Source organism: Felis catus, chromosome D3, assembly GCF_018350175.1.
Source record: "Felis catus isolate Fca126 chromosome D3, F.catus_Fca126_mat1.0, whole genome shotgun sequence".
NCBI classification, from domain to species: domain Eukaryota; kingdom Metazoa; phylum Chordata; class Mammalia; order Carnivora; family Felidae; genus Felis; species Felis catus.
The window spans coordinates 51,019,709-51,163,887 of NC_058379.1; the positions used below are offsets into that span (position 1 = coordinate 51,019,709).

The window sequence follows — 144,179 nt, forward strand, 5'->3', positions numbered from 1 at the left end:
GGTTCTGTCACTTTCTTTTTGGTAACTCTGAAAGTTCAGAGAGATATAAAGCTAGGAGGGATATTTAAAAATACGAGACAGTGATTCTCTTCTCTCTCATTAAGTATAAATAATACATAATCAGTTACACATTTGCATGGATGGGGATAATTGAAAATATGTGTAGTAAAGAATTTCTGACTGTAACCAACTTAACAAAATCTATTAGTAGACCCTATGATATGAATTTAGCTTATTACAGAGTAAACTCTTTCTTTCTTTCTTTCTTTCTTTCTTTCTTTCTTTCTTTCTTTCTTTCTTTCTTGTTTATTTTTGAGAGAGAGAGACAGAGAGATAATGAGCAGGGGAGGGGGGAAGAAAGAGGAAGACACAGAATCTGAAGCAGGCTCCAGGCTCTGAGCTGTCAGCACAGAGCCTGACGTGGGGCTCGAACTCACCAACTGTGAGATCGTGACCTGAGCCGAAGTGGGATGCTTAACCAACTGAGCCACCCAGGTGCCCCCAGAGTTAACTGTTTCTGATAACACTCATTAGGTTGAGAGTTTTTAGACAATATATGAAACTATGTTTTCATTAATCCTGACTTAATAAATACATTTTACCTAACGTTCAGTCTTCATTTTGGAAAAATTACCATGTTAATTATCATTTATAATTCAGATTCTTTGTTAAACTTTTTATTTTGAGGTAACTGTAGATTTACATCCACTTTCAGGAAATAAGACAGAGAGATTTCACATATCCTTTACCCAGTTTCCCTGGATGGTAATATCTTGCAAAACTTTAGCATAATATTACAACCAATTCTGACATTGATACAGTCAGGATACACATGCCCATCAGTATGGTGATCCTTGTTGTTGCCCTTTTTATAGCCACAACTACCTCTTAGACTCAACTCCTGGCAATTACTAATCTGTTCTCTACTTCTATTAATGTGTTATATCCAAAATGCTAAATAAATGGAATTTTACAAGGTGACATACATTCTGGCTTTTTTTTTCACTCAGCATAATTTTTTGGAGATGTATCTAGGTTGTTGCATTAACATAAGTTTTCATTTTTCTGGGATAAATGCCCAGGAGTGTAATCCCTGGCTCATATGATAGCTGCATGTTTAATTTTTAAGCAAACTGCCAAACTGGTTTTTAGAGTGACTGTACCATTTTTCATCACCGCAAGTAATGTATGAGTGATACACATCTCTGCACTCTCAACAGCATTTGGTATTGTCACTGGTGTTTATTTTAACCATTCTGATAGGTGTGCGGTCATAGCTCAGTGTGATTCAATTTGCATTTCTCTAATGGCTAACGATGTCAAACATCTTTTCGTGTATTTCTTTGCCATCTGCATACCTTCTTCAGTGAAACATCTCTTTTCATGTCCTTTGTCCTTTATCTACCTGGATTATTATTATTTTTTTAATGTGGTGTTTTGAAAATACTTTGTCTATTCTAGATTCTAGTCCTATGTTGGATATGTGGTTTGCAGATATTTTCTCCGGCTCTGTAGCTTGTCTTCTTATCCTCTTGAGAGCGTCTTTTGTGGAACAAAAGGTTTTAGTTTTGATGAAGTGCAATTTATCAAATTTTCCTTTAAAGGATCATACTTTGAGGGTCAAATCTGAGAATTCTTTGCCTTCACCTAGATCTCAGTGGTTTTCCCCTACAACACCTCGAAAAGTTTTATAGCTTTATGAGTTAAATTTTGAATTAGTTTTGTAAGAGGTAAAGTTTTTTGTGTGTGATTTATTTATTTATTTATTTATTTATTTATTTATTTATTTATATTTGTCTACAGAAGCCCAAATGTCTCAATACCATTTGTTGAAAAGGCTTTCCTTCCTCCATTGAATTAATTTTGTACTTTTATTAAAAATAAATTGGGCATATTTTTGTATCTTAATTCTGAGTTGTCTATTCTGTTCTACTGATGTGTGTCTATTTCTCACCAATACTACACAGTTTTGAATACTGTAGCTATATGATAAGTTTTGAAATTAGGTATATTTCTCCCTTTATTATTCTCTTTCAAAATTGTTCTAGCCATCCTAGTTCATTTATCTTTCCACATATATTTTCGAATAATCTTATTTATATCTTACAAAAAGATTGCTTGGATTTTGGTAAGAATTTTGTGAAATGTATATAGCAATTCATAGAGAATTGGCATCTTTACTGTGTTAAGCTTCTGACTCTTGACTTGGGCTCAGGTCATGATCTCAGAATTTGTGGGTTTGAGCCCCACATCTGGCTCTGTGCTGGCAGTTCAAAGACTGGTTGGGGGCGCCTGGGTGGCGCAGTCGGTTAAGCGTCCGACTTCAGCCAGGTCACGATCTCGCGGTCTGTGAGTTCGAGCCCCGCATCAGGCTCTGGGCTGATGGCTCGGAGCCTGGAGCCTGCTTCCGATTCTGTGTCTCCTTCTCTCTGCCTCTCCCCCATTCATGCTCTGTCTCTCTCTGTCCCAAAAATAAATAAAAAACGTTGAAAAAAAAATTTAAAGGAAAGCTTTAAAAAAAAAAAAAGACTGGTTGGGGTTCTCCCTCTCTGCTGGTCTCTGACTTATGCTCTGTCTCTCTCTCAAAATAAATAAATAAACTTCAAAACAAAACAAAACATAGTGTATCTTTCCATTTACTTAGGCCACCTTTCATTTACTTCATCAACATTTTATAGTTTTTTTAAAATTTTTTAAATGTTTATTTATTTTTGAGAGAGAGACAGAGAGAGAGAGCACCAGTGGGGAGGGGCAGAGAGAGAGGGAGACAGAATCTGAAGCAACTTCCAGGCTCTGAGCTGTCAGCACAGAGCCCAACGCTGGCTCAAACTCACGAGCTGTGAGATCATGATGGAGCCAAAGTCGGATGTTTAACTGAATGAGCCACCCAGGAGCCCCTATAGTTTTTAGCATAAAATTCCTGTATGTGTTTTGTTAGATTTACATTTATTTCTGTTTTTTTTTTTTGGAGATTATAAATGGCATTGTATTTTAATTTTGGTGTTCTTATATTCATTGCTAACATATCGATAATATAGTTGATTTCTATATTGATTATGTATCCTGTGACATTGCTGAATACGATTCCTAGGGATATTAGCTCTAGGGATATGTTTCATTAGATTTCTTCAAAATTCCTGCACACACAATCATGTCATATGCAAATACGAATAATTTTTAAAATTCATATGTCTTTTGTTTAGTTTTATTGCATTTGCAAAATCTTCCATTACTATGTTGCATAAGATTAGTGAAAGTAGACATTTCATTAGTGAAAGTAGTATTCCTGTGCTTAGGGGGAAAGCATTCAGTGTTGCTTCTTTAAACATTTGGTAGCATTCTCCGATGAAACCATCCAGAGAAAAGTCTGGAGACTTTTTTTTCTGGAGTTTTTAATTTATGAATTCGATTTCTCAATTAAAACAAATTAACATTTATTTATTATTGAGAGACAGAGACAGACAGAGTATGAGCATGGGATGGGCAGAGAGAGGGGGAGACACAGAATCCGAAGTGGCTCCAGGCTCCGAGCTCTCAACACAGAGCCCAATGCGGGGCCTGAACTCAAACCGCGAGATCATGACCTGAGCCGAAGCCGGATGCTTCACTGACTGGGCCACTCAGGCGCCCCAATTTCTCAATTTTTAAAATGTCTTTATTTTTATTTTTGAGAGAGAGAGAGAGAGAGAGAGTGCAAATGGGGAGGGGGGGAGGCGGGGAGCCGAGAGGGAGACACAGATCCAAAGGAGTCTCCAGGCTCTGAGCTGTTGGCATAGACACTGATGCAGGGCTGAATGCCCGGACCATGAGATCATGACCTGAGCTGAAGTCAGACGCTCAACCGACTGAGCCACCCAGGCGCCCCTATGAATTCAATTTCTATACTAGCTGTGGATCTATTCAAATCATCTATTTTCTGTAGGGTGAGTTTTGGTTGTGCTTTCAAGAAATGACCTGTTTCATCCACGTTGTCCAATTTATACATGTAGAATTGTTCACAGTATTGCCTCATTTCCCTTTTGAGGTCTGCAGAGACTATTGTGATATGTCTTGTTTCCTGATGTTAGTAGTTGTTTATTATCTTCCTCTGAGATCTTTTTGATTTTTGGTATGACAAGTGATTTTTTTATTAAAACCTAGATATTTTTGGTAATGTATAATTAGCCTCTTCATTTTATTTAAACATTTTATTTGGTATTCTCTGTATTCTTGAAGAGAAGGCCAGGAAGAGAGTGCCACCTTATTACATCCAGGTTGGGTACAATGCAAGTTCCCCATTGATAATTGTTGACACTAGGGATGGGAAGGTTCTCCCTCCTGGTACTAGAGGGAGGCAAGAGTTCTGGCTTCCCACAGGGCTACTACTGCATTATCCAGGTTGACAGGTATGGAGTCCCCTATTACTGCTCCCCACATGGCCTCCATTGACACCATTAGGGGTGCAGCCTCATTACCACTGACCAGTGGTGAATGTTCTGACTCTCCACTGACTCTTAGAAAACATCACATACACGGAAATGAAACAATCATGGGATACAAACCACCTATCAAAAAGAATCATGGAATTCAATGACCTATCAAAAAGAAAGCAGTAAGATAACAATACTGTTTTCAAAATAAAATCGTAATGGAGGATTCAAGTGCACACTACACAAAGCTCATCAGATCTGAAGATAAATTAAGGAAATTTAGAGCAGAGACGAAATGGATATAAATTAAACAAAGAAACAAACAAATAAAAACAGATCCGAGGGGCACAGTGAGAGATGGCTATGCATTAAATATGATTTCCAGGGAGAGCTGGAGGGCTGAAGGGGTAGTCGGAGTATATGGGAAAGAAGCAATAATCAATAAAGAATGGTAATCAAAATTTTAAAGTTTAAAGAGTTTAACGAAAACTTGAAATTTTGGACTTTAAAATTCTATTTCACAAAGAACAAAAGGAAAGTAATTTTAAGAATCCATAAAAGTTATGAATTTTAAAATTCACAAAGTATACATTAAGAGAAATAAAATGTAAGAACATGTAAAAAAAAAAGAAGGGAATTATAATCTACTACTTATAGACAATATACTTTTCTACTTAGAAACTCAAAGAGAATTAGTCCCAAAAATACTTCAATTGGTAAGCAAGCTAAAAGGCCAATCTCAAAATCCATAGAACATTATGTATTATTCATATAATAATGATAACAAAGATAAAAATCATGTGGTTCTTACTGAGTCCAGAATTTTTGAAGTACTTTATAAGGACTGTCATACTGCAACATTATGAGTCAGTTATTATTATTATTATTATTATTCTCACTTTATAGCTGAAAAATTGAGGCATAGAGAAAGAAAATAACTTCTTCATGGTCACACAGCTGGTAAATGGTACATAAATAGTACATAAAATTTCTTTCCCTATAAACAAGATTAAAATCCACTAGGATTTTGACTCATATTAACATGAAAATATATTTTATTGGGAAGATGGTATTAATCACAGAAACTGAGAATAGAGAAGAGGAATAGGAACTTGCCGGGACATGTGGGTCTTGGCCCCAAGAGACGCTCTTCAGATGCCTCCAGTTTTGCCCCATGAGTCTTTCTTCACAGCATCTGTGAGGAAGGGTCGATTGGTCCAGCTTGGCCCTGTGCCTGCTGCTGGGCTGGTGGTTGGGAGAGGAAGTAGGGTAGAAGTCAGTTGATTAAAAGCTATGCTACAAACATGCAGAGTTAGCTGAGCAGAGTTCTGCAAGGAGAAAGGGTGTAAGAAGACAAAAAGTATGTATACATTTGAGACCTGGTCTTTTGGGGGAGATGGCTAGTTGGGTTAGGCACCAGCAGGAGTGTATATCCGTTACGACAATAATGAAGGGATTGATTTCCTGCTGAAACCTGAACATATCTGCTTTAAAGATTACATGAGGCACATTGAAGAGTCTTATGTTTGTAACTTTCTATCTAGGATTCATTTTAAGTGGCTTTTACTCTTTCTATCTTGAATCAAATCAAACAGATGACCCGGAATAGAAGTATACTCCAGAGAATTTGAGGGATCCAAATATTGTTTTTCACTCAGTCAAACAAGGGAATTTTGAAAGTACACTTCTTATAGTACCATCAGTCATGGCGCAGAAGTTTAAAAATCATGGAAAGAACTGAATGCATAGTTAAATTATTGTCAGATTACTGTCATCTGTTTTAATAGTGTTGGGATGCCTTTTATTGGAGCTACTTTGATATTTATAGTGCCTTTAAAAAAGACCTTGAATTTAAAGATAAACTTCTGAAATAAATGGTTTTTTGTGTAAACTAGGATTTCTCGATCTTGGCACTATTGATATTTTGCAATAGATAATGCTTTGCTATGTCTGTGGAGTCTGTCTTGTGCATTATAAGAATATACCAGAATTTCTAGCCTCTACTCATTAAATGCCAGGAGTACTGTTCCAGCTGAGATAATCACAGATGCTTCCAGACATTGTCAAATGTGTCCTTGGGAGCAAATAGTCCCTGGTTGAGAACTACTATTATAGGCAAAAAGAGAGAGAGAGAGAGAGAGAGAGAGAGAGAGAGAGAGAGAATTCTGGGAACACCTGTTTGGCTCAGTTGGTAGAGCACAGCACTCTTCATCTTTGGGTTATAGGTTCAAGCCCCATGCTGGGGGTAGAGATTACATAAAAATAAATCTTAAAATAAAAAAGAAAGGGAGGCACCTGGGTGGCTCAGTCGGTTAAGTGTCTGACTTTGGCTCAGGTCACGATGTCTCAGTTCATGGGTTTGAGCCCCACATCGGGCTCTGTGCTGACAGCTCAGAGCCTGGAGCTTGCGTCAGATTCTGTGTCTCCTTCTCTCTCTCTCTCTCTCCCTCCCTGGATCACTGTCTGTCTGTCTGTCTGTCTCTCTCTCAAAAATAAATAAATGTTAAAAGAAATTATAAAAAAAAAAGGAAAGGAAGAAATTCTGGACAATGCAATTAACAGAAGACCTTAACTATATATGGTAGAATATTGCCAGAGAAGGCTGAAAGGACAAAGTCCTACTGTTCTCAAAAGTGCTAACCTTAATGTTTTGTAGGAACTTGGCATCACACTTTTTGATTTGAAAATCATCCCAGGAAGTGGCTCTCAATGTGGATGCACAGTTAGAATAATCTGAGGGACTTAAAAAAAAATATACTGACACTTAGGCCACAATCTAGAAAAATTATATTTGAAATTCTGGTGGCGGAACCAGAGATTTTTATTTCGGAGAAGGTCCCTCAAGAAATTTTAATATACAGCAATATAATATGCACTAATCTAAAGCAACTGTCCTTTAAAGTCCACCAGGACCAAGCCCAGGAATTTAGCACACTTGGATTTTTGCCCGATTATTCACAAGGGTCAAGGAATTGTAGCACATACAGAAGGTGCAAGGACAGAGTGTCTCAGGACACTGCTCCAGTGATTTGAAGTAAGAATCTGGTTGATCATTAAACTGCATAAAGGCAAGATACAATTAGCTAAGGTATTCTCTGATAAACTGGTCATCAAAATGCCAATATAATTTTATATGGGTCCAGGCATTGAACCGGTTTACTAGAAAGCTAGATATTACAATTTTACCATCATATAAGACATCCTTGGGAAAGTTTCAATTCTGTTGGTATACAGTTCTACATGAAGGACAGTATAAGTTCTACCAGGACAGTATACTTTTCTGGATTTAACAGCAGGCCTGATTCTATGTCCATCTATATTTAGCCTATGGATCTAACACCACCATATGTTTGGAATCACTTCTGATCATAGGAGAATTTAAAATAAACAATCAGGAGAACATATGAACTTTTGGCCAAAGGGACTTAAAATTTTTCAAAAATACTGCAACTGGATATTCTGGGTCAAGTTCCCCAGAAGTAGAGTTTTCCGCGTGATTCTTGTTCCAGTGACCTTTTAGGGGCTACTTTCAGAAGACAAGGAGTGAGGAAAACAGGGCATTGCAGAGAAAAAAGACAACAAGCAAGACTGTGGTCTTAGGTGGAGACTTGCTTTAGCTTTATCCTAGAAGGGAAACTCTGGGGACCAAATTACAGGGCAGATAAAGGCTCACCTTGAGGCAAGGGGAATCAATTTGTTGATTCCCTTTCAGTCAATCAATGGCTCATTGGTGGGGGGAGAAAAGTCTCCTGAGATTGTGTTTGGCTGAGTGCAATTCTCTGGAGAGGCATCTGGTTTGTTGTCAGCCACATGCACAGTAGCTAGGGGACCAGTGAACCCACTTACCAAGGGGATCTGGGCAGAGTACCAGCAGCATTCACTGGTGTGTGCACCGTAATTACTTCTTTTGATGTTTTCTGATGCAGTATCCTATTTTAAACATAATTGAATCAGGGATTTAAGACTGGCAATATAACATTAGGTTGTCTGTATTTTTTCATTACCTGAGCTATTTATAATCGAAGCTTCCCTATCATTTTCGGGGAGAATTTTTAGATATAGCCAATGAATGCTGGTGGTAATCAGCTCACTAAAATAAGACCTCCCGGTTCCAAAATAAGAGGTAAATTTTATATGGCTGATTCCTCCTCTTTTTACTGAGAAACAAAAATCCAAAAATGAATATTTCATAGAGCTTGTGTATTCATTTATTCAACAAATATTTATAGAGTACCCTGTATATACTTTACAATGTGATATAATTTGGGGGTATAGAAGTATGGAAAATAGATACTTTCTGGAGACAGTTCTCTTGGAGCTTTCATTATAATTAAGAGAAAAAGGCAATAAACAAATCAAAAGACAATACTTTATATACCCAAAGACATAAAAACATTAATTCAAAAAAATATATACACCCTAGTTTATTGAAACATTGTTTATAAAATCCAAGATATAAAAACAATATAAGTGTCCAGCAATAGACCAAAGGATACAAAAGATGTGGTGTGGAATATTATGTAGTCATAAAAAAGGATGAGACGGTACCATTTGTGATAATATGAATCGACCTAGAAAGTATTACGCTGAGATAAATCAGACTGAGAAAGACAAATAACACATGATTTCACTCATGTGTGGAATCTAAAAAAAGCCAAGTGAATAAACAAAGAAATAAAAAAAGCATAATCAGACCTATAAATACAGAGAACAGACTGATGGTTGCCAGAGGAGAGAGAGGTGGAAGGATAGGCAAAATGGGTGCAGGGGAGTTAGAGACACAGGCTTCTAGTTATGGAATGAATAAGTCACGGGAATAAAAGGCATAGCATTGGCAATATAGTCGATAATAGTCTAACAGTGTTGTATGGTGACAGATGGTAGCTACACTTTTAATGAGCATACCATAATGTATGGAGAAGTCAAATCACCATGTTTTACACCTGAAATTAATGTAATATTGTATATCAACTATATTCAAATAAGAAATTTTTTTTAAAAAGATAATACTTTTTAGGTGGCAATAAGTGCTATAGGGAAAAATAAAATAGGTAAAAAAGGATGGATACTGGTGGAGATGGGACTGAATTAATGCTATTTTAGATGCTAAGGAAGGCTTTCTGTTAAGTTAACAACTACAGAGAGCTGAATGGAGTAAGCTCTGCAGATACAACATTGCCTGGCCTAGAAGTGTCCTGTTAAAAATACCTAACACAAGGGGCACCTGGGTGGCTCAGTTGGTTAATCATCTGATCTCAGCTCAGGTCATCATCTCACAGCTCTTGAGTTCGAGCCCCGCGTCGGGCTCTGTGCTGACAGCTCAGATCCTGGAGCCTGCTTTGAATTCTGTGTCTCCCTCTCTCTCTGCCCCTCCCCCACTGGTGCTCTGTCTGTCTCTCTTTCTCTCTCTCAAAAATAAGTAAACATTAAAAAAATTAAAAAAAATACATAGCACAAAATGCCTCAATAAATTCAATGGTGGTTTTCCATCAACAAAAGTTAAGGCATGGACAACCATTTTAGTAAACATGGTAAAACAGCAGTAGTTGTCTATCACATCTGGTCACTAATAAGATGTGTCTGAGCTGTACCAAAGGCGTGGGGACATCAACATAGATATGGTGGTTATTTGAAAAACAAATATATTCACAATCTTTTGTAAGAAACCACCAACAGTATGCAGTAAAGTCTAGTGCATGCTTAATAAAATAACCCCCCTTTATTTAATTATAAATTTACAGGTTGAGTTTGATTAGAATTTAGTGTTTATAAAACAATTTTTTTTGTTAAAGGTTTGGGAGCATAAAAGAGGCTGTTGATTCTAAAAAGCCTCACTTAGAAGGACATTACAGGTTTGACCTTAGGAAAACAGAAAACAACATGACTACATTTTATGATTATCAAAGGGATGAAGGAGGAAGTCAAATGAAACTGTTCATAGTATCTCATAAAATGAATAACGCTTTGAATTAAACTGTGGGCAGTGAACTGAATATCAATTTAATTCATTAGTTGTGTAGGAACTAAAATTTTAATGATTTATAGCACTTTTCCACTTACTGCCTTATAGACTCTTAAAGCTCCTAGAGCATCCTGATGGGGAAAAAAAGATTTTGGAACTACTTAAACAAATTTTCAATATGGACAGCCTCAACTACTTAGTGAAGCTTTAAGAAACTCAGTCGCCTCAAGAGAAGCTAGTTTTGATGCAGAAATCTTAGTGCTATTTCTTTCCTTAATCATATCTGCTAATGTCTAAAAATGTGTCACAAGCAATAGTATAAGTTGCATACGGCAGTGCTGAAGGGTTGTTGGAAACCTTGACTGTTTACCAAAGAGCATACTTTTGTCTTATTTCGAGAATAATAGTAGACTAGCCTAATCATTAATGGAAAGCCAAGCCAAGTTCCTACTGCACTTTCCTTTGTCAAAATTTGAGATCCTTTTATTCCTCACCACCAGATTTCTGAGTGAAATAATGTCCTTGGGAATAAATGGACATATTTAGTTTCTAATAATATCATTTTGTGAGTCAATTATTTTGAGTGTTATGAACAGATGGTTTAATCAGAGAATTGAAGCAAGTAGACCTGCCCTAGTCCTGTATCATTGACAATACGTGGCTTCACAGATCTAATGAGACTCCTTGAATTTTGACTTCTGAACCAGAAATTGTATGCTGCTGAAATGGTTACATTTGAAAAAGCTCAGATTGTGTGTGCTGCTGATAGTATATGGGCCTCTCCTCAGGGTTTACTTCAGTAATATCTGTGTTAAAATAGGTTAAAGAGAAATTGTGACATCTGAATTATTTCCAGAATCTAAAATATTCCCGTAGGCTTGAAGAAACCTCAAAAAGTACTCTTAAACCAGTGGTTCCAGAATAAATATGTTCACATGCAATGTTAAGCATGCCTGTTATACATAAACATTTTTTAATTATTGCAAAAAGAACTTTAGGACCTTAGTAGGGAACTCCACTTCACGTTCACATCCTCAAGTCAAATACGTGTGTCTTGAAATGAAATTCTTCTCTAAGTCAGACATTACCGATGGGGATTCTATTCTACTTTATATTAAAAGTGTGAGTCTGCCCAACAGGATTTTTTTTTGACAATTCTAGTGTGACTTTTTTGATATTAGAAATAAGTAGCTAAAAGGTCTTCTTGAAAACAATAACAATTGACTCCTGTGTTACTAAGTAAGGTGTTCACAATCCTTAAATGAAAGTGTTGGTTAGAGAACATGAATTAGAATCCATGATACCTTTTTGATTGGTAAGTATGCTACTTTTTGTATATTTTTATACCAATTAATGAGATTCCTAAAAACAGATTAAAAGATAAAATAGAATTTGCAGACACCGTAAGCACATTTTTTTGAGTCACTAAGACATGGTGAGTTTTCATTTTTCTTTCAAATGCTGAAAATCAGAAGGACTGTGACTCACCTTTAAAGGATAGATGAGTTTTAAAAATTTGTGAGCAGTTTATGGGGTGCCGGCGTGGCTCAGTCAGTTAAGCATCTGACTTCGGCTCAGGTCATGATGTCACAGTCCGTGAGTTTGAGCCCGGTGACGGGTTCTGTGTTGACAGCTCAGAGCCTGGAGACTGCTTCAGATTCTGTGTCTCTCTCCCCTGCCCCTGCTTGTGCTCAGTCTCTCTTTCTTTCTCAAAAATAAAAAAAACATTAAGCAAAATTAAATATTTATGAGGAGCTTATATAGAATGAAGGATATGACTCTATAGGCTTTTTCAAATTACACCAATTCAGTCTGAATGTATTCAGGCTTGAACATCTAACTACACAACCCTTTGTCAGGTGATACTACTTTTTTATGGGAAGAGAAATCCAAGTTCACTTAACCAGATATTCTGTAAGATATATTTATTAACACTGGGAATAGGGCCTCAGGGAAGTTAAGTTTCGCATCTATATTGAAAGTCAGACGTGTGTGACTAAGATGAGACCAGGAAGCAGGAGGAGGAAGATAAGTGTTTTTGGAGAATAAAGACTCATGTGTCTAATATTCTGAGAGTGTTGCATTTCCAAGTATTTCTAAAAAAAAGGTTAATTTTCAGAAACTTTAAGTGAACACATTAAGCCCTTGGCTAATAAACTCTCAGATAGGAAAAGTGTAAAGGAAAGAAATCAGAAACGTGACCAGGAAACATGGCAGGTGCAAGCTGATCGCTTTGACTACATTTTCAAATAATATTCCTTTGTAAAACTTTACATGCTAGCATAAAGTTGGAGAAAGGAGTATGTGTAAAACAGGAGAGGAAAAGGTTAAAGGTTAAATTATATATAATTTTCCCTAACTAACGACTTGGATTCCCCTCCCTAGGCTCTCTTGCCCTGGTTTTTAAAACCTCACTATGCCCCTGATTGAAATGATTTGGTTTGAAAAACAGGGTTGAAGACTAAAAACAGCAAGCTTTAAGTGCAAGCAGATCCTATAGTTTTAAACACACTTGCTCATTGTTGTTACTATTGTTTTAACTAAAGACTAACTAAAAACAACAACAACAAAACTAAAGATACAGGGGACAATCCAGGAAAATGTCAGTTGCTCAATATTAGCTCAAAGTTTGGCATTTCCTCCTTCATACTCAGAGTTATGGCTCTTTTCTCCTTCCCCAAATCCTACACTCTGATATTGACCTTCTAGCTCTTCATACTCTACAGTCAGTGAGTAAAGGGGAAAGGGAAGGTCCTGTGGGTTACCTTCCCCCCACCCCCACCCCAAAGACCAAAGATGACCTTCCAGACAAGTGCATACTTTATTTTGGCTAAAGATTTGGCTTCCAATTCTCAGGCGGTATGTCACAGTGGTGAGCTGAATGGGGCCATATATTATTCCCCAAGGACATTTGCGATCGATCCTCTTGCCTAAGGCCCAAAGTAAAAACAAGCAAAGTGTCGCCATTTATTACTTTCGCTAGCATGGTTGGTGTTTTTCAATATGTGATACACGGATCAAAGTTATCTGAATCCCCTAGGATGCAGGCTAAAAGCGCACACACTCACTCTGTATCCTTCACTTCCACCCCATACACATATAATGAGTCAGAGTCTGTGGAGGTGGTTTCTGAAAGTCTGCAGATTCAACAGTCCATCGAGGTGATTCAGCACCCTGAAGGCTAGTGGTAGCTCTGCTCCAAGAGCCCCTCGTTGTGGTGTTTAAGGTCTTGCCCTCAGGCATGAAGTGACCCAAAGACTTATCAAAGGAAAATGGGAGTATTTGTCTAAATCCACCAGCAGTTAAACTCACCTTACTGAATTGTCACCTAGTGTTTCTTTGTTGTCTGCATCCTCAGGGAGGAATGGAGAAAATGAGTATCAGGCACCGACCTACTCTAAAATTCAAGGGGATACACATGCCCTGTGTCTAGATACTTAAAGATGATAAATGAAGCCAATAAGCTGTTAAATAAAATGTTTCACCTCCTTCTTTGGTAAACATTCCTTCAGAATGTCCTGAAAGGTCAGGTCTAGTTCAGAATTTTCAGATTCCTTGAAGTTGTACGTGGGGTACTTTGTGGCACAGGCAGAGCTGACGGCAGACACATAACCTCCAGCCCGTAGCCCACCCTTTCCATCTCAGTCTGCCCAAAACTATACTTCGAGGGGTCTCGCACATATACCAGTGGATACCACATCCTGAAAATATAAGTGCCATTGTCTCTAACCACACGAAGAGCTACTCCATGGCCACGGCCAGTCTTCGGGCCTCACATTTGTCCTTGGAGGAAAAGGCCCTTGCGGCTTGTGGAAGTGAAATATGGGCTACTTTCCATGGGCTTTCAGAGGTAGTGCAATGGGCTCTTGTAAGCATGTCCCCTTGGCCTCACACCTTCTCATCCTATGAGAAAGGGGGTGGCTAGAGGAAGGCCAGTAGAGGACTTGATAAAGCACAAGCTGCAAGGCAGGGACTCGGGGCTATCTTCTGTGCATGGTTGTTAAAATTTAAATAGTATCTGGTCTAAGTTTCTGACTGATTTATTCATTTATTCAAGTAATTTTTGAGCTGTATAAGTATTAGCTTAAACATTGGGATACATTAGTGAGTAAAACAGACTAAGCCTTTGCTCTTATGGAGCTTCTTTTCTAATGGATTCTTGAGTCCCATGTACAAGATACCTAACATCTGCTGTCTGAAGACAGTCTGAACATATCCACTGATAGGCAGTTCAATTTCTTAAATTGTTGGCTACAGTTTTCACCTGACTTTTTTTTTCAATTGGATATGTGGACACCTTCCCAAGATAGTAAAAATTCCAGCTGGGAAACCCTTTGTTGTATATGGAAGAAAACACAATTTCAAGGAGATAATACTTTTTCTAAAGCTGGGAAAAAAATAAAGAAAATGATACTATATTTTGAACTGCTTCTTGATTATGATTCTGCTGTCCCAATTAATGTGATATGCTAAATTTGTTTTTAATAAAAGGACAAACCAGGAGTTTTTTAAGAATTTTTAAACTCATGTAATATTTTAAAAGTTTGTAAACAAGTTGGTGGACTCCAGTGATTTGTGAATTGAAAATACTTTAATCGTTGTTTAAAATATACCAAGATATAAGTTATCTATGCAAACAGCAATCACAGTATCCAATTTCATATGAGAAACTGAAGTTAAGATATCTTAAATATGGTAAATAAATCTGAATTGATTACTCTCAAAAAATATCACCAGGCAAACCTGTTGATCCAAAGAAAGCTAAGTTAGTGAGACTTAGTGCAGTAAAGGTAAATAGTCCCCCGGGGGTGTCTTTGCAGTGTTTCAGAAATGAGAACTCTGGGGAGGATATGTATCATGGTTAAGGCCTTGGGTTATTTTAGTAATTTTAAGAAGTATAGGACCTGGGTTGGGTGAGTTTCAGGTGAGTCTTGCAAGATGGAATACTGGTTGGGATTAATAGAGTTTGTGACATAGTAGTTTTGATTGGCAGGCATACAACAAAAGGGTTTTTAAGTGCATACTGATGAGTAAGTTCATTATCATATTGTCCAGGAACAAGTACTTTTCCAGAAGGTGGCTAGGCTATTTTTACCAAATCCCTGAGTTGTTTAGATTGTTTAACACAAAACCAAGAATGTGTGCTTTGTACCAAAACAAATTAGCATGAAAACAGAAAAGTGTGGTGAACTTTTCTGTTTAGTTAGAAAGTTAGTTGAACCTTGATTTTTTTCTTCTAATAAATCACTGTTGTAGAGAAGTTGAAAGTGATTTAGGTATATTTCATTTAGTAAGAAAGGAAACAACAGCCTAATCCTCTTCTCATTTATATGCAAACATATGCCTACACAGTCAAATAACCCAATTAATCTTCCATTTCTACCAGCCATACTAATATTTCATATTTCTATACACTGTTTTTTTAACCAATATTTCTTTTTTTTTTCTTGAATGTCTTGACCTCTAGATAAACCTATGAGTGAAGGAATAGCAAATTCAATAATAAAGAGCACAATCTTGAGAACTCTGGGATTTATGATTGATTTTGATTTTCTGCTTTTGACCAGGTCTAATCCTGCCATAAGAATGACTTCCTGTAAGGAAAGAATTCCTTTCCTCAAGTTTCTTTGCCTCAGACTCTCAGCTTTAGGAAACGACCCAGCAGCTGCCCTTGAGCTAAAATTGATGTGCCAAGAACACCCTTGCACTTCCTTTATTTGACGCTAAAATAAATCTGCATTAGGTACACAAGAGCAGTTAGGAGAACTGGCTCAGCTCTAGCTGCTTTCGAATTCATGTGGACGCAACTTCCTCTGAGATTCATATCCTTCTGTTACTCTTGGTGAGCAATTATCAGTGTTAGGCTGGCTTGTAACAACTTTAAAAACAAGCATTTAGGAAATTGAATCTGGTATTAATCTATTAAGAATGATAAAACTTTCTGTGTTGCCTGGGTGGCTCAGTCAGTTAAACATGATTTTAACTCTGGTCATGATCTCACAGTTCATGAGTTCAAGTCCCACACCAGCTCCATGCTGTCAGCGTGGGATTCTGGCTCTCCCTCTCTCTCTCTCTCTGCCCCTCCCCTGCTTGTGCTCCCTCTCTCTCTCAAAATAAATGAATAAGCTTTAAAAAAAGAAAAGAATGATAAAACTTTCAGCTTGATCTTATTTTGTCACTTTATTTTTATAAACTGCCAACTTTAGTTGTATTTTTTTTTCTTTTTGCATGTTTTCAGTAGTGTTGCTTGTTTGGTTTTCCTTTTAAGTCCTTTAACCATAAATAGCTTTTTTAAAATTTTTTATTTTTTTTAGTGTTTACACTTGCCTGTTCTAATTTTAATCTGTTCTAATGGTCATGTTAAGAGAATATTGGCATTCATTTCTAAAATGGGACTATGCGTGTGTTGCAATGCAGTGAGAATTACAGTAGGAGTCAGGCAACCTGAGTTCTAGTCCTGGCAGTCAAAACAGCTAATTGTATAAGTTTGGGAAAACTCTATGGGACTAAAGTTGTTTATTTGAACAAATGAAGGTGTTGGGCTATATGATTGATAAAATTTTCCATGTCTAAAAGGTTTAATTTAGCTTAATTAAAAAATATACATAGTAAATTAAATTGCATGTGGAAAAGAATGTTAAGAAACTAAACAGGTGAAATCATGATGCTTTTAGTTTATTATTGATTCTAGGATAATGTAATGGATTTATATACAAAATATGAATGAGAAACCAAACATCAAATTAAAATTTTTAAGTTAAATTGAAGACATTAATAGAGATGTGCATATTTGAGAAAACACTTGAAGAAAAAGCTTTAGTTTGTAAAAAATGAATTTAACTCAGCAAATTTAATATACAGAAAAAAAAATGTAATGTTCCTAAATAAAACTCTGGCTTTTTTCTTGCCCTTCTGCTACTGGTGAACTGTACCTGAGCTCTGGAAAACAATGATGGTTAAGAGATCTCCCCAAGGTTTTGTTATCCAGAATCGCCCTTTTCGTGTTATTGGAAAAAGTTTACCTTAACTACTCATGTGAGTTAGATAAGACCTTCCGTCTATCCTTTCTCATGACCCCTCTAAGATTTGCAGATGACTCCCTTGTGTGCCTGTGACAGGTCCCAAACAGACTTTATCCCCTTTTGCCTGAACCTGCTGACTAAACCAGACATAGACCCTCCTCCTTCCCATTCCTTGTCTCATGAATGATTAGCTGAAATTAGAACTGTTTGTCCCCTGCGAAACTAGCTAGACACAAGGATAAACATTTCCATTTTAGCTAACTGACTGAGACTTCCTTGATTGAAAAGAAAACAAAGCAAAAAACCAAGTGTAGTTGATTTGTCTACCTTGAACTTTACTCTACCTTGAACTTTACTCCTCCCTTTAAAAGTCTAGGGTAAAACTCCACAGTTTAGACACTGGTGTTTGGTTGTCTCTATTTCAATAGCCTGAATAAAAATCAATCTCCTTACTGATTGTCTTTGACATTGCCTTCTACTTTCTTCCTTTTCCTCATCTCTTTCTCTTTCTCTTGTCGTTATTGGATATCCATAGATTTTCTCAGGTTTTATTAAAGGTGAGGTTTGAAACGCAAAGAAGACACTTCTCTTGCCTTCCTGAACAGTTAAGAATCATGAGTAGCAGATGTGCATGTGTCTTCTAAAATGAGAAAAGAAAAGATTAATTATATACTGAGAAGATAATGCTTCTGAACTGAATAGCATTTTAAGGATCACATAGTACTCAGTTATGATCGAATAATTTAGTTTGGATCCATCATTACAAAAGTTTGGATTTAAGATTCCCGATTATAGGTCCTTTAGAATAGCTGATGTTCAAAATTGTCAACTTAAATAAAAGTATTTATATGGGTTTGTGTGTGTGTTTAAAACATATTTATTTCTGACTGTAATGTCCTGCAGATTAAAAAGACCCCAAATAGTGCAAAGTCAAATAAAAGGAAACACATGTGTGTGTATGTGTGTGTGTGTGTGCCTGTAATGTATACAATCATATGTATTCTAACCATTTTATCAAATTGAGGAAAAAATCCCATATATTTAAATTATTAATAGGTTTACAGTTTTTAAAAAAATTTTTTTTTCAATGTTTATTTATTTTTGGGACAGAGAGAGACAAAGCATGAACCGGGGAGGGTCAGAGAGAGAGGGAGACACAGAATCGGAAACAGGCTCCAGGATCTGAGCCATCAGCCCAGAGCCCGATGCGGGGCTCGAACTCACGGACCGTGAGATCGTGACCTGGACCGCGAGATCGTGACCTGGACCGCGAGATCGTGACCTGGCTGAAGTCGGACGCTTAACCGACTGCGCCACCCAGGCGCCCCAATAGGTTTACAGTTTTAATGAAGTTCTTCTAGCTTAAGAATTATTCTCTTTTATATTCTTTAATCTATAAAAGTAACCCAGTAATAAAGAAATGCTTATTCAGTTCCTAGAATTCTTGATTTCCATAAATTTAACTCTCCACATGCTATAACTCTATAGCATCTTTACTTCTACAAGATTTATGGATTAGCAGATCTCAAAAGATTTCATTTGAATTGGTAGCAGAAAGATATAACCATTTCTATACTCTTATTATAAAGACAGCCTGCTCTTTCTCCTTGTGAAGGCACATTACTCTAAGTGATGAGTTTCATGGCACTACACAGCATGCTTTCTTGGATCAACACCAGCTCTTCAATCCCAATGCATCTCAGAGTGTATTTTTGATGAATAAATTACCAAACTAATGAGACACACTAAGAGGTTAAGGATTGATCAAGTACTTAATCTTTTTAATGAAGGGCACAGCATGAAACACATTCCTCCAAATAGATACAATAAACAATCTTCTAAAACCTAATTAGAATAAAAATACAAAGAAAGGTGCAAAGTCTTAGGATTTGTCTACCAGATAATAACTTAGCATTTTCTGCAATAATGGAAAAGCTTTAAGTCATCAACCTTATTAATATTTGAATCAGGTGAGTGCCAGAAATGCACTGGGATACAATAACGTTTTGTTTTGTTTTGTTTTGTTTTGTTTTGTTTTGTTTTGTTTTCTGGGTCAGTCTGGAGATAGAAGTTGTGCTTGGTGAAATTAGTAATGATTTATTAGTAAAATAATAACAATAGAGGTGTACATATACTGAATACTTACAATTCTCCCAGCACTGTCATGTCTTACTTCAGTGAATTCTCCTAAAAATCATGAGATTACAGATGAGAAAACTGAACTCTAGGTAACGTAAGTAACTTGCCCAAGATCAATACATGGTAGGTGAGAGAAGCTAATTCCAACCCCACACGGTCCAGAGTCATAAACCATTAAAAACAAGAAAACCATTAAACTATGTAAAAAAATTTTTTTTGTCCTGGGTGTTTTTCCTGCAGAAATAAGTAAAATCACTTTAAGAATATTCCTTTCCTTAGTAATAAACAATTTGGAATGACAGTGATTACAGTTTAACCCATATGACATTGTCAATGAAACTTCAAAAACATGGGTCAGCTATACCAATTCTATTTACTCTGGATGTTTGTCATTCTTCAAAGACAGAGATTGTTCCTTATTTGGTTTTGTTTTTTTTTAATTTTTTAAAATTTATTTGTTTTTATTACATTCATTTTTTAAAATGTTTACTTATTTTTGGGAGAAAGAGAGACAGAGTATGAACAGGGGAGGGGTGGAGACAGGGAGACACAGAATCTGAGGCAGGCTCCAGGCTCTGAGCTGTCAGCACAGAGCCTGATGAGGGCCTCAGACTCACGAACCATGAGATCATGGCCTGAGCCTAAATTGAACACTTAACTGACTGAACCACCCAGGTGCCCCAAATTTATTTTTTATTAAAGTATAATGAACATACATTATATTAGTTTCAGATGTAAAATATAATGATGTGCTATTTGTATATATTGCAAAATGATCACCATAGTAAGTTTAGTTACCATCTGTCAAACATACATAGTTACAGAATTTTTTTCCTTGTGATGAGAACAATTTTACTCTCTTAGCAACTTTCAAATATGCAATACAGTGCTATTAACTATAGTCACCATGCTGTATATTACATCCCATTGACTTATTTTAAAACTGAAAGTTTGTATCTTTTGACTTCCTTCATCCATTTCAACTACTCTCTACCTCCAGCCTCTGGCAACCATCAATCTATTCTCTGTATCTATGAACGTGGTTAGATTCCAGATAAAAGTGAGATCATATAACATTTATCTTTTTTTTTTTTTGTCTGACTTATTTCACTTAGCATTATGCCTTCAAGGTCCATCCATGTTATGGCAAATGGCAAAATTTCCTTCATTTTTATGGCTGAATAATACTCTATTATACACACACATATCATGTTTTCTTCATCCATTCATTTGTCAAAAAAAAAACAACACACGTTATTTCTATGTCTTGGCTATTGTAAATAATGCTGCAATGAGCATTAAGGTGCATATACGTTTTCAAGTTAGTGTTTTTTGTTTTCTTTTTTATTGTTTTTTTTTCTTAAAAATATTTTTTTGTTGTTAATTTTGAGAAGGAGAGAGACTGAGTGCAAGCGGGGGAGGGGTAGAGAAAGAGGGAGATCCAGAATCCGAAGCAGGCTCCAGGCGCTGAGCTGTCATCACATAGCCAGACGCAGGGCTCAAATTCGGGAACCGTGAGACCATGACCTGGGCCAAAGTCTCATGCTTAACCAACTGAGCCACCCAGGTGCCCCAAGTATTTTTGTTTTCTTGAGATAAATACTCAGAAGTGGAATGGCTGGATCATATGGTATTTCTATTTTTACTTCCTTGAGGAACCTCCATACTGTTTTCCAAAGTGGTTACACCAATTTATATTCCCATCAAGGGTTTTCTTTTTTCCATATCCTCACCATTATTTGTTATCTCTTGTCTCTTTGATAGTGTCCATTCTGACTGATGTGAGGTGTTAGCTCCTTAGGAGTTTGATTTGCATTTCGTTGATGACTAATAATATTGAATATCTTTTTTAAAAGTTTTTATTTATTTATTCACTTAAATAATCTCTACACACAACATGGGGCTTGAACACAAGACTCTGAGATCAAAAGTCACATGCTCCTCTGTGCCAACCAGACACACCAATGATGTTTTAGGTCTCACATTGAAGTTTTTAATCCATTTTGAATTAATTTTTGTGCATGGTGTAAGACAGTCCATTTATATTCTTTTGAATATGGTTGTCATATTTTCCCTGCACCATTTATTGAAAAGACTATTCTCTCCCCACTGTATATTTTTGGCTTCTTTGTTGTAAATTAATTGGCCATGTATAGTTTATTTTGGGTTCTCTATTCTGTTCCATCAATCTCTGTGTCTGTTTAAAGGACAATGCCATATTGTTTTGATTACTATAGCTTTGCAATATAGTTTGAAATTAAGGAGCATGATGCCTCTAGCTTTGTTCTTCTTTCTCAAGATTGCTTTGGCTATTTGGGGTCATTTGTAGAATAATAGCTTTTTAATATATTTTAGTATGTCTTTATATCTTTTGAGTCCATGAAAATTCCTTCAAAATATGGCTTTGGAGCTGCTACAGAACTTGCTGGACTTTGAGAAGATTTAGCAAATATTTTGGAAATCTTCTAAGTATATACTTACAGTGTGAATCAGTGAGGCATCTGTGACCTTGTGACCTGGATTTAGCCTTTTGGGTATCAGTTATTTTCGACATAATTTGGAATTTAATCAAATATTTGAGTTCATAGTTACTTTCGTTTGAATTTAAAATTATGCTGTATAACTTTATTGAGAGGCTTAGGGAAATATAAGGAATACATCATTTTTTTTTCACAATACATCTTTAAACAATGGCAATAACTCAAGGGATCAAGTGACACATTCAATCAAGAAACCCATCTGGATTAAAAATATATATATACAGCAAAAGAGGTGGGACTTGAGAAGACTAAATCTAAATAAGAGCCTAACATTTGGGTTGGTGATGTACGAACTTACATAATGCTTTGTTTTTCAAGTACAGAGTAATAGATTATTACTTATTATTGTTAATTGTGCCATAACATTGTTACATAATATACACCGAAGTCATATACTCTTATGCTTTAAATTTCACACCATCTGCTTGAGTTGAAAACTTAGAGTATATTGCTAACCGGATCTGCTCCAGATATCACTATGGTATTTAACAAGTCACGATTGTGTAATTCAGTTTTCATTCCATAGACTGTGGAATATTTTGTAAATCAATTTAACAAAGGGCTGTGGCCTAATGGTGGGGGGCATCAGGGGTTTTGCTCACTACTGATAAAAATTACGTGAGATAGGCCATCCAACAGGTAACAGGCAGAGAAATTAAACTAAACTGGATTTATCCAAAGTTGTACTGATCTCAAATTCAAATTTTAAATGTGCCTTTTTAGGGGCACCTGGGTGGCTCAGCTGGTTAAATGTCCCACATGGGCTCAGGTCACGATTTCACGATTTGTGGGTTCGAGCCCCCATCAGGCTCTGTGCTGACAGCTCAGAGCCTGGAGCCTGTTTCAGATTCTGTGTCTCTTTCACTCTCTGCCCTTCCCCCCCTCATGCTCTGTCTCTCTCTCACTCAAAAATAAATAAACATTACCCCCAAAAAAATTGATTAATTAAAATAAATAGATAAACAAATGTATTTTTTTATAAAAAAATCAGATCTCTATCCAGCAGACTGGTATCTTCCCAATACACCTTAAATCACTGACTAATGTTGAATTTCAATGGTGTGGTTCAAGGAATAAGGGCTGCAGTTTCAAATAGAAGTAACTGTGGTATGCCCTTGCTGTATTTGTTCTAGCAAGAGGCCACCAGGTGCTTAGAAAGAAATCTACTTTTAGGAGAAAGATGGGCCTAATTTATTATAATTAAAAATACAATTAAATACATATTTCCAATAGTCTCGAAACAACCATCGCATTGCCTCAGAGACAAGCATTTGGTTTTCATGGAAAATAATTTGTTTCCATGGAGAATAATAATTCATACTCTTGGATACAAAATCTTATTTAGTGAGTCATTTTCTCTTGTTTGTGACTCTGTGCTTTGGAAGAGTTACATTAGAACTGCTAATCAGTTTATCGCTGTAGAATACTAGAATTCCAGCAATGACTTCTAGTATAAACTTATTTTCAAACTGTGCTCTAAGAAGTACTAGCGATTCAGTGAGGACCATGCCGAGACGGATGGACAAATAGCTGACCTGCCCCCGTCCATACTGGGAGGCCAAAGCAGACGCTCCTTGAACAGAAAGCTAAAATGCCAAACCTGAACTCCAAGAAACTTTAAGCCCTCTGAGTTAGAATAGTAAGTAGAGGAACAGTCATGATATAACCTATATTCATTTCATTATCTTAAAACATTTCTTTCTGGAAGCATATGAGTGGGTTAGACAAGTTGTTAGAAGATTTGAATTAAACATCTGGTTTTGTATTTATCTCGATGTATGAACGTTGAGGGCTAAGCCTCCATATCTGTGAAAAAAGAATGTTGGATCATTCAAATCACCTCTAGCTTTAATATGAAAAATTTTAATAAAGTTAACACCAATGATTACAGACAAGTTGCATTTGTCCTTTGGAGATTAGATTATAGCTCAGTTTCCTTTATTACTAATAAATAATTACCTCACATGACACTGTTAGTCAACATGACATCTAATATCTGTATGTGAAATTAAAGCTTTCAATTATTCAGATATTTATAAATACCCTCATGTTTGTTTCCAGTGAATGGTATTTGTGACTAGGATTATTTCATTCTAAACTAAGAAGTTCTCGGGCCCACTGAACTATCAGTAGTGTCTGAAGCAGTTACTAGCTTCTGTAGAAGCCTGAAAGAACTTAAGGAATTCATAAACTTTTCAAAGGTGTCCAATTATCTTTGTAGAGCACTCCGCAATTAAAAACCAAATTTGATTATATATAATTTACAGTTTCATTAATTAACAAATTTATAATTGTTTTTGAAAAACTTCATTGCACACAGTTATGGAAAACATAGATAATGTTTTCTTTTCTCAAAACATGTGACTCTCTATACTTATTAATTTGTAGATTTTTATGACTATAAAACTTAGCATTTTTTCTTTCCCATTTTGCCTTTTAGGACTCTAAGTAATGAGAGGTAATGAGACTTGGCCATAAGTATGTTAAATCATTAAAACTTTAAATTTAGTATGTTTTCCTTTTAAAGGTCTACAATACTATTTTACAAAAAAAAATTAACATTTGGTGTTAAATTTTCCCTTTTCCCTTTATCTGAAAATAGCACAAACCATAAGTGTATACAGTTCAGTGAATCTTTACCAAGTGAAGGCACCCCTATAAACATATCAGAAAATAGAATATTTCCAGGAGCATGGAAAACCTTGTCAGTGTTCCCACCAGTCACTGCCCATCTCCACGGGTGATCTCCATCAAAAATTTAATATCATAGAAGACTACCTTATTTTAAACTTTATAAAAACAGACTGTGCAGCAACCCTCTGTCATGTGTGACCTCCCTGGCTCCACAGTTTGTTTTTTAATTTGTCCATGAATTTGTCAATAAGTGTGAATGTTGGTGTGTATCTTTTGATAGTCAATAATTGGAAAATAGTAGTTAAACTGTTTGGGGAAAAAATGTTCTTACAAGTGATACACAAATGTCTGTTCCTCATTGTTATATATTATCTCCATCTTAAACAGGATTTTCCATACTAATATAATAAAGCTTCACTGAAAATAAATGATGTATAATCTGAGAATAATCTATCCATAACTATATGTAACAGGGTTTCTCTTCCCACATCTTTCAATTTCAATCTTTATCTTAAAGATTTCACAAAATATAGTCTCTTTCCTCACATAAATAATAAGACGTGCTGAATATTTGGGACCAAAAAGAATTTCATAGATGTGGCTTTTGAATTATAGAAGAAAGCTAATCAAATAGATGATATGTTATGCTAATTCCAGATTGGTATTTATACATGTTGTCTTTTTCACCTTGTATTTTGAATGTATGCCAATTTCATTTCCACTGCTTGACTCTGTCTAGGTTCTTTGGGTGGGGAGGCATCTATTTTTGTATCTCTCAATATTAGAATAACTGTAAAACAAAGTACACTCTTACTGTTTCTGTTTGAAATGTATAAAATGCTGACGTCTCCATTTTTCCAAATCATGCAATAATAAGTAGTCAAAATCTCTATTTTTGCATTTAATCTATAAAAAGATACCTTTAATATTGATTTTTGCCCTTGATTTTAAATTCTATTATTTCTGAGGCATAGGAGTATTTTTTGTTCTGTGTAATATAATTACCTGTGTTATTCCCTTTAGAGTAAATGAACATTTTTGAAATATTCTTGAATTTTCAAACCAATAACCAAAGCTAAAGTATGAGATTTTCTTTTGCCAATAGGAAAAAATCTAAGAGAAACTGGTAACTTTACCTAATCTTTAAATCAATACAGAACCATTGCCTAAGATTACTGAATTCTGTTGGATTGATAGGTAATACTCCAGGATGCATCATGGCTGACAACTTTTGCCTTGGAAACAGAAAAAAGGCCAATGGGCCAGAAAAAAGAAAAAAAAAAAAAGGATAATCAACTAAGTAATTCCACCTCATGAGAGAAAATGATGAGATATATTAAATTCAATCTTTAGGCATTTTATTGTTAACTCTCAGAAAGTCAATATAACAAAGTAAATATAGTTTCTAGTTCTTTTTTTTTTTTAATTTGGTGTAGTTCAGTCTACAGAATAAATTGGAGGAGAAAATAAAAGGAACTATCTCTCATTTCTTTTAGTCATAGTTGGTTTGAAATTGTTCCACGAGGCAGACAGACATTTTGTCGGTAGAATTGGATCTAAGTGACTCAATAGTTTTTGTTCTACAAGGAGAATCCTTATTCGAATTCCCAGCCCTGTGTTTGTCTTTGTATATCACTTGGCTTAAAGGTATTTAACATCCTCCAAGCATCAGTGACCAGCATGTGTAAATTTCCCTTTCGGTCTGGGAAGTTATTGGTTAAAATCATCCAGGAAGTATGGTAGAGATTAGTTTCCTTGTCCAGTCTTTCTTCTAAATGGCAGCCATGCTTGAGCTGTGCGGCAGAGGAAAAAGCAGAAAAATCAGAGAAGCCAGCAAGCAGATGGCTTAATTGTCAAGTCCATCCTATCCATCACTGGACCATGTGCTATTTTGGCAGTCCAGGAAATGTTATTTCTAGGAACAGCGGGAGCTGCTGCTAAAGCCAGCAAATACATTTTTGTGGTAATGCCATTGGCCAGTAACATTTAATGTCACAGCTAGAGATAACAAAATTTTATAGCACAGGTAGTAGTATTAAGTATTTAACATCACAGGTAATGGTATTAAATATCTGCTATCACATGTAATGATACAGATACCTTTGCTTCTTACTCCATCCTTAAGAAACGGTGGAACACCCACACATCCTTATGTGCCTTTAAAACCATTTTCAAAATGTAAGATATACTTATGGGTTTGATAAACATCGTTATAACAATTATAGACACACTAAATTTCACTGGTAATTTCTATTTTTAACTTGAAAGCTATTAGTAATGTCTATTTTTTCCAGGATGATGGAAACTTACAATAGAGAACTATATTTGATCATAATCTGATAACATTCAAATATTCATGGTACATACCGGTTCACACAAAATGACTGATGGTAATCAGGTTGAAATGAAAGCTTCATTTTTGTCAATAATTGGATTTATATTGAGTAATAGGAAACCAAAGTGTTGAAGAGAGTAATATTATATCACTAAAAGAATCTATGTTTCATATATTTTTGCTGTTGTGCTTGAAGAAAGAGAGAGAATATATTAAGGATACTACTTTTAAAGTTCAGTTTGGCAAAGTAGTTACTATAAACACATTTGTTTTTTAAAAAGTAAGATTTAGGGGCGCCTGAGTGGCTCTGTAAGTTGGGTGCCTGACTTCAGCTTAGGTCATGATCTCACAGCCCGTGAGTTCGAACCCCATGTCAGGCTCTGTGCTGACCACCCAGAGCCTGGAGCCTGCTTCAGATTCTGTGTCTCCCTCTCTCTCTGCCCTTCCCCTGCTCATGCTCTGTCTCTCACTTCTCTCAAAAATAAAACATTAAAAAAATGTTTTTAAATATGGTTTACATATATAATTACTGCCTACAGATCTTCAAGAGCTTTATAGAAGAGCTAGCCAACTTTTGAAAGGAGGGAAGAAAATATCTATATATATGAATGGTATAGGGGCACCTCGGTGGCTCAGTCAGTTATCATCAGACTCTTGATTTTGGTTTAGGTCATGACCTCAACATTCATGAGATCAAGCTCCTCATTGGGCTTTGCGCTGATAGTGTGAAGTCTGCTTGGGATTCTCTCTCTCCTTCTCCTTCTGTTCCTTCTCCGCTCATGTGCTCTCTCTCGAAATAAATTAATAAATGAAATAAATTTTAGTATAGAATGGTGTATAAACTGTTGTGTCTATTTTACTTGGCAAACATCACTTGCTTTCCTCTAACAAGAATTTCATGTTTATATGGTTCCATAATCACCACACAGAGGAGGGCCATTATAATAAAAAATACGACTAGTATACAAAAATACCATTAAAAGGAGGTTTTAAAGTTTTTTACATTTTTAAAATTTATTTACTCATTTTGAGACAGAGAAAAAGAGAGAGCAGAAGAGGGGCAGAGAGAGAAGGAGAGAGAGAATTCCAAGCAGGCCCTGTGGTGTCAGCACAGAGCCTGACTTGGGGCTCAATTTCATGAACGATGAGAACCAAATCAAAAGTCGGAAACTTAACGGATTGAGCCACCTAGGCACCCCAAGTTTTTACATTTTGAAAAACATTCTACCAATTCCTATTTCTGAAATATGAAGTCATATCTGCTAATTTAAATATAATTTAGATATTTCAATTTGTAAGTTTCCTTATTTTTTTTTAATTTTTTTTTCAACGTTTATTTATTTTTGGGACAGAGAGAGACAGAGCATGAACGGGGGAGGGGCAGAGAGAGAGGGAGACACAGAATCGGAAACAGGCTCCAGGCTCTGAGCCATCAGCCCAGAGCCTGACGCGGGCCTCGAACTCCCGGACCGCGAGATGGTGACCTGGCTGAAGTCGGACGCTTAACCGACTGTGCCACCCAGGTGCCCCTCCTTATTTTTAAAAAGGTATCAGTTAAAAAAAAAAAAAAGTTTTTGCGGATAGAGTCTCCTTTGTTCCCTTAAAATAGTTAAGTTAGTCCAAAAGCTATGATGATTTTAGTGAGGAAGAACAGGGAATTGATTACTTTAAGATTCCACACCTGAACTTGGAGGTCAAGGACAGTTGTGAAACAGAGGAGCAAGTGTTAGCTGTGTGTTAGGCATCTTTACCTAACTAAATCCAAGGTGCCTCATTCTCCAGGTAATGGGGTCTAACTTCTCTTCTCTTACCCAATCACGCTGAGCAGAGCCCTGTCTTCTATTAATCCTCCCAGAAGCAGTCCCTGAGGCAAGAATTCAGGTGCAAGTGATTTGTTAAGGAAATTCCCCTGGGAGGAAGCAGGAGAGGCATTCACCTAAGCCTGTGGCATCAGTTGAATCCCAGATTCCGCCCCAGCCCTCAGGGAGCTCTGTAACGGTAATAACAACCCAGGGACTGTCCAGGCTTGAGGCAAAGGAGCGGAGCCTCTGTGCTCTCATACTTAGTCAGCCATACTGTTAGGGATGGTGGCTGGGGGGTGGGGGAATAATTTCCCCTGTACTTCTGGCTCCCCATAAGGGTAAGAGCTCCTCAGCAAGTAGCAAATACAGTCAGCTGCAAAGTGCACTGAAGCTGGGACAAGGTTACAGAGATCGTCCACCAGTCCGATTAGGAGGGCGCCATCAGTGTCTGCTACAGCTCCATCTTGCAGGAGTATGTAGGTCCAGCTCTCCCTCAATTATTTCTGAGGAATCCCAGTAAGAGCCTATCGCTTCCTGGCTGTCGCTTGTTTCCTGTCCCTTCACTGTACCTCCTCTGGTTATGCCAGTGTGCTCTCCTGACCATCTGGTGACTGCTGCTGCAAGCTGTAGCCCTTCTTCCCTAGTTAGCTATGACCTGAGGGTGGACACAATCCCTTCTCTTTAATCACAACAACGGGGACTACAAGGCTGTGTGGTGAATAGACTTAAGTAAATATTTAAGATAAAGTAACAGAATTACAAAGTAGAAAAGGAAAACCTAACTGGTTCCTGTGTGCTATGGTTCTGCTATTCCTTAGAGTGACCAGCCCTGGGCTTTCTCCCTGTTCTGCCTCTGTGTTCTTGAGATCTAACTTGCCCTCTATCCCCAAATAAGATAACGATACCCCTCTGACTTGTCACATTTAACAAACCATATTTAAGGCACTATAAGAAGTTTTTTTTTTAAGTTATAAATATTTTTTCATAGAAAAAAAAAGATCATTATAACATCATTTATTAAACAGAAATCTGAGAGTCCAGTCTCAAGTATGTTTGTGTAGAATAATCACTATATTCTTACTCTTTAAAGGAATAGTGGCTATAGCCTTGCCTTACCTCTGCACCACTAAATATTTGTGTGAAAGGCTTGCCTAAGACATTTTAGCTTAGACCCTAGAATGCAAAAACTGTTGCTTTTTAAATATTAGCTCTGGGGGCACCTACCTGGTTCAGTCGCTAGAGCATGCAACTAACTCTTGATCTCAGCTGCTTTCTCCCTGCCCTAGTATACATTACATTTAGTTTACATGTCATTGTAAATTATTTTATAGAAGAGGAAGGTAAGCCTGAAGACTTTAAGGAATTTTTAGAAGTCACATGATTATTGCATGGCAGAACTAGTCTCCCATCATGCATCACTCATCTTGAAATACATCTTTTACACTATTCCACTCTTTTATTTAAGAAAAGGTTTTATAGTGACAAATGTTGTCTTATGTTTGTATACCATCTTGTGGGGGCTGTAGAGATCATTTGACACATAGTGTGGCCTCTTAGGATGTTTTGAAGCACCATTCTCTGGTAGAAGAATGTCCTTGTTTATGAATCCTGCCTTACTGAGAGACAGGAACTAGACCTGTCCTTTCCAGGCTTCCTAATAGCTCGGGCACAAGAATACAATCCAGGAAGTCAAATTTGAGGCTTTGCTACAGAAGAACAATGTAAAGAAGCAAACAGGCCCCACAGAACCCACCTTTGATAGAGGGTGGTGGTAAAAGTGGCTGGCTTTTATGGGTATCATGGGTGAAGATTCTGGCATTCAGTTCCAAGGGTCAATTCTGTAAGCAATACATTCATTTCCAAATTATTAATTTGGGGATAAAATTCATGCTTACTTCTGTGGGTGTTTAAGAGAATTAAATGATAATGCATGGACAGTGCTTAAACTTATGCATAGCACAGAATATGCACTCAATATGTTAGCTTTTATGGAGATGATGATGATGATGATGGTCTCATTCTTCTTAAATCCTTCAATGGTTCCCCAGATTTTCCAGATAGACATCCAACTCCATAGCTTATGCCACAAAGTCCTTCAGGAGCAGAGCTTTGCCTCCTTTCTTTGCAAACCATTCCTTCCTCCACACAAGATACAGAGATTTTCATGAGTTACATCTACCTACTTCCAGTTTCTGAATATACAATATTTTTAAAAGTCTCAGTGCCTTCATGTATCTATCCTTTCCCAGAATTGCCCTATTGTGGCTATGAAATTGTTTTTCAAACAAAAACATTTCCAGGAAGATTTTGCTTACCAAATTTGAATTAATGCTCCTTCCACTCTCATAGTGTGGTATCTATTTCTCCATCTCAGCATTTAATACAGTATAAAGCCCTTTGGACTTAAAGATTTGTCACACTCCTACTGTCAAGGAGAGTACAGAATATGTCTTACTTGAATGGTTCTCCATACCATTTAATCTTAGAGAACATTATTGGATCAAAACAGTTTAATTGGAGCCTTTTGGTAGAACAAGTAGGGAGACCCTGAATCAAAACAGTTAAATTGATGAAGGCAACATCCACTCCCTTCTGAAATTATTGAATAACCTATTATTTACTGTTAAACATGTGCAGATCTTCCCTTGTTAAACATAATAGTTGAATTCATCAACCTATCTCCACATAGCCACTGCTCTCTCCCTCCCTTTTCCATGAGTTTTCTATACTCACTGTGTCTACTTACTTCTTCATCTCCAATTATCCTTCCACCCATTCCAATCTGGATTCACCATCATCTCCACCACAACACCAGGCAGTTGTCACCAAGGTCACCAATAATCTCCAGATGAGTAAATCTAATGAACTTTATCCATAACTTTACTTGCTAGACTTTTTACCTACATTGAATAATGTTGAAGCATTCCCTTCCCTTTGTAACTATGTTCCAACACTCTCCTGGTATTTCCCCTCGCCTATTTGTACCCTACTTCCCAAGCTCAGCCTCTTCTATTGTCTTTAAAACTCAGAATTCTTTATGATATGATCTGAGGCCTGTATCTCTTTTTGTTTGTTATCCAAAGAAACCTCTTCTAAGACTGTGCCTTTAATATGCTCCAGATACTGTTGATACCCGGAACCTAGACCAGTGACACACTGTCAATTTTTACTTGCTCAGTGTATGATTGAGTAAATAAGCAAACACCAGAAAGCTAGATCGAGTGACTTTTTGTGGTGTACTGGGCCTTAGGATGAGCACAAAAGAGTCCAATAATGCTTTGGAAATAATGGAGAACCACTGTAACTATATGACTAGAATCTCTCATGAGTTTAGAGCTTGTGGTCTCTGAAAAATATTTATCTATGACAGGTATATTATTTAATAGCTCATTCCATCAGGAAGCTCTGTTCATAGTTTAAAGCTCATGCTCTGTTTATGACCTCTTAGGCTGAGCTGAATTGGCCATGCATACTTATACAACAGAAATCCTGAGTTTAATTTCAGGCCTACGGTGCAGAAAAGAAACAATAGGAAAAGCTTCCTATTGTTAGCAGAAGGTGGAATTTTCCCCACGGAAGCAGTAGGTTTTGTGGTAAATGGGGACTCGTGGAAGAGTGTGGCATTTTGTGTAGGCTGGGCAATGTGCAAATCGGAGAAGGAAGGATCAAGAGCAAAAAGAATAAAGACACTTCTTTATAATGTCTGTTATGTAACACATAGACATTATGCTATCTTTTGTGCTAGAGAGCTCACACTTCAACTTTAAGGGCAGTGAATTGTCCTAAATGAGAATGTACACTTTAGGGGATCTCACTAGCAAAATATCAAAAAGTCCATACTCCAAAACTATATATATACTATATGTAGGTGCTATATAAATATTGTATATATTTATACCTATACATATATGTTTATATATACATATAATATATAATATATACATATATATGTACATGTATAATACTTCAATATTATATAATGTAAGAGAACAGACACACATAAGAAACCAAATCTTCTGATTTCCCCAGAAATAACCAGAATCTCCTGTTTGTTGAGGACACAGTAGAATATAGAAATACCGAGGTTACATTACCCTAACATTTAGAACATGTCTAAGACCTAGAGGATGCCGTAAGCCTGGTATGTATTTGACAAATGCCTTTGGGTGAACAGATGATACATTTAGCTTTTAGTTTTTAAGATCAGTATTATTCCTTTTGTGAATTCTAACACAGAAGGGAGTCCTCACTAGTATTTCACCTGAGTTCTCAGGGCTGGCAATCGGGTGAGTGCTTAAATATGTTTACTGGGTATATGAATGTTTACTGGGAGGAAAAAAAAATCGATGAATGAATAAATTAAAAAATAGCCACTAGTTTCTAAATACTAAAGTGCAGGGGCGCCTGGGTGGCGCAGTCGGTTAAGCGTCCGACTTCAGCCAGGTCACGATCTCACGGTCCGTGAGTTCGAGCCCTGCGTCAGGCTCTGGGCTGATGGGTCAGAGCCTGGAGCCTGTTTCTGATTCTGTGTCTCCCTCTCTCTCTGCCCCTCCCCCGTTCATGCTCTGTCTCTTTCTGTCCCAAAAATAAATAAATGTTGAAAAAAAAATTTAAATACTAAAGTGCATAATGATGGGACAAAAAAAAATATACCATGCTGAACTGATGAAACATATATTCTTTAAGAAGCACACTTACGGTTTTTTGTATTGCTAAACAAGTTGGATTATAATAAAATAATGCATCTCAAAATTTCATATATTATGCTTACACAATTAAGGTTGGGATAAATTTTAAAATATTGAAAACAGTTAAGATCGAATTGCTAATGTGAAGCTAAGAGAGAAAAGGAAAGGTTCCTCCTTGGAAAGATTCATTTTATTATAGGTAGTGCCTTAGCCCAGGGATCCATGTAACAGTAATTTTAAAGCTGTTGTTTTGATTGTGTACTGTTAAAGTCATTTACAAATAAAGTCGTTACCAGTCTCTTGAACAATGGAAGAGATAATACATTTAGAAAGTAAAGAGTTAGTTAGTGATGTCATCTATGGATACTAAGTGAACAGTGTAGATCATTCTTGAGCACTGCCTTCTTTGGATCATCAATTAGACTTAATATTCTAGACTAAGAGTCTAGAAAAATAATTATTGCCCAGAGGTTGAAAGTTGCTTAATATAATGGAATTAACACAAACTAATCTCACAGGGGACTCACATATAAAAAACAATCCAATGAGTAGTTTCACATTACATAACTACACAGACTTGCCCAGTATTAGAAATTTTAGAAAACTTGAATTTGTTATAAAGGAGTTACTTGGTATATGTGAAAACACAACCGAGAAAGTAGAACTTACAAGGATGTCCTTTTTCTATCTAGGATGAATTATCCCCTGTTATAACAGAGCATATACCTGCAGTGATTAGAAAGTTCTTGTCCACCAGGTAAGGCAGGAAGGGGTAGAAAGATTATGATACTAAGTATATATTTCAGTTTATATAGAGGATTGAAAAGGGAATGAGCTTAAATGGCATGCATTGTCTATATCCCTGTAATTGATGAAGTAGTCCATACTTTGATTGGCTTAAGTTCCAATTCTAAATTTAGGAAACATATCACACTAATCAGAGAATTCATAGAGGTATATTTTATCTACCAAAAGACTCAGGGAGCACAATAGAATTTCACTGTCATTGCTCTAGTGTGAAGACTCATTCTTAGACTTATGACCCTTTTGGCTCTGTCATGGTTATATATTGTTCTCCCTAACAAATGCCAATGACTCTTCCCTACAGAGATAACTTACCTGGAAATGTTTCTGAATGCTTCCGTTAAGTCTATCCATACATATAGTACATTGATTCTCTAACTTTGGTGAATATAAATATCATCCAGAATATGTAGTAGAATCTCATAGTTCCTGAAGAAACTCCATAGTTTCTCATTCTAAAGTTCAGGAACCTGAACTTTTAACAAGCACCTCAAACAGTATTAGGTAAGTAGTCCAAGAAACAGGATTTGTGAAAATTCTCACATAATGATGTCACTGTATCCCGGAGTGTGTATCAATACCACTGCCCTTTGATGTTGGCTGTGCTGGTGTCAATTCCCATGAGATGCCTAACTGGGTTATGCTGGAGCTAATGATCTGGCCAGAAGGGTCAACTGGTGCCCACTGGTACAGTCACTGGTGTGTCAGACCAGCACATGTTCTGACGGGGAAGGCAACTATACTCATCAAGGCTGCCATGATGTACTGAGTGATTAGTATTTCAATATTTACCCCTGCTAATAGCAGTTCTTGGTCTATTTCCTGAAGGAGAACGCTTTCTGACTTGCCTCTGAAGCAAACTTACTTTTTTCTCTCTCTGGGGAAATATTGCTACTCAGATATCCCAAGAAGCAAGGCAAATCTTTTTCCAAGTCAGTAATAGAGTCTTATGATTTCTTTATAGGTAGGGTTCACATATGTGGGGCTAAAGTTTGACGATCAAATAACTCAGTTTCTTCCAGAGGCCAAATGGCCAAAAAATATCATATATATATGATATATATATATATATATATATATATATATATCATATAAAAATATATCATATATATATGATTTAGAATTTAAGAATTTTCCTAAATATGAGTTGTCATAAAACAAGAAAACAAGAAATAGTATTAGGAGAGGCAGCAGATTGCTTTGTTCTTTTCTGTTGTGTATCACAGAAAGAAAAAAGTTAAGCATTTACCTCTCTGAGATAATAGCTTATTGAGGGTGAAGCATGGTGGGAGTACATGGGTATCAAAAGCCCATCCAGCCTAGTGAACCTATTTATTTGTTCTTTTCCTGTGTTTAGATGTGGCAGTGATGAATGCTATTTTCACACAATACAATGCCTGTAGCTGGCACTGGGACCACATTTTTTAATGAGCTGGGAGCAGCCATCTACTTTCATATCTTGGCTACTGTTCTACTTAACACAGACCTTGAAAAAAGCACATTTAGTTAATAAGTGTTTAATCACATTTCATAAATGTGGTTTGCGGAAAGCTGTGCTCAAAAAAGTCTAATTTAGGCTATAAATTGTGTGTATTTAACTTGATTTCAACAATCTATACTGTTTTACTTTGTAATATCTGCTTCTGAACATATAAAGCTCCCCTCTTGTTTTCTTGCTTTTTAGATTTCAGCCTTTGATTTAGATTGTTACTTTAACCTGCTCCAACTACTTACCTAAAGTGATTATTTTTATGATACACTTGGAAGCACTTGTATATCCAAATGCTAATTAGGCATACCTATATATTTACATATATATTTATAAATATGTGTAGATATTTTAAATTGAGGTAAGATTGCTATATAACATTATACTGGTTTCAAGTGTATCACATAAAATTTGATTTTTGTATACACTACAAAGAGATCACCACAATAAGTCTAGTTAACATTTGTCACCATACAATTGACCCCTTTCTCCCATGTTGCTCAACCCCAACTCCCTTCCCTTCGGGTGACTACCAATCTTCTCTGTATCTATGAGTTCTATTTGGATTGTTTTGTTTTTTATACTCTACATAATTGAAATTATATAGTATTTCTTCTTCTGTATCACTTATTTCACTTAAAATAATGCCCTCAAGTTCTATTCATATTGTCACAAATGGCAAGACTTCATTCATTTTTATGGCTGAGTAGTATTCTGGTGTGTGTGTGTGTGTGTGTGTGTGTGTGTGTGTGTGTGTGTGAGTGTGTGAGTATAATCACATAGCCTTTATTCATTCATCTATTGATCAACATTTATGTTGTTTCCATATCTTGGTTATTGTATATAATGCTACAGTAAACATAGGAGTGCATGTATCTTTTTAATTTCATGTTTTCATTTTGTTTGGACAAATATTCAGAAGTGTAATAAATGGATCATATGCTAATTCCACTTCTAATTTTTTGAGGAATGACCATACTGTTTTCCATAGTGGCTGCACCAGTTTACATTCCCACCAGCAATATACAAGGGATTCTTTTCTACAAATCCTCATCAACACTTGTTATTTCTTATCTTTTTGATAATAGCTATTCTAATAGCTGTATGGTGATATCTCGTTGTGGCTATATGTGGTTTGCATATCTGTGATGATTAGAGATGTTGAACATCTTTTGTGTGCCTGTGACCACCTATATATTTTCTATAGAAAAATGTCTATTTAGATCCTCTGCCCATTTTTAAGTTGGACTGTTTGCTTTTTCACTATTGTCTGCATTATTTATATATTTTGGATATTCACCTTTTATCAGATACATAGTTTGAAATTTTTTCTCCCATTCAGTAGGTTGCCTTTCCATTTTGATGATTATTTTCTTTGGTATGCAAAAACTTTTTAGTTGGATATAGTCTTATTTGTTTATGTTGTTGTTGTTGTTGCCATTGTTTTTGTGTCAAATCAAAAAAAACTCTCATGAAGACAGATGTTAAGTAGTTTACTGCCTATATTTTCTCCAAACAGTTTTATGGTTTCAGGTCTTACATTCAAGTGTAATCAATTATGAGTCAATTTTTATGCATGGTGTAAGACAGTAATCAAATTTCATTCTTTTGTATGTATCTTTCCAGTTATCCCAACATTATTTATTGAAAATGCCATCCTTTCTTCATTATGTATTCTTGGCTCTAGGTAAGCATGGATTTATTTCTGGGCTCTCTTTTCTGTTCTATTGATCTATGTGTTTTTATCTCAATACCATATTATTTTGATCACTATAGCTTTGTAGTAAAGTTTGAAGTTAGGGAGCATAATGCCTCCACCTTTGTTCTTTCTCAAGACTTCTTTGGCTCTTTGTTGTATTTTGTGGTTCTATACAAATTTGAGAATTATTTGTTCTAGTTCTGTGAAAAATAGCATTGGAATTTTGATAGGGATTTCATTGAATCTGTAGATTGCTTGAGTAGTATGGACATTTTAACAATATTAATTCATTTAATCCATGAACATGGAATATATTTTCATTTATTTATCTTTTCTTCAATTTCTTTCATCATTAGGATCTGTCCTGGAGAATGTTCCATGTGCACTTGAGAAGACTGTGTATTCTGTTGCTTTCAGATATAATGTTCTGTATATATCTATTAAGTGTATATGATTTAATGTTTCAGTTAAAGCTGATATTTCTTTGTCAATTTTCTGTCTGATGACCTATGCATTGATGTAAGTGGGGTATTAAAGTTCCCTATTATTATTTTACTGTTGTCAATTTCCCCCTTTAGGTCTATTAATATTTGTTTTATATATTTAGGTGCTTCTATCTTGGGTGTATAAAAATTTAAAGATGTTATTTATTCTTGTTGGATGGATCCCTTTATCATTATGCAATGCCCTTTTATTAAATTTTTTTAAATGTTTATTTATTATTGAAGGAGAGACAGGGTGTGAGTGGGGGAGGGGCAGAGAGAGAAGGAGACACAGAATCTGAAGCAGGCTCCAGACTCTGAGCTGTCAGCACAGAGCTCAACGTGGGTCTCAAACTCATAAGCCATGAGATCATGACCTGAGTAAAGGTAGGGCACTTAGCTGACTGAGACACCCAGGTGCCCCCACAATCTTTTCTTTTTTAAAGTTTATTTTGTGTGATATAAGTATAGATATGTCTGCTTTCTTTTTGTAAAGAAAATGTGTCCATTTGCATGGAATACCTTTTCCATCCCTACTTTTGTCTTTTAACCTTCATAGTAGTTTTATAAGTGGTAAATCTATTACCTTTACTAGATTTGCCTTTACCAGTGGCATTTTTATTTTCATATTTTTTGTATGTTACTTGTTAGAGCTACTTTTTCAGCTTAAAGAATTCCCTTTAATATCTCTTGCTAGACTGGTTTAGTGGTGATGAACTCCTTTAGCTTTTGCTTGTCTGGAAAACTCTTTATCTTTCTTTCAATTTTGAATGATAAACTTGCTGGGTAGAATATTTTTGGTTGGAAGTTTTTGCTCTCAGCACTTTGAATATCTTATGCCACTCTTTTCTGGCCTGCAATATCTGCTGAAAAACCAGCTGACAAACTTATTGGAGTTCCCTTGTATATAACAAGTTGTTTATCTCTTGCTGCTTTTAAGTGTCTCTCTTTTTCTTTAGACTTTGACATTTTAACTATAATGTGCCTTGGTGTGGATCTCTTTGGCTTTATCTAAGTAGGAACTTTTTGCACTCCTTGAAAATGAATGTCAGTCTTCTTCTCTAGGTTAGGGAAGTTTTCAGCGTTATTTCTTCAAATAAGTTCTCTACCACTTCTCTCTCTTCCTTGTGGTATCCCAATAATAATAATGTTATTTCATTTGATGTTGTCTTAAATGTTTCTTAAGCTACCTTCACTTTTTTTTTTAATGAGAGAGAGAGAGAGAGAGAGAGAGAGAGAGAGAGAGAGAGAGAGAGAATGGGGAAGAGAACAGGGAGAGAGCATGGAGCCCAATGTGGGGCTCAGTCCCACAACTCTGGGATCATGACCTGAGCCAAAATCAGGAGTCGGATACTCAACTGACTGAGCCACCCAAGTGCCCCAAACTACCTTCATTTTTTAAAATTCTTTTTTGTTTTCTGCTCTGTTTGGGTGAGCCCTATTGTTCTATCTTCCAGGCCACTGATGTATTCTTCTGCTTTATTTAGTCTGCTGTTGAAGCCCTCTACTGTATTTTGCAGTTCAGTTATTATATTCTTCAGCTCTGTGACTTCTGTATGATACTTTCTTGGTGTTTTGTTTTGTTTTGTTTTTGTCTTTTTCTTGAAGTTCTCACCATGTTCATCCATTCTCCTGAGATTGGTGAACCTCTTTATGACCATTGTTTTGAACTCTATTAGATAAATTACTCCATTTCACTGAGGGTTTTTCTTGGGGTTTCATCTTGTTTTTTTCACTTGGAACATATTCCTCTGTTACCTTATTTTGCTTGACTCTTTCTCTCTGTTTCTATGTATTGGACAAAACAGCTACCTCTCCTCCATCTTGAAGAGTGGCCTTGTGTAGGCAATGAACTTTATCATTCAACCTTGCTGCAGCTCTTGGTTATCTTTCAAATCTTTGTAATTGTCTAAGCTGCCCGACTTATTCTTAATAGTTCCCAGTTGTTATAGGTGTGCCAAGCCTTGTCAGTGTTCCAAAGGGAGAGATCTCAGTCAGCATCTAGTTTCAAGCTTATTGGAAGCCAGACTCTCAAGCAGCAGCTTTTAAAGTATGCACACAGGAGCACTTGGGTGGATCAGTTGGTTAAGCATCTGACTTCAGCTCAGGTCAAGATCTCAGGGTTCATGGGTTCAGGCCCTGCATCAGGCATTGTGTTGACAGCTCAGAGCCTGGAGCCAACTTTGAATTCTGTATCTCCCTCTCTCTCTACCCCTCCTCCACTCATGCTATGTCTCTCTCAAAAATAAAATAAACATTAAAAAAATAAAATATGCAAACATATATAGTCCTGTGAAACTACCATCATAACCTCTACTGGCCTTCAGACCAGGTGATTTGAATATATCTTCTTGGTGACAGTGCAAAATCTAGAGCTCCCGACAACTGGATAAGCTCTTTTCTGAGAGGTACCAGTGAGATCCACAGAGGCCCAGGGAGAGTGTGACAATGGTATCCCCTGGCCTATGTTCCCTGAGATCACCTCTGTTAGCCCCTAGATGTGTGGTAAATCTGTATTTGCCCTTCAGCCTGAAGCTCCAGGACAAATAGGCCTTTTTCACTGGAAGACTGGGAGTTCAGTCTGCTGTCTGTGTTGTGCCCTGGGGATGGTAGCTTGCCAAGAACTGTCTTTCTGATTGTTTTAGTCTAGACACATAACCCCTTCCCCTCCCCTAATCACTAGAGTCAGGTGACCAAGGGGTGTCCCCTGTGTGGACTACATAAATCTTCTGGCTTTAGCAAGCCCACTGGTGCTAGCAAGGGGTAATGAAGAGGCAAAATTGGTGTCAACCAATGCCTTTGCATCCAGAGAAAGTCCCAACTGATCCCTGCACCTCTGGCAGATGCTTTGGGATTAGCTAAGAAATCTCCTTCTTGTTTGGTCCAGGTGTTTTTCAAACTGTTGCTTTTGTACTGGTTCTCAGGGTGAGTGAATCTGTGCATAAGCCCTTTGAGAATGGACTTTCCATTCCCCACAGACTTTTGTGTCTTCTGGCCCCATTGGTTTTCTAAGCTGGATGTTTTAAGGGATAACCCCTCCAGTGTGGACCTCAAGGTTGAGCTGCCTGATGTAGGAAAAAAAACTCCTTGGTCCTCAAGGATAAACTCCATAACTGTGATATCCTTCCTGGTTGTGGGTCACTACACCAGGGATGGAGTAAGACTGTGTCTCTGGTTGTCCAACCCCTTTCAGTGTGGTCTTGTTAATCTTTGTTGTGCATGAGCTGTTCTAGTTTTCAGGTCTTTCTCAGAGGGAATTCATCCATATGAAGCTGTAGATTTGGTGTGTTTGTGGGAGGCAGTAAGTTCAGGATCTTTTTATTCTGCCATCTTGAGCCTCCCCTCTCCTTTCCATTTAATGAGACTTATATTTATCTCTGTATTTTGTGGTTTAAAATTCTATCTGATAACAAAGAGGCACAGTGTAGGAATGCATGCTGAACATTCATATAGGGTGTATTGTTTTTCCTGGTGGCACATAACGTTTTAAAGAGAGAGATAACTGTTAAAAAGGGTAAAAAAAAAACCAAAATAAAAAAGAAATCTACAACTTTTTTGTGCATTTTGAAAATCAAACAATAGTGCAAAATAAACATAAGAATAAAACTAATTTTTTTTCTAGAAAAGTTTTTTTCCAGAAACTTCTTCCTCCTTTTATCTTCTATTCTAACAGTTCCTTAGAGCATTGCAGTTTGTTTCTGCTCATTGGTTTGAAGCTGACAGAAATATTTTGAACTCTTCCATTAGTGGACTATACACTTTTTCCTTTTTCACATATTCATCATCACAATTTTGAAGTCTGGGTATTGGAAGAGTTTTAGGACATAACTGAATGGGTCTCTTAAAATTTCCCTGAAGGCAATGTTGTTCCGATGTGGCTGATGGTAAACCTGGACTCATTGATATAATGGTATCTGTGCTGGGCAGTAAACAATGACTTTAATCAAGATTCTAAATGTTCTTCAGATTAAATTGCTTTCCAGGGTTCTCTGATTTTATAGAGTGAGAGTGGGTGTATCTGTTTCTATTTTGTAGTTCCATTCCCCTAGATAGCATTTCTTTTAATTCTCAAAGCTGTAAAAGAAACTAAGACAAAAACCTTGCTATTTACCTAGTGATCGCTTTTTGTTTCTCAACCCGAAGTACATCAATGTTAGTAATAGTAGAAAGGAAACAAATGTGCTCTAGTTTTTCTTTTCATTATCATTTCTTTTGAACAGATAGAAGGAATATTACACAAAGGCAAATTTGGTTACTAGTCATGTGATAACTTATCTGAACAAATACATGTTGGTTGGTTGAATGGTGTCACCTTAAAAGGCAAGGCTGTGATTTCACTCAGGCTGCAGTTGTCCTGTGTAGCTTTGATCCAAAATTTTAGAATTGTTTTCAGAACCAGAGGTAGATTTTTATGCTTTCTTTTTATTTTTTTTCCATTATTTCCTTCCTCCTCCCCACCATCCTTTCTTCCCCTTCTTTCACTTTCTACAATCTCTTTTTCCTTCTTTCCTTCTGTTTTCCTCCTGGTTGGGCACCTGGAGGTACAACTCACAAAAGTGTAGGAGCTTCCCTAAGACTGAGGCTCTCTTGAGTTTTTTTTTTTTTTTAATGTTTATTTATCTTTGAGGGGGGGAAGGGGCAGAGAGAGAGGGAGACACAGAATCCAAAGCAGGCTCCAGGCTCTGAGCTGTCAGCACAGAACCTGACGTGGGGCCTGTGAGATCATGACCTGAGCTGAAGTCGAATGCTTAACTGACTGAGCCACCCAGGCACCCCATCCCTTGAGTTTTTAACTCAGTCTTGTTCACACTGAGCCTCCAGCAATTCACCAATTATAGTTTAAGTGTTCCTTCCCCAGTATTGGTTCTGATGGAAGCTTTTGCTTATTGTAAGCTTTGCTTATTGTATCAATAAGATACACCATATCTTATTAACTTTATGACTGTGATTTTTCAGACTTCTATAGTCTTAAAATGATGTAGTGTCTTACAGTTGGTTTGCAGTGATTGATGCTGCTTCTGACTTTGACTCAACTAAGGGAGAAGTCCAGCTGCTGTTAGAGTAAGACTCTCCACCACAAACCTCTCAGGTCCTATCTATACAATTATTTTGCAACAACTCCTCTCTGTCAAGCATGAGCCTTAACATCCCTGGATTGGCTTTTCCATAAGGCAAGAACGCTGCAAGGCAATTTAGGTTTCTTTGAGCTACGACCCAGTTCTAGTGATAGCACATCTATCCAGAACTCCCTTTATCTGCATATCTTTCCATCTCTTTCAGTTTATCAAGTTGAATAGAGGATGGGAAACCCTCTGGAGCCAGAGAATCTTTGAAATAACTTGTCTAGTAAGTGGGGGGCGGCGGGGAAGACTAATAAGAAAGCATTTTGTAATAATTGAATTGACAGCATTTACTTCTTCCTGGTAGCTAAAATGGTGTTGTACAATCGATAGCAACTTCTATCTGATCAAATAATCCAGTGCTTTGCTGCAGCCAGCTCCTCCCCTTGGCTCATGAAGTAGAGTGTGTCCATCTTTTCCCAACTCCATTCCCAGTGACGCCAAGTTGGTGGCTTGAAGACAGTTATGATAGAAGAAATTTTAACACTATGCAAATCAGTAAAAATTAAAAATCGACATCTCCTCACCAAGAGCAAGTTGTTAGATATTTTCCAGATGACCACTGATTTTATTTCTGAGTTAAAATTTTCACTCTGGAAAAGCATTGTCTGTATGTGATTGATTCCATACAATACAAATGTGCAAAATATAAACATATTTTAGAAGTTTGCAAACCTCAACACATATTGGCATGAACCAGCCACTGGTGAAGTTAAATGAGATTACCACAGATTTTTCTTTTTTAATCTTATTTAGGTTGATGACAACATCAGTAAAACTCTAATTACTTAGTTTATTTATTTCTTTGTTGAATATTAAGTTTAAATGTTTTTGAAGAATTTTTTTCAATAACAAAATACAGTTGAGTGTTAAAAAAGGACCTTAATGACTTCTTTGGACCTTTCAAATTTATAGCAACTGGACATTCTTAGACTTTTAAAAAACTGTGTTTCAGATTTAGCTAGTAGTTAAAAGGTTTTTATTTAAGGAACTTTATAAAGTGGAGAAACTTTTTTCAAAGAGCAGCAATTTTTTTAGCTAATATTTTTCTCTTTGACTATTATTAAACCATGACCTTAGAAAGACCAGTTTCTTTTTCTTTTGAGATCTACCAATGAAGAGGCAATCCTCTGTTTATGGTACAAAAGAAACAATGTCCTCTGGAGAACAGCAGGTGAGAGACTGTCATTTTCTGAGAGTCCAGTACAAATGAGTCATTAAGATGGAAGTCCTTATTATGGTATTTATACCTTCAATGAAAATAGCAAGTAGAAATTTTTTCATAAAAAAAAAAATTACACCTAAGTCACTCCTTGTCTACACATTGCTTTAAAATTTTTGTCTAGGTCAAGTGGATATCCTTAGAAAAGTTATCATTCATTTCCTTTTCACATCTTCAAGGTTTTTATTGTTCATCTATTTAATACCTCTTTGATTTTATCTAATATATCTCCAGGGCTTAGGACAATGTCTTATACATAGTAGAAGTTTAAAAAAATATTTTAATGCATGAATATATGTGTGTATCTATTTATAGATCTGTCTTAATAAATTTATGACAGCATTCAGATATAGTATATGACAAAAAGAGAGTATCTAGAAATTAGGGACATTTAATCAGGACTAAACAAATCTCTTTTCCTACACACATTCAACTTTAACTTTCCTTTCTTTCACTGAAGTTCTTTTCCAACCCCATTTCTTGCATCCTTTCCTTTTGCCTGTTGCTGTTTTACTCACTAGCTTCTTATATTACTTCTTTATTCATACCACTTCTTTTCATAGGAATTGCTGAATAATACAGGCACGTGAAATACTGACCCAGTTCATTACCTTCATTCATATTGAAATGTATTACTGAGTTACAGGTCACAGAAATGATTGGTGAATAGAAGCTGTTGTATGGTTACATTTCTATGCATCAAAAGATAAATATAGCACATAGTACCAGAAAGCAGGGAAATATAATCAAGGATTTCATACATGGCCATTACTATTCAAGTGGAAAACCATTTCTGAAATGTAAAATGTTAGTCTGACTCTATCACTGATAAATAAATAATAAATGAATACTTCCTTCCTCAAAATGGTTTATAAATCAATATTTTGAGTATCAAATATCAATATAAAGTATTCCATAATTTACACATGGGTATTTATTGAAATAATTAATAAATATTAACCTTGTTTTTTTAAGGGTGTATATATTTTAACCTATTTAACTAAATGATACTTGCAGAAAGACTTCATTCTCTTTTAGTTAACGTAAGTTTATTCATTTTTTATATTTTAAACAAAGATTAATTATTATTCATGTGATATAAGGAAAATTTTCTTCAAATGAGTAAGAAAAAACACTTAACTATGTTTGATGTACAATATAATTAAGAATATCAACACAAATAAATTCAAATAATTTGTTTAGAAAGAAAAATATTGAATGTTTTAAAAAAACAGATGTGTTTACATATATAACATATACCACTTGACAATATATTTGGTTTGTAAGTATTCTGATCTCTGCAGAAGGTAGTTACTATATAAAGAGTTGTATTCATTTGAAAGGCAAGTAGAGCTGGTATTTAAATGCAATTAATCATATGTTGGCGAATGTATTAAATTCAAACCTCAAAGTCCATACAGCTTTCCACTGTAGGATTATGGAAAGAATGGGCATAGTGAACAGGGGGGAAATATCCCCTGTCTTGCTCTTTTGTCTAGAGACTCTGAACTCAAAGTTCCTTGCGTAATCAGGAAATTCCACACCTGAGCAGGTACCATAAGATGGTTTTTAATGCAAGAATTGAACCCATTTACTTCCTTCCTTGATTCTATTTAAATTAGATTGACCCAAGAGAGAAAGATGTAATTTGGTTAGGTTGTAATTATTTTTTTTTAATATTAATTCGAAAATTATGTGGCAATTACCTGTGGAAAATATGAAGTGTTTACATCTGTTAGTACTTTGGAGATTAAGCCTGAAGTTATTCTCCAGGGAAGAGTCGCCAAGAAGCTTTGGAGGATTTTTTTTTCCCTTTAAATTTCTAACCCTTCACAGTCTTGCAAGACAGATTTCTGAAATAAATTTTAAGGCTCTGAAATGATTAGCAGAAATGCAAAGAAATGATCATAATTCAGCAGTTGATCTGCTATGATCAAGGACATGGTGTCCATTTTGAACATTTCTTTTAGGGGGTGGGGTGTGGTAGTGCTGTTACTCATTCTTGATTAAAAAATACAAGAAAAAATAGAAAAGTTAGCATAACTCAGTGAGGTTTGTTTACTCAAAAGTGCAATACAACACACCGGTTTATTTGCCAAGTCATTCTCACATAATTAGATGATATTGCTTATATTCAAAATTCATAAACTCCTAGGGAGCTTTACAATTTTTAAAACGTTGCTAACCTGAATATAAATTTTTCCCCCTTCACAGTCAGTTCTTCCCAAGGAATTTGAGGGAGAAGGTCACATTTGCCCAAAAAGGCTGATTTTACTTTAGTGGATGTAAAAACCTATCTCAAAAAGCTCTTGAGATGTAATTTAGAAGTTTTTAAGAAGTAGCAGAAAACACTTACCAATAATGTTGAAGGACCCATCTTTTCTTTTAACCACCTGAAATCAGAAGTCCTATTATAAAAAGGAATAGACACTAGGGTGATCATGTTCAGGGCGTGGTCAAAAACAAAATAATTTTTTTAATCTGTCCCAAAATATAAATTCTAAAGATAAAAGTAATCAGAGAGGGGTAACTGTTTCCAATATTCTGAACTGACTATAAAATTAGTACAAAGAAATCTTTCTTAAGATTTATGTGTTGTTTACAGACAAAAGAGGGAGGTAAGGAGTTTTGCATTGAATGTGACCTAGAGAAAGCAATCTTTCCTTTCCTCAGTAGCCTCCATGTGATCCTGTCACTAAACACTGGTTTCAGGTTTCTGAAGTTAATTGCTTCCATTTATTTATTTCAGAAATACCTAGATTCTATAAAGCTTAAATAGTTATCAAATATGAAGATACTGAGTCAAATCAAGTCCAATTAATAGTTTTAGAATACAATGCATATAACAACCAAAAAGATTCCTATTTTCTGAGCTAATGATTACTAATCTAGGTCAACCTGGGATAGAGAAAAAAATAAATACACCACCAAAGATCAGTTAATGTAATGAACATCAAACAAAATATTATAAGATAAGCAAAAGAAATAAAGAGCATGCACTTGAGATCGGGAAAATCATATTTCAAATTCCAACCATTTCCCCCACTCACCATGTAGATTTTGAAATGCTTCGTGTTCTTTCAAATGCTCATTTTCTTCATCTATAAAATAAGATAATAAAATAATGACAAACATTCAGTATGTTGAACCTTATAGCAATGGCTTTGCTTATAATTTCTTCATTTCAAAAGGATTAAAGAACCATAGTTATAACCTTAGAAAGATTTTATCATCTATTTAATTCTATAAGCTAGCAAATAACTCACATTCTTATTTGAGGGGTACAGATAACAGTATTTTTATACATTTTGGATAAATCTTCCCTTAGAATTGCAGAATATATCCATATATATAGGTATGCACAGAAACATGCACACATACACATATGCATGCTTGTATTATAAATATAATTGTTCTTACAGGAGTTCAGGAAGTGACATCACAGCTGTATAATTTTATAATGTTTGATACATTCAGAAATTATTCCTCATGAGAAGAAGAGGTATTTAGACTCAAGTCCATAACATATTTGCTTCTGGATCATATCTCAAAATGACTCCTATAAACATACTCACTTTTTGGTTTTGGAGTTTTGGTTTTGGGGTTTTTTGTTTGGGTGGTTGGTTGTTTTTTGCCATATTTTCTTTGACTCTTTTGTTGTTTTTGTGGGGAAATGACAGCATTTTTCATCATTACGTTCATATCACAGTCTGACAGATCTCATTTCTACATCTACATTTTAATACACTGATTTTTAAAATGGACCTATACCTTTCCAATAGACACTACTTTTTTTCTGTTTGGTTTTTCTAGTTTTGCGGCTTACTTTTGCTACAAATTTATTGAGTCTGGCTCACAGATGTATTTTACCTGGTAAGGAGATTGGCACGTGTCTCTGTGTTCCTGTTTGCAAATATAAAGGTACAAATAAACGCATATATGTGTAAGCCATGGTTAGTTGGGGCATGCATTGTCCAGGTCAACACGGGCCCTGCCTCTCTCTGTTACCTTATTGTGACATGCTTCACACTCTGTCTTCCAGAAGATAAGTTTCAGCTGCGTCTTTAGAGGCCTCCAGATTAACAGAACCATTTCTTAAATCACTGCTGTTGCCACATTGGGACACAGTGGTTTTTGTGTTCTCCAACAATTTTTCTGCTTGCTTTTGCTGCTGAACTTATTGCTTAAATATGTGGCAGTTTTTATTTATGTATGTATTTATTTATTTAGTGTGTGTGTTTTCTTATTAATTTTTTTTCTATATGCTAGTGATATGCATTTTTACTTCTCCTCTTCTTGGGGGTTCACAATCCTATTGTTCACACTTTTTTTTTTTAAATATAATTTATTGTCAAGTTAGCTAACATACAGCATATACAGTGTGCTCTTGGTTTCAGGGGTAGATTCTGTGATTCATCACTTACATAAAACATCCAGTGCTCATCCCAACAAGAGCCCTCCTCAATGCCCACCACCTATTTTCTTTTCTCCCCCACCCTCCCCATCAACCCTCAGTTTGTTCTCTGTATTTGAGTCTCTTATGGTTTGCCTCTCTCTATGTTTGAAACTATTTTTTCCCCTTCCATTCCCCCATGGTCTTCTGTTAAGTTTCTCAAGTTCCACATATGAGTGAAAACATATATCTGTCTTTCTCTGACTAACTTATTTCACTTAGCATAATGCCCTCCATTTCCATCCACATTGTTGCAAATGGCAGAATTTCATTCTTTCTCATCGCCAAGTAGTAGTCCATTGTATATATAAACCAAATCTTCTTTATCCATTCATCAGTTGATGGACATTTGAGCTCTTTTCATAACTTGGCTATTGTTGAAGTCGCTGCTGTAAACATTGGCAGTTATTTATTTTTAAAACAATGCAGATTAACTTCATGGACTATTAGAGATCTTGGGCTATGCAACATATAACTAAGTCTACGTAAAATAGTCAAGAGGCTTTTATTCTTATGACGTTGCATTTACGAACAAAATAGTTAACCTTTGCCTTTAAAGTACTTTTAAAGGAGAAGTTACGGCATTTTGAAATTTTTACGTGTATCTAACATAAAAATGAAGAACTAAACTTCACAAATTTTGGACTAACCATTTTACATGTGTTTGCCCTTTGTGAAAATGTGCCATTATTGTCGCCTTGCAAGAGCACATTCAATCAACTCTAGTTATTATAAAAATGACAAGCAGATAGCATTGGTTATTTCTATGCTTTGTGTGGACTTGTGCTTGGTCTCTTTCCAAGAACTCTTCTAAGGGTCAGTAGATTTTTTAAAATTGTTATTTATAAATCTTGGCTTTTTCTTAAATAGTAGTTATAGCACAATATATATCCTTTGAGTTTTAATGTGTAAGGAAAGAAAAGACTATATGCAAATATAAAAATATATGCATATGTGTATATATACAATATATGTATTTATATGTACATATGTGTATGAATATGTATATAGACATATACATGTATATATATATGTATCTTTTGCATTGGATTGGAATTAAGTATTGTTTCTAATGACTTGTTATAGAAGCATGGCAATTTGAAAAATCTAGGAGGGTGGGTTGGAGGGGTTGGTGTTAGATCTGTCAAGAGATTGAGGGAATTGAAACTGATGCTGACAGTGGAATTTCAAACAAGTGAACACATGAATGGACTCTAATTTTTATAAAGTTTGGTCAATATAGAAGAAAATATTAGCTATGTCAGCCTGATGGAAAAGCAGGGATTTCACACAGCATCAGAAATCTAGGTCATGCTATCATTTACTGCCTTCCAAGTAAACAGATCCAACAAATGCGTGCAAGGAAAAAAAGACTAAAGCTTAGGTTTCAAGGTAAAATATGAGTCTCTAGAGAAGGTGTTTGGCTACCAGGTAGGGTTTTAGTCCTCGTCAGAGGGTGGGATGGAAAATGGTAAGCACGTTGGCAGTTACTGAGGGCTCTATACTACATACTGTGCTCGAAGCAGGTGATTGAGATTGAATTTGCAACAGGGGTTGAGAGAAAGTCTCAGCAAATGGGAGCCATGAGCTCCTCGGAAATGGAGAGCTGAGAGCCAGGGAGCCTTGTGCCCGAAAAACCGCACACAGGATGGAGATGGAGGGGGCAGAATGCCAAGCCCTCTAAGTGAGATACTCATGTCCTGGGGCTGCTTCCTGCTTTAGTCAGTAAGAGTTCAGAAACTGAGTCCAAACTGGCCTACAAGTAGGGATTTTTTTAATGGTTATTTGTTCATTTTTGAGAGAGAGCGCGCGCATTCATGCGCACACATGCAAGCAGGGGAGGGGCAGAGAGAGAAAGAGAGAATCCCAAGTAGGCTCTGCACTGTCAACACAGAGCCTGACTGGGGGCTTGAGCCCACAAACCAGGAGATCATGACCTGAGCCGAAACCAAAAGTTGGAAGCTTAACTGACTGAGCCATCCAGGTGCCCTGACAAGTAGGATATTAAGTGGAGCCTAATCACTGAGGAGCTGGAAAAAGCAACCTAATAAATATGTTTGATATTTAGTATCTAAAACAATGAGGTTTAAATTAGGAATGCTTTAGATTAATAAGTGCACGTTAAAAAAAATCATGAGTATCAGTCTTTTATGTAATTTCAGTCATAACTCCTACCCTATGGAATAGATGTATGCCTAAAGTATATATGTAAATAATTAATGTTTTAATACATTGATTTGTATTTTAAGTGAGCAAAGAAACTCACTGTTTAAAAAATATCAAGTGAAGTATGGCTCAGTTGGTTAAGCAACCAACTCTTAATTTTGGCTCAGGTCACAATATCAGGGTTCATGAGTTTGAGGCCCACCCTGTCAGCACATAGTCTGGGATTCTCTGCCTCTTTGACCCTTCCCTGCCTATACATGTGCACATGCATGCTTGCGCATGTTCTCTCTCAAAAATAAATAAACATAAAAAAAAATAAAATATATCAAATGAGGTCATTAGAAATTTGAACTTTGTTCTTCAATGTATGACTTTATCTTTTTATAGCGGTTTGCAATTTACAATAAACATTTTCACTTCTGTTGTCAGCCTTGAATCCCATAGCTCCATAGGTTACACAAGTGAGTGAATTAGGTGCAATTTTGGAAGGATCAGGGAGTGGGAAATATGCCCATTGTCACAAGCTTCTAAAAGCTAGCTCTGGACCTTGGGCTATCATCCTCCCCTCCGCTCCCCTTTCATAAATAACACACTACCTCTATGCTTTGTAAAACTGTGTTTTTACTTCCCATGTTACAGTCAGTGGTTGGGATCTTATTAGTGAGAGAGGCCACCTCATTTGGTAACAGCAATGGTTTTGTCCACCCTCTGGTAGGTGGCACAACTGCTTGGAGTTTGAGGTTTGACTCTTCCGTCTGTAACCTTTGTTACTCATGTTCTCACTCAATACTCTGACACTGATTCTGGGCTCTGGAGAACCCTCCCTTAAACTGTGTGTCAATTTTCCATGGAGCTTTAATTGTACATACTAGGACACCCTGTAAAATTGCGCATGAATGGGTAGGGTTGGTGGACTTTTCCTCTCTTCCCATTCTAATTCTCTTGCTACCACATAGGTTCCTTACATGCCATTATTTCTATCTCCCTACCATTCTGAAATAATACACTTCCAAGCCTCAGTTCTTACACTGTCTCAACAGTTGAGAATGGACTGTGCTACATCTGGTTTTAGATGGGCCCATAATCCTCCTTTTGCTAAACTGCCTTGCTTGACTCAATGATTTCCACATTCAATAAGCATGCCTCAAGGATAGGCTCTATGGCTTAAGGTTTTTTTTTTTTTTATATATATACTATACAAAGTCACCAGCAAAATGGACCACCCTTAATCTTTTCCTTCAATATTAACCTTTAAGGTAAATAAGACAATTATTATTTTCTTGCTTTAATTTATTCACTAAATTTGTCACTGGACAACTTAAAAAAGTTTTATTATTGCTCTTTGAAATGTTACAGGGCTACTTTACAAAATAGGTTAAATGCAAACTGTGAGCTGATTTGCAGAAACAAGCTGCCACATACAAGAATGATTCCTTTGGGGAAATTCCTAACAGATTCCAAATAATTCAGTTCTAAATTCAAAAAGAAAATCAACCTATTTGCAGCTTCAAGATTCCTTGTATTTGGTTGTTTTGAAATGAAGCACGCCTGCTTGACTCAAATTACTAGAACCATACTTATCATTTCTTTGGACTCTTGCAGCTGAGTTTACAAATACTACCTGTTCAGTGGAAGTCACTTATAACACTGAGGTGGGTAAAGTGAAATACTGTCACCTTAGAAGGTTTTGTTGCTCCATTATGCTTTAGTTGAATTCACGTATTGTGTTTCAGAAAACGAGGCCTGACCTATGGAATCCCAGAATTCCCATAATAACCAAGAATCATAGTCTATCTTGAAGTAGAATGTATTTGAAAAGAAAATATGCCATTCAATTGAAATATTTTTACATTGAAATGGGGAAAAGATAGAGGAAAGAAATTAATGGGATTAAATTCAAACTATAGGCTATTTGAGAAAGCTATGTATATGACCAGCAATTTTAGAGAAAGGCTATTATGGAAAAGGAGACTAGTAGTTTTGGAGAAAATAATAGAAGAACATTAACAAGTCTGAATATTTGTTTAATAATCCAGATGATAGAAGCAAATGGAGAAATTTGGGTGACAATGAAAGCGACATAAGTGTAGGAATAAGGTACAAAGTAGTAGACTAACAGAAAAGAACATGCACGATACTTCCTTAAGAGACAAGGTTTGACAGCGATTGAGGAAATCCATGCAGGAGCTTCATTTTTTTCTTTTTTGAAAGCAGACAATCTGACAAATTTTTGTCTTGTCAATTTTATCTCTTACAAGCAATGAGAAAATATATATGGACTGTCAGTGTTTAGATTGGAGAAGATTCAGAGGTATCATGATGCCTGTCTTTAAATAGAGGAAGATGTATTATGTGAAAAAAGGAGTACTTAGCCTAACACACACAAGTCCAGAGGCTATAAATAGAACCAATGTACAGAAATTCACAGGGAGTTAAATTTAACTTAATAAATGCATTTGCTGTTCTTTTTCTTTTTAATTTTTTTTAATGTTTATTTATTTTTGACAGAGAGAGAGACAGAGCATGAACAGGGGAGGGGAAGAGAGAGAGGGAGACACAGAATCCGGAGCAGACTCCAGGCTCTGAGCTGTCAGCACAGAGCCCCACGCAGGGCTTGAATTCACAGACTGCAAGATCATGACCTGAGCTGAAGTGGGACGCCCAACCGACTGAGCCACCCAGGCGCCCCGCAATTGCTGTTCTTGATTTATTTATTATTAATGAGTGGGAATATGTAACAATGGAATAGGCATTCCAGTGAGGAAGCAGGATGGTAGTCTTGGATTTATTTGTGACTTGAAAGTCTAAATAGGTGAAGTCTCTGCGACTAAAGGACACTAATCTTTATTAAAAGGGAAGAAATTTCTGCTACTACTAATAATTATAACTAAAATTGGTTGAATGCTCACTATAAATCACGCACTATTTTAAACTATTATTAACTTATTAGAGAAGAGCAATGGTCACCAAATATGTTGACAATAATCAAGAGAAAACTGGTACAGGATGCTACTTGAGAATGTCATGTTGAGAACTCTTGATGAGGAAAAAAAAGATAGCTGTCAATATTGGCTGCTTGAGCTACAAAAAGGGATGTGGAGTGGATACCTGTAATTTTAAGAAGATATTAGTAACTTCAAGAAGGCACTTTTGATATTAATATTGAAAAGAGTCTAAACAAACCTAAAAGTCGGTAAGGACTCTGGATATAGTAATTATAATTCAGGATTTCAGATCAACAGTCAAAGATAGTAGAGAGTTGCAGGAAGATAATTAGGACATTGGAATTTTAAAAAAGCTTTTGGGGTTTAATAAACCCAGATAGAATAAATGAACTCAACTGGCTTCTATCACACTCTATATGTGTTTCCTTCTAACAAATACTACTATTTACATGTCTAAAATTAAAGTATGAGATATGACTATCTTAAGATCATGTTTGACTAGATACTATGCCATTATTTACTTGCATGATCATTGAAAATGCATCTTCCATATATTTTTAATCTAAATAAGCATTCTGTTTCCATGGCACCATTAAAATCATTTTTATATGGCAGATGATTTAGGTATTGTAAATGATGTTCTGCCTACAGCACTTTGTGTTACTTATAAGAAATAGAAACTTATTCTGTCTCAAATTGAAAACCGAGATGGGAATGTTGTAAACAATCAATGGGCATTATCAATGATATTCATGGGAAAGTAATCCAGTACAAGGGAATATCATAGGAGCTGAATTAAGAAATCAAGTAGGTGGAAGCAAATTCTTTTTCTTTACCAAAAAAGCTAATTTTTATTTGCTTTCATATAATTAACTAATTTGATTCTGCTTTATGAACATTTCAAACATAGAAATAACAACGGGAAATAACAGAAGTGCTTCTTGCTGTTATCTAAAGAATCATCTTAATGGAAGTAGCTTGCTTATACATTTTTAAAGATATAAATTATAACATAATCACCACTTACATGATTAGTAGTTGCACATTCAAATATGCATTTTTTAACCAGGTAAATAGAATCTCTACTTCTCATAATCTGTACTTCTCATAATGTCTTTTCTTTAGAGATCACATATACTTAAATTCTTCTTGAGGATCAAAAATTTTAATTTGAAATACTTTTTTTTTTCTTTCATTCGAATAGGTTGCACACAGTCTTTGCATAATCTTAGGCTCTAAACTGCACCCAATATCTTGTAAATATTTAAACATAAAATTATGCCTTAACAGTATTTGTAATTAGTAGGTATATGAAATGTTAATTTCCAAAGGAGGATGTCAAAATTTGTGAGTAGCATACATTGCTGTTTTTCTGCATATTCTCAACTCTTATTATAGTGGTAGGACCCACCTACATAGAGGTAAGAATTAGAAATGCAAGAGATTAAATGATCTAACTTTGAACAAAAATAAATCATTATGAGGCTTTGACAAATGTTTTTTGGAAAATGTATTCAAGCCACTGTAACTTATACTGAGCAGTTATGCTCATTAGAGGTATGTCACCCCATTTAAGAAAAGAAATAATTAGAAGCTATAAGTAAAAGAATAGTTTTCAATAATCTATTGTTTAAAGTTGTAACTAGAGCAATTAAAAAGGTTTTCTATTGTTTAAAGTTGTAACTAGAGCAATTATATAAGTTTTATATACCTTTTCTCCTCTGGCAGAAATATGATTGTTCATAAGTCATTGTTTTTTTGGCTTCTGTGTTACTTTGAAGAAATGTTTTAATACTTTATCCTTTAATCTTATAAAGCTATCTACATAAAACACAGTAAACAAAATATTTCATGGTGAAATGTTGAAAGTATTTCCTTTAAAATTAGAAACAAGAAATAGGTTACCGTTATCACAACATTTTCAATTTTTGGTGTTCAGTGCAGAGAGGCGAAGAAAAAAAACTGTATGTGGACTGGGAAAAACAAACAAACAAACAGCACACAACCAAAAACCTGTCTATGTTGGCAGATCATGTCAATGTGAATTAAAAACAATGTCATATAATACACAGATAAATTATCAGAATCAGAGTGTTGAATACAGATTTAATAACTAGAAATCGAAATCATTACATACAAATTTACCTAAGTTAAAAAATAGTAAGAAAATTTAAATCCCATTTCAAATGAAAAAAAAATACAAGCTATCTAGGAATTTATTGTACAAAAGCCAGACAAAAATTTATTGTATAAAAGTTGTATAATTCTTTTGAAAATAAAAAAACAATCTAATTGAGAAAAAATTTAAATGTAATAAATGAGGAATATACCAGATTCATAGCTTAAAATACTCAATAATCCAAAAATATAAATTCTCTCAAAATTGATCTATAGATGCAATGCAGTTCTAATCAAAATCCAATGTGTGTGCATTTAACTTGATAATTTTATTTATTTTTTAATTTCTAAATGTTTATTTAGAACATTTAGAGAGAGAGAGACAGAGAGAGACAGAGAGAGAGAGAGACAAAGCATGTGTACAAGCAGGGGAGGAGCTGAGAGACAGAGAATTCAAACAGGCTCCACGCTGTCAGTGCAGAACCTGATGCAGGGCTCAATTTCACAAACTATGTGATCATGACTTGAGCCAAAGTCAAGAGTTGGACATTTAACCAACTGAGTTACCCAGGCACTCCTAAATTGATAATTTTAATGAAAAGTTTACATGAAATGGAAAGAAAGTAGAGTATACGGGATGATTTTAAAGAACATAATGGTGAGACTTGTCTTTCAAAGGTATCATGACTTATGATAAAATCATCATGATCAAAAGAGTGTGGTATTTATGTAAAGATAGACAAAGCAGAAAACAGACATCAAAGATAATTGTGTGTGCATGCACGCACACACACACAACTTTATGTAAGTGGATCAAATGGGAAGAGTTACTTTTGCCATGTTCTGGAATGAGTGACTACATCAATGTAAGGGGAGGATTTAATTTCTTTTTACCATGACAAATATAAGTTCCAGGTAGACTGAAAACCTAAATATGAAAGAACAACCTATATACAACCTATAGGAGAATATTTTCACTCACAACCTTCATAAAGAAATGGATGTATTAACTGGGCAACAAAACAAAACAAAAATTCATGAGGAAAAGAATTACTGAAATCAACTTAAAACAATTCCCCCCCAAAATAATTTCTATATATCAAAGCATACAACAAAAACAGTGTAAAGTCATACCATATTTGCGACACATACAAAACATTTTCAGAATATATGAACTTCAGTGAATCTGTATAAGAAAAAGGCAAAAATTGGGGCGCCTGGGTGGCGCAGTCGGTTAAGCGTCCGACTTCAGCCAGGTCACGATCTCGCGGTCTGTGAGTTCGAGCCCCGCGTCGGGCTCTGGGCTGATGGCTCAGAGCCTGGAGCCTGTTTCTGATGCTGTGTCTCCCTCTCTCTCTGCCCCTCGCCCGTTCATGCTCTGTCTCTGTCCCAAAAATAAATAAACGTTGAAAAAAAAAAAATTAAAAAAAAAAAAAAAAAAAAAAAAAAAAAAGAAAAAGGCAAAAATCTAATAGTATTGGGAAGAGTTTTGTCCAGACACTTCACAGAAGGGAAGGTCCAGTTGGGCCACAAGCAGATGAAGTATTAATCAAAGACATGAAAATATAATTATTTTCTTACACATATTTGCTTCATTAGAAAGACTGTGAATGACACACTTTCTAAGTCTGTAGAAACTTGAAATTGTCCCATGTCTTCTAGCATTTACTTTTGTAGATAATTAGTCTTGAAGTATTTTCTCTTCATAAACAACCTAATTTTTTTGTCTGGAAGATTGTGCACTAATTTTTCTCACCCTTTAATTTGAAATGTTACAAGGCTATGACTTATTTTCCAGGTACTTAGTGAGGTGTTTCTACATATAAATTTGAGTCTCTTATACTGGGAATTTTTTAAAACATATTTTTCTTTATTTCTTCTGTTTTTTTCGTATTTACCCCATATGGACTCTTATATATAAGATTTCCCAAATTAGCTCTCCCCATCTCTTTTATTTAATTCCTAACTTCCATCTGTTCGCCTTTAATTATTCTTCTAAGTTCAGAGAATTTCCTGGGATTCTCTTTTGATGTAATAATTTTCTATTCTGGCTAATTCAATCTATTATTCACTTCTTTAAAAACAAAATAACAGCCTTGCAATTATGATTTGCATCTCCAAGAACTCCCTCGTTTTGTTATTGCTCCATTTTTATAAGAGCCAGTTCTGGATTTACAGATGCAACATGCTTTCTAATTTTTCCCAAAAGAATTCTTTTCTTTTTCTTATAATGACTGTTTTTATAAAGCATTATTTGCTCTCAATTCTCATTTTATCCTATTCTTTCCCATGCTGAGTGTTTTCATATTACTGATTTTTTCCCCTTTTCTTCCTCTTATATGGAAAGGTCTGCATATGTTGGCACTGTGAGAGAGTTGAGTCCTTATCCAACATTGTTATTACTGAACAATTCCTTAGTTTTGGATATAAATCTAATTATTTGGATACATTGTAAAATTTCTTTTTTATGTTAAGTATTAAATTTTCTGGAGAGTGTTTGGCTTTGGGCAGAGAGAGACAGTTTTGGAACAGAGAGTTTATTCCTGTTTTAGAAACTGTCTTCTTACATATGCGTTGGCAGTCCAAAGACAGATAAAGCGCAGAGTCCCCCTCTCTACCTGGCCACCTGGCTTATGTGAGTTTTCTCGTTTTCCCCATTCCACCCAACAAACCGCTTCCATAAATTCATTCCCTGATCCATGCAGATTAAGGATGACTTGTGGGCTCAAGCAGGGTCACAATGTATCCTTATGCCTTGATATCCTGTTTTTATCTCCTTCAGATATATACCCAAAAGTGGGATTGCTGAATCAATCATATGGTGGTTTTATTTTTGATTTTTTGATGAACCTCCGTACTATTTTCCATAGGGTAGTCTAAGTTACATTCACAACAACACTGCACAATGGTTCCCTTTTCTCCGTATCCTCTCCTATACTTGTTATCCTTTGTCTTCTTAAATATGGGCATTCTAGCAGGTATGAGGTGATATCTCATTGTGGCTTTGATTTGCATTGCCCTGATGATTAGTGATTTTGAGCACCTTTTAACGTACATGTCACCATTTGGAAGTATTCTTTTGGAAAAATTTGTATTCAGGTTCTCTGCCCATTTTTTTTTAAATCAAATTATTTGTAGTTTTGCTATTGAGTTGTATGAGGTTTTTTTTTTTTAATATATATTTTGGATATTAAAACCCCTTATCAGATATGTGATTTGTAAATATTTTTTTCCCATTCTATACACTGACTCTTCTTTTTGTTGATTGTGACTTTTACTATGTAGAAGCTTTTTTGTATGATGTAGTGCCATTTACTAATTTTTGCTTTTGCTGCTTGTGCTTTTAGTGTCATATCCAAAAGGTTGTTGCCAAGATCAATGTCAAGGAACTTATTTCCTATGTTTTCTTCTAGAATTTCACAGTTTCAGATCTTATGTTTAAGTCTTTAATCCACTTCAAGTTAATTTTTTTTTATTTATTTAAAAAAATTTTTTTAACGTTTATTTTTTTTTTAATTTTTTTTTTCAACGTTTATTTATTTTTGGGACAGAGAGAGACAGAGCATGAACGAGGGAGGGGCAGAGAGAGAGGGAGACACAGAATCGGAAACAGGCTCCAGGCTCTGAGCCATCAGCCCAGAGCCCGACGCGGGGCTCGAACTCACGGACCGCGAGATCGTGACCTGGCTGCAGTCGGACGCTTAACCGACTGCGCCACCCAGGTGCCCCAAACATTTATTTATTTTTGAGACAGAGAGAGACAGAGCATGAACGGGGGAGGGTCAGAGAGAGGAAGACACATAATCTGAAACAGGCTCCAGGCTCTGAGCTGTCAGCACAGAGCCCGACGTGGGGCTCGAACTCACGGACCGTGAGATCATGACCTGAGCCGAAGTCGGCCGCTTAACCGACTGAGCCACCCAGGTGCCCCAAGTTAATTTTTGTAAGTGGGGTAAGGTATGGGCCCAACTTCATTCCTCTGCCTGTGATTGTCTAGTTTTCCCAACACAATTTATTGGAGAGAACTATCCTTTCCCCACTGAGGATTTTTGGTCCCTTTGTCAAATTTTAATTGACCGTATATGCAAGCGTTTGTTTCTGAGCTATTGGTTCTGTTTCATTGGTCTGTGCGTCTATTTTAATGTAAATATTATACTCTTTTCATTACTATAGCTAGCGTGATGCCTCCAGTTTTCTTATTTTTTTCAGAATTGCTTTGGGTATTATGGGTCTTTGTGATTCCACACAAATTTTAAGATTCCATTTTCTATTACAGTGAAAAAAATGTCATTATTTTCTCAGCTTTTGTTTAGGAAATTATTTATCTCTTTTTCATTTCTGAAGGACAACTTTGTTGGATAAAGTATTCTTGGTCAGCTATTTCTTTTCTCTTTAATCACTGAATGTATTGCCCTACCCTCCCGACTTATAAGATTTCTGCTGAGAAATCTTCTGATGGCCTTATGGGTGGTCTTTTGTAAGTTACAAGCTTTTCTTCTCTTGATGCTCTTAAGATTCTTTCTTTGTCTTTAACTTTTGACAGTTGCATTATAACATGTCTTGGAGAGAATCTTTTTAATTAATTTTACTTGATTACCTGTGAGTTTCATGAATTTGGATATCCAAACATTTCCTTATATTTGAGCATTTTCAGCCATTTTATTCTTAAAAAAAGGAGATAGGAACAGAAAAAAAAAATTAAGACACAATGGCTGAAAACTACTCAAATATAGGGAAAGATTTATTTATTTATTTATTTATTTGGTAAATACCTCACAAATAATTCAAAAATCACTGTTTTAAGGAAATCAGTGAGCTACAAGAAAATACAGAAAGGCAATTCAATAAAATCAGGAAAATGATGTATGAACAAAATGAGAAATTTAACAGATAAAAATCATGAAAAAGAATCAAAGAGAAACTGTAGAGCCAAAGAAGATAATGAATTACATTGAAAAAACAAAAAACAAAAAACAGAGCATCAATAAATCAAAAAGAATAAAGAATCTGTGAGATAGAAGACAGGAACTTTGAAATTATTCAGTCAGAGGAAAACAAAGAAAAAAGAATGAAGAGAATGAATAACACTAGCATAATCTATGGAATACCATGAAGAGACCACTTTGTGGATTATTGGAGTTCCAGAAGGACTCCTATAATATCTATATGAATTATTTGTGTTAAGATAATTCTTTTTATTTAAAAAAAAATTTTTTTTTAACATTTATTTATTTTTGAGACAGAAAGAGACAGAGCATGAACGGGGGAGGGGCAGAGAGAGAGGGAGACAAAGAATCTGAAACAGGCTCCAGGCTCTGAGCAGTCAGCACAGAGCCCAATGCGGGGCTCGAACTCACATACCGCGAGATTGTGACCTGAGCCGAAGTTGGACACTTAACTGACTGAGCCACCCAGGCGCCCCTGTGTTAAGATAATTCTAAACTTCTTTTGATGTTTGCCTTATGAATTTTCTTTTTTTTCTTTTTTTTTTTTTTTACATTTTTTTTTTCAACGTTTATTTATTTTGGGGACAGAGAGAGACAGAGCATGAACAGGGGAGGGGCAGAGAGAGAGGGAGACACAGAATTGGAAACAGACTCCAGGCCCTGAGCCATCAGCCCAGAGCCCGACGCGGGGCTCGAACTCACGGACCGCGAGATCGTGACCTGGCTGAAGTCGGACGCTTAACCGACTGCGCCACCCAGGCGCCCCAATGAATTTTCTTTTTTTAACTCTTAATTGCATTATATTTTTTCAAGTCAGGAAGTATTTTTTATTTTCCCTAAAGATATATGTGTAAATATTTTTATTTACTTCATATATGAAGGATTATTCAAATCGCTATAGAATTCTGTTGCAGAAGATAAGGTTTACTTACTTTTATTTATTTTTTATTTTATTTTGTTTTCTAAGTTTTCAAAATCTATTTCCTGCTTGGGGTTTGGTAGGGTTTATACTTTATTATGTAATTCAAAACCCGTGTTAGTTATTTCTCGGTGGGAAATTTTTGTATAACTGGTGTTCAATAAATGTATTTAATAGTTACTCGCAAGATCCACTTTTAAGTCAGAAAATATTTTTCTGTTGCAATTTTATAATTTTTTACATTCTGCTACCTTTGCATATTTTATCTGAATTTTTAATTATTTGTACACGTAATGTTTTTTCTTTGTGTTCTATGTAAAACATCATCTTTCCTATTTTTTTTTTTTTTGTATTTCTAGATACGTTTTACATTCTGAAAGAGTTCCTCAACCTCCTCCAAGAGCTTAAAAGGGAAATGTATTTTCCATTTCTTATTCACTCTTTCCTTTAGGATGCCACATAAAACATACCAGAAACATTGGTGGTTGCCTGGAGACATGGCAGCTACAGAGATGGGAGGAATGGATTATAACAAATACAAAGAACTTTGGGGGATAATGGATAGTTTCATTAAATTGATTATGTCAATCATTTTATGGGTCTATACATATGTACATTTTATTGGGTCAACTATACCTCAATAAAGATGTCAAGGATAAGGAAAGGGCTTGATTATTGAATAGAATATATAAGTAAGGCTTATGCTATCTCTTTATTGAAGATTTGCAATGAACATTACTATAGTCAGTGTTTGAAATACTCTGCCTCAAAAAGTCTGTTTTGCTTTGTTTGAACTAACATTTTTCAAATGCATTTTGTTTTGTTTTATTTTATTTTATTTTATTTTATTTTATTTTATTTTATTATTTTATTTATTTATTTGGAGAGGGAGAGAAAGAGTACACACGAGCCAGGGAAGGGCAGAGAGGGAGAGAGATAAACCCAAGCAGGGTCCCCACTGTGCAGAGCCCCACACAGGGCTTGAACTCACAAACTGAGAGATTATGACCTGAGCCAAAACCAAGAGTCAGACTCTTAACCACCTGAGCCACCAGGCAGCCCTCAAATTAATTTTATATTGGGATCAATTTTCCTTTTCACACATTGCCTCTAACTATGCTCAAGTACTACTAGAATTCCACGGATCTCAGTTTGAAATCTGGTTTGAGCTGTAAGCGATGGAACTAAGTCTGATTGTGAATTTGTTATGGAAAATATTGCCAGGATTATCAAATATAGCACTAGAGAGAATAAAGCTCTAATCTTATACTAGGGGTGGCTTCTGGAGTCCTTAATTGGATGTATACTCGGGTAATGTTACCAAATTATCCAAGTAGGTATTAACAACAAAGTTACATCACAGGATGACAATTAAGGTCTGGAAGGTAAGCATCCAAGAAACATCCATAGGAAGTAGAAAGAAATGGTAAAGTGTAAAGAAAAAAAAAAAAAGAAAACATAGGCAGGTCAATAGGTCTAAGGCTCTGAGATATTTTTGTAAGGGATTAATTCCGGGCTTAACCAGAATAAGACCAATGGGTAGAGTTAGGAAAGTGATTGTATTTGAGAGAAGACTTAAGTGAAAATTTGAGCATATTCTGAAAGACTGCATATTTTCAAAAAGATCTGCATAGGTATTTCTAGAATTTACAATTGTGTGATGACACAATTTTCCTGATAAATGCTATTTATACTGTGGACAAGTCTTTATTTGTGTATATTGATTTCTAAAATTACTAAAAATGGTACCATCAAGAGTTAGAACCAACAGTCTTCTATCAAGCTTTGATTAGACATCTCTGAAGACTTTAAGGTCATTCAGTGTTAAATAAAAAGACAGGTTGCAGACAAAATTGCAAACATTATCTGACTCTTCTGGCTACCTCCCTTTGGAAATGTGTTCCTGTACTCAACTGTGATTACTCCAGGATAGATAAATGATGAGCCTGACAAACAATAAAATATTAAGGCATTTTTGGTTTTACTTGGCAAAATGTGATTTTACTAAATCTGTCTTTAATATATTTTTTTAAAATTTATTTATAGATTTTTAGAGAGAGAAAGACAGCACGAGTGGGGGAGGGGCAGAGAGAGATGGAGACAGAGAATCCCAAGCAGGTTCTGCACTGTCAGCACAGAGCCTGATGTTGGGCTGGAACTCACAATACCATGAGATTATGACCTGAGCTGAAACTGAGAGTAGAATGTTTACCCGATTGAGCCACCCAGACACCCCTAAATCTGTCTTTACCATTAAACTGCAGAAGCAAATAAGGGAAGATTGGTATCTGGTAAAACAACTCTGGAGTTGGGTAGGTTGGGTATAATAACATATCTTCCTATTTTAACTTCACTGATAAATCTTTGCTCTTCAATATAGGATCAGAGACACTTTCTGACTAAGACTCCTTGTTTACAGCAAAACACCAAAATGTTGATACACTTGTCTTTTTATTTATTGTTTTTCTACTAGAGGGATCATAAACATCGTGTCTTAGCCTGGGTTTCCTAGACTCACAGGCCTAGATAAGGAATCAGTTACAAGCTATTATTATTTTTTTTAATGTTCATTTATTTTTGAGAGACAGAGAGACAGAGTGTAAGCCAGGGACGGGCAGAGAGAGAAAGGGAGACACAGAATCTGAAGCAGGCTCCAGGCTCTGGGCTATCAGCACAGAGCCTGATGTGGGACTCGAACACACAAACTGTGAAATCATGACCTGAGCTGAAGTCAGACGCTTAACTAACTAAGCCACCCAGTCTCCTGAACAAGCTATTTGTTAAGGCAGTACTCCCAGGAGAAACCCACATGGGATTGGGGAAAGCAAGATGCAAGATAGGAAGAAGCCAAAAGTGAGGTTGCAGGCAAAGTACTAGTCTCAGCCTGATTTTTCAGGGAAGCTCTGGAATGTAGATTAGACCTCAGAATTTGTCCCAAGTTCATTAGAGGGAGCTGGGCTTTGTAACTGCATACCAGCTATCTTTGGTTAAGAGCTATCCTGGATGCACTTAAATTCCCAGGTACCTGTGTCTCCCCTCACTTGTGAGCAAAGCAGCTTTAATAGCTCAAGGACATTCCTCCAAACAAAAATTGAGGATGTAGGATGAAGGAAGCAAAGCACACAGAAGCTGAGAGAATGGGGGATCCTGCCCGAGTAGATGGTGTCTACTACATGTTTTTGGCGAACTATGTGAGGTCGGTCATGATGCAGTGAAGTACCAGGGGCATTTCCTGCTAGTACTGTTTTAAAATGAAGTTTAAAATGCATTCATTAGTTTTGGTGACAAGTATACACTATCCATTTATAAGTCGTACATCTTTACATTTTTCTGTGTGTTCCTGAGAAGAAAGAGAAAGAGAAAAATGACAGAAAAATTGGTTTTTCCACTGCGAACAAGGAGATTCTTTCTTAAGAGCAGTGTGCTTTATAAAATGCCAAAACTTTGCAATTTATGAATATTTTCTTACTGGCTTATTGTAAGCAATGGTTGGGCTGATAACTTGTTACTATTATAATTAACTTCCACTTTCTTTATAAATAGAGTAGATCAGAGGTTCCATAACTGAGAACTTTTTGCAATTGGTTGTCAGGCTTCCTATTGGGAGGATGCAATAGAAGAATTTTTTTTTTTAATCCTGTACTCTTTAAAGCAGCATTTTTTAGATTCCAACCCCACTGCCTCCTACATCAAAATTGTTTGGGGAGTTTTTGAAACCCTCATGAGTCTTATCCTAGAATATTAATTCAAATTTCTGATGGTCTGATCCTCAATATGCCTTGTTCAAAAGATCCCCCAGTGATCCCTATATACACTTACAGGTGAAAACCTGTGTGGTAAATGGTAGCTATGCTATATCCAGATGTTACTTTTTTTTTTTTTAGAAATAAGAGCTACTAGCAAGAGATTTGCTGAAGGTGCAGGAGTTCAGAAGTAAAGCTCTGGTCTATTGCTTGTTATCTTCTGTTTTGTAATGGCTGCCTAGATATTTTCCCTACTTTTAGCACTGCTTCTGTTCCAATATAATTTCCATTTCTGCTGACAAACCAGTCTTAAACTCTAACTATAATCATGCTTTCCTTTCCCCCCCAAATCCCGATCCCCATGCTTACTAAATCCAGGACAAATGCCTTAATGTGGTCCTCAAGGACCTTCAAATATAGCTCCCACAATGTATTTTCAGCTTTATATTTCAGTGCATTCTTAGGAATCCAACCAAGTTCATCTGTTCACACCCACTTATATAGTTTACACATTTTAAAATCCACTCTTTGCCTTTTATCTTACATATCAGTGTCTTATCATCCCATAGCTACCTCAAGGCCCAGAACCAATGTCATCTTTTGTAGCTAAAAGGGGCTGCTCTAGCCTGTGCTCTCTCCTAATAACCATTAAAAGAATTTCAGATTTTGTCAGTCATGTGTACTTTAATGGTCCTATCTTATGGCTATTTGGGCTTACCTTTATTTCCCCTGTTTATTATTGTAAGGTCCTCCTCATTGAATTGTCAACCCAATTAATCTGTCAATACAAATTTGTATCTATCAGTTTCTTGCATTTGTCTTTTTATGTAGTCATGCTCAGCAGATAGTTATATGAATAAAATAGTTGTTGGGTTATAGAGCCTACAAAGGGTATCTAGGATTAGCTTACACAGCTGACAATTCATTTCAGTTTTATAAATAAGTAAGTCCACTAATCGTATGGCCATCTATGCCCCTCCATACATAATCCAAATAAGCCATCCCTCAAACTCTTCCATATAAACATACATTCTAAGTAAATACATCCTACTTACCAGGCACAGATTATTCAGAAGAAAAATCCACTGGCCTTATTCCTATTTCTTTTCCTTTAACCTTATTGCTACTCTGAATATTAACCATATTAAAATTACATTGATTACAGTTTTGTGATAAATGCTCTATTTCTACTTCTGTAAGAATCCTGAAGACTTTAACTGTTCAACATTATTATCTTGAACAGGTTCTGTTAGCTCTTCTATTGTCCAGCCTACTTCTATAGCCTGAACCTTATCCCGTGGGTCATACTATACCTACAGACCCTTAGAATAAATGGGTGACCAGAAAGGAACTCAGCTGGAAGAGGCTTGAGCTTGCTGAATAGTGAGAACAACTGTGTATTTGCATTAGGTGAAGCTTATTGATCTTTTTTCAAAAGCAATATGGAATTTTGGAAAGTATTTTAGTGTAAGGTTTGTAACAGGAGAGCAAGGATCTCAGAAGTTGACATTATATGCAATTAAAGACATCGTTTCTGTATCAGCTCAATGATTTATTAGCTTTGTGAACTTGCAGGAGTCAATGAACTTTCTGAATCTTAGTTTTCTCATCCAGTATTTGGGACAATGATACCTGGACTTCATGTTGTCAACACTGAACGTTTACTTAAGTGCATAGAGATTCAGGATTTAATTCTAGAATGATTCACAAATGGAAGAACACACTAAAGTGTTTTTAAAGTGACATTTTTCTCATGTAGCATATAAACAAGTTTTTTTTTTATCAGAACCATTTTGGGGACTCCGTTAAGAAGTTTTTTTGGACTAAACCATAAACTTCATGTTTGTCAAGAAAGTTGCAACACATATTAAAAATTATTTAATCCCAATTTTAGAAGTGTGCATGCATTCTACTGCTCTGATTTTGGAAGGCAATTAGGTGGGGTGTCTATGTGGCTCAGTTGGTTGAGTGTCAGCTTGAGTCAGTTCAGGTTACTAGCTCTTGAGTCGGCTCAGGTTACTATCTCACAAATCATAATCTCATGGATCATCTCAAGGGTCGTGTGTTCAAGCCCTGCCTAGAGGTCTGTGCTGACAGTGTGGAGAACTGCTTGGGATTTCTCTCTCTCCTCTCTCTCTCTGGCCCTCCCATGCTTGCACTCTTTGTCTCTCAAAAACAAAAAATAAATAAAACATAAAAAAATTAATAGTAAATAAAAAAGGCAGATAAAGGATAAAATTTGGTACATTAATGTACATTAGTCTTATATTGGCTATGTCAATTTTTATTTATTTTTGTGACAGACAGAGAGAGAAAGCATGAACAGGGGAGGGTCAGAGAAAGAGGAAGACACAGAATCTGAAACAGGCTCCAGGCTCTGAGCTGTCAGCACAGAGCCTGACGCGGGGCTTGAACCCACAGACCGCGAGATCATGACCTGAGCCGAAGTCAGACGCTTAACCGACTGAACCACCCAGGTGCTCCGGCTATGTCAATTTTTAGTTGCCCTTGTGTGAGTAGTTTTAACAGAAATATAACTCAAGTGTTCTTAGCATTTTCTTTACTTTAGAAATAGCTACTGTGAGGAGTAAAAATGTGTTTTAAAAAGTTGCCAACATTAATGAAAGCTAACAGAAAGACTTCCTGTTAGTTTAAAGAAAAAAATAGTGAGATTCTTCTAAGGAAGTAAACATATAAAGTTAATATTATCAGTTTAGTTGAGTTAAATTATTAGAAATATAATAAATGAGCAAACGGTATACTTTCCACTGTGTATATGAATTCTGCTACCAAGTCTGAGTGTATGCTATGCTTTCCATGCCTCAGCTTCTTTTGGAAGGCCACCTACAATCTTTTAAAAAAGATTTAATGTTTATTTATTTTTGAGAGTGAGACAGAGAGACAGAGCACAAGCGGGGAAGAGACAGAGAGGGAGACACAGAATCCGAAGCAGACTCCAGGCTCTGAGCTGTCAGCACAGAGCCTGACACGAGGCTCGAACTCACAGACTGTGAGATCATAACCTGAGCTAAAGTTAGATGCTTAACCAACTGAGCCACCCAGGCACCCCAGAAAGTCACTTATATTCTCAGTGTGATTTATATGCATACCCCTTCTGGAAAGACCCAGAACTCTGAAAGCACTCCATCACAATCCACTTCATATTGCCTCCTTCAACTTTATATCTCCAACACAAGACATTATTGGCTAGAAGTAGATGCTGAATACATAATAAATACATTTACTGATGATTCATCAATAAAATAAATGTATTTTGAAGAAAAAGTACTATGACCTTTTGACCTGTTAATTTTTCCATGTTTAGAAATATGATTTAGAGGTGCCTGGTTGGCTCAGTTAGTTAAGAAATCAACTTTGGCTCAGGTCATGCTCTCACAGTCTGTGAATTCGAACCCCACGTTGGGCTCTGTACTGTCAACTCAGAGCCTGGAGCCTGTTTCAGATTCTCTGTCTCCCTCTCTCTCTGCCCCTCCCCAATCTGTCTCCCTGTCTCTCTCTCAAAAATAAATACACACTTAAAAAATAGAAATCCGATTTAAAAAGCTACTGGAAAGCATCTAGTATGGTAAATCACAGAGCTGTGTCCTCTTGGGGTACAGAGGTGCAAAAGAAATGGTCTCTGCTTTCCAGTTTTTAATCTAATAGGACAACAGAGACATTTGTGGACACATAGCTATGGTGTAAGACATTACATACTGTGTGGTGTGTGTGTCCCTCCTTCTCTCTTTCCTTCTTTCTTTCCTTCCTTCCTTCCTTCCTTCCTTCCTTCCTTCCTTCCTTCCCTCCCTCCCTCCCTCTTTCCTTCCTTCCTTCCTTCCTTCCTTCCTTCCTTCCTTCCCTCCCTCCCTCTTTCCTTCCTTCCTTCCTTCCTTCCTTCCTTCCTTCCTTCCTTGCTTATGGAGAGCATCACAATCAATGAGAGAAAATTTGAAGAAAGAAAAATCACTCTACTTATTGAGATAAACAAAGGGTGTCATTTAAGCATAAAGATTGCTCCAATAGAGGTAGGAGTGGAAAGAAGTAAGGGTTGGCATGAACAAAGCATTGTAGACAAAATAGGGGACACATGCTTCTGAAACAGTGAACAGCACAGTTTGGCTGGAACTGATGTGTCAGAAAGATAACTGCTGTTAGGAGAACTGAGGGAAGAGCAACCCCATTTTTGAGAGCCTTAAGATTATAAGGTTAAATCTCCCTTCTGAATGCCTTACCCATGGATCCAACTAACTTCTAGAAATCTTTATGGGATGTTTCACTTCAAATTCATCATGCTCAAAAGACAAAGGAAGCTGATGACAATTTTTGAGGAGGTGATTACCTGGTGACTGATTCAATATCAGAGAAAGGAAGAATGTGGTAACTTTATTGTTAGAAAGTAATATTTGAAATTGAGAAGTCCCATGTGGGGTCTAAAATAAGGAAATATGAGGATAGCATGAGAAAGATTAGTATCCTCAGGAGACATCCAAGCACAGCAACAGAGAATGATGGATGAACTCAGAAAGAGTTTGAAAAAGGTTTAATTGAAGGCAGTAGGGATGAGAGGTTTGTGGCCAGAGATCCAACTGGTTAATAGAGATATAAAGAAGGGTGTTTTTCAGATGGGAGAGAAAGGTGCCTGGATGACTTAGTGAAGTGTTGTGTGGTGGGGGTGAGAAGATGAAAGCACAGGTTCAGTGAGGGGATGCAAAATGTAAACATCCAAGTATAGTGAAGCACAGCATAGATCATTACTTAGTGTGTCATTTTGATTAGGAAAAATATAATAATTGCTTTAATTATTAGTGACAGAAAGGGAAAACAGAGTATAATCACTATGTTGCATTATTTAAAACTTTTTTGTAGCACAAAAGTGACTTTAAAATTATACTTATGGAGAACTAAATAAACATTCCTCCAAAAGGATATCAAAATGTCCAATAGGCACATTAAAAGATACTTGACATTACAAATCATCAAGGAAATGCAAATCAAAACCACAATGAGATATCATGTCACACCTGTTAGAATGGTTATCATCAAGAAGACAAGAGACCTGTTGGTGTCGGTGAGGATGTTGTGAAAAGGAACAGTTACACATTGTTGGTGGGAATGTAAATTGGTCCAACCACTATTGAAAACAATAGGGAGTTTCCTCAAAAAATTAAAAATAGATTTAGAATACAATCCAGCAATTCCACTTCTGGGTGTACCCAAAGAAAATGAATATGGGATTTTATGAGATATATGCACTCTCGTGTTTATTGCAGCGTTATTCACAAGTGAAAATGTGGAAACAACCCAAATGCCCATCAACGGATGAATGGATAAAAAATATGTGGTACATTTACACAATGTATTCCATTCCATTCAGCCGTAAGAAGGAAAGATAACCTTCCATTTGTGACAACATGGATGGACCTTAATTAAGCACATTGTGCTAAGCAAGGTAAGCAGAGAAAGGTAAGTACTGTGTAATCATCACTTATATGTGGAATCTTAACAGTTAAACCTTTATAAACGATAGTAAAATGGTTGTTACCAGGGGCTGGGAGGGGAGGAAAAGAGTGATGGTTTTAAGGGTACAAATCTGTAATGAGTAGTAAATAAGCCACAGACATCTAATGCATAATATAATGAATATAAGTAATAATATTGTACTATAATTATGCAATATGATAAATATCTCTACATGAGCTATCATTACAATATATAAATATATTGAAGGAATGGCATGCTGCACACTCTAAACTTATACAATGTTCCATGTCAAAGTTATTCAATTAAAAATGGTCCTATGCAAAAATGTATAGAAAAATAAGGAAAGGAATATGAATGAGGTAAACTACACACCAACAAAGGTTGGGTTCCTTCTAGTAATTGTAATTGTTTAAATTCAGTATTTGCTTCAACAAGGTGAAGCTTATAGTAGTTTTTAACTTATTTTCTTGAAAATGAGGACACATCTTGAAAAGAACTGCAATCCTTCAAATCATACTTGCTATTTAAATTTTACATGACCTCTCCACAGAGCAGTAGTGAGAAATTAAATATACATTTTTCTCACAACTGCACATGTAAATACATTTAATACATTAAATAGAAGTAGAAGCATAGTCTTACGAATAATCTGAAACAAACCAATATTGATAACATTTTCATAAATCATTCTTTTGTTCATTAATTAATTATCTGTGAGTTATCATTAGTCACATAAAATTTCTTTTGCCCTTCAGCATAAGATAGAAATATTACTATTGTGCCAAAATGCCTGTTACATACAGTGAAACTTCCAAAAAGTCGAGAAGCTCATAATTTATAGAACGAACTTTATGATGTGCCTGAATTACTGTGCCTGAAAGACCTCCACATTCCTCTCATACTGCCTTATGCCTACAACATTTTGTGGGACTCCACTCTTAGACTCTTTCTTAAGGCATCCTTAATTCCCTTTTAGATTCATATTTTCAATTTATTTACCATTACCACCATCATCCATATTTTCCTGCCCTGGGTCCAATAACTTAGAGTAGCCTGCAAGATGACAATTATACAACATTCTTTCTCCCATGTCTTCCATGGAACAATTATTTATTAGTTTTCTCCTACATTCCTTATATTCTCCTTGTCCTATAAATATCTATTAAACAGTGATATTTGCTAGACTTTGTATTTGTGGCTTCTCATGCCATAGTTTTCTTGGCTGACCATTTCATTTCTATGCTTCCGCTCCCACCTCTGTTCTTATGGCCCTCAATTTTATAGAGCTCTCTCCTGAGCTCTAACATATGTTGCAAACCACTTACTAATCATCTTTCTTAGATATCTATAAGGCCCTTCTAATTTAACATGCCCATCACTGAACCAAGTGTGTTTCTTCACAACACCTTTCCTCTTCCTCTCCTTTACTGACTGATCCTTCCCTTTTTTCTCCGTTTACTTCCACAGATATGGAATGCCAAGGGATATGATAAGAAATAAGTTAAACGTAGTTCATGCCTCATCGGGGTAACAGTCAAACGGGATAAAATGATTCTCTGATAAATATGGTGGTCAGATGATAAAGAAAATTGACATAATGTGAACGTGAAAAGATAAGCTGTTGTAATAACAGTGTTGATGATATTCTCTATCAATTTGAGAGTAGCTTGTGGTTACTGACATTTTGAATGTTAAAATGCCTTCATAACCAAATCTCTTTCCCAGTAGAATACTGATAGAGCCTCCCTTCACCCCACCCCTACCTTCTTACCTCTAAGTATTGGACAGAGATGTCAACAGAAAATTATATTAGATGTCCTCCTTCCGCGTTCTACAAAATTATGAAGGACATGCAGTTGGTCCAAAAGGTCTCTAAAGTAAAAAACAAAACAAAACAAAACAAAACAAAACAAAACAAAACAAAACCGATTAAAAGTACAAAGTTAGAATGAGCAGGAAAATCCACCTCTTGCGAAAATTTTCTACTAAAGCTCTACATTAGTATTGGTTAAATGAGAATTACTGGTTGTTTATGTACCTGATTGAAATGTTTGCCAGTTGATGCTTTTGTAGAGCAAACGTAGGCAGCCACTGTACTGCCACATTTAATTAATTTTTTTAATTGGGACAAATTTTTGAAACACTAAACTTTGAAAGTATCCCGTTTGTTTTCTACCACACCATTAGCCCTTAGGCTTTATTCAAAGATGAGGAAATAGCTTTAAACCTTTAAGGGTAGGTCAGTCCTCATTCCTCCTCATTTGTCAAGGGATTTGTGTTGATTAGAATATGTGGACTGTGATAAACTGAGACTAGCTTAAGGGCAAAAACCTTCTGGAACATGCTGGTTGCCTAAGAACTAGAGATTACATCATTTTTATTCTGCTCTCTCTCTCTCTCTCTCTTTTTGCCAGGATGCTGAAGCCAAGCACTAAATGAAAGCACATTCACTATCCTTTAAATGTGCTTTAAATTAACTATGTTAGATTAGGTTTGTAATCAATTCACTTCTAAGGATTTCAATGTTAATGTGCTTTCAAACCAAGTGGGATTGTCCCTGATAGGGTAAATTTGCTATCAGTTTGATACCCCAGGCAAGTTGATGTAATAATGTATGTATCTTGAGGCATTTCACTCACTACTGCTAGAGTCCCCATCATTGGCTTAATTGGATTAATCTCAGGAAAAGCAGAGATTAAAGAAATTTGGTTTTTGTTTTAACTTTAGTTCTCTGATTAGGTAAGATTTTTCTGAGTCTGCAGGCCCATAAAAGAGCTTCATGCTTTCTGTCCAGATGTGAGATGCAATGAAAAGTTTCAGTGAGGATTTGATGGTTTGTCCCTCTTCCCCAATACAATTCATTCTTTCTTCATATGTAACAACCATTCTGAAGCTACTGGTCTTTTCTTGTCTATGTATGTATCCATGAACAATACACAGTATGTGTTTCAAAGTTAAACAGATATCATAATGAACATAATTTTGTACAACATTGTTATTGAGATTTACATGTACTGATATAGAGATCTAGTGTGTTACTTACATTTTTACCAACATTTAGTTTTCCACTTTACAAATATACCATTATTCCATTATTCATTTCCCTATTTGTGAACAGTTAGGTTGTCTCCAATTCTGTGCAAAGACTGTTAACATGAACAACCTTCTACATGTCTCCTTGTACACATATGCAATACTTTTTGGAAAGTGTATACAGTTCTCAGAAATGAAGTTGCCATGTACATTTGTATCTTTACCTTTTTTGCTCTTTGTTTTCATGGGCTATGTTTTTTAGGCCTCCATTTTCAGAAATATCCTCCTAGTGTTTGGTTTCTTTGGCCAGATTACATAAATTCTTGTTATTCCTTGTTTGTTTTTAATAAAGGTCTGTTTTGTTTTCATTACTCTTCCTGTTCAGGTTTTTTGTTGTTGTTTGTTTTGTTTTGTTTTGACTGATATTTGACACATTTTTGCCACCATTTGCTTTCAACATATCTGCCTCATTATGTTTGAGTGTGACATTTATAAACAGCATAATGATGGATTTTTAAAAATCTTACTTGGGAATTCTTGTCTTTTAAGGGACCAATCATTTTTTTTTGTTTGTTTGTTTATTTATTTTTGAGACAGAGAGAGACAGAGCATACGGGGGAGAGTCAGAGAGAGGGAGACACAGAATCTGAAACAGGCTCCAGGCTCTGAGCTGTCAGCACAGAGCCCGACGCGAGGCTTGAATTCACTGACTACGAGATCATGACCTGAGCCGAAGTTGGCCACTTAACCGACTGAGCCACCCAGGTGCCCCAGGACCAATCATTTTTATTTAATTCACTTACATTTATCATTTTTACTGATATACTTCATATTAATTCTACTATTTTATTTTCTATCTTTTACTTATTGAGAGTTTTCTTTGCTACGTTTTAGTCTTTCTATTTTTCTATGAAATTTAACAACTTTTATTTATTTCATTTTTCCTTTTGTACTAATTATGAGGCTATACAATCCATTTCTACTTGATAGTGAGTCTATTTTCCAATCCATATAATTGAATTAAATCTAAAATTTACCAATATTTCTACCCTTCTTATGGAGAACACATGGACCTTAGAACATGTTACCTCTGACTACACCCCTCTCATTTTAGAAAGTATTTTTTCTCTTGTGATATTTTAGATCCATGTTTTTAATGATCCTCAATTACTTGTAAATTTCATTCACCTGTAATTTTCGTAACTGACTTATCATTGTTTATGTGTAACACTGTCATTTGGGGTTCGCTTTCTTTTTTGCAGAAATATGTTTAGTTGTTATGAAACTGAATTTTGTATGAGTGGAAAATACCTGGCCTGTTATTATTTTTTGGGCCTGAGATTACACCTTGTCCTCGGTTTTTATGACAATATCTGGGTTATTGATTCTACACCGACAGCTGAATCACATTGGAGATAATACTACATTGGCCCTTATTGTTATTTTCTGGAAGAATCCTCTCAATACAATGGCGGCTTCTTTGAAGGTAATCTGTGCTTTTGTTATTGTTGCTGTTCTTTAGATATTCTTCTTTCCTACACTGTTTTTCAGTTTCACTACAATGCATTTAGTTCTTAGTTTCTTTATTTTATTGAAACTTATGGTTTTCTGGTATTTATGACTTTCAACATTTCTGGTGAATTCTCAGTAATTTTCTCATTAAATAATTCTTCTTCCTATTTCTTTTCTTTCTCCTTGGATCACATATTTAATCTATGTAGCAATTTCTCATTCTCATTTCCACATTTTAATTAATCTTTCATATTTTTCATCTATGTTTCTTTGTGCTGATTTATGGATGATTTTCTCAGCTCCAACTTTTGCCCACTGAGTGTTTAATTGCAATGGTATTTTTCATTTCTACAAGTTCATTTTGATTCTTTTCTATACTTGGTTTTTCCTTTAAAAAATTCTTTATCATTTTTAATCCTTCTTTCATGTCTTCAGTTTCTTTAAATATACACGTTTTGTAATCTTTTTCAGAATTACTCTTATATGAAATTGTTGAGAATGAACCTATACCTTATTATGCATGCTCCCTCTCACTCCTTTGGATGTTTTTGCTTGTGTGATTCTAGCTGTTTTCTTTTGAGCTAATTTTAGTTGTCTTTTTTTTTTTTTAAGTTATAGAGTGAATTTGCATTTTTAAAAATTCTAATGAATAATCTAAGGTTTTCACTGACCTGGGACTTGTCTGAAAGATAAATTATCATTTTATGAATTTGGTTTCCATGCCCTTGTATAAATTTGGAAACTACTCTTGTGTCTGGGATAATCTTAGTTTTATGAAATTTCTTTTCCCCACATGGAGTCTGGGGCAGAGACAAGTCCCCAGAGATAATAAAAGGATTTTTTTTTTTAAATTTTAAGGATAAGATGTTTTTCTTAACTTTAAGTTTCTCTAGCATGCTCAGATCAAAGTTTACATATCCCCTTCCCAAGTGGGATTCCCAGGTTCATAAAGCCTATATCCAGATCTAAAATAATCTTTATAAAACATGATGATCATCTTACCACAAAGTTTCAACCTATGTTTAAACATTTCAGCAAGCTTCCTGTTATTTTTCTGAAAGCTAAATATGTTCAACTTTGCGTATGAATTTTTTCTAGGTCTTACTTCTACTTATTCCTTCTTCCTGGTATCTTTTTATTTCCACCTTCACACTCTATTTTCCAGTTACACTTGACTTCTTTTAGTTTCTTGAATATGCCATGCTCTTTCTTGCTTGTGGGTCTTAATCAGTTCTTTCTACTTCATAGGCTATACCTTTCCCCTTCCCTTCCTAAGATAACTCTTTTTTCTTTCTTTTAGATTCTCCCTAACTATGCCATAACTATGTGCCTAACTATAGCATGGAGTTTTCATAACCCATGTGCTTCTTTATCTTAAAATTTACCATCTACTATTGAAATATCCTATTTAATTGTCTTCTTTTCTAGACTATACACTCAATGAGGGCAGGAAAAATAGCTACCATATTTACTACTGTATATCTAATGCCAATAAACTTTCTATACATAATAAATATTCAATTCTTATATGTTTTATAAAACAAAAAATGTATACATTGAATAAATGAATAAGTAATGGCTTTAATTTTTTTGTTTTTGTTTTGGTTTTCGTTGTCCCATTATAATACTGTTGAATCTGGTTAACTTGCAATTAACTAAACTTCAATCTAATTTTATATACAAAGTTGCTTGCTTTATCCTATATATGAAATATGTTATAGAAATATACATGGATTTGCATGTAGAAATATATTGTCTAGGGGTGCCTGGGTAGCTTAGTTGGTTAAGCATCTGACTTTAGCTCAGGTCATGTACTCACGGTTCGTGGGCTCAAATCCCGCTTCGGAGCCTGCTTCGGATTCTGTGTCTCCCTCCTCTGCCCCTCTCATGCTCATCTCTCTCTCACAAAAACAAATAAACATTAGAAAAATTAAGAAAAAAAGAAACATATTATCTATAGCTACCTGAAGTTAATTCAGTTCTCACTAATTCCACTAAAGTGATTTGTTCTGGTGGTTATAATTTAATTTCATATACATTCTTTTCTTTTTAATGTTTATTTATATTTGAGAGAAAAAGAGACAAAGTGCCAGCAGGGAAAGGGCAGAAAGAGAGGGAGACACAGAATCCAAAGCAGGCTCCAGAGCCTCGAACTCATGAACTGCAAGATCATGACCTGAGCTAAAGTCAGAGGCTTAACCAACTGAGCCACTCAGGCATTCTTCATATAAATTCTCAAGGATCCTTAAACTATACAATCTGCCTGGTTCATTGGCCAAACTTTGGGCTAATCCTATGCTCTTATCTTACCAGTCCACTCTGTTTTGATCATAGCAGTGGAGAAGCTGAAACCATGTTAATATTTTATTGTACCAATTAAACTGCTAACAATATTCTGTGAATATGGGTAAGAGAAGTGGGTTTTCTTACTGGGAAAAGAGAAATAATTTTTCTCTGAGGAGAGTTAAAGCCATCCTCAGTGGAAGATGCAAGGAGGCAGATACTGCATATATGATCCCCTGCTGGTACAAGCCTATCACTGCAGGAAGAAATTCTGAAATGAAATAACAGAGGCAGTCTTCATGCTGCCTTACCAGGGGGGGACCTGGATTACCTGTCAAGAACACTTGACCTGAAGTTCTAAGTGGAAAAAAAAAAAAAAGCAAGTAAACATCAGTGTACATCTGCTTACATTTATTAAAGGGGGAGATAATGGTACTCTTTTAATCAATTATTCTGCAATGCATTTTAAAATACAAAAAATATATACTGTAAGTGGAAAATGCAGAAATACGTGTTTGTTATCTAGGCTCTCAATAACAGGTTGGGATTCTTTCATGTGGAGAGAAGAGATATTTTTCTTCATAGTTTTCAGAACTTTGTTGTTAATGTCCACACTGAAAGAAGGCACACCCCAGTGCATTCATTCTCTGTATATACTGCACATGTACTTTTGAAATTTACTGAAAAAGCAAAAATGGAAATGAAAAGAAACCCCAAACCTGTGGCTGAATTTCATCCTAAAAGAACTGGGAACTGAAAGAGCAGCAAGTCTGCAAATTTTCTGTTCCTCAGACCTGTTCAGAGTATATATACTCTTGACTTTAGGATTTTAAATTCCATTCTGCTCTAACCTTGTGTTATAAAACAAAAGATAGCAAGTTGATTGCAGTTTAGCAGTGTTCTTTTGTTTCCATATGTTACCAGCAAGCTGTATTTAAAACATCATTTTTTTTTTTTTATGGAACAACACCCAGTGCTTGAATTCCTACACAATTTTGAGTAGTATTAAGCAGAAAGCCAGACCTTTAAATATCTCTGAATATAGTAATATGTCCTGTTAGAAAACTGATATAGTATTCTTCTAACATCCCTAAAACACTTGTCAGGGTGGCAAAAGTGATTTGCTCTATGGAAATTCTCTGACCACAAAATCCAGGCTGATGTCTTACGGGAAACGTGTTGAGTTATTTTTACATAGAATTCTATGCATTTTATGTTGTGTTCTTCTTTCATTCTGTAGAGAGTGCCAGAATAAATTTGAAGTGCTTTTTGTATGAGATGAATCCATCTGTTTTCTAAACACTGCCTCTGTGAAAACTGTTTTTAATTTAGTAAACAAGTACAATTACATTGTAAGCTTCAAAATGAAAGGGGCAGCAATATAATAGTAAATCAATATTAGATTAATTTGAGGAATGGAAGTTATGTAGCATTGCCAGATGAACTCTAGACTTTAGACTTGATGTGCATGTGTGTGTGTGGAAGGGGATTGCCAAGCCTGTTAAAATGAAAGCAAATTGGTATTTTCTTTCATTTTTTGAGCTTATATATCCACTGTAATTAATTATGGAAAGTATTACAAGACCCAAAGGCTTGGATAAGAATGGTTTGGAATATTTCTAGAATTAGCTAAGTTGATAATACTGAGTATCCTAGATACAAATGATTTTTGTTTCTTTAAAGAATCCTCTCATTCGGGGCGCCTGGGTGGCGCAGTCGGTTGAGCGTCCGACTTCAGCCAGGTCATGATCTCGCGGTCCGTGAGTTCGAGCCCCGCGTCGGGCTCTGGGCTGATGGCTCAGAGCCTGGAGCCTGGAGCCTGTTTCCGATTCTGTGTCTCCCTCTCTCTCTGCCCCTCCCCCGTTCATGCTCTGTCTCTCTCTGTCCCAAAAATAAATAAACATTGAAAAAAAAATAAAAAAAATAAAAAAAAATAAAGAATCCTCTCATTAATTTAATTAACACTTGAGCAATTTAAGGAGCTCACAAAGCTAACACATAATATGATTATGGATATACCAGTGTTTGTTTGTTTGTTTTTTAAGTGTATTCATTTATTTTGAGAAAGGTGGGGAGGGACAGAGAGAGGGAGAGAAAGAATCCAAGCAGGCTCTATGCTCTCAGTGCAGAGCCCGAGGTGGGGCTGGATCCCAAGAACCCAAGAACCGCGAGATCATGACCTGAGTCAAAATAAGAGTCGGATGTTCAACTGACTGAGCCACCCATGTGCCTCTATACCAGTAATTTGAATAGGGATATCAAGTGCCATTAGATAATGATCTGTCCATTTTATAGCTAATTTCCCCCAAATTACTGAGTTTAGACATAAAAGCCTTACAGTATCTTGGAGAAGAAAGGCTTTCCATCCGCATTTCATGAGTATTCCATAGTGTTTAATAGCATCTGCCTTGGAGTGACTTTTCCTGGGTTCCCACTTTAGCTCAACCACTTAATAACTTTATAACTTTAAATCCTATGTGTTCATATAAAAAAAAAAAAGAAAGAAAAAAAATAAATCTGCCTCTGTAATCCCCACAAAAATAAATAAATAAATAAATCCTATGTGTTACTTAGTTTTGTTATCCTTCAATTACTTTTTCTTTCTTTTCTTTCTTTCTTTTTCTTTTCTTTTCTTTTCTTTTCTTTTGTTTTTTTTTTTTTTTTTTTTTTTTTTGAAAATGAAGATATTGAGAGTGTCTACTTCACTGGTCACTATAAAGATTAATTTATAAATCCACATACAGCTCTTAGCACAGTGCCTGGAAAAGTAAATGCTGACTAAAGCATATAGTGTTAATTTGTGTTATTATTTAACCAAACAATTATAATGACAGGCTTCTCTCAGAAATCAGAACTCCCCACACTATGTTTTCCTTGGACTTTATATAATAACTCTTTTTCAGTGGTTACAAACTTGAAATTCATGAGTGTGAAATAACACACACAAAAATATTTTCATTTTTATATAAATGTTACTTTTCAGAACTTTTCCATTTTGGTACAATTTTTAACCCATCAGGATTGCTTTATATATCATTGTAAACCTATCTTTATTTCTCTGTCAAAACATCAGACTGAAATGGGGAATTTCCAGGCCCTGAAAGCATCCTCGATTACTTCCTTGATAGAATTTGGACACTATTTTTATTGTTGTTTAACTTTATAGGAAAGTCCAACATATAGTTTTCCTCTTTGGATTTAAAGGTAGCATTTGCAAAGTAAAAGAGTAAATAAAATTCTCTCTGATTCTTTATCAGGGAGCCTGAAAGTCGGTATTGATTTTGCCACAAGTGCATTTCATGGCCTGTGATGATAAATTGATTTGGGGACTGTCCACGTTGCAACATCTTTGCACACAGCCAGTTTTACTGACAACAACGCTGCTCTGGAGACCCCAAGAACTATGATCTCTGACTTGGGGACTTTCATCCCTTGTCATCTAAAATGTCATTTCAGAAACATTCATCATAAGTCTGTCACTGGACAAAAAAATGGGCCACTGTGATACTCACTCAAATAGACACAGTTTCGCAGCTTGTGTGACAGGTCCTGCGGTTGGCTACTTGAGATTATGGAGAGGTTCAGACATGTCAGATGCAGAATGGGGCAGACATGAGATTGCAGCTGAAATGGCACTGTGCCTGCCCACTGAGGCTGCTGGTAACGCAAAGGGATGATAGAAGAGTAAGAGGGCTCCTCGCTGCTTGTGTTGCAAATATTAAGTGACTTACATTACTTGAGGCATATAGCTTGAGCCATTACTATTAGGACAGTTTTGATTTGGGAGCGGAACCCACCCTGTGTTCAAGGATTCAAGGATTCAAGGATATGCTGTAAGGCATATCGCACAAGCATATTTGCCGCATCTGTAAGTGTGCATGGTGGTTCAGTGCAGTAGAGGCTCACCCAAATCATCAGATGCCTTTCAGGGCCACATAGACCTATTACGTCCATTCTCTCATGATGAAACAGCACTTTCTGTACCATTACTATCACCAGCAATCCTGGTCTGTCCGTTTTATCAAACGTACACTATGTGAATTCCTCATTAATATTTGAGACAGATGTATTTCCCAGGGGAATAAGTTTATGAGGATAGAAATTAATGCAGCCTTGATAACTTCATAGAATATTTTGTGTCATCCTTCTCTATCTGAGCCTTTAATGTTAATGTAGGGACAGTTTTCAGTTGCTGCTACATTGGGCTCCTCCCACTTGCCTACCTTCTCTTCAGGTGAGATGACTTTCACGTTGGAACTAGAATCTGTTCCATCAGTGTTAATCATTCTCCAATCTTTCTTTTTTTATCTTACAAATTATTTATTTCTGAATGTAATCTCAACATACCTAACCAGGGACTTAAAGAACTGACAGTCAGACTCTTCATATAAGCTAGGCTTATTTTGTTGTTTGTTTTTATCTAACACATTTTCCTTCAACTAAAAGACATCTAAGTACATTTTGGTAAGTCATGAGTTAATTCTAAATTCAAGTTCCAAAAAAATACATCTCTCTACCTCCAAAATTTAAGCAAACCTTGAATGTTGCTAGTGACTGAAAACATTACTGAAGTTAGGGCTTTCTCTCAGTAAATTCTCTAAAAACTAAGCTGCCTTCTTCCTTCAGTGATCCTACTAATGCCTATTGATTTGTTGATAAAGAAGGAAATATTTGGCCTCTATCATTTTGTAATAAGGAAGGAAAGACAGACATCTTGGTGGGAAATTAATAAATGATGTGCTTCAAGAAAGAACTTAGGCTTCCCAGTGACAACCTCATAGATTGTCTGCCACTTAACTTATAAAGCACATTCAACGTTTATGGAGAAAGCTTTCTCTATTCACGTTAGATGAAGAGTTTGGGGCCTGAGAAAAATAGAGCCTACCTAGATCCTACATTCCTCAGCGTTCCTTTGAGAATTCAGGAGGTTAGCCAAGGCATGATGTTTAAATCCACTGATGCTTGCAGACAGTTCATTTAATAGTCCTTGTCTTTAAATTTTACTGCTTTTAAACTGTTTTCAATCTCCCATTATACCATGGCATACGATTATTTGTGCATTACTATACTGGAAGCTCCTCAAGGGCAGGTTTTAAAAAAGAAGTAGTAGTGTTATTCATACTTGTCTTGTAGCACACTGTATCTTTCAATTTACACTTCTGAGTTAAAATCGATTGAAGCTAGAAACTATGTTAAAAGAATAAAAGTTCATAATGAATTGCTCAGGGAGGAAATATAGGACCTACCTTGCTTAAATGTTTTCTGTTTCTCTTATTCGCCTTAAATAAAGGTATATCTGACTAATTTGGGTTATTTTCCTCTCTTTATTGCCAATATATATCAGCAAAGGAAATCACCCAACAGCTAAGGTAGAGACTATCAGCAGCACACTCAAAACTCTGGGGAAGCTCAGGCTTATTCTATCCCCAGGGAAAAGGAAACCTGGTTATATTCAAGTGTGTGATTTCTATTCTAGGCATGAGCATTTATACCACTCTACTAGGGTAAGCTGTTAGAGCCAGAAGTAGGAGCATAAATGGAACAGGTCTGGATGGATGTCTGTTGGATCACATCCACACGACCCATCTCTTTGTAGCCTGTGTCATAGCCAGGCTTGAGGATCCCTTCTGTTGGTGACGGATGACCACTGCCCACAGAAGGCCAAAAATGAACCAAGATGAGGTCAGGATAGGTGAACTGGGGAAAGCCACTTAACCATGAGTCTAGACTAGACAGGAAGAACTCTCAGGAACCATCTGAGATTTAAATGTTCATGACGACAAAAAATACACTAGCCTCCAATATCCTGCTTTCTTATACTCTAGTCCTAACAGCAACTCGTAAGGCTAAAAACAAGGGATTTCTTGTCTTAGACTTGTCACTGAATCAAAGTTCTAGTAACTATTTCCTACTCCTACTCCTTATTTGACCCATTTCTGAAAATGAACAGAAAATGAGCAATAATGGTGATCTCAGGACAGAGGTAATATGATAAAATATGTAAGGAAGCAGGTATGTGGTTTTATATTGGTTTTATTCTAACATATTCCAAATTCCTCTCTTCCTTTGCTCTCTCTTAGTGTTCTCCTCTCAAACTTTAGGCCCTTTCTTAAAAAGAAAGATTGTTCTAGGGTGCCTGGGTGGTTCAGTCACTTAAGCATCCAACTTCGGCTCAGGTCATGATCTCATGGTTTGAGAGTTTAAGCCCTGTAATGGGCTCGCTGCTGTCAGCACAGAGCTTGCTTCAAATCCTCTGCCCCGTCTCTCTCTGCCCCACTCCCCACTTACACACTCTCTCCGTCTCTCAAAATAAATAAATAAACTTAAAAAAATTGTTCTAAATTGAGTTAATCTAAAGGTAAGAGGTTATGTTTCAGGGATTATTCCTAGCTACAAAAAAGTGCTCAAAGGTGGTTTTTTTGACTTTCTAGAAGCTTGAAATTATGCACTTAAAAATATACTTACTGACTTGTATATAAAATTCATGTTAAAAATATATAACATATATATGCATGGTTACACACATTTCCACATTGCACAGCTCTATTACAAAAGAAGTACTTAGAATCAATCTGAAATTTCTCATGAAGCTATGTTTGATACTTACAAAATGCTAAAAAAAAAAAAAAAAATCCAGTGTATCTAGAATCCTAATTTGAGCAGCTAAACCAGTCACTTCAGCAAACATCTTACTTTTCCAAGTACTAACACCTCTACTACCTGCCAGGGGGCTCATTGCTTATTTGCTTCTTTTGTCTGAAGACAAGAACCTGAAAGTAATTGCCTAATTAAGACAGTACTGGGGAGACGTAGTGAGCAAAACTAAGTGAAATTAGATAATTGCTCTCAATCTTGACTGCACACTGGGAATCAACCTGGGAAGGTTTAAAAAATATATGCTTATGAGAATGCAAGTTGGTGCAGCCACTCTGGAAAACAGTATGGAGGTTCCTCAAAAAACTGAAAATAGAACTACCGTAGGACCCAGCAATTGCACTACTAGGCATTTATCTACGAGATACAGGTGTGCTGTTTTAAAGGGACACATGCACCCCCATGTTTATAGCAGCACTATCAACAATAGCCAAAGTCTGGAAAGAACCCAAATGTCCATCGATGGATGAATAGATAAAGAAGATGTGGTATATATATACAATGGAGTATTACTTGGCAATCAAAAAGAATGAAATCTTGCCATTTGCAACTACGTGGATGGAACTGGAAGCTATTATGCTAAGTGAAACTAGTCAGTCAGAGAAAGACAAAAATCATATGACTTCACTGATATGAGGACCTTAAGAGACAAAACAGATGAACATAAGGGAAGGGAAGCAAAAATAACATAAAAACAGGGAGGGGGACAAAACAGAAGGGACTCATAAATATGGAGAAGAAACTGAGGGTTACTGGAGGGGTTGTGGAGGGGGGATGGGCTAAATGGGTAAGGGGCACTAAGAAATCTACTCTGGAAATCATTGTTGCGCTATATGCTAACTAATTTGTATGTAAATTTTTTAAAAATAAAAAATAAAATTAAAAAAATAGAAGGTTCTAATCCAAGTTAAAAACAATATGCTCCATCCCCAAAGATTCCTTTATAATTGAAATGGGGGTGTGGCCCAAGTCTTGGGATTCTAAAAGCTCCCTAGGTCATGTTAATGCACCCAAGGCTACAGACCACTGAATTCGAACTTGAGAGATATCATACTTCATCAGTTAATCTTTACTTAGCAACACCAGATCCTCTGTGGGACTTGGAAATAATATAGACTATATATATATATATTCTTTAAAATATGACACATAACTCCTATAGAGGTTGGAGAATAAAGGAATTCTACAGAAAGGAAGAAATACTAGAGTTCCTTGTATTTCTGAATGTGCCCATTATTTATGTTATTTTCTAATGAGTTATAATTGCAGTGATGTTATTTGGAACAAGGAGTGCTCCTCATTTGCTACACAACGTTACCATTATAAATGGTTTAAAGATGAAGATTGGAGATTAGGGTGCTATTGTATTTATAGCTGTTAATTTGATCTTTTCTTCTTTACTCTTCTAGTAATAACCAGGGAGAAGGAGTTCATGGGAAAGTGTACAGCAGGCATTCAATTATATATATTTTATATAGGCAGGAGGTAGCTGGGATAGAGAACATGTGTGTCAGGGGCAAACTATCTGACTTGAATCCCTGTTTCTGCTTATTCTATAAGTATCCTAGGAGACTTGCTTAGCTTACACACTTACTATTTTCAATTTCATAGGATCGAGAGGGAAGTTAACTTGGTCAGTTTTAAGCATTTAGAATATCGCAAGTCCTTAATAAGAACCAGATATCATTAAATGGTTTGTAAACTTTAAAGAATTATAAAACAACAACATGCTTTTAACATTGGAGCCCCAAGGTAAAGTACCGACTCTATATCTAGATCTAATATAGTATGTCATATATTATAGTATCTCTGCCTTTTTTGTAGTGAATCAAAGGAAAATTGATAGTTTTGTTGCTTTTAACAGTGTAAACAATAGTTATCCATGAAAATGATTTTGCAAAATCCAGGAAATAAGCAAATTTGGATGACATTAATTAGGCGATGAAAACATTACAGTACTTTGTAGAACTTTTAATCTGATTGTCAAATAGGGTTTTTTGTTTGTTTGTTTGTTTAAGCAAATAGTAGGTAAGTTTCATATTTTAAACATAAGCAAACTGCTATTTCAAAAAGATTTTTTTAAAGGAATATTTAAATGTTATGTTTTTAACTTTGAGGAAACAGTTCATTAAAAAATAAAACTTGGAGCGCCTGGGTGGCTCAGTCGGTTGAACATCTGACTTCAGCTCAGGTCATGATTTCATGGTTCATGGGTTTGAACCCCACATTGGGCTCTGTGCTGACAGCTTAGAGCCTGGAGCCTGTTTCAGATTCTGTGTCTCCCTCTCTCTCTCTGGCCCTCCCCTGTTCGTGCTGTCTCTCTCTCAAAAATAAATAACATTGCAAAATTAAAAAAAAAAAAAAGTAAAACTTGTTTGGAAGTATAAAAGATAAAAAAAAAACCGTATAAAGTTGATCAATCAATGAATCCAAATTTAAGTGCTTATCTTTTGCCTTTTTACGGTAAAAATGAACTGTCCTGTAACTACACTGTCAGCTCTGATTAGTCCTCATTAATAAGCTATTCTGTTCCTCTAAGCAAGTTAATGAAAAGTAAATAGTTTCACTCTTGAATTCTAAAGTGTCTTATTGTTTTATTTTATTTTATTTGTTTGAGAAAAGATGTTAAACAGAACTCTTTTGAAAGGCCAATTGTCCTGGTTTTTGTTTTTGGTTTTGTTTTCCCCTGCCACTTTAAAAGCAGACGGGCTGTGCCATTTTATTTGTGTCAAGTAGTCTTTGCTTCCCATTTCCATTTTCTTCAGCTACTAATGCTATCTTGCGGCAATGCTGTTCAGTGGGCCCAGGGGAGCCAAGTGTCAGTTTTTCCAGATGGCAAGCTGCCAGTCGACAGTAGACTGTTGAAAGTCACCGAGGGAATTCATTTCATTGCAAAACCAAAGAACATCATTTCATGCACACCTTGTACATGATCAGCTCCCAACAGCTGATGAGTGGCCATTAAAAAGGGACAGATGGAGAAAGACAGAGAGGAGAGAGACAGAGAGGAGAGAGACACACACAGAGGAGAGAGAAGGAGGGAGGGAGAGACACATGCCATTTTAGTGAGTTTAGCCCATGTTCTAGACTATTATACAGTGACATATTGTGTTTTGCAAACAAAGTTTTTAAACATTACTGCCAATTTAGAGGAACTTCTCTCCTAATAGCTAGAACAAAATTCTCAATTTGCCCTAATTAAAATACTAGTTTTGGGGAATGAGTTTTTCTCCTTCATCTTTAAACTGAACATTAAAAATAGTTAAATCACTTTAAATGGTCTTTAAATTGCATTCTCTCTTTCAGAATTCTTAACTCTTTTTGCCTGAAGAGAAAAAACGTCAATGTATAAATATAATATCAGAGTGGAATAGAAAGTGGTTTTTCTATAATAAATATGTTGGCTATTACAAGGTTTGTATTTAAATGGAAAGTATTATGAGTTCTACCAATGGGGAATGCTAACAGAGAAATATGTTACTTTTTAACAGTTATGTTAGTGGAAACTCAGAGCATGGGGAACTGATCTAAAATATTATTTTACGAATCGAACAGTTATATCTACAGGTAGAAAGTTTGGATTGCAAAGCACTGTAAATAATAGGATGCAGGAAAATATAGTATATAAATTAGGAAGCTAAGAGACAGATTCCCGCTTCAAATTCACTGGTTACCAGGGATCTTGGGCAGCCTCTCTGGGTTTAATCTGTAGAAGAATCAGTTTGGTTTGCTTCTCTGAATATCTCCCTTCTCTTAGGGGATAGAGTTATTTGGTTAAACTCCAAGTTAAACACTTGTCTGAGTAGGGGTTACATTGTGATACTTTTGTTACTATAACACATCTTCATTTTATGATAACACAACAATTTCTTTATGGAGGAGAAATTCAGAAAGGTAATTAATGTTGTTCTGAATGTTACTATAAACATCAACAACTTGTAGCATGTGTATATACTGACTAAACACACTGCTAACACCGGCATCCAAGTGCTTCTGCTGTGATTATTGTTATCCTTACATTTTTTTAGCACCTTCAAATGTCTTTAATCAAGTATTCCCTGAATTTTATCCATCTAAGAATTAAAGAAGTAATTATTTTACTGAAAAGGAATTATTTTAATTCACAATTAGAAGTGAAATTGTATTTGTCATAATGGGCGGTGACAGAGACAAGATTATTTTTCAGGTAGCCTGAAGCTAGACTATATTTCAAAACATATTTTAAATGTATTCTAAAATATATTCTAAAAGTAATAATATATAGATTATCTGTTGTATTTAGTACCTTTTACCATGGGAAATTTTGAATTACAATTTTGAATCTTCTTTTTTTTTAATGTTTATTTATTTTTGACAGAGAGAGAGAGAGAGAGAGAGAGAGAGAGAGAGAGAGAGAGAATGAGCTGGGGAGGGGCAGAGAGAGGCAGACACAGAATCCAAAGCAGGCTCCAGGCTCCAAGCTCCAGGCTGTCAGCACAGAGCCCGACGCAGGGCTTGAACTCACAGAAGCCAGATGATGACCTGAGCTGAAGTCCCACGCTCAACCGACTGAGCCACCCAGGCACCCCTACAATTTTGAATCTTCTTTAAGAGCTTTAAGAGCTTTATGGCAAGATTAAAAAAAAAAAAGTAGCCAAAAATGTTTTGAATTTTAAAAACTCTACTTGATAGTCACTATTTTGCTAATTTTCCCATTCCTTTATCTAGACTCCCCAAAATGTAGAACGCTTGTTCAGGTCCTATGAGATTTAAAGAAAAGCAATCATTCACCCTGCTTTTCATAAGCTTAAGGTCTCAAAAAGGACAAGGTAGTCCTTGGTGTCCACAAATACATACCATAATCATATAAACCAGCTGTATACATTTTTTAAAATTATGATTAAAAGATAATTAATTCTATATTCTAAATATAGAGTTTTTCGACGTGGAATCTTTGACGAGTAACTGGAGAACAAGATTCTTTCTAAGTTTATTTCTTGAGAGAGAGAGAGAGAGAGAGAGAGCCCATGAGCAGGGGAGGGGCAGAGAGAGAGCCAGATCGAAAATCCCAAGTCAAGAAGTCAAGAGTTGGATGCTCAAACAGGTGCCCCCGGGGCACAAGGTTTTACGGAAAATCAGCTATTTTCCTAATAAGAGAAGCAGAGGGGAGTTTGTTATGAATTTGAAAGCTGAACATACATAGGCCTGTATTACAGGGGAGAAATCTACAGCTCACGTACACTAACTAGCTTTCCCAAGATTCAAGAGCGACAGCACAAGGGCTGCGTGGATGCCGGAGGGTCCTGGGTCTAGTGTGGGACTCTCTGCACTATTCCCCAGAGAGGACAGACCTTGTGTGATTGGGAGTATTTAAAGTAAAATAGTTCAGTCCTTCATTGCTTTTGCCTTCAGTATTGCGAAAACAGCGGCTCCTGCGTAGTAGAAACGTGAGCAGAAGTGCAGAGCTGAGGCCAGGGGTCAGTGTAGATCCCCTGGAGGAGCTCAGGGAGCCCAGGAGGAAATGTGAAAATCTGAGGGTGGGAGTACTGGGAGTTCTAGGAGACAGACTAGAGCAGCCAAGCGCCTATTTCTCAATGTCTTGGGCAGACTGTCTAGATTTCCTCATCACTGCTCCATGCAGGTGTACAAGTAGGGTGATCTCCAGGGAGCCACGCTTCTCCAAGACTTTTATACACTTTTTAATTAACATAATATTAAGTGCTTCATGTGTTATTAATATAATAATCAGTTTTCACTGTAACAGGAACTGAGCGCAGCACCCCTTCTCAACCCAAATGGATGCTACTATTACCCTTTGAAAGGAAAGGAACAAAGGTGTGAGTCTTTGAAACTTTCTCAGGTCAAACTGCTAATAAGCAGCAGGTCTGGGAATTCAACCCTGTGCTGACTGACAGGAAACCTTTGCTCTTAACAACTACAGGAATATCGTACATAAAACGTATGCTGTGCATAAATTAATTTCATTGGTTATAAATAGAAAAAAAGAAAAATGATTCTGCTCTGTTTGAAAAGTATGTTGGATCCAAAAAGCGTATTTGGCTTTTCAAACTAAGATTTCGTGAGATTTTAATTTGCTATGTGAATTATATTACCAAAAGAATGGAGGAATAATGTATGTTGCATTGTGGAAACTTGCTTGACCATGTGGCACTTTGGCTGAAGTTAATTCTTTTTTCTAATTCATTCATTTGTTTCTAAGTTACTATCTATTTACTTTCTTGTCTCTTCCACACATCTAAGTCTTAAATCAGAGCCAGGTCAGACTGTTCCGGGTCATGGTAAACATATACAAGGTGACTGAGAGATATTTCTTCAAAAATAGATCCACATAGCACTCGGATAGTTTGGTTGCTATTGTCTTATTTTAAAAGCACCTTGTCCTTTGGTAACTGAAGAAGTCAAAATCTACTTTCCAGATTTTTCCTGGTAAAATTATCATTATCTATTAGCTGAAATAATGTGCTACACTTAATATTTAAAAATTTTTTTTCAACTAAAGTGAATACTTCTTGATGGCAGGAATATTTCATATTGATGTTTCTCTATGCAAATGGTAGAACCTCAACATTTTCTGAATATTACTTCTTTCTATTCCCCTCCTAAATTGAGTGTCTATTTGAACACTTCTATATAAACTATATGTATTTTCTTCTTTCCATCATTAAGATTATTTGCCAGGTATTCCTACATGAGGTTTTAGATTATCAGAGATCTTCTCAAGGAGGATTTGCTAATGGACCCAGCTTTCATAGGGCTCTTCAGTTGGTAAAGAAAAGGACTTGGAATTTATTTTCCCTTAGCAAAGGGTATTTTCTAAACTATATTTTTTTCTTATTGTAACAGATAACAATTTGAGGTATCACAGCATCTGCTCACACTAGGAAGTCGAGGGGAAAGGAGATTACAGTTATCCAGCTTGGATGTGACGGGCCATGATGCTGGGAACGGAAAGGAAATACCAGCTTCAAGCAGTGGTGTAAATAGGGGGTGTGGTCACACCGGTTACAGACACAGAAGGAGAGAACAGGGCCAAAAGTATTTGTTCTGGGTGCCTTCCTACAATTCATCCCATCTGTTCTGCGATGACACTTGTTAGTCACCATTGCAGAGTGGCCCTGCTTCACTTTGACCTTAATCTGCTCATCAGTGGTCCCACGTTTCTCCCCATAGCCTTGTACACATCTAATGAATCACCTGTGCAGGGTCATCTTTTCTTGAATCCCTGAGAAGTTATCTCTGTTTCTGCCCTGCTCCAACCCCAGTGCAGAATGAATGTTTTCTTAAGATCCTGAACCAGTCAAGGATTTAATAGATATAATCATATTGATCCTAAGAATCATCAGTTTACAGGAGTGCCTGGTGACTCAGTCAGTTAATCATCCAACTCTTGATTTCAGCTCAGGTCATGATCTCACGGCTCATGCTGAGCCTGCTTGGGATTCTGTCTCTCCCTCTCTCTCTGTCCTTCTGATGGATAATCACAATCTGTCTCTCTCTCTCAAAAATAAATATTTAAAAACAAAGAATCATTAATTTATAGCTTTTTGTATTTACTGGCGTGTACTAAACTGACTAAATTTTCATTTTCTCTAGTTTTTCTCTCAATTCTATGCTTTAAAAAAAAATCTATATAGTGCCTAAATAAATTCTGACCACTTCTGTCTCCCGTGGTGGCACCAGCTATATTTATGAGGGTCAAGTAGTTAATAGATGTCCGTTCTCTAAAGCCACTCAATGACATGTCCCAAATCTACATCTTTTGAAAAAACAGTTTTGCTGTTGTTATTGTTTTTTTTTTTTTAATTTCCAAATTTCCTTTATTAGCTGCGGAGGTTGAGTAAGATTTTGAGAATCATGCATGGCAATATTCATTATGCAAAATGAAGTTAACTGTGATACTTGAGCAAGGAAAAGGATGTGCTTGGTGTACTTTCTTTCTTTGGGGTTCTTCAACTGGTTCTGAAAGTAATTTCAGAAGAAGAATTTTCAAAAGGTAGCATCATCTGAATAACCAGTGGTTAGACTTTCAGAATCATTATTTCTGGTTATCAATGTATTTATTTGTGTACATAAGTCCAGTCCCAGAGTACAAATCACTAAAGACAAACCTAGTAAAAATAGTAAATTATCAGAGATCTCCCCAGGTAAGCGGTATCCACTTACGTACAGTGGTGACATTTTACCAGACTCCCACCAGAAGCTGCAGTTTTAGCCAATCTAATGCCTTGGCTTACTTGTGTCTGCCTGGACAAGTAGTGAGGTGACAGAATGCCAGAGGTGGAAACCTCAGCTCAGATAAAGCAGTGTTTTCTTCCCTGTCAGGGCTGCTGTCATTGTTGATGCTAATTCTAACTTGGCTCCTGCTGATCACTGGCAAAGGGATCTGATACTGTTTGACTTTCAATTTGGGGAAATATTTTAGAATTTGCCTGGGGGCAGAAAGCACACATTATAACTGGTTTCGTGTCAGCAGAATGAGGAGTTGTCGATACATGTTTGTTGAATCAAATTGATTTGAATTGAACACCCACTGGATGCAATTAGTGTTATGACAGGGAAGAGAAGCTTTGCGGCAATTACTCAATATTTGTGGATCACCTACTATACACACTAGTCTGCTATGAAAGAGAGAGCAAAGTTGACGTTTCTGACCTCCAAAAGCTTCCCATCATGCGTGGGATGAGAGTGAGATAGAAATCCTGACTTCCTTCTAAGCATACAACTATACCGAGTGACAGCAGAGTCAAGGATCACCATGTTCTAGATGACATTATAGAGACATTTCAAACAATGTTTCAGGCCAAGGCTGTAAATACATGCCCATGGTATAAAATACATTATACCAGTTATATATACTTCCTTAGTAGTGTTGTCATGCATGTGAATATTTACCTATCATTTAACATAAAGCTTGTCATCTAGTAACTTTTCAACAGTAGACAATCTTGCAGAATCAGACTAGAGGCTTCTCTGCCATTTGCTAGCTGCAGTGCTTTCTTATGAACATGCATTTGGAAAACAACCAAGGAAACCATGGCAGAGCAAGGCTATTACCCCACAGAACTCATCTAAGTCATGACTTATGAAACAGTGGAATTAAGCATTGGGTATTTTCTATGTCTTTATGAGCTACATTTTCCTTATCTGGTTATTGCGTAGTCGCTCTGTAAGAGAATTTAGAAAGTACCTCTTCAAAGTCCCAAATGAGAATGGAAAACGTAATTGGAAGGCATCTCTGGTATAAAAGAGAGAGGCAGGGAATTTCAGGAAAGGAAGTGAGAGTCAAATATTGCCCAGCATTCTCTGTCAAAGTAAAAGACATCTTTAGACCTCCTCTCCAAGCACAAAGAACAATATCAAATGTCTGTTCAGACCATTGTAAGAGTCCAGGAATTAGATAAGATACTTCTTCATCCAAGAGTTGGGTAACTAGTTTGGGTAAATATGGTGATTATATGGTATTTTTTTAAATAAAAGTAGATGTGCTTGACTAAAAGTCTTTTATCACTGATTTCAGTCACTTAGAATTTTAATGCATTTACTCACTGACTTAAAAAACAACCTCTGTTTTTTATGAGTTTTTTTTTTTTTAAATTGGGCTTGGTAAAGTCAAGTGATTCTCCATGAATCAGATTTTCCCTAAGTCAAGTACCAATGTTATCTGTTTTTCTTCACTCTTTCTGTCTTCCTCCCATTTCAACCTCCACTTATATGCAATTAATTTCCTCAGGCTCAACAGGTCACTGACTGAAAAATTTGTCAACAGAGGTCCTCTTCTGCCCTATTTCTACGCTGTGTGTCTGATGTTACCCTCTCCTCTTTATTTGTTACTACATTTTTCCACTGGTAGTTTCCCTCTCCTCCTTCAGATTTAGATCTGATCTTAGTGAAACTTTCACTTACTGCATTGTAGTAGCCAGCCTCAAAGATATTACCCATTCATCCCCACTCCTGGTATCCTTACCATTGTGTAATTTTCTCCCAGATTGTACCAGAGTTTGTGTGATCAACAGAATGTAGCAGAAGTGAAGGGTATATCATTGCCAAGTTTGGCTTCTAAAGACTACTGATTCTATCTTGGTTTTGTGTATGTGCATGTGCGTGCATGTGTGTGTTTGAGTGTAGTCACTTGCTCTCAGGGAGGTGAGCTGCCATGTTATAAGAACACTCAGACACCCTGTGTAAAGGACTATGTGATGAAGGATGGTGCCTTTGGGCCAATAACCAGAAGAGAATGGAAGCTTACCAATAAGAACTTGAGTGAACTTAGATGCTGATTCTTCAGCCTTGGTTGAGTCTTGAGATGACTGAAGTCTTGGTCTACATAACGTTATGAGAGGACCTGAGCCAGAACCATCCACTCAGTCTGTTCCAGAATTCCAGACTCAGAAACTGTATGAGATAACAAGTATTTGTTAAAAGTTGCTATATTGGGGGGTGGGGGTGATTTGTTACATAACAATAGAACCAATACAAGCATAATGTGTACTTATAGCAGGACCTCATCACTTTGTCATCTCTTCTTTTGAGAAATGGAAGTTAAGACATACTTCCTACATTTTGGATTCAACACACTAGAGTTGACTCTTAGGTTTTGCTAAAACTACTGCATGGTGGGATTCTCTACCTTTCATGTTAGTCCAGAATTTAGGGCTGACCTTTGGCTTTCATCTTCATCTCAGAGGAAGAAAAGCTGAATTTCTGGTACTAGACTATCCTCAAAAACTGGGTCATACACTTAACTACTCTGCTTAATAGAGGGTTGGGTATATGTGTAGAGGAGAATACAGTTGTACAACCAAGTTTTAGCATGCTTTATTTAGGCCAGAATCTATTTTTCTTGTCCTTTCTTATCATTGCAAAGAATAATACTCCACAGATAGAGCTGATTCTCATTTTTGTTCTATAAAGTCATGGCAAACCCTGGATTAGCAAATACTGCACCATTGCTCCTAAGGGAAACAGAAGGTTAGATTCCTGCAAGATTCCTGGTCATATTTTCTTAATTGATCAACATATAACCTTGTTTTATGTGTATTTCTGCCTGTAGGAACTTTATTCGACATACACAGGCATATCTCATTTTATTGTGCTCCCCTTTATTGCACTTCACAGAATTACGTTTTCCATCAGTTGAAGGTTTATGGCAACCCCAGGTCAAAGAAGTCTATTGCCACCATAGTTCCAATAGCAATTTGCTTACTTCAAGTTCCTGTGTCACATTTTGGTAACATTTGTCATATTTCAAACTTTTTTGTTTTTTTAATATTTGTTATGGTGATCTGTAACCAGTGATTATGATTCACTAAATGCTCAGGTGATAGTTAACATATTTTAGCTATGAAATATTTTTTAATTAAAGTTTGCACATTGTTTTTTAAGGCATAAAGCTACTATAAACTAGACTATGGTTTAGTGTACTTTTATATGCATGGGGAAAGCAAAAAAAAAATATTTTGCTTGGCTTTATAATGATATTTGCTTTATTGCAGTTGTCTGGAACTGAAACTGCAATATCTCCAAGGCATGCCTGTACTGTTGACCCATTAACATTGAACTCACAAGTGACATCGCTGTAACTCATGGCTGAACAAAACATATTTAACATATATTTTCTTTGTAAGGCATATCACAGCTTTCTTGCACTAATCAACATTACATAGCATTTCAGTACTATACTTGAGGGCTATTATAAACAATGTAATGACCAATCAAAAAAACACAAATATGCAAACATTTGGCACTAAATAGATTGTGAAAAGGGCACTTTTTGTAGTATGAGAGCTGAAACAAGAAGGCAGAGTACTGTCTCATTCAACCTCAGCTAGGAATAGGCACGTTGGGCAACTCAGTCTTTCACCACCTTGCAAATGTCTGCAATGTGCCTTGGGAATGACTTGCAAAAGTGCCTTGAGTACTGGTTTTGAGGTTGCAAATGAATGTTACCAAGTAGGCAAATTTGCAAATACGGAATCCACAAATAATGAGGCTCGACTGTTATTTATTTTGTTCCTCATATATCCCTAGTGGTAAATGTGACAGAGTCTTTGTCATAAATTTACCTGCTCTCTAGTGCATATGAAAAATTATAAAAGGCAATATCTGCTTTGCTGCACTGGCTCCCGAACACTTTAGTTAACCTGAATACCTACTGTCATCCAGTATCACACTGATTTGGAGGGGTGGAGATCAACCATTCTGAAGCTGGAACAGATGGGACCCTTTATCCAGTGAGGCTAGACAGCGTGCTGCTCTGTACCATCAGACTCTGTACCTGGATAGAATCACTGATAACCACCTCTACCTGCCCAGCAGTTTCTGTTTTCACACACTCCCAACACTCAATATCCAATATCAGTAGATACAACAATATAGATCTTTACCAAACAAACAGATTTCTTCTTTCTTACCCCTTCAAAACCTTCTCTGCCACCTATCTCCACATCAACTAGGAAACTTATACACAAATCTAATCAGAGTTGCCTAATTATAAAATTACCTACAGAGCATACTGAAAAAAAAATCAACTTCTCCCAAAATATGTAACAGAATTTCCAGGGAAAGGCCTTAAAATTCTATATTCTTATCAAATATTCTATAATGATTTTTATGATTAGGCAAGTTCTCAGCCTTAACATTTCTCTAAACACTTGAAAACTTGAAAAAGGATAAATAAAAGAAAATAAGTTACCTGACTGAAGACTTCTTTTAGGTCCACTTGAACCCAGGTTTTTAATTGAAATGAGCTATCAGAAAGGCTCAGCTTTAAACAATTTTCACATAAGTAATAGTTAAAAACATCCTAATAGAATTAAATAAGTTAGTCAGAAGTATGTCCTATGGTCCTGAGGTGGCAATAGTTGTTGTAAAATAGTTAATATATTCGATTTGAGACTCTAGACTCACTGTTTCTAGTGCTTTCTTGATCTTACCCAAAGGCATCAATGGAAAATTTTTAGCAATTACAACAAAACTACTACTTGCCTGATAACAATGATAAGACAGAAGGGCACAATTAATATTAGATGAATTTCCATTGTAGATATACTAATATGTAAAACAAACAAAATAACAGAGGCATCAAAAAAGTGATGAACTGATGAATGAAACAATTGATGAATTTAGATTATATTATTAGATTATTAGATTACACTTATTTATTTCATGTAAATTATAATTGCCCAGTCATGTTAAAGACTATTTTCCCAACTAGAAAAAAAGTAAACTGAGATAGTCTTGAATAATGTATCCCATATCTGCAGGCTTCTATGATTTTTTTAAGCTTACTAAGAAAACAAAACAAAACAAACCATCCTCTTTTTTTTTTCTAATTTGTATTATTTACTTCTTAACAGTATCTATTTTGCTTTATATCCATTACCTGCCCCCCCCCCCCGGTTGTATGTTGATTATTAATTTAAGACCTTATTTACATCCTTGAGCTGTGGTGTCAATTTTTACTGCTCTAGTTACTCCTTTGAAACACATCATGGAAAGGTGCTGTGTTAATAAAGAGCTCTATTTTTACTGAATCTCAGAGTCCGGCCTCTCATGGATCACTTTCTTCTAGGGATAATTATTGGAAATTAGTGATCCTCAAACTCTGGTGCAAATCTGAATCTTCTCTAGCACTTCTTAAAAACAGCTGCTACAGCTGTATCTTAGCTTCTGAGTAAGATCCTGAGTGTGGGATCTAAGCACGGGAAGCAGAGGATGCATCGTAAGGAGAATCAAGAGTGAACTTTGCCACTCTTAGACTTACCCACATTCATAAGAAAGGCATGTGCACACACATTTTACTGTCCCTGGATGCACTGACTTTAATTTTGGCTTCTTAATATACCTAACCCTGCCAGCCCAAATTTCTACTCCTAATAGCTGAAGGTATACATTGCCATTAATTCATAGAGTTTATTTGCTCCATTTTGATAACCATTAAATCATGCAGGGCTTTCAGCTTAGAAATTTAATTTAATTTATGCATGCTATTAAAAGAATAGGTGTGAATTAGTTAATATGATATCATTTACAGGATGGGAAGGTGCATTTTAATTTGTCTGAGAAAATGCCTTAAACAAAAGGTTACATTAATAAAGAGAATTCCACGTTGTGAGCTAGAGTGTTGAAGTGATTCTTTTATCTTGATTAGAGTCTTTTGAGTCTTCAAATCGGATCCAGAAATTGGTCTCCTATTTTCCCTCTGTGCATGGCTAATCTATTATCACTTTTTGAAACACATCCTTTAAGAAGCCTACCTCAATTGTTTGATATTATTTCATAATTCTCCTCCCTTCAGGGTAATTTAATCTTTTCCTTTTCAAATCATACCAAGCAATGCAATAATCAAAATGTTATGTATGAATGAAAATGGTTTTGCAGCCTTTCGTTCCATTATAAGAATAGTGAAAGAAAACTGAATGCAAGAAATATATTCACATGTTCTAAAAAACTACATAGCATAGATTGGATGCTGAATGTGATTTGCCATTAAAACAAATCAATAACGAAACCTTTTAAACACTGAAGCAATCAAACACAGCTGAATAACATTAATTGGAAATCGTGATATACTTTATAAATCAAAGATAGCAAATCAATAACAAGGTTGAAGGTGCACCTGTGGTGATCCTTCTTGGTTGCATTCTCCTGACAAGTGACCACATAATATTGATTGGGAAGAAGCTTATACTGAATAGATGGCATAAACTGATGTTTGGATCATTCACGGCTTATGGCCACAAAGAAGAATGAGACCTAAGGAATCAGTCCCTTTATGTGTACATAATTACATAAGCAAACAAAAAATACTCATGTGAGCATAGTGGTATTGTTAATTAAATGGTCAGTTTATGTTGGATTATATGGAATTAAAAACAGGAACCTGTGTCATTAATCATGGAATCTTGGAAAGGTACTTTAGAGACCCTAATTCAACATTCTTATTTTATAGGGTGGAAACAAAGAGAGCAGATAAATGATTTGATCAAGTTAAAACAATAAGTAATATCTAAATCTAGAACCCAAGACAATACTCTCTCTGTTTCTGATGCATGTATACCAATGTCTAGGAATTAAACACATACACACATCTAATTAAATAATATTTCTATTGCAAAGTGTATTTTGGGAGTTGGTTCAATGGAATTTGGATTCTATTTTACCAGAAATAGAATTTTACTTAATAAAAGTTAAATCTCCAGAGAAATCCATAAAAGTTTTCATGCCATCTTTCCTTCTACAGTTGGAAGGAGAACTGGCAAAACTTTTTCATTCCTATAACTTTAAGAATAAAACATTAAAATCTAAAGTGTTTCATTATAAATTTATATAGTCACAGTGAATAAAACTTCTCGTATGTTTTCTAGGTTGACATTCTACAGTATGTGTCTACACTTTCCACTAATGCAAAATTTCAAATTCAGTAAGGGTGAGATAGAGCCTGGAATTGTGCTTTAAGGAACTCCAGTTAACTTAATATATATTTCAAGATACTTTGCATTATATATAGATTCCTTCGTGTTCTTAAAAAGGAATGCCCTTTATTTCTTTCTCTTACAATCCCAATTAGCTATTTCCCTCAGCTTTCAAAACAAATAAAATGATTCATAGTCATCTTCTAATACATATTTTAAATTATCATGGAGAATTTTATGCTTCCAGTGTTTCCATTCCCAAACTCTAATGCGAGTTTAATCACCTCCAACCTTAATTCCCACTAACTCTATGTATCACTTACCTATTGCTTTGTAACAACCCCAAAACCTAGTGTCTTGAAACAGCCATTTATTTAGCTCATGTTCTTCACAATTTGAAGTGGTCTCGGATGGGTTGTTCTATTGGTTCATCGAAGATCACTTACGTGAATACAGTCACCTGCCAGTCAGTTGGAAGGCTCTGCTGCTTGGATTGGCTGGCAATAGTGGGTGATGACAGAAGTGACTGGGCCACATGTAGGCTATCAAACAGCAGACATCCAGGGCTTTGTCACATGGTGGTGCTGGCGGGAATTCAAAGAGCACAAGTAGACAGGAAACCTCATTGTGCAATAATTTTTTTTAGTCTCTGCTTGCATCATACTGCTAATGTTCCACTGGCCAATAAAAAGTGGTATAAGCCAACCCAGAATCAAGGAACAAATTAATAGGCTCCATTTCTTAAAAGGAAGATCTGCAAAATCACACCACCAGAGCATAGGTGCAGGGATGAGAAGAGTTTGTCATCATATTTGCAATCTATCATATATTGATCCTGCTTATGACTACTTTGTTGCCAGGACAGAATGTTAGAAAATTAAATAACTAGATCAAAGCCCCACACCTAGTCAATTTTAGGGAAATATTCAAGCCAAGATATATTTGACTCCAAAGGTATCAAATCCATCTTATGACAGACCTTAAATACATCTCATACCTCTTCCTTCTTTCATCTTCACTTGTAGGTCAAGCCATCATCTCTGACCTGGATATAATCTCCTTCCAACTGATCTTCTTGTTTCCATTTCCCCTATCTGCAATACATTTTCAGTGACATAAACTGAATGATATTTTAAAATGTAAATGAAATTATGTTATTTCCCTAATTAAAACATTCCAATAATTATCATCCTCCTACTTAGAAAAAAAAATTCCGAGTCCTTATCTTGTGTATAAAACCATAGAAGATCTTCTTCCTTGCTTTGCTTTCTGTACATACATCATCATATCCTGCCCAGGGTTCATTATGCTTGAGCTACACTGGCCTATTTATTGTTTCTCTAATATATTGAGTTTATTCTCTTTAAAAGCCTTTATTTTTGCTGTCCCTGAAGACAGAACTTCTGAAAGGAAGACTCTTCTCTCTTGGACTACAGAGTTCTCTTTCATTACGCAGGCTCGTTGACAATGTCAACCTCATAGAAAGGACTTTCTTAACTGTTTTCTGTAAAGCAGCCATGCTTTTCCCTGGGTCCTTAACAAAGGAAATTTATTACATTAATATTGGGGTGGGAACTAAGGAGTGTCAGTCAATATAATACACATTAGTAATTATCTTGCACGTTTGTTTATTTGTATAACATCTATTTTCTTGCGATCCTTGTAAACCAAATAATAGTAGAGACCGTGTCTATCATAATCACTGAGGCATTCTAAATGACACAATATTTGTTGAATTAGGAAATGACATGCTTCAGATCTTGGAAAAAGCCATGAAAAATAACAGGGCTCTTTCCACATCTTTGGCAGCTTTCAGTAATGAGCTGAAGGCTAACTGTTCCAAAGCTCATTCTCCTAAGAATTTTTCTTTGATGAGAGTCTCTACACTATTGTTGTACATGATTCCAAAAGGATTAAAGCTTTCATCTTTAGGGTATTTAGGCCAGGTATGACTTAAGGGATATCTACATAACCGAAGTGGAAACAATAGTCTTTGAAATTAATTTTCTCTAACATTTAAATGATATTATACCCCTACAAGGTATGCAAAGGGGGAATGATAAAGATTGAAGAATATCAAAGACCTGAGTAGTGGAAGGAAGTAAATATTGAGAGGAGAAACATGAAAGACTTGTAGATTTAGTGACACAGAAGACAAACTACATTGACTTGCTTTGATTAACCCTATTTTCCTTTAACTTGGTAAAGATAAAAATATAAGCTACATCTGGAGTATTTTTGTCATTCCTGACTCAAAATATAGGCAGCTGTGTTTTAGATGATATATGAATATTTTTAACACAGATTGTGTAAAGGATTTCAGTCTCAGTGGAATAAAGTATGCTTGACAGAGTCATAACTAGAAGGGCTGTTAAGAATAGAGTTATGGAGATTAAGGAATATGTCCTAGATTTATAAGAGTATATACCAAAGAGTCTTACAATTACCTTAGAAAATTGTTTAAAAAAGAAAATAAATGTTTAAACTACAAAATATACCATCTTCTATTTTAGTGCGGCTTTTTGGGGTATTTTTAAAGAAATGTTGTTTGGACATGGTAACAAAATGACATCCTTGAGATTGTTTATGTTGGAATACTGATGTTTCCAGGAGATTTGTGATATATCAAAATGTCTAAAAGAGTCTATTTTAGACATTGACTAGAGAGAACATATATCTAGCTTAGCTGAATTCTCAGTTGAATAATGCAGTATACTTTATATGTTTACTATATACTATGTGTAGATGTATATATGTTATATATACATATGTGTATGTGTTTATTTTTGAAAATTTTATTTTTATTGGAATGGTAATATCCTGATCCTAGACTTATTCAAATCTTTGTAGAACTATATTTTTAAAAATGAATACTTTTAAAATCTGGTTCTGTTTTCATGTGTTCAGACCCCTGAATATTGCAGCAATTGAAATGTAAATATATACTCAAGTGGATTAAGAATATTAAAAAAAGAATATTTAAGAATCAACATATTTACTCATTTATACGCCGAAGCTGGGCTTATTGAACATCTACTAGATGGAGGGAGTACATAAGTTACTGTGCATAATATAAGATTAGAAGACAAATTTCTTTTTAAAAAGTTTTTTTTTTTTTATTTCAGAGAAAGAGAGCACCTGTGAGCAGAGGAAAGGGAGAAACAGAGAGAATCTTAAGCAGGCTCCACGCCCAGCACAGAGCCTGACACAGGTCTCAAGCCCATGACCCTGAGATCATGACCTGAGCCAAAATCCAGAGTCAAATGCTCAACCAACTGAGCCACCCAGGTGCCCCATAAAAAAGTAAATTATTTTTTTAATAAAGATAATATATATGCACAAATCAGTAAAGCATAAGATGGAAAACATGATTTAATTGCACACCGGATAATTTAGATGCTATATAAATTTATATCTCAATAAATTCTGTTAAAAACGCTATGTACAAAGTGATATTTACAGAACCATGACTAATCAAGGTAGATTCTTTGAAGGCTGATATCAGCTGGTAGGCATGGGCACCTGGTAGGCATGTTTTTTACTTTTGTTATCTATTCTTTTTGGGGTGTTCTCTGTTATTTTTAAAAAAATGTTTATTTATTTTGAGAGAGAGAAAGAGGTAGAGAAAGAGGGAGAGATGATCCCATGCAGGTTCCATGTTGTCAGCACAGAGCCTAATGTGGGGTTTGATCTCATGAATGATGAGATCATGACCTGAGCCAAAATCAAGAGTTGGACCCTTAACCAACTGAGCCACCCAGGTGTCCCTGGGGTGTCTGTTCTGACTGTTTAATGTAGAGGCTTCATCAGTTATTAAGCATTGGATCATCATCATTCCGTGAGGAGAGTTTGGAGTACGAAATTTAATATATTAAATGTTCTAACAAAAAAGAGAACAACATGAAATAATAGATGGGTTATTAAGAATAAAAAAAGAAACTATTAAAAAAGAATCAAATAGAAGTGTGAGAAATAAAAAAAAACAATAACAAAGATTAAGACTATCACTTACAGGCTCATAAGTGTACCAAGTACAGCTGAATAAACAATCAGTGAACTTGAATATAGCAACATGATGTAGAAACCACAAACAGAAATAAACATACACATATACACACACCAGAGAATCCAAGACTGTTTTATAATAAATGGTCTAACCAACAGAGTTGGCAAACTTGTAAGAGGAATGAAAGAGAGTATAAGGCCAAAGAAATATTTGAAGAAAAAATACCCAAGAATTTTCTCTAATTAATGAAAGATATCAAACCACAGATATAAGAAGCTAAGGAAATATCAAATAAGATAAATACCAAATAAACCACATCCAAGTATAAGATAGTCAAATAAAAACAAAAGACTGAGAAAATCTTGAAGGAGGCCAGGGGGGGAAAAATCACCTACAGAGGAATAAAACCTACTACAGACTCGGGCTACCTGGGTGGCTCAGTTGGTTAAATGTCTGACTCTTGATTTCAGCTCAGGTCATAATTTCCTGGTTCATGAGTTCAAGCCCCACATTGGGCTCTGTGCTGACAGTGTGGAACCTGCTTGGGATTCTCTCCCCCGCTGCCCCCTCCACACCACTTGTGTTCTCTCTCTCTCAAAACAAGTAAATAAACTTTAAAAAAAATTAAAAATAACATAAATACTACAGACTTGGAGTGACATCTTTAAAGCAAAAAAAAAAAAAGTCAAGCCAGTTTTGAAATAGCCTTTAAAAGTGAAGCAAAATAAAGTCTCAGCAGAGAAAACCTGAGGGAACTTGTTGTGAGTAAATCAGTGCTATTAGAGATGTTAATAGTTCTTCAACAGGAAGAATATGAAACCATACAGAAACTCTAATGTTCACAAGCAAATGAAGTAATTGGAATTATAATAAATAATGGTAAAATAAACTTTTGAAAATATTTTTAATTATTCTGAAATATAACTGATTATATAAAGCATAAATAATAGCAATGTATCATATGTTCATGGAATATAAAAAGAGCATCTTACAACAATATTAACACAAAAGACACAATAAAAAACGGAATATGTTTTTTAAGCTTCTTAATATATAAAGTGGTATAATATTGTCTAAAGTGATGGGAAAATCGCATTAACTAAAGATGTAATTATAAACTAAGGCAAACAATAAAACTTTAAAAAAAAGTATTAACAATGTCAATGGAGAAGATAATATAAAACAATAAAAAAATGCTCACTCCAAGAGAAGGCAGGAAAAGGGGGAGGAGAGCACCAAAAACAGAAGAGAGAGAGAATACCTACTAAGATTTGAATCCAACACTATCAGAAGTGTCACACAAATATGAACTAACTGAACCACCAATAAAAGGCAGATTGGATAGAAAAGCAAGGCACACATCTATTCTTCAAAAGAAACTCCTTTTAGGGGAGCCTGGGTGGCTCAGTTGAGCGTCTGACTCTTGATCTCAGCTCAGGTCATGATCTCACAGGTCATGGGATTGAGCCCTGAGTCTGGCTCCACGTGGAGCATGGAGACTGCTTGGAATTCTCTCTCTCTCTCTCTCTCTCTCTCTCTCTCTCTCTCTCTCCCCCCACCTCAAAATAAATGAATAAACTCTATTTTTTTAAATTTTTTTTTAATGTTTATTTATTTTTGGCAGAGAGAGAGAGCATGAGTGGGGCAGGGGCAGAGAGAGAGGGAGACACACAATCTGAAGCAGGCTCCAGGCTCTGAGCTGTCAGCACAGAGCCCGATGTGGGGCTTGAACTCACAGACTAGGAGATCGTGACCTGAGCTGAAGTCGGATGCTCAACTGATTGAGCCATCCAGGCGCCTGTATAAACTTTAAACAGAAAAGAAACTCATTTTAATATAAAGGTATTAATAATTAGTATAAGGAAAATTTTCAACAAGGATGCTAAGACAAGCTAATGTGAAAATAAAAATCTTCTGAATGAATGGAGCCAGAACAACTAGTAAGTCCCATGGTAAAACATGAAGCTGGACTCCCTACCTCACAATAGTACGTGAAAATTAATTCAAAATGGGCTGTAGACCCAACTATAAGAGCTAACACTATAAAAGAAAACAAGAAATTCTCATTATCTTGGATTAGAAAACAGTTTTTTAAGTATGACGCCAAATAACATAAACAAAAATAACAAAAATAGATAAACTGGACTTCACCAAAATGAAGACTTTTTGTGATTTAAAGATGTAATCACAAATCTGAAGACAACTCAAAGAATGGAAGAAAAATATTTGCCAAAAATATCTGATATGATACTTGTATTCAGAATATATAAAGAATAATTATAATTCAATAATAAAAAGACAGATAACCCAATTTTGAAATGTGCAAACAATCTGAATAGACATTTCCTAAAGACGATATACAAATGATCAATAAGAGCATGAAAAGAAGTTCAACATTGTTACTCATTAGGGAAATGCAAATTAAAACCACCAGGAAATATCACTTGTCACTAACTAGAAACAGATATGACAAAATGAAAAAGATAGATGATAGCAAGTACTGGTGAGGATGTGGAGAAATTAGAAGGCATGACTTTTAATGGACATGGGGTTTCTTTTAGGGTTAATAAAAATGTCTTAAAATGAAATTGTGGTGAATACACTAAATATTCATATGAATATACGAAAGAACTGAACTGTGCAATTTATATATGTGAATTTTATGGATGTAAATTATATATCAATAAAGTTGTTTTTAAAAGTTCAGAGATGGGACACCTGGGTGGCTCAATCAGTTAAGCGCCGGACTTTGGCTCAGGTCATGAGCTCATGGTTTGTGAGTTCGAGACCCACGTCAGGCTCTGTGCTGACAGCTCGGGGCCTGGAGCCTGCTTTGGATTCTGTGTCTCATTCTCTCTCTGCCCCTCTCCCACTTGTGCTCTGTCCCTCTCTGTCTCTCAAAAATAAATAAATAAGTGTAAAAGAAAAAAAAGATTTTAAAGTTCAGAGATGAAGGAAGATAGAGTATTTAAGCATCCATCTAAACAACTGGATAACTTTATTCATATCAGATGAAGTCAGAGGAAAGATATTACCAGGGATAAACTAGATACTCTCATAATGAGAAATGTCAGTTAATCAAGAGGGTATAACCAATGTAAATGGGTATGCACCTAAATAGAACTTCAAAATAAATGAAGTAAAAACTAATTGGACTGAAATAAAAAAGAGACATATCTACAAGTATAGTTAGAGACTACGATACTGCTCTGTCAGTAATTTTTAGAACACAAAGACACAAAATCAGCAGGGCATAGGGGATCTGAAATAGGTTATTAGCCAATAACCTATTGAGCTGATTGACATTTATAGAAAATTCCACACAACAGAAGAAGAAAACCCATTCTTTTCAAGTATACATGTAACATAAACCAGGGAAGACCGTACTCTGGGTCTTACAACACAGTTTAGCAAATTGAAAATAATAGAAATTATACAAAGCATATTCTTAAAACATAAGGGAATGAAATAAAAATTGATAATGGAAGGATATCTGTATAATCTCCATTTGGAAATTAAACATCACACTTCTATATAATCCATGGGTCAAATAAGTAGTCTCAAGGGAAATCAAAATATATACTTAGCTATATGAAAATTAAAAAAACAACATATAAAAATTGTAAGTGGATAATAGATGACTTATGGTGAAATATACAGCATTTAATGCTTTTTTTAGGAAATAAGAAAGCCTAGAATAACGAACCTAAGCTTCTACTTTAAGAAATTAGATAAAAAAGAGGAAATTAGACCCCAAATAAGAAAGAGGAAGGAAAACAACAAAGAGAAGAAAAAAAAAATTGAAGACAGAGCAACAACACAGGAAACCAAAACCAACATTTGGTTCTTTGAAAAGTTCAGTAAAACTGATAGATGCCTAGTCAAATCGACTAAGGAAAAGGAGAGAAGCCTCAATTCACTATTATCATGAATGAATGGTAATTCATCATCAGTGGATGTCACTACGGATTCACAGACATTACAAGGATAATAAATACTATGAACAATTCTATTCTATGGCCATACAATAAACACTTAGATAAAAGGGACAATGCCTTGAAGAGCAGAAACGATCAAAATTCACTGAAGAAATAAATAGTATGAATGATATTATGTATATTAAAGAAATTATAATCACAGTAAAAAATCTTTAAAAAATATTAGTTTCACTGGAGAATTTATTAAAATTTATGTAAAAAGAAAAATTCCAATGAAAAAAAACTCTTATCAACTGATATCAGAATGGAATTACCATATTATCAAAGTCAGATAATAATATAAGAAAACTACAGATCAATGTCCCTCATAAACACAGACACTAAAATCATAAAAAATTAGCATATCATATTCAATGATATATCACAATCAAGTAGGTTTACTCAGGAATTTAAAGCTGGTTTAACATTAAAAATCAATTAATATAATCACCAAATAAAAAGTTTAGAGAAGAAAAAAATATGATCATCGTGGTAGATACAGAAAATGCTTTAATCAAACAACCCTTTATGATTTTTTTTAAAACTATCTGTTCTATGAATATAATACTCACAAGATACAGCTGTTTTACACCTGAACTGAGTCAACTCTACATTTGTCTCTGGGCATGCTGGGTATCTGAGATGGATGCTCAGATCAGATAAAGTTCATGGATCCAGTAACAAATTACCTAGTGATTTAGGAGGTGCTGTTTAAAGTATGAAACTCCCTTGGTGTCACCCAGAGCTGGTATGTTTGTTCATGGCTTTTAACTTGTGTAATTCTTTAGACACCCTGATTTGGTTGCATGGCCAGTGGGCCATTAGAATCCCTGCTGAGAACTTCTTTATGAGCTCTCCTGAGGCCAAGATTTATTGTACAAATTTTGATTGTTTAATTTGGAGACAAAATGCATCTTATGTGAATAAGAAGGGCACTGTGGAACTGCATTTTGATGTGTCTCAAGCCCCTAACACTTGCCTGCATTCTATCTTACTGTAACATATACTTTGCTTTTATCAAAAACCTTATCCGAGTAAGTCTTAGTATAGTACAGTCATAGTATAGCATAGCTATAGTATAGTATAGTATAGTATAGTATAGTATAGTATAGTATAGTATAGTATTAGTATGGCATAGGAAGGGTAAAATATACCTGTGACATATTGTGACTTTTTAAAAATGCTATATGTGTAAGTGTTAAAGAAAAGAACTTCTTTAACCTGATACGGACACATAAAATCCAAAGCTAGCATCATAATTAATGGTGACAAACTGAATTCCCTTCAGATTCAGAAAAAAATAATAATGTGCTCTCATCAATCCCATCCGACATGCTACTGGCAGTCCCAATCAGTGCAATTAGGCAAGGAAAAATAAATGGATACACACTGGAAAGTAAGAAATAAAACTGTCTTTTGGAACACAATGTGGTTGACAATGCTGAAAGTCCCCAAGTACAAAAAATCCTAAGAAATAATTGGGACTATCAAGAAAAACTTGATGAGTTTAGCAGGTCACAAGACATAAAGTTGTAGGATACAAAATCAACATACCGAAATCAATTTTGAAAACAGCATTTTTGTTAGATACTGCATGGATAAAGACATAAAAAAACTATAACACACAAATACTGTATTCCCTAGTTAGTATATTTTTTTTAGCAAGTCTGAAATTGCTTTATATATGTATATGAGAATTGAAGAAATAAGTAACTATATTGTTGGTATTGAGAACCAAGTTTTTAATTGCCAGAGAAAGAAGCTGCAAATAAGGAAATTTTGAAGACTACAATAATCCCTAAGGTGTTCACTGAAGGTTCAACTGGAAGTTTCAGAATTAATTCACTTTTTTAAACATACACATACAGAATATATTTAGATATGGAATTAAATATGAATGTGTGTCTGCGCAGGAAGGGATACAGACCTTTATTTTCTAATTCTGTATAGTAAGAGAGAGCTAAGTAGCAATGACATGTTAATAGCAATAAAATAGTTCCCACGTCTTAATTTCCAAATATTATTTTCCAATAGAAGGAGTCATTATTTCCAGCAGTGGGGCGGGGAAGATACAAGAGGAGCCTGGGACATCTGGTATTCCAAGAAAGTAAGGGAGTGCTCTTAAAAGATGAGGATATATTGGAAGGACATGGGAACAAGCCTTAAACGACACTGGCAATGGCCAAAGCTCTGATAATATGAACACCAAATACCAATATTATTGATTATAGACTACAGAATAAAGTGAGTATCTATGAGTAAATGTTAATATAAACAAATAATTAATTGGGAGGAGGGATAGCTCTTTCTTACAAAAGAATACAAATTTAAAAATGTAAATGGAGGGGCACCTGGGTGGCTCAGTCAATTGAGTGTTTGACTTCAGCTTGGGTCATGATCTCACAGCTTGTGAGTTTGAGTCCCGTGTCAGGCTCTATGCTGACAGCTCAGAGCCTGGAGCCTGTTTCGGGTTCTGTGCACCTCTCTCACTCTACTCCTCCCGCGCTCATGCTCTCTCTCTCTCTCTCTCTCTCTCTTAAGAATGAATAAACATTAAAAAATAAATAAATAAAAATGTAAAATGAATGAGGTGAGCCTGGGTGGCTCAGTCGGTTAAGTGTCTGACTTCGGCTCAGGTCATGATCTTGTGGTCCATGAGTTCGAACCCTCTCATTGGGCTCTATGCTGACAGCTCAGAGCCTGGAGCTTGCTTCTGATTCTGTGTCTCACTCTCTTTCTGCCCCTCCCCCACTCACGCTCTGTCTCTTTCTTTCCCCAAAATAAATAAATATTAAAAAAATTGCTTAAATGTAAGAAGAAGGAGAGAAATGGAAAATTACCACTAAAGCATCACAATAATAACTGCTGCATACCTGATATACTGATGGTTGTTAAAATTTATGGATGAAAATATCATCAGACGAGATACTTGCAGACTCTGAAATTACCTTTCTCCAAATAATTATTCATTGAAAAGGAAACAATGTTAACTCTACAGTGGAGAAATTCATTTTTTTTCAATATATGAAATTTATTGTCAAATTGGTTTCCATACAACACCCACTGCTCATCCCAAAAGGTGCCCTCCTCAATACCCATCACCCACCCTCTCCTCCCTCCCACCCCCATCAACCCTCAGTTTATTCTGTTTTTAAGAGTCTCTTATGCTTTGGCTGTCTCCCACTCTAACCTCTTTTTTTCTTTTTTTTTCCTTCCCCTCCCCATGGGTTTCTGTTAAGTTTCTCAGGATCCACATAAGAGTGAAACCATATGGTATCTGTCTTTCTCTGTATGGCTTATTTCACTTAGCATAACACCCTCCAGTTCCATCCATGTTGCTACAAAGGGCCATATTTCATTCTACAGTGGAGAAATTCAGCGTACACCATTTTAATCAAGTGATCAAGGTTAATCTCACCATTGGTAAGACATAGTTACATCAGGTAGCCCTTGATATGATGCAATGAGAAGGGGATATCACTTCTGTGGTAGTCTGCCCTTTGCCCTATCTTAGCTTAATCATAAGAAGATGACAAATAATAATAATAATAAATTAAGTTAAATAACCCTAACTGAGGGAAATTCTTCAAAAAAAATTGACTATTAAACTTCAAAAGTGCCAAAGTCATGAAAGTCAAGGGAAGTCTGAGGAGCTGTCACAAACTAGAGGAGACTAAGGGGATCTGAAGCCAAATGTAGTGCAAACTAAACTGATAGGATACTTGGGGAAAGAAAGATATTAGTGGAGAAACTGGTAAATGAAAACAGTCTGTAGTTAATAGCATTGTACCAAAGTTATTTCCTTGGTTGGCACTCTAATAACGTAGTAAAGCTATGGGAAGCATACATAAAAATTGTCTGTGATATTTTTCTGTTTTTCTTTACCAATATTTCAAAACAAAATGAAAAGAAATGTAACAATCCTGAGAGCAGACAATGTATATTAAAGCAGTAATTATTTTCAAATAAAAGCATAAAATGAAACATAATAAAAAATTATGCCACAGATTGGCATAATTAAAAAGCCACAGATTGAGAAAGTTGTCTCTGCTTCGACATGTTCTTACCAGTGTGAGAATGTATATGTGCATGCATATGTGTGTATATGACAGTCTGGCTTATGTATGTATGTTTTTCTGTGTATTGATTCTTTTGTGGTTGATAATGACTCAGCTCAGAATTGAATCAAACAGGACGCCAGTGTTTGCAAGTGGAATAAGAGATTTGCACACCAATGGGATGTGCTTCTCTCTCTTATCTCTGATTCGCCTTGGAGAATGGCAAGATTTTCACAAATCAGCCAACATTAAATCACTCAACAAAGATGGCCTCTGATAGAATTTGACTCACACCAGTTTAGAGTCCTGTGATTAAAGTGGGAGAGGAACAATTCTCCATAATAAAGAAGCATTTTCCAGAAGGATAGAATATGGTACAAGATAGTTAATATCTTCACTCCTAAATGAGATATATTTTCATAGAATATTCAAGAAAAGGAAAAAGAAAGACTAGGAACAATGAAGCAACACAGGGAAATTTGAAATATTTTTTGTGACAGTTAAATAATGGCATTTTAGAAGTAATAAAACAATAAGAAATATTAATGAATCACACCAATGGGTATCTGAAAAGGATATTCTTTTAAAAACAACAAAAAATTTAAGTGTAATGCTTTGAAATGTTCATGGAATGATTTTAAATTGTATTATTGATTTAAGTAACTATTTCTGTATGAAAACAGACTCTTTGCTCTACTGCAAAAATAAAGCATCCTGGAATTGACAGGTTAATATAGCAAGGTTGTGGGATACAAGGTTAATATACAGTAGTCATTTATTTTTCTTCTTATCTGCAACGAACAAACAGAATATGCGATTAGAAATATAACACCATTTATCTTAGTATTCCAAAAAATGAAATAGTTAGGTGTAAATCTAACAAAATGTACGTAAGATCTGTATTAGGGAAACTACAAAACTCTAATAAAATCAAAGAAGAACTAAATAAATAAAGGATATTTCATGTTCACAGACAGGAAGACACAATATTATTAAAATGTCAGTTCTTCCCAACTTTGTCGGTAGATCTAATAAAAGTCCAGTAAAAATCCCAGCAAGTTATTTTACGAATATTGACAAACTGAGTCTAAAATTTATGTGTGTCTCAGAATAGCCAACACATTATTGAAGAAGAACAAAGTTGGAGGATTGACACTACCTAACTTTCAGGCTTACTATAAAACTACCCTAATCAACATAGTATGGTATTTGTGAAAGAATAGACAACTAGATCAATGAAACAGAATGGAAAGCCCCCAAAGTAGACTCACATAAATACAGTCAACTGATCTTTGACAAAGAGCAAAGAGCATACAATGGAACAAAAAGTCTTTTCGACAAATGGTTCTGGAAAAACTAGACATGCACACGAAAAAAAAATCAGACACAAATTTTATATTCTTCACAAAAAGTACCTTCAAATGTATCATAGAGGCAAATGTAGAATGCAAAACTATAAAACTCCTAGAAGATAACATAGGAGAAAATTTAGACCACATTGGGTATGGTGATAACTTTTAAGACACAACAACAAAATATGATCCATGAAAAAAATAGCAGATAAGCTAGACATCATTAAAATTAAAACCTGCTCCACTAAAGAAAATGTCAAAAGAATGAGAAGACAAGCCATAGACTATGAGGAAATACTTGCCAAAGACACATCTGATAAAGAACCAGAATCTAAAATAGACCAAGAACTCCTAAAACTTAACTAAAAGAAAAAAAGGAAAAAAAAACTTAACAAAAAGAAAACAAACCTCATTAAAAAATTGGCCAAACACCTTAATAGACATCTCACCAAAGAAAATATATCGATTGAAAATAACATATATAAAAATATCCTCCAGGTGATATGTTATCAGGGAAATGAAAAATAAGATAACACGATAATAAGACACCACTACACAACTACTAGAATGGTCAAAATGGAAAATGATGACAACACCAAATGCTGACAAGGATGCTGAGCAACAGGAACTGTCATTCATTGCTGGTGGGAATGTGACATGCACTTTGGTGGACAGTTTTGTTGCTTTCTTTTTTATAAAACTAAACATAGTCTTAATGTACAATCCGGGAATTTCACTCCTTAGTATTTACTCACAGGAGTTGAAAACTTATCTCCATGCAAAGACCTGCACATGAATGTTTATAGCAGCTTTATTCATAATTGCCAAGACTTGGAAGGAACCAGGATGTTCTTCAATAGGTAATGGATGAACTACATATGGTATATCCAGGCAATGGAATATTATTCAGCACTAAAAAGAGTTACCAAGCCATGAATACACATGGAAGATTCTTCAATACATATTACTAAATTAAAGAAGCCTATTTGAAAAGGTTACATACTGTATGATTCCAATTATAAGACATTCTGGAAAAAAATAACTATGGAGATAGCAAGATAAGTATTTGAGGGGCAGAGTATAGATTTATATGGAAATGAAAATAGGATACTATAATGATGGATACATGTCATTATACATTTGTCTAAACTCATAGCATGTACAACACCAAGAGTGACACTTACAGGCAATCTATGGATTCTGGATTATGATGTGTCAATGTAGGTTTGTCCTTTGTAAGAAACGGCCCCCTCTGGTGGAGGAAGTTGATACATGGGGGAGGCATGTCTGTGTAGGGGCAGGGGATAAGTGGGAATTCCCTGTATCTTCCTTTCAAGTTTGCTGTGAACCTAAAACTGTCAAAAACAATAAAGCCTTTTAACAAATTAAAGCAACAACAAAACACCTACTTGGAGAGTAAAACACAAGAACTATATATGTCTTTATTTGAAAGCAATTCTTTGTCCCTGCAGTTGTTTATTTTTAGCCCCAGAATGTGATATTATATCTTATGCTATTTTCTTTTTTATCTCTTAGATAGATTTGAACAAGGACGTGCTGCTATTCTTATATCAGAAATTATTGCTAACCTCCCCTCCCAATTTTTTCTGCTTTCAGAAGCTTTGGATTTCTCTTTTGAACTTGCTTTCTAAGATTTTAAAGGCTTGTTGTGATAACTAAACATTACCCTGATGTGAATGAGGCAAAACTAGACAACCACAAGAAAGGAAAAAGAAAAAGAAAAAATAATTTGTGCCTCTACCAATTATAAGAGGTGTGATCCTGAACACATTGATACTTGACCCTTAATTTTCTCATATTTTAATTGGTAATAAAAAGGCCTCCTCTACTAATTTATTTTCATTCTTGTTAGTATCAAATGAGGCAATATAATATGAAAAAGGCAAACATAGCATAAAGAAAAAAAAACAACAGATTAATACTGAGCAACGCAGTAAGCAAAATGCTTTTAACCTCCTAAGCCGCAGTTAGCGACGTTTGGTGGTAAAAGAGAACTATCCCCGAATAAAAGGATTTCTGAAGAGAACAGGACAATCTTCCATGTGAACTTTACCCTGGAAAAGCACCTCTACCTTCACCTCCCATGTAAAGACTGAAGTTATATGTTTCAGCTAGTGCAATCTATCAGGACAGCTGCAGAAAAGTAATTTACAGAAATGTTGTAGCAGTCATTTATTTATTGATTTTTTGGAAAGCATTAACAGAGACCATTCAAATATTTAGGTAACTCAAATACCAGCTGTAGCCCAGGCTTCCTGGCCCAACTCTGTTTAACCTTGTGCTAAGTTGTGTGGACACCTGGTCTCTCCTGCCTTTCAGTGGTGATGTATTTGTAGATTGTGGTGAATATTTTGTGTGTGGAGATAGTGTTGGTGGTAATATGCCTATCTCCCACAAGGTAATACCTCATTTTACACATACATGCATACTCAAGCATGCACACACACATTTTTCTCTCTCTCTTTAAAGTTCCCCTTAGGCATCTATCTAACCAAATAATGGCACTTTCTTCCATAATTCTTCTCTCCACTAACTGTTTAACCATACTCCCATATTCTACCACCATCTCATATATTCCTTTTGGAAATATCAAAATTCTTTACCATACATCATGAAGGTTAGTTTAACTTTTCCTTAGGAAAATGGAGTACCCACTTCAACGCCTGCCTCTTGACTCTTGCCTTTATCTTGCAGAAAGGTTTCATTCCCAAAAAGGAAGTTTTCTCCTCTTAAGAGAATTATTTTACCAGGTGCTAAGAATATAATTTTTACCTAAATTATTACACTAACTATTGAATATTGGATTTCAACTGCCCCACACCATCCCTAACCTTCTCTTGGATGTGTGTAAAGACTATCTTTACTTCTGAATAGCTAATAAAGTCTGTTAAATCACAATATTGGTAGCTCTCTTTCTAGTTAAAATAGGGTTTTGCTTTTGTTGTGTATGGGTGACTATCTGCTTTCAGAATTTCAGAACTATTTTTATTTTATTTTATTTTATTTTATTTTATTTTATTTTATTTTATTTTATTTTATTATTTTATTTTTATTTTATTATTTATTTTTTCAGCAGCATTGTAGAAAGCAACTCCATGAACACATCCAATAACAGGCAATGTATAGGACAAACTTCTTTCTGATTGGAGCTGTTCATTTTCTGGGTTTTCTACTTTAGTGTGTAGTTAGTAACCAGCAGAACATTTTATATACACATGTGTGTCACTATTGGTTTAGGCTCATACTTATCTCTAGTTAGGATCAGCTGTGTTTCTTTGGATTCAGACTCATTTTGGTTAGATTTGCCTAAACATGATCTTGCTTGATATTTGACATTTCTATCTCCCTTGCTTTATGTCTTGAAATCTATGACCCATTCTCACTGCATTTCACTTTGGTAGAATTTGCTATTGTAAGTTGTTTTTGTTTTTTGTTTTTTTTCAAAATTTATCTGCAGTAAAATTCACTCTTTTTGGCATACAGTTCTTTTTTTTTATTATTCCAGCAAAACCTTTATTTTAGAAAAAAATTTTTATTAGCATATTTATGTAATATTTTAATATAACTTTAATCTTTACCTCTGTAGCTTTATTCCCTTTTTAATACCTAATATTTGCTTTCATTCTTTTTTTAATTGATGCCAAAGCTTTGTCTATAATATCAAAAATGTTGGGGTTCCTAGGTGTTTCTGATGGTTAAGTGGCTGACCCTTGATTTCAGCTTGCCTCATGATCTCATGGTCATTGGATCAAACCCCGCGGTGGGATCCACGCTGAACGTGGAAACTACTTTATTTTTTTTTCTTTTACTATTTTTTTTTTTAATTTAAATCCAAGTTAGTTAACATATAGTGTGGGAATGGTTTCAGGAGTAGAATTTAGTGATTCATCACTTTCATATAACACTCAATGCTCAATCCCAACAAGTGCCCTCCTTAATGCCCATTGCTCTTTTAGCCCATCCCTCCACCCAACTTCCCTCTTTTTGGCATACAGTTTTATGAGTTTTTACATGTAAATAGATTCTTATAACAACCAGTACAAAATACAGAATAATTTCATTATTCCAAGGAATTCCTTCATGTTGTCCTTTTGTATTCAGACTCTGCCCCACTCCAACCCCTGACAACCACTGATCTGTTTTCTGCTCCTATATTTTGGTCTTTTCCAGAATAAATGGAATTATACAGTATGGAAGCTTTTGAAACTGGATTCTTTCACTTAGCAAAATGTGTTCAAGATTCATTCATTTGTGAGTTGGGTGAATCAATAGTCCTTTTATTTTTATTATCGAATAATATTCCATTCTGTTGATGTGCCACAGACACCCAAGACACATTGTGTACCCAGGCACACATTGAAGGACATTTGGATTGTTTCCAGTTTTGTCTGTTTTGAGTAAAGCTGCTATAAAGTTTTTCACACAAGTCTGAAGTATATTTTTCTTTCTTTTGGATAAATATCTAACAGTGAAATTGCTGAGTCATAGAGAACGTTTATGCTTAATTTTACTTAAAAAAAAACCTGCCAACTCTTTCTCCACAGTGGTTTTACCACTGCCCTTTATTTAAAAAAATTTCTTACTTAATAGTCATATGATTTTCTTTTATCTTAGTGAGCAAAGAATGTTGCGACTGTTTTGCAAATTTGTCTATAGGCGATTAATATATTCTAAGGGAAGACTTCTCTTGAGGTCATACATGGTTGGACTTACTTTATGTTGCAGAATTCTGAAAAAATTCAGGAATGTTTTCTTAGCTAACTCTCCTTAATACTTCTTTACTTTTCACTAATGTTGTGCAGAAATAACATTCACTTGATTCTCATGCCCTACCACCCACCTTGCAGATAAACTAGTTAGATTTATATGGTTCTTGTGTTGGACAGCAAGATCTTGGAATAATATCACTTTTACATTCTGGATATCTGGACTTGAAGCATGGGTTACAAATTAGAAGCCTATTTAGGAATAAGGCTAGAATAATTTGAAGGAAACAGAGTTGATAGTACAGATATCATTCCTTTTCTCTAGAAGTTTCCTGATTTTCAGTGGTCATTACACTTGGCATTTTTCTCTGGTGATGTGTAATCCAATCAGGTCATGGATGAAAAAAGGGTACCCAGGAATATGTAATTTTTACTTTACAGATAGTGGCCTTTTATACACCTCCAGTCAATGATGTAGTATATGAAAGAACGGCAGGCCAGAGCTAGAGTTGAAAATCATTAAGAACTATGTTGGTTGGAGAAAGCTGTGCTTGTGTTTAGCAATTTAATTCAATTATCTCTAATTTTTAGGTAGGTCTTGCAATCATTTTTTGTCAGCTTTTTCTCCCAGACTCCAAGACCTCATATTGCACACCGCTATGGCAGACTCCTTATTGCCAAGAATATTCTTTTTATTGGTGTATAAATGAAACCAATGGGAGGAAGTTTCCTAACATCTTTCTCCTACAAATAGCTCAAAAAATAATCCTGGTAAAGGTAATATAATAGACATCTCTTCCCTGGTTTGTCTATCCTAGACATTAAGATGCTTACCCCCTGCTCTCAGGCAGGATTCTCCCTGGTCAGTATTGTCTGTAACAATGCCTGAGAGATTATTCATTCAAGGCCATGGGAAGATACAGGAAGATTACAGGGTGGCCAACTGACCCCAAACCATGTAATGGAAAGTGTGAACTAATTATAAGCAACCCATTTGATTACAATCACACACATGGACCCATGTTTTATCCTTACTAGCAACATGGTAAATGGTTACTATATAAAGCTCAGGAAATGCTTTTTTTTTCTTTTTCTTGTTCTTCAATCTATGCTTGTCTAAATTTGGCGTCTAACTTTCTGCTTTAGCTCTTTGCTCCACATTATTCTCGTCCCTGCCAGTATACTCTGAATAGCCAATTATCTAATTTTGGGATTCTTAGTACTAACTGTTCTCTTTTTTATTGTGTAATTGTTCACAGTTTTACTATCAAGAGTTTACACTTTTCTTTACCATTGCAGTTTTGCTTTTCTTTAATGTTCTCAGTGAACATGATCCACTAATTACTCAATTTTTAAAGGTTTATAATATTATTAAATTAACACGGGCATGTGACTAAGCCAAAAGTATTGTGCTGAACTTAGCTCCAATCCTGTCCCCAGAGGTAGAATTGTTAGCATCTTAATATTTTATCTCCTGATACCTCCATATCCCTCACTATTATGTTTCCACAATATTTTTAAATTTACTTGCTTTAGACATTACACATAATTCCTTGCTTTAATAGGCAAGGATTTAGCTGCCTTGTACCAATCTCCAACTTTTGTGGGTACAACTGGGCAGTTTAAAATAAATACTATAATAATCGATCTTTCTGAATGATGTGCAAGTGCTAAATAATGCTTGATATATGGTATCACCTTCCTGTCTTTGACATTGATAGATGGTCCTTATATTTCTCCTAACAAAAAGATAGGCAAGCCTTCAATTATAGAGATCACAGTGCTACAAATAAAGCTCCATGAAAGTGGGTGGGATACTCGCTCACCGTCATTTTAATATGACCCTAGACTAAAACCATTTCTGCCACACAGGCTGACAATAGGGAGATGTCACTGCAGATTAATGAGACTCAAATTACACTGTCATAGTAAAGGAATGGGGGAGGGGATGTCTTACTTCTCTCTCTCTCTCTCTCTCTCTTTTACAGCAGCTGCCTGGTTACCTCACTAAGAAGCAGCTTCTAAAATGTTATTAATAGCTTTATTGACATTCTGATTGAAAGTAATTTTTCAGCAGGCTTGGGCGTAATTCAGTAGAGATTTTACTGGCTCTCGACCAGCAATTTCAAAGAAATACTTCAATTAGTAATATAACAATATGTTTGTAGTCAAGGTATGTTTATGAAAATTATGCCTCAGCTCAGCTTTGAATTGTCTCATAGATAAGAGTTTGCCTGTCTGTTGGAGCAGGGTCATTATGACTCTTCAGACTCCAAGGGTAAAAAATAACATTAGATGCTTAAATCAATCAGAGTACATTGGCCGAATATTCTATTATTGGTGCCCAGAATTACTACAGACTTTTAAGTTTCTAGATCACATTTAAAATACAAACAGCATCACAGTGGGTTTTCATCTTTTGTTCTGTTTAAAAATCCAAAGATATATTACTCTGAGTTTCTTCCCTTTTTTATTTTGTAATAATAAATATATGTTTCTTCCTATTATGAAAGAGTTAGTGATAGATAAAGTTCACAGATAAGTATTTCGCTACAAAACCATCAAGGGTTTTGGATACAGAAAGTCAAACTGAGATCCTATAGGAAATATAATCCCCCCTTTCATTGTTTTCTCGAAACCAATGCTGTCATAGGACAATTAATTTAAACAGTTGCATATTGATGTGACTTTTGTATCCTCTGTACTCCACCTTATTAACAACAGCTTCCCTAATGTGAGAAAGTGTTACATGAATTTAAGTTCAACTTAATAAAACTTTGGGATAAAGGGAGTTGGGTTGAATGGAGAGTGGTCGGCAGGAAGGGATGCTACTCTCCTGTGGTGTATGTGTGTGTTTTACTATGTATGCCTGTTGATGTTTTTAAAAACTTTACATTGAAGTGTAATGTATATATATGATAGATGTTTCATTAAAAGATTTTTTTAATATTTAATTTGAAGCAGGTGTGGAGAGAGAGGGAGAGAGAGAACCGCAAACAGTCTCCGCGGAGCCTGAGGGGAGCTCCATCCCACAAACCATGAGATCATGACCTGAGTCGAAACAAGTCTGACACTTAACCAACAGAACCACCCAGGTGCCCCGATAGATACGTTTTAGATACACACACATACACATACACACAAGAGCATACCATTATAAATATGGTGTAAATATTCATGAAGTAAACCCACCTAATGTACCCAAGCCCCCCAAACGCCCTGTGTTCCTCGTTAGTTACTGCCCCTCTAATCATTATTATGACTTCATATGGCAGACATGACTTTTACATTTTTTTGTTTTACCAAATATACATAGAATTAAACAATAAGTACTGTGTCTGGCTACTTCTATTCTACATTGTGAGAATCATTCATATTGTTGCATGTAGTTGTATTTCAGTCAGTTATCGCTGCCATAATGATATTCCATTGCAGAGATAATTTTATTTATTTTTTTAATGTTTGGTAGGGCATTTGAAAATTTTCAGGGTTGGAGTTATTATAGATTATGCTGCTTTGAACATTCTAGAACATACTTTTATGGTAAACATATGCACAAATTTCTGATGGGCATATTATCAGGAGTAGAGGTTGTATCATTCTTACATACTCAGCTTTAGTAAATACTGTCAAAAAGTTCCCCAAAGTGGTTGTACTAGTATAGACTCAGGCTAGCAATGTATGAGAATTCTGGTTGCTTTATACTTTCACCAGTAACTGATATTTCTTGTCTTTTTAGTTTTAGCCATCCTAATAATTGTGTAATCATATTTTTATTGTTTTAGTTTGTATTTCTCTGTGGTTTATTGCCTTTCTTAGATTTATTAGCCATTGGGTATCCTATGTAGTAGTGACTTTTTTACTATTGTGTTGTCTTTTTTATTGCTTTATACTTCCTCAAAATATTCTGGATATATGGTTTTGGTGAATATATGTACTTTGATAATTTGCTTTCTATTAGTGGTTTGCCTAGTTTCTCTATTAATTGTTTTGTTTTGTGAACAGAAGTCCTCAAATTTAATATAGAACAACTGGATAGGAAATAATTAACAGCAGATCTATAATTCATTCCCTGTCTACTGCAGACCATGTGGAAGAACAATGGATACATTCAAATTCCCTTGAGAGCAAGTTAATGGCCATATACCAGAACCTCCATGCTGGTGACAATGACTACCACAAGTGAGAATCCTAGCCACAAAATGATGTTTTGATAGGACACACCTGATTTCTCTGATTGCATATTGAAAATAAGTCTAGAAATTATGAACTTACGGTAAACTGCTGGCTGGATATTGGGGACATTTGTACACTGTATAGCTAGCTATAGTAGATAACATTAAAAGAATCTAAAACCAAAATGAAACCCATTGTGTTAGTAATGTTTCCATATACATTCCAGAAGGATAAGGATGTTTTGGGAACTGTCTCAGACATCTCTGAGAAAATAAACTAATTTAAAAATACTGATTATTTTTTTTTGCAAAAATTTATACCAATGATTCTTTGTTTTCTATGTATCTTGGAATTCCCTTGCTTTTTATGAATCATATGTCACCATAGGGACACCGGGTCAATGTTTAATTGAGATACTGGGACATGGAATTCTTACTTCTCATAACAAACAGTTACCGAATAAACAACAAAAGTTTTGAAAACATAATTTGAAATATCAGTTTAATCTAATGTTGAGGGCTTTAAATGCTACAAGGGGCCTAAGAAACAAAATAAGCAACAGGAATAAAAAACTGGAAAAGGTTGTAAGAAAAAAATGGACTTCATCCTTTGTGTATTTGGAGACTTAATAAAGCTGATTAAGTGGTGGGGTGGGTAGACTATGAGGGTTTAAAACCTAGGCTGGGAATTGACCTTTTGAAATATAGTCTATTTTTGGTGCCATTACTCACTAGAACTTACCCAAAATCATAACAGAAAGAGAGTAATTCTATTTTTTCTTCTATTTTTAAAAAAATAATAAAGAAGATAAAAAATTTGAAAATACTACTTAGCATTAAGAATAACAATGCATACTAACTCTTACATTGTCCAAAACATGAATTAAAATTTTAAACCTTTAAAATTGACTTTATGCCTATTGTTTGTCTTAATTTGAAACAGTTACTTTGAAAAGAGTACCTTGCATACTGGCATATGATTTATGCCACAGTGCTTCACTTACCAATGCCATCAACTGCAAACCATGATTCTCTGATTCTGTGAAGTATTTTCTCTCACAAACACACATGCAAAAATATTGCCAATGCATTTTGTTAAAAATCTAGTACAATAGAAGCTTGAATATAGAGAAAATTAAGAAGTGTTTATTTTATCATATCTTATACTACCCCCCTACCTTCAATATTATTAGACGCAGTAGAGATTTTTAATGAGACATAAATAAACCACAATTAATGCTTAAGCATTAATTAGTGAAGCATTGCTGCTACATGTCTAAAGTAGGAGAAGTTCTGTGTAATTTTTAAAAAGGAAAGCATACTTTATATAAAAAGCATGTAGTTATCAAATTTAACATTTTGTTATAATTAAAACAAAGCAAAACAAACTACTTTCTAGTGCAGATGGACCACCCCATTTCACATGGAGGTTAATTGCAAGAATACATACAGGCACAGTCAGTAGCTTCTCAAAGTGTATTTTGTGATACATATTTATTTTTCACACAAGTACTTTGATGAAGACCTAGAATTCTGTATCACAACATACAAGGCATGACCTTAGCCTGGGAGATATTTTGGGTGGGGGTAGCTAATTGCCTGCCTCTATCATAAAGAAACCTTAATATGGTTCCTGAAGAACACTTTTGTGCAAAACTGCAACCCAGTGAGTCCACCAGGATGACTTAGCCACAAAACGCACCCTCTGATAATTATATCTTTGAGTAGAATTGCTTACTATTGTCAATCTGGATACAGGAACATATACCAAAGATGCTGATTATTCATTTAAGTTTATTGATTATGAGCTATGCTTTCTGGTATTAAAAAGTTTAGCTGAGTGTCTTTAAAACTATTTACCAAACTATAAAATATTATTAATTATATATAAATAATACTCATACTGCCTAAGGAAAAACATTGAAGAAAATGCAAAGGTGATTCTCTCCTTTTCTCCAAATTTGGACTTATTTCAGAAGATAGTGGCCTCTAAATTTTTAATGTGTGTGGGTTTGTGTGTGTGTGTGTGTGTGTGTGTGCATCCTACCATCCTACTGTAATGTTCAAAATAAAATATCCTCATCTTTATTGGCTGAGGAAATCACTAGACATCTATTATCTTCCTGCTTCCTTACCTACCATAACTTGATTTTGACAGCATATAATTTTATTTATTTTTACTTTTTAATTTAATATAATATAATTTAATTTATCTTAATTTAATTTAATGTTGTCCCACATCCAACATGGGGCTTGAACTCATGACCCAGAGATCAAGAGTCATAAGCTCGACAGACTGAACCAACCAGGCACCTCTGATAGTATATAATTTTAAATCATTCTTCATTACATTTATAACCTTTAGATGTTTTGCTTGAATCTGTATTTCTCAATTCATCGTTATGACTCTGTATTATGTATCGTGAGTAAATCAGCAGGCCCACTTTCACCTCCACCTCATCTTTCTCCTTCTTGATAGTTCTGCCATTGCTTTCATAAGGTTGTAATATTAAACATTTGCATGCTAATACTTAAGTCGTGTTCTATGTTTTGTTGATGGGATGAGCCCAAAAAGTAAAAACTAATAAAAAGCATGTTAAAGTTTATAGCTATACTATCATCATCCACTGCAGATTTATTTTATCATTAGAATACATCATTGCTTTCAGTATCTTTTAATTTACACCCACAATGTAAATCCCTTACTCTACCATATGGGGACTTCTTGTAACAGTAGGAATAAAACAAATTCCTTAATATTTAAAAGCTGAATTCTTGTTAAGGCAGAGTTTTGTTCATACTGAACATAAAGAAAATTTACTTTGGGAACTGAATTCTAAATTTATACATTTAAAAAGGCTGGAACTGTGTCTTTCAAAAGATGTGTTAATAGTTGGGAGGGAGCAACCTGTTGGGTTAAGGTTTGTATTTACCCTTCCTCAAAGACATAGAACAGATGGTTTCACAATGCTGATTGTTGTCTACAGAGAGAGTAACTTGAATAAGGTAAAGAAAGGTCTGGGGTGTGTGTGTGTTTGTGTTGGTGTGTTGTGGTGGGGAATGGTGTTTGTGTGCATATTTAAAGATGAGGTGGGCCAGGGTTTAGCCTCTTTGTCAATGAGTAGATGGTGGGGACATAAGAGTTGTAGGTGGATGAATTATAAATGTACAACAATTGTGAATTCGTTGCGTGTTTATTTTTATATGGAAATAGATGCTTAGCTGATAAGAATGACTCTGACCTCATATTGTCAGAGATTAACTAAACTGTTGTATAATCGTGAACTTGTGGCAATTTAACATTCCCTCAAAAATCCTGATCTAGAAATATCTATCAATTTATTAGAATTAAACTCTGGATGTTGTATTCTTTTTCTTATTATGTAATGATATTTACACACTTTTTTTTCCTAACAAGCTCTTTTTCCCCTTGTTTTTCAATGTTCAAATTCTTCTCCTGCAGTGTATTTGCTTCAAAACCATGCAGGAATAGCAGAATCTAGTAATCAATAGTTTAAGCTTTAAGGTAATACTGATCTTGATTAGAAGGCTGCTGTCTGCTTACTAGCCTGGCAACCTAAGTTAACTTTTCTGTGAGTCAAATTCCTCATATACAAGTTAGAAGAGGAAGCACCTACATTATAGATTGGTTATGAGGACCAAATGAAATAATGTAGTTAAATAAATATGAAACTTAACATTTCACCCTACACATATTAAACACATAATAAGTTATGATTTAAAAATTGTTCATTAGAACCAGGCCCACTGTAGCATCTCAAGTACTACAAAATAACTTGAGTAGGTTAGAACTGTGTGGGGTGTCCCGATCAGATGGGAGGGCCACCAAATGTGAGGCGCTCCAATTCGGTGCAGGCCAGTGGCCCGGGTGATAAAATCATTAATTCACCCAAGGCAGAACCAAAGAGATAAAAGTTTACTGAATACACCACAAGGGAGCAGCGGGCAGGACAGCAAGGGAGAAACTGCCTGTGAGAAGGTGGTGATGAAGGGTCACAGGTATAGGGCAGAGTAAGGGAGAATGGGAACGTAAGAATTTTCCCTTTTTTGGTAATCTTAGAAACTGTATGCCTGGTTGCAATTGATCAGTTAGGGCCTATGGTTATTTTGAGGTGGTTTGCTTAAAAAGTCTATTTACATTCAGCGTGGTGGTCCCTGCAGGCCCTTTTGCCTCGATCAAGTTTCCACTGCTCAAGAGTGTTACCTAAAGCAGCCCCCACAAAATGTGAATGCGTATGAACTGTTTTAGGGTGCAACGAGAGTTTTAGTCTAACAGGAGGATATAGCTCTTGCAATGACAAGAAAGGTATTAAAAGTTTACAAATTTATCGTATGTAACTCTCTTGATTGAAATGACTTGTATTCTCCAGGCCGACAGATGCCATCTCTAATAAACTATATAAAGGTTCCATTAAATAAATCAAAGAGTAGACTGTATGGAGTAGATTTCCAACTTTGCAGAGTTTTATCCAGTTGTGATATTTGTGGTAGTGATATTCTGAAGTGTCACATAAATTGAAGGGGATGTGAAAGTGTAGGCACTGAACAAATACTTTATCAGAGTTTTATCAATTCACATCTAAACTAAACTAAACAAGTAAAATAAAGCATTCTTGTGTGGTTTGTCTGTCAGTACATTGACATTATAATACCGTTTTGTTTTTGTATGTATTTAGTTTGTGTGTGTGTGAGAGAGAGAGGGAGGAAGACAGAATGTGTGATTTTAAAAAGAGCAACATTATTCTATCAAATATAAAAGCTGGAATTGCTAAATATAAGAACAAATGATATTAAAATATTTATATATATTTGGAAGATACAATCATACCATAGATACAGTATAGATATAAATATGCAAGGTAAATATCTTCTTCTTTGTACTTACCTACAATTACATATCTTATCATAATGAATTACATGGCTCAATGAGAGTTTATATCATATTAAAGAAAACAAATCTAATTAACAAGTTGAGTTTATCTAAAATGTGTGAACAGATAATAGAAGTCAGATTTATTTACTTACTTACTAATTTATTTTCTTTTTTTATGCCCAAATTCCTCCAGAAGGAATTAAGCTGTTAAAGGATGTATTTAATTGAAATATAAATGAGAAATAAATTTCACACATTCATCAAGGAACCTTTGCTATATTAATTGAAAATGTTCTTATGCTTCATACTGTAAAACTTGAAGTAAGGATTTTATAACCCACCACTGGAATTGAGGTTATTAGAGGTAAAACCCAGGCAATCACAGTCAAAGGGAGAGTCAAATAGAAATATTATAGTAACTGTAGTGGTATCCAGCTTTAAATACCCTGAGTTTGATGCTTAAGTATTACTCCCAGAAGAATGAGTTATGTGACCTCAGAGGATGTTCAGAATATGGGACATCAGAGGCAGTGACCTAACACTGGGAGCTGACAAGCCTACAGTGAGTTCTATATCTGACTCAATGTCATGACTTCACTTTTGCTGTTCAATCCAATTTAGTCAGGCTTTTTTTTTTTTTTTTTTTTTTTTTGCAGGGCAACAATAAAATATGTCAGTGATCTCTATTTTGCCAAAGTCAATGGTTAGTCATCTATTGACCTCAGCCACCACCTTAAACCCCTACTTCACTAGGCTACAGTGACATCACCTTCATCTGCTTCTCAATACCAATGAGTCACCATCACTGGTTCCTGATCTACTGGGCCTCTAAATGTTGCAGTGCCCCCAGCCATCTTCCCTTCCCTTCCTTTCTTCTCTTTCTAGTCTCTCTTTAGATGAACTCATTTAAATCCTGTGGCTGTAGCTAGCATTCTACATGCTAATGAATCTGAAATGTATATCTTTGTCCATTGTCTGTTATCTAAGTACTAACTATGATCATCTCTAAATTGAAACTTGTCAAGTGTCTCCAAACTGGTCTCCTGTCTTTTCTTTTCCTCCTCTGTAATCTTCTCTCCACAAATCAACCAGATTAATATTTGTAAAGCTTTGAATAAGTTATTGCTCTCTTTCTTTTTTTTTAAATTTATTTCAATGTTTATTTATTTTTGACAGAGAGAGAGCGAGCATGAGTGGGGGAGAGGGAGGGCGAGAGAGAGAGAGAGAGAGAGAGAGAGAGAGAGAGAGAGAGGCAGAGAGAGAGGGAGACACAGAATTCAAAGCAGGTTCCAGGCTCTGAGCTGTCAGCACTGAGCCTGATGTGGGACTTGAACCCACAAACTGTGAGATCATGACCTGAGCTGAGGTCAGACGCTCAACTGACTCTGTTATTCCTCTATTATTCCTACGAGAATGACAGTGAGAGGAAGATTGATCTATTTCAGATCAAATGTCTTCTTCAGAAAGACATACACCATTCACCCACCTGTATACACACATACACACACATAGGGATAAACTACTTTCTAAACTGTAAATAAACTTTATAATACTGGCAATGGTGTTGATTCTAATGATGATGAAAATAATGGTGAAACAATTCCTTGATAGACCTTTGACCTGGGTACATCACCAAGCCAACTAAACTACATAATGTCATGCAAGAGCTTCTTTACCAGAAGCTTCTTTACCAGAAGAAGTAAATGACACCCTATTCTTCCCAAACTGGGCTTGTGTCTATCAGAGATGATGTGCTTAAAAATGCCAGTGTATTACATATTGTACAACAGGTTTATAAATGTTAAATGAATATGAATTTCTCACCAATATATCCGATGATTTTGGAAACAGCTTAAATTTGCAAAAAAATGATATTCATTTCTTCTTTGCCACTCTACCAGTCCCTTTGGTCCAGCATCTGATTCAGACTAGTTGCCAGAGGGAAACTCTTCTTGCCCAGCAGGGTTCTGGTCTTTTTTGCCTTTCACAGAGTCCTTTCCCTCTGATGTTTTTTTTTCCTTCAAATGATAGCAAAATAATCCAAAAAGCTAATTGCTATTGATTTAATAGAAGTTAAATTTTAATTTGGGCTCCATCCAGTATGTGTTATGTACCTCATCTAACTCATAGTAATGTTTCAAGTAATAGGGAAGTTGGTAGTCCCCTCTGAGTGGGCGTAGACTGGGCTTTGGGTCTCTTCCCACTGTATCTGGTAACGTGGTTCCCATTGTAGGACATCATACCATGACTGCGATAACCCTATAGCCTGACCACTTAATATATATAATCAGATACAACTGGAAACATCACATATAGAATCAGATATAACATAACATATAGAATCAAATACAATTGGGTTTTAATTCTGGCTCTGACACTTCATTATTCGTAAAAAAGGAGCTTAATTTGATATATTTAATTCGATTACCCAGCTTCTTTCCATTCAACTTTATTCCATTCTATTTTTTCTATCCCAAGAAAAATTTGGGATTTTTCTGTTTTCCTAAATTTTAATTGCTATCCTAATTTTGCACCTTCATACGTTCCTAGAAAGTTAATACATATACATACATGTATATACATATAGAATACATATATATATGCATCCATACATACATAACATGTACATATAGATGCAGATATAGATACTAATAATTTTACCTTTGGAACCTTTTGTGAATAAAATAATTAAGACACACAGAAAACAAAGCTACAGCATATTGTATAAAGGATTGAATTTGGATAACTCAGATTTTTTTTGTTTATACTGAAGTAAACAAAGCTGAGGTTGAGCCTTCCTTATCTCTACCTTGTTACATTTATCCATCTCAAGATCTCAGTAGCTTTAGTCATAAATAGATCCTAAATTTTGGTGAAGGCCAACTTCTATTGTAATTCTGGATTGCACCCTAATTAGGCTCCTGTTACCAGGAGGATGAAGCTCTCACAAGATACTTGCCATACTCAAAGCCATTTAATATCGACATTTTTCCTGATGAGAGGATTACCATTTTCTCATTTTCACAGAATAGACTTCTGTGTACATAGTTTGACAGAATTTGATGATCATATGAGTTTATTTCTGTGAAAAAATTTAGAACTACAAAGTTTGAAAGAATAATCTCTTGTATACTTATCACCTACTTAAAAAAGAAAACATTTCAATTCCATTAATACTTAATCACCATGCTTAATTCGGCGTTCTTATATTTTTGGCAAGTATTATATTTTGTAGCCTATATGTTTAGCCCATATATATATATATATATATATATATATATATATGTGTGTGTGTGTGTGTGTATATATATATATATATATATATATATATATACATATATATTCAAATGATATCTTATCTACACCGTTTTGTGAATTGCTTATTTTTGTTCAATGTATTTTTGAGAGTAATTCACCTTGGAACATATAATTCATGTACATCCGTCTCATAGCTATTGAGTAAATACAATATATGTATCTATATTTCAGTTTATGGAAATTTAGGTTGTTGCCAAACTTTCTTTGTAAGCATTTCTATGTACATATCTCCTTGTGTGCTTGTATGTGATTGCATCCCTAGAGAAAAACTGCTGAGTCTTAGAATATGTACATCTTCAGTTTTTCTATATATTGTCAAATAAGCCTTCAAATTGGTTGTACCCATTTAAATTCCCACTAGCGGGTTATAAAAAATATATTTGCTCCACAGCATTGTCAAAACATGTTATTTTCAGACTAAATGTTGCCAATCTCTGAGGGTGAAACTGCTTCTTATTGTACTTTTAACTTGCATTTCTCTTATTACTACTGAGGTTAAACATTTTTAAACCTCAATCACGTGTCCTCTTCTTTGAATTGCCTGTTGCTAGATTTTAGATTTTGTCCATTTCATTGGATTTTTATTTCTCTTCCTTATTTTCCTCTCTTTCATTTTTTTCTACCAGATTTACCACAGTTTATTTTATATTGAGCATAGTAGCTCTTGGTCGGTTTTATGCCTTGTCAGCATCTCTCTGAGTCTCTAGGTTGCCATTTTCTGTGTGTGTGTGTGTGTGTGTGTGTGTGTGCAATTGGATGCAGAAAGGTACTTCTACAATGTATATTTTATGGTATGTACTTTCTATATCTCTCTTTAAAGAAGTCCACTATGATAGTGAGGACATAAATATATTCTATATTTATAGCAAAATTTAAAAAAGCTTTGATTTTCAGATTAAAGCCTTTGTGTTAAGACTTGATATTTTTCCTATATGAGTGGCAATTTTTTTCAGTACCTTTAACTAATTATGCCACGGTTCATCCCTCATCAGCAATGCCACTTATTTAAAATAATAAATTTTCATAAACTGGTGAATACATTACTAAATCTGTCCTATCCTATCCTAATCCCTCTTATTTTATCCTCATACATTCTAACATCTTATTGGATTCTGTCCTATATCTGTCCTATCCCATCCTATTCTAACCTACTCATCTCTTTGTGACTAGGTCAATATAATACTACCTGAAATACTTCTAAATTATTGTATCTTTATAATTATTAAAACCTTGCCTGTTATTTTTATCTGTCAAAATAATCTTTGCTATTCTTGTTCTCTTTTTTTCCCTTTACTCATTTTTAACCATTTTACTTAAAACCTTGTGTTCCTTAAAGCACTGTGTTAATTGGCAATTAATTTAAAAGTTAACTTGGAGAGAAATGGCATCCTTAATATTTTGATCCTTACTTTCCATAGACTCATCATTCGTATCTCTTCAGTTAATTAATTCTTCATTAAAGTCTTTCAACACACATTTTAAAACTTTTTTATAGTTTTTACCTACATTTGTTAGGTATAGTTCTATGTATCTTTTATATTGGTATAAAATTAAAAATATCTTTAAAAATCTACATTTGTAACAAAAATGATTTATAGAAATGACATTCAGAAATTTTATTATTGGGGCACCTGGGTGGCGCAGTCGGTTAAGCGTCCGACTTCAGCCAGGTCACGATCTCGCGGTCCGGGAGTTCGAGCCCCGCGTCAGGCTCTGGGCTGATGGCTCAGAGCCTGGAGCCTGTTTCCGATTCTGTGTCTCCCTCTCTCTCTGTCCCTCCCCCGTTCACGCTCTCTCTCTGTCCCAGAAATAAATAAAAACGTTGAAAAAAATTTAAAAAAAAAAAGAAATTTTATTATTATACAAACATAATCTTGTTAATTTTCATAAGCTGTCTGTAGAGTCTTTTAGATGTTCTATGCAATTGTACTACTGACATTCTTTACTTACAGCTTGTCTTTGTTTCCTTTTTTTTTTTTTTTTTTTAGTTAGTTGATTATTCCTTCCAGGGTATGCATTGAATGTAAACCATGATAATTATCATTTGTATTTACTTTCATATTTTATTTTATTTTATGTTTATTTATTTATTTTGAGAGAGACAGCGTGAGGGACAAAGAGGCAGGGAGATAGAGAATCCCAAGCAGGTTCTGTATTGTCAGGGCAGAGCCTGACGTGGGCCTTGATCTCATGAACTGTGAGATCAGGACCTGAGCTCAAAGCAAGAGTTGCTCACTGAACTTACTGAGTCACCCAGGTGCCCGTACTTTCAGATTTTAAAGTATGGATCATAATTTTTACCATGAAGTGGTAAATGCTATCATTGGTTCCTCTGTGGGTTTTTTTGTTTTATTTTATTTAAGAATCCTAAGGAAAGTCCCTGATTTTCTTACTTATTTTTCCCATTCATTTATTAATCTTTTTTAAATGTTTATTTATTTTTGAGAGTGACAGAGACAGACCACAGTGGAGGAGGGGCAGAGAGAGACACAGGATCTGAAGCAGGCTCTAGGCTCCGAGCTGTCAGTGCAGAGCCTGATGGGGGGGGGGGTGCTCAAACCCATGGACCATGAGATCATGACCTGAGCTGAAGTTGGATGCTTAACCAACTGAACCACCCAGGCGCGCCACCCCCACCCCAACTGCCTTTCATTTATTATGCATTAGTGTTGAGTTTCATGAAATTCCTGGTTATAAACCTGACTTTGGATTTTTTGTTCTAGTTCCCTAATATGTTCAGTTTTAAAATATTTTCATCTGGACACTTACCTCAACATTAAAAAATGTGGTCCAATTTTTTTCTTTCTATCCTTGTGCTGTTTTGGTTTCCAGAATAGTGCTGCTCAAAGTGTGATGTTCGAACAGGTGCTAATTTTGTGGTGCTAGTTCTGAACTCTTTACTACTGGATCACAATGAAATGAGGACCTTGTCAGAATAAAAATCAAGTACATCGCTAAGCATGACAATTCTAGTTCAGCTGACACTTTTTGAAGCAAAATGTTCTTATGGAAGGAAGCAGCACACTGATTCACATTTAATTCAAACTCCTTCCTCACTACTAATCAATAACAAATTGACTGGCCAGTTGACTGGCTACTTTTGTAACACTATTCTGGGGTATACTAGCTATGCAGTGGATTGGGTAAAAACTTTCTTCTACTTCTCATGAGAGTTTTTTTAGGGGTGTCTGGCTGACTCTGTTGGTGGAGTGTACAACTCTTTATCTCAGGTTGTGTGCTCGAGTCCCACATTGGGTGTAGAGATTACGCAAAAAGAGTATCTTTAAATAAATAAGAGGTATTTTTAGAGTAATTATCAGTTTCTTGAATGTTTTAATAACTAACCTTTAAAATCATTTTTTTTCTGGTAGTTTTATAAGTGTCTGTGTTGTTGGGGATGGATTGTAAACTTCTGATGAAATATTTCCATCATTAATATTAAATTAAAAACTTGCTTTTGAAGAGTTAGTGTTGTTAGTGTTCCTTTCTTGGAAAATTTCCAAGTCATTTAAATTTTACATTCATTTGAATAGAGATACATTCATTGTACTTTCATTTCATTTTTAATTTCTTCTGTACCTCTAGCATTGTGTTCTCTTTCTGACTCAACGATGCGCAATATCAACATTTTTCCTTTCATTCATCAATCTAGATAGAGGTATATCAGTTTTATTATGTTTTACTTAGAATCTACTCGAGTTTGTTTCATTTAATTGTTTTCTATTTAATTATCTTTCACTCTTATTTTCATTTTCTTATTGATTTCAGCTTATCCTATACTTTTTCATTTAAGTTGATTGCTTAAATATTTAATTTTAAAAGATTTTTAGCTCTCATATATGTTAAGGTATAGTTTTTTCACATAACACCTAACATTTCACATACAAACTTAGCAAAATTTACAGTAAACCAATACCTATAACCTCCAACAGAGTTGTAAAAGAACTGTGAACTATTGCTAAATTTTTATCTCCTTAATTCCTACATTTTATTGTTGCCTAGCCTTTTGGATTTCTTTTATTTTTACTTCAAAATTAATTATTATTGTTATTTTAAAATCAATATATGTTTAGCTAGGTGTTTACTAACTTCCTTGATGATTATTCTTCCCTGTATCTTTTTTTATACTGAATTAAATTTCCTTTCTACTGAGAGATATCATTGATATTCATCTGAGATTTGAATTTTATCTCTTTGAAAAGGTCTCTATTCTGGTTTTTTTGCTATAATAATACCTTAGCTATGTATAAAATTATAGGTTGTCATTTGTTATAATTACAGATTGTCAGTTATTATTTTCATATAGTTTGAAAGGTATTATTTCATTCTCTTCTGAAAAACTACTGTTCAGAAGCCTATTATTAGTCCTGGTAATCTTTCTTTCTTCTCTGATTGTGTTTAAGATTTCCTTGTTATCTTTTGTGTTTTAGAGCTTTAGTTCCATGTATTAAGGAATAGGCAGGTTTTTCTCTTTATTTGTCATCCTCTGGAATCTTTGTGGTTCCTCCCCAAATAGAACTACTTGAAGGACTTATAATCTCATTTTCATTTAAAGTATGTTTATTCTTGTTTTTAACTGATTTTGGCCTTTATGGAGAATATTTTCAGGACATCTAATCTGTGTTATTGCTAGAAACTAAAGTTCCAACCTAAATATCTTAAATGTAAAGTCTTTTTTGAAAAAAAAGTATTTAAAGTCTCCTTTAAAGAAAAAAAATACATTAAAAAGTCTTCTTAAACCCTAAGTTTAAATTTAAAGCAAAAATTGTTTTGTTTATAAAATATATATAAAACTGTGATGTAACAACAGCAAGTAAGGAAAAGACATGCTCTAAACGCTCAACCAGAAAGGAAACAATTAATAGTTTGATAACCAGATACATATAACTTCTTTAGAAGACAGTATCTTCAGTTGGACATTAAACATTTCAGAATGAGAATTTAGTAATGGCATTTCATCTTCATTTGTGAAGACTGAAGAGAAACGTATTTGTTTCTATTTTTTGCAACAAAGGGAAAGTGAGTGAATGGAATAAGGATATAGCATAATCGTTAGTTACTAAAATGTAAATGTTTGCCCTTCAACGGAAAGAGAAAGCAGAGAATACCTGTGTTCAGATAGGGTTCCGTGAAGCTTCTCCAAGGCAGCCAACAGGGAAATTGGAATAGGAAACAAAAACCTCTTACTGTGCCAAGCCTGCACTATCTACTACGTACTTCTCCAAAGATATTTTGAGGCCTTTTATCCATTATTAATTACCATAAAAGTCGGAGGGTAAATATTTAAGCACATTTCAAATATTTCTCTTCCTAACAAAAACGAGTTTTTCTTTCCCTTAACTCAACAATTACCTCTCTGACATTTCGTGAACATTATGCCATTATATATTCCGTGTTAAAAGCCATCGTTAATTCACGTCTCTGGAGAACAGGTATCACACCAGGCTGTGTCAGGGATTTAAGGAGGCAGGTACCCTGCCTTAACAAGCCATATCAAGGAATTTTTTTTTAAGTATAAAATTCCTTTTATTGATTTTTTTCCTGCATGACTCTTGTGAAAAGTATATGCCAAACACCTTACTGAACAACTTAAGCTTGAGGCTGAGGGGGAAGCGTCTGGATTAAATAGATATATTTAATCAGTACATTTTGGGAAATTGTTTAGAATAATTTTAAGTACGTGTGAAAACTCAAATGTTTAAACTGTCACATATTTACAAAAGTTTACTACCATACTGAATTATCAAAAGTGCGTTAATTGGGATACTGTATTTTGCATTAAAATGTGATATTATATGTGTAAGAGGCACAAAATCAAGTGTGCAGTTTGAATATGAAGAGCAGAACTAGGAAGAATTGAGGAGAGAGGAAAGGGGCTGGAGTGGTATAAGGGAACTAAATCATTATCTCTCATAGCTAAATGTCAGTGGAAAACATTAACAGAAAATATCTAAATTCTATCAGTGTCTGATGAATATAAATCATGAAGTAGGAGTGTAAGCTTGATTGAGGATTTGGAGAGACACATAAGAAAACTTGACAAATGAAAAAGGAAATGTGGTTGCCTGTAAAAAGAACCATAGTGGAGGCAGCTGTCAGATAAATGCTATTTATTAAATCATCATCTGTATGCCTTGCTTTTCCTTTCTTTTTCTGAAAACCATGTTTACGCATCACTTTGTTTTATCCGTTGAGGATACCTGTCTTGGGATGCCACTCAATGTGTAAAGACTAAGGCTTCATAGTGATGCCTGGGTGGCTCAGTCGGTTGAGTGTCTGAATCCATCTCAGCTCAGGTGTTGATCTCAGGGTCGTGAGTTCAAGCCCTGCATTGGGCTTCACACAAAGAATTCGTCAGGAATTTGTTAGTCAAGGTGTCACTTTTCTTTATTTTTCAATGTTAACTTGAATAAATATTTGTGTTTTTCCTCCGCCGCCGTTGGGTAGGAGAGAAAGTAATATATACCTATATGTAAGTATATACATACGTAAGTATACATGTAAGTATAAAATATTTTTTAATGTTTATTTATTTTTGACAGAGAGAGACAGAGCATGAGCAGGGGAGGGGCAGAGAGAGAGGGAGACACAGGATCTGAAGCAGGCTCCAGGCTCTGAGCTGTCAGCACAGAGCCCAACGCAAGGCTTGAACTCATAGACTGCGAGATCATGACCTGAGCCGAAGTCGGATGCTCAATTGACTGAGCCACCCAGGCGCCCCAGGATACATGTAAATATAAACTTATACACACAAATAAGTGTATATCTATTTATTTTTCTATTTGATTCCATAGCGAGTCAAGCAAAAGTATAGAATTACTATAAAGTAACACAATATACTTCCAGTATGAAAATCCTTTAGTTCTGTTTTATTTACCTTTTTCTTCATGATTTTTCTCTGGGTGTCCAGTGATACCCTTGTTCCATATAATTTGAGGCCTGAATTATCCCTTCTAGATAATGTTGTAAAGTATTTTTTACACCTTGAGGCTATTTGCATTTAGTTGGACTTTAAACACTTAGGTAAAAACTAGGTGAGTATGATGATTTTCCAGTTAATGAATGCTGTGTGTCAAACTACACCAAAATTAATTGGCTTAAAACAACAATAGTTTTATTATATAGTTCATCAAGAATTAGTGTAGAGTTCAGCTAGGTAATTACTCTGTTTCTCACGGTAGTGGGTCCTATTTGGCTTAACTCACATGTCTGGTCACTGGGTGGCCGGAGGGATGGACTCTGCTCACAATGTAGATCTACCTGTGGCATCTCCAGTGTGGTGGTCTTAGAACAGCTAGACTGTGGTTTTACCCACAGCATGCATTATAGGAAGTCTGAAAGGTTTCTTGCCTGTGGAAGTCACACAACATCACTTCTGCCGTGTCCCAGTTGCCAAGCAAGTTAAGAAGTTCAGTCTCAGTTCAAAAGGAGGTGAATTTTCCCTCTACCCCTCATAGGAAGAGTAGCAAAGAATTTGCAGCCATCTTTAAATTACTAAAGTGGTACTGCAAAATTGGTTTTCATTTAATTATTCTACAGAGGAATCCTGTTCAGTGTTCATCTAAGAAGTCCTGAAAGCCATGGAAACCACTGGTGCTTTCAAATTTAAAAATTTTTAAATATAAAAATCAGACAGACCAGCTACTCCCTCCTATCTCCCCACCTCTTTTCAGCTTTTCAACCTGTATCCCTGTTAAAAATCATGTGCTTATTAAACTTGAAAATGTAAGGCTGTGAATGTGTATTTCACACTCTATTTTTATTCTGACATTCTAAACATTTTCCTACAGAAAGTTTAAGAATTGATCTTAAAAACATTTTTAAAACAAGAAATCTGAAATAAGCTTCTATGAGAGATGTTTCCATTGGTCCTAATAAGATTTTACTCCCAAGCTGATCCACTCTACCCCATCTGATAAACCCAAGCTGACCAAGAAAGAGCTACACTGGAAACCCAGATTTGCCTCCCTGTGACATGTCAGGCATGCCAACTTGTGACAAACATCTATTTTCTTACACCTTCTGAGCATTTTCACAGTGAATAGCTAGGTACTATTCCATGCATAATATAATGTAATCTTTACAATTCTTGTTTTCTCTTCTGACAACAAAACTAGACGTGAATTTAGTAATAGAATGATATGAATAAGATAAAATGTAGATCTTGAAACAATAGGAAAGATACTCTTTCTCAGCATTCTTGTTTTGCAGACCTGGAAACAAACATTATTATAGCATATAGCCATTTTACATATTAGAACATTATTATTACCCTAAAGCCAAAATTATTTATAGTAATTATTACACTAGTTATCTATTGCTGCACAACAAATTGTCCACACTTTAGCAGCTTAAAACATCACACATGTGTTATTTTATGGGTTCTATGGATCAGGAATCTGGGTGAACTTATACAGAGTCTTAGGTTCAGGGTCTCCCAACTGAAGCTGTAAGTGGCATTTTAGCCTGCCATGGTTATCTCAAGACTCAATGAGGGTAGGATCCACTTTCAGGCTCTCTGAATGATTGTTGATAAGATTCAGTATCTCACAGGCTGTTGGATGAGTGAGGCCTTACTTAGGTCCTTGCTGACTACTGCTCAGTTCCTTAGGAAGGGAGGTATTCTCACTCCCTTGATATTGGGCCTTTCCACTGGACAGCCCAAAACACTGCAGTAGCTTCATCAGAATGAGCAAGAGTGCTTCGACAAGACAGATGTTGGTCTTTCATAATCCAGTATCAAAAGTGGCATCACGTCACTTTTGTAGTATTTTATTCATTAGAAGCAAATCACTAGGCTCAGCCCACATTCAAGAGGAGGAGATTATTCAAGGTATGAACATCCTGGGGCAGGGATCATAGCAGTCATTTTCTAAAATGTTTGCCATATTATGTATATATTCAAAATTTTAAATTTACTTATATTTCTCTAAGGAAAATATTTTATCAACTTTTGCAAGCTTAAGCTCATTTCCTGTTAGCCCTTTACATATTTGAATTATGACCTACCTTAAACATTTTAACGGATAAGTGTAAAAGGCTGGGTGTGTATGTGTATATGATGCTATTATCATTCTTTACTTTAAAAACAGCAAAGCTAACTGAAAAGAAGAAAGCTTCTGCATTACGATCAGCTTATAAAAATTGCAAAACCACCTGGAAAATATTTTAAAATTCATCTGAAATCAGATACAAAGGAAGTCTTACCTTGCATTCTAAATTTGCTTGTATACATGTCTCAGAATACACGGCAGCTCTTTAGATTTATCAAGTGTTATTTACAGCGTGAATGAAAAATGTGCAAATAAAGTTCCAGAACAGAATACACACATAAAGTAACTAAATTAAAGCATATGAAAGCAAATCCCATAATATGATTGCTTCATTTAGTAAAATCGGTATGAGAAAGTTTTAAAATATAATTTGAAATTTTTAGTTATTATATGAAATTAAGAAATTTCTGCATCTGTTAATACCATTTATTAATTCCATAAGATACACTGACAATAGGATATTGCACAAGTTGAAACTTCTTTGGTTCTAGTAAGTATAGGTGATGGTTTTTGAAAGACAGAATTCACATGGTTTGTGATCTTAGTGTTATTTTAAAAGACATTTCATTTATTATGGTTCCTATCATTCTCACTTCACTTTTCAAAAAGAAATTCTATGGTCTTCTTTAATGACCATGTAGAAAATAGTAGAGTGTATGAAATCTGATAGTTTAAAATTTAAATCTTATGCAATATATTTATGTATATTTAATTTAAATATTTATGTAAAGTTACATATATAAAGATTTCATGTATTCTATAAAAAGCTGAAGATTTTATAAAAAGTGTGATTTATTCTTTTTCACTGTCTGGGTTGACATCATTTTATTCATTCTTGGCTTTCAAGGGAGTTACCACCTTCTCTGAAATGGAATCCTCCTACATTTCTATACATTCCCACAAAAGAGAAATGCTCTTAATAGGATACAATTGCCGATGAAATTGTTTGTGGTGATTGAGAAGGAAAAGGTTATATGAAGGAAAAGAAAAATGACTAGTGTCTGCATATAAATTCATTAGCTAATAAGAACATTAGCATAAGTCTTCTAAACATGATGTCCTTTATTACGTCAATCTATTTTATTTCATGCTACACTGAAAAGAGAAACACCGGGGAAAAAATTGTCTGTATTAAATAATAAGCAGGGACCTCTTCTTGTTTTGAAGACTTGTTTTTTTTGTTATATTTTGGTAAAATGAATGTTGAAATATTTTATCACGTACTACACCATCTCTAATTACACCTATTTCTAGCTTTGATTTTTAAATAAAAAAGCTCAATGCAGGAGTGCCTGGATGGCTCAGTCAGTTGAGTGTTTCACTCTTGATTTCAGCTTTGGTCATGATCTCAGGGTTGTGGGATCAATTCCTCCATCCAGCTCCATGCTGAGTGTGAAATCTGCTTGAGATTCTCTCTCTCTCTCTCTCTCTCTCTCTCTCTCTTTCTGTTTCTGCCCCTCTCCCTTGCTCATGTGCTCTCTCTCTCTCCCCCAATAAAAAGTACAATAAAATAAAAAGAGCTTAATGCAAATAAAAACACCTGATTACTGCTCAAAAGATTTTATGTGTATATCTATGTACAGCTAGTTGAACTTGTATCAGTAGTAGTCTAATTTCACTACCTTATAAATTTATAATATTTTAGTGTTTTTCTCCTCACAGATACATTGGTACTATGACCCATACCACCAGCCTGCCATACAAATATAATGTTGTGACTTTGATTTCTCCAATTAACTGCTATTGGCACCGCCTCTCCAAATGATCAGGAATGCTTCTTTGATGCATTAACTCTGCCCCTATTATGTGCTGAATGGTTATGAATGCCTCCCCTCCATTCATATTTGAAGCCCCAAGACACAATGTGAATATATTTGGAAATAGGACTTTTCTGGAGATAATTAAGTTTAAATGAGGCCATAAGTGTAGGGCTCTGATCCAATAGAATTAACGTTCATATAAGAGTCTAGAGAACTTGCTGACTCTCTGCCATGTGAGGACACAGCAAGAAAGTGGCCATTCACAAGCCAGGAAGAGGGGCCTCACAAGGAACTACATCAGCTAGCACCTTGATCTTGTACTTCCAATTTCTGGAACTGTGAGAAAATCAATTTCTGTTGTTTAAGCCACCTAGTCTATGGTATTTTATGATGGCAACCCAAGCTAACTAAAATAGCATTTTTCATCTCACTTAGTCCACAGGGATGCCCTTGAGTTCTAACACAAGGAGCAAGAAGTAAACAGGATCAGTTGCATTTGCCTTTCCTTCTTTGCTGTCATATGAGTTCCTTAGTGGAGCTTGTCCCTCAGAGTAGGATATCTGCTTGTTCACTGTTGTCATGATGACTTGGTTGACAGTGTCCCAAAGATTGCAGTGGTGGTGACCGATATTTAAATCCTAGGAAATAAGTCTTATATTTCAGAGCCACATATTCATATTTTTCTTAATCTATAAGTGCTGTCCTAGGTATCAGAGACTAAAGGGAAAAAGAGAGAGATAAATAATATATATAAATTGTTAGAACACCCACTCATCATGGCTGGATATTTTTGTAAGTGTGAGAAAATATTTTGACACCGATTTAAATGTATCCATCTCATAGGTAGACTCTTTATTGCATTGGAAGGATTTTACAGATGCAGGTCTACCACTTTACTTGGAGGATGTACTTCAGAGAACCGTCGATGAAGAAGTAACACTACGAGGAAGCTAAAATTTCTGACACAAAGGACCCAAACATTATTTCTTGAATAAAGTTGAATTTGACTTGTACTGTTCTGGGAATATCACAATGCTAAATGGGAAAATTAGAAAGGCTAGTTGGACGGGGAAGATGCCAGAAGATAACTTCACTTGCCAAAAGACTTCTTAAAAGGAGCCTTTGGAGGGGCGCCTGGGTGGCGCAGTCGGTTAAGCGTCCGACTTCAGCCAGGTCACGATCTCGCGGTCTGTGAGTTCGAGCCCCGCGTCAAGCTCTGGGCTGATGGCTCGGAGCCTGGAGCCTGTTTCCGATTCTGTGTCTCCCTCTCTCTCTGCCCCTACCCCGTTCATGCTCTGTCTCTCTCTGTCCCAAAATAAATAAACATTGAAAAAAAAAAAAGGAGCCTTTGGGGGCACCTGGGTGGCTCAGTCGGTTAAGTGTCCGACTTTGGCTCAAGTCATGATCTCACAGCTCATGAGTTCGAGCCCCACGTCAGGCTCTGTGCTGACAGCTCAGAGCCTGGAACCTGCTTTGGATTCTATGTCTCCCTCTCTCTCTGCCCCTCTTCCACTCGTGCTCTCTCTGTCTCTGTCTCTATCTCTCTCTCTCTCTCAAAAATAAATAAACATTAAACAATTTTAAAAAAAGGAGACTTTGCCTTCCACTGAAGAGCTAGCTTCCTTCTGCCCTTGGTCAGGGGAACCAAAACTGGTTTCCATGACTAAATGAACCTTTTATGAAATCGTGTTTACATAAAAAGAAAACAATATATTTTTCTTAACTAATGCGCAAATATATTTTATTTGAGCCACCATAACTCTGGTTTCATTTCGTTTTGTTATTCTTTTTTAAAACATACATGGAATTTCATTTTAAAGAGTAGAATTAAGCTTCCATGCATTGCTAATGGGAATGAAATACATTGACCCTCTAGAGGGGAATGAAACAACCTAAAACAACATTAGACTTGTGTTTTGTTTGCCTTTTGACCTTGTGGCCCTATTTCTGGGAATTTATCTACAGCTATATCTACCCTAATGAGGCCTTTTATAAGCACTCAAATATTCATTGCAATAGTGTTTATTAGAGAGAACAATTAAAAAACAAAACAATAAAAAAAAAAACCTCTCAGTGTTCATGTAAGGAATTGGCTACATTTTGAAATATTATGCAGCTGTAAAAAAAAATAGTGAAGCATTATATTCATAGAACTTATTTTTATCAAAAAATTCAAGGGTAAGTACAGTGTATTTGCTTTTTAAATACACTATACCCTACCTTTTGTTTGAAAAAGCAGGAGGAATATACATTCATAGTTGTTTGTTTTACACAAAGAATTACATGAAAACATATCTAAGACACTAATAGTTTATACAGATAGATTTTAAGGAATTCCCAAGGCCTTATAGCTGTATTTTGTTGTCAAGCATATAAACTAAATAAATGAATCCCAATGATAGGAAAAAGCTAAAAAGGGAGGTTATAAATTAATAAACTAACCTCCTTATATATAAATAAACATAGAACCAAAATAGTTTACTCAAGTATGCATATCCTATGCCCCAACTTGAGTACTGGGCCCTTTAGAGCAAGAACTATATCAATTCACCTTATATTTATAGTTGTGATTAGCTCAGTGCTTTTACTCAATAAATAGTTGTTGATTGATTGTCATTTAAACATATGCTGACACCTTATTTCAATTGTTCATATCTTAAAATATTCTAACACATTAAACATTCCTGTAATATGTCTTATAATGATTGGCAAGCTTTCTTGATCAATACAGCTTATAATGGACTTATTAAGATCAGGCATGGTTGGATTCCATTTTGACATATTTGAGTAATACCTCTTTTATTCACTCTACTGATTTTTAAGCCTTGGCATCCTTAATGGCATGT

The 144,179-nt window shown here is 35.5% G+C and overlaps 1 long non-coding RNA gene across 2 annotated transcripts; it reads right to left on the reverse strand.

Annotated features, from left to right (window-relative positions):
- Positions 1–3,805: 3,805 nt before the first annotated feature.
- On the reverse strand, positions 3,806–101,097 carry LOC102900114. Of its 2 annotated transcripts, XR_006588196.1 has the most exons (11): positions 101,011–101,097; positions 100,460–100,597; positions 94,847–94,992; positions 72,890–72,990; positions 47,398–47,448; positions 46,704–46,740; positions 19,540–19,580; positions 17,873–18,033; positions 11,860–12,075; positions 8,256–8,339; positions 3,806–5,654 (listed from the first exon to the last, which is right to left on the reverse strand). It is a non-coding gene; the product is annotated as an uncharacterized LOC102900114 (long non-coding RNA). The 2 variants fall into 2 exon arrangements; XR_006588197.1 differs by lacking the exons at positions 100,460–100,597; positions 101,011–101,097 and adding an exon at positions 100,337–100,441.
- Between the last annotated feature and the right edge of the window lie 43,082 nt (positions 101,098–144,179).